The 144,179-nt window shown below is 33.0% G+C and overlaps 3 protein-coding genes across 4 annotated transcripts; 1 reads left to right on the top strand and 2 right to left on the bottom strand.

Annotated features, from left to right (window-relative positions):
- The first annotated feature begins 45,939 nt into the window (after nt 1-45,939).
- On the top strand, nt 45,940-73,579 carry pch2 (pachytene checkpoint 2 protein). 2 transcript variants are annotated; one of them, XM_076498947.1, is made up of 11 exons: nt 45,940-46,092; nt 48,880-49,039; nt 50,256-50,435; nt 62,046-62,136; nt 62,513-62,649; nt 65,039-65,125; nt 65,879-65,985; nt 67,123-67,276; nt 70,889-70,995; nt 71,452-71,521; nt 73,070-73,579. In XM_076498947.1, the coding sequence occupies exons 1-11, from the start codon at nt 46,001-46,003 to the stop codon at nt 73,112-73,114; spliced, it is 1,230 nt and encodes a 409-aa protein (XP_076355062.1). In that variant the 5' UTR covers nt 45,940-46,000; the 3' UTR covers nt 73,115-73,579. The 2 variants fall into 2 exon arrangements, with proteins under 2 accessions (XP_076355062.1, XP_076355052.1); XM_076498937.1 differs by having other exon boundaries at nt 73,055-73,579.
- Nucleotides 73,580-79,093: 5,514 nt separating this feature from the next.
- LOC143249308 (solute carrier family 52, riboflavin transporter, member 3-B-like) lies at nt 79,094-99,513 on the bottom strand. The gene is made up of 5 exons (XM_076498928.1): nt 98,755-99,513; nt 96,337-97,088; nt 92,971-93,324; nt 88,642-88,872; nt 79,094-84,562 (listed from the first exon to the last, which is right to left on the bottom strand). Exons 2-5 carry the CDS (start codon nt 97,030-97,032, stop codon nt 84,362-84,364), a joined length of 1,482 nt encoding a protein of 493 aa, XP_076355043.1. The 5' UTR covers nt 97,033-97,088; nt 98,755-99,513; the 3' UTR covers nt 79,094-84,361.
- A 10,187-nt stretch (nt 99,514-109,700) lies between these two features.
- On the bottom strand, nt 109,701-134,395 carry LOC143249306 (type I phosphatidylinositol 4,5-bisphosphate 4-phosphatase-A-like). Its single transcript, XM_076498914.1, has 8 exons — nt 134,262-134,395; nt 132,446-132,618; nt 131,799-131,905; nt 130,525-130,627; nt 122,506-122,555; nt 122,098-122,188; nt 115,665-115,719; nt 109,701-112,208 (listed from the first exon to the last, which is right to left on the bottom strand). Exons 1-8 carry the CDS (start codon nt 134,353-134,355, stop codon nt 112,123-112,125), a joined length of 759 nt encoding a protein of 252 aa, XP_076355029.1. The 5' UTR covers nt 134,356-134,395; the 3' UTR covers nt 109,701-112,122.
- Between the last annotated feature and the right edge of the window lie 9,784 nt (nt 134,396-144,179).

Below are 144,179 nucleotides of genomic sequence, written 5' to 3'. Positions count from 1 at the left end.
CTGTTTTAAGATGTGCGATTCTTCACATGAAATTTGCTGAGCACGTCGTAGGTTCGTTATGCTTACACTCTAGCTTGTTGTCGTAAAAAGTGAATTTTATTTGAAGTCTTCCATCACCGTCATTACCTGCTCGTTGTAAGTGCCAGACTGCGACAACGCGATAATGTAGAAACCATACACACTGTAAGAAAAGATAAGGACTATCTAGGAAGCCCGGATGTCGTTCAGATCAAAGTAGAGTGTCAAAATGCCAACGAAGAACATTTGCCTTAGTTTCGCTACCAGTTCAAGGATATTTCATAAATCTGACGTCCGACCAGTTAGGCTTATACCTTTGACTGATAAAACTATCGGACCTGACACCTGCTGTACTCTTAACAACTTAAGGATGAAACGTTTAAGTTCAAGTTTCAGAACAACTAGAAACGATATTTTTCTAAGATACTTGTGGCAGAAAAAGAAATGTGTGATATTTGCTGAGAAACTGGAGATGTGGTTTACTGGAAAAAAAACACATTTCAGAGTAGTCTTAAATAGGTAGCCGTGTGTTATAATACTTCAGACTTAAGGAGAGATCATTAAGTAAGGTTGATAGGGGGTCAGCAGATAAGTTAACCTTTTAATTACTTCTGAATGTTTCAAACAGACTTGGTAAAAACAAATCAGCTATTAAAAGTGTGTATAATATATTCACTGATACTCATCTCCCACTTAACTTTAAAATGTTATTCAATTTATTAAAAAAATTGGGGTTTTGATTAACAGAAATTAGAAAAAAATTGGACTCGCTACCATACAACAAGATTGAGATAACAACGTTTTGTTATAAAACTACATGTATGCAAACTTACTGAAAATTAGATTTTGCTTTACATTAATTGTACTGAGATCATCACAGAGTCTGTAGAATCTAAATGTAAAGATGGCCAAGGTGCTTGTCTGGTGTCATGTACTGGACAAATTCTTTACAGCAGATGTCAGTAACTTGTAAGTGATAAATTTCAACAATTATCAAATAACACACAGTAACTTGTTTTAAAATAAAGTAGATACTTAATGTATTTTACACTATATAATTGGTGTCTTTGAGGATCCAATCCCTGTATATATGTATGAATTAATAGAATACACTAAATTTCAATCAGGAGAAAACGTCACGAAATAAGCGATGAAAACATTTTGGAAATGTAAAATGGTGTAGGGATAGCATGCCAGAAAGAATGCGAACAAAAATACAGGGTGATATAGATAGATATATACATCATCACTACATGACTTTTAATATTAAAATTTAATGTTACACAGTAAAATGTAGGTGTACATAATGGTTACGAGGTTGGTAAATTCAACCGATCTCGTAACGAGAGTCTATAACAATCTGTAATAATCAAGATATGTTTTGGTTCAACTTAGTTTATCTCGGACAAAAGTCTTAGGATTTTAGTTATACTACATTGATGCCTATCCTGACATGATTATGGTATTATGATAAACATACTGTGGCCCTCTAGCGACACAACGATATGTCTGCGGACTTGCAATGCTAGAAACAGGGTTTCGACAGCCATGGTAGGCAGGGTACAGATAGCCCATTTTGCAGAATTGTGCTTAATTACAAATAAATAGACTGCATACCAGCAATCAGAAATAAGTAACTTCCAAATTTAGTAATATTAAAGTCAAGTATACATTTTACAGTGTAACACTAGATTTTTGCAATGAAAGTCATGTAGAGATTATTTATGTATACCTGTATCATCCCTATATTCTTGTTTGTATTCTTTTTCGCACTTCCATCAGTATATTATTTTATATTTACAGAGAAAAACATTACTTGCACGAATAACTGAAACCACGTCATCTAATATTTATACAGAACCACTGCGTTACAAATCCAAATAGTAAGGTTAAGGTGTATTAGACATCTACTTAGAACTAAAAATTATTAAAGTAGGTGATGTTTACCAAACTTCAAAACTACAGTTATGTAATATATTGTCACTAAGTTAGATTACACATTTTTTAAAATACTGAAACTCAACCAGTTATTTAAATAATATTGGTAGATATGTATTTCTCCAATTTTTAGTCTAAAAATAAGATATCCATTTTATAAAACCCGTATTCTTTATTAAGTTATGAGACGTACTATTTTTTTTTTTTCAATGTTGTCTCCCAATATGTAACTACGAAAAATGTATTACTCATGTTAATTTCTCGAGAATGCTATCGTTCATCGATTCAACCAATTATATTTCGAGATAGCAAATTTTATGGTAATCGTAATCTAATGACTATAAATTAGAAACTACAAGTCAGAATCTAATCATTTTGTTGCAAAGGAAACTTCAGTATGGTCTAGTGGGTTTTAACTTACGTCCTGAAATCCTTTCTTGCTGCATTATTATTAACATCAACTAAGTTAATTAGCTAACAAAAATCAAAACATCTAGCAAAGTGACTACAGTAACCTTCTAGTTCTCAAAATATTAAATTACTTTTATTACTGTCTCAATTAGGTTTATAAGGTTTAAGTTAGGTTTTTCTATTTATAATTTAGGTTTATCTATTTATATTTTATTATTCTAAAATTTGTATTTATTCTTACTAGCTGTTTCACCTGAGCCTGGATGTTTTAAACTAATCTGTCAATTATCCATCCAGTTAACATAATATATTGTCCTATCTCCTACTGGCTATAACTCTTTTGCCTTATTCACCTATTGGCTACGAGTCGTATGAAATATTCCTATTAGTCTTTAAATATTATTCTATATAAAATATTGCAGTTTATACAATTAAGTAACAAAAAATATAGTAATATTTAGTAATTCCAACAATAAGTTATAAAAACGTTACTAGCTTTTAAACCTAGTTCCTTATTAAGTGAATTGTACTTATATCAACTCAGAATAAATTCGCTCATCATGAACCGTCGATAAAATATTCAGTATTTGACCATATAGGAGACTCAATACTGTTTGTAAGTTTTAAACTTTTCTATGTAAATAATTATTTAAAATAACCGTACTTATAAATTACATTACTCTTTGTATAATAAAATATATTTATATTAATGTGTGTGTGCTTTTTCTTATAGCAAAACCACATCGGACCATCTGCTATATCCATCGAGGGGAATTGAGCCTCGGATTTTAACGTTTTAAATCTGTAAACTTACCGCTCTTGCAAGGGAGGACATATGTATTAACAAAGAAAACTGTTTGTACCAATCATGTTGACAAATATAAATTTGATACATATCGACATTAAATTAACATCTAAGTTCAAACTAAAATTTAACTCAGTTTTAGACTATATGAAATTGTAATACGTAACATAAAAAACTGAAGGCTCGTCCTAAATAAATTATAATGCGTAACAACAAAATATGCTGTCTGCTCATATCTGCTCCAGAATTTTGAACTGATAGACTAGTCAACTTCCCAACAACCCTAGAGCTAGTTTTATCTGATCGGCTTGTTGAATTTTACTGCCATCCTTATAGTATCTCAACAATCCTAAATTTCGAAATGCGTTTCTGCGGCAACATGAAAAGAGTCATGGTTCTTAGGATTCAAAACCCTGCATATTAGCCACTCGACCACGTAAGACCAATTCTGCAATTGCAATTTCATCAAATAAGATCAGAATATTTCATTTCTTAACGCCCCTTTTTAATGACAAATTCATTCAAAACTTTTGCATCCTTTGAACTTTACTGCCAGATGTTCTTCATATACTAGATACATAAATTTACATTAATTTTTAACAAAGTATTTTGTTGCTGATAATGATTTATACCTGATCGCTATAACCGCCCTCCAGCGGCACAGTTGGATGTCTGCGGACTTAAACTACAATTTGAGTTCTGTTACCTGTAAATGGCAGAGCACAGACAGACCATTGTGTTGCTTTGTGCTAAACTTCAAACAAACAGATATATCGATACGCTCTTAATGTAGGTATTTAATTACTCAGAACGGCCCCTTGACTTTATAAGAAATTTGAAAGGAAGAAAAGATTTGCCCGGCATGGCCAAGTGGGTTAAGGCGTTCGACTTGTAATCTGAGGGTTGCGGGTTCGAATCCCCGTCGCACCAAACATGATAGCCTTTTCAGCCGTGGAGGCGTTATAATGTTACGGTCAATCCCACTATTCGTTGGTAAAAGAGTAACTCAAGAATTGGTGGTGAGTAGTGATGACTAGTTGCTTTCCCTCTAGTCTTACACTGCTAAATTAGGGACGGCTAGCGCAGATAGCCCTCGTGTAGTTCCTAGGGGGCTTAAGGTAAACCTACTCGTTCGGCTAATAAGGAAATTGTAATAAAGAAACGAAATTTTCTCATTGATTCGCAAAAGTGGAACAGTCATACCACTACAGACACATCGAAACGCATCACTATAAGCTTAAGTGGGCTAAATAAAGAATTAAAAGTCGCCCTAACACATTAGAAAATGCTCATCCTAAATATAGTTATAAAATAAAAAAGACAAATACAATCTCTTACCAAAATAAAATAAAAAAGAGAATAACATAATTCTATTAGCAAAATCGATGCCACTAGACAAAAGAGCAAGTCTAACCTCACCTCTAACACAGCAATAATAAATCAGCTAACAACTGAAGAAACATCAGCGATAATTTGGAAGAAAAACAGTCCAACAACTAACGGTACATAATGGTACCATCCCCTACATCTTCTGTTTACCTAAAATTCACAACTGAGGCCACCCTCTCAGTCACAATGCTAACTACAGAGGTTAAGCCACAAATGATGTAGATATGATATCATCATGCACAGGCTAAACAACTTCTCACGTTGAAGTCTCAGTTCGCTTAGTGGAAATGATAAAATAAATCATTAAATCACAAAGCACAGTCATCAGCTTCGATGGTATCCAAACTTTTCCCTAACTGACACACTACAAATGACAGAACTTCAAAAGAATGCATCCAGCAAACAATCTTCTCTATAAACGAACTCTCAGCTTTCTGTATTAATTGAAGATAAATACTGCAGACAACTAGAAAGTTTAGTAATGAACTCACTCCTGTCACCGGGAATCACTGGCCTCTACATACAACATTTCGAAGATGACGACCACAAAACAGGCTTTGGATATATACTACTGGCCAAAATCTTAAGACCAATGAACATAAAGAAAAAATATGCATTTTACGTTGTTATACTCAACCACTTATTTCAGTAGAGCTTCAAAAGATGAAAATAAGAAAAGGGAAAATAAAAATAAAAAACTTTTTAGCATTTAATAGGGAAAATGTAAACACTATGAAATTATCCTAAATACTAGCTGGTCAATTTAAGACTATATCAAAAAGAAGTTTTAAACAGGGTAGGAAATGCCCAAAAAGAGGTCTCAATAGTGAGTTGCGCAGCCGTCATTGCGAATAACTGCAAACATTCACTTTGGCATGGTCGATATAAACGTTTGCAGAAGGTTGATTGAAATTCACGAAGATCATGCACTGTTTGGAATTGACGTCCATTTCTATAGACTTCCCTTGCTATCCATCCCCAAACATTTTCAATGGGGTTCAGTTCGGGCGAACACGCTGGATGGTCCAAAAGAATCACGTTATTCGCCATGAAAAAAGTCCTTTGTTCTGCGAGCATTGTGGATTGCAGCGTTGTCCTGCTAAAAGATCCAGTCATTTTCACACAAGCGAGGGCCTTCAGTCAATAAGAATGCTCTCTCGAACATGCCAATGCAGCCAGCTGCTGTTTGACGCCCTTGTATAACCTAAAGCTCCATTATTCCATTGAAGGAGAAAGCACTCCAGATCATGATGGAACCTCCTCCACTGTATCGTGTAGAAAATGTCTCCGGTGGGATATCCTTATCTTGCCAGTAACGTTGGAAGCCATCTGGACCATCCAGGTTAATTTTTTTTCTCTTCAAAGAACGAAACCTTCTTCCACTTTTCTACGTCCCATATTTGGTGCTTCTCAGCAAAGTTTAACCGAGCTGTTTCGTGGTGTGGAAGGAGACGTGGTCTTTGAAGATGTTTACGGTTTTTAAAGCCTTTCTCTCGTAGATGCCTTCTTATTGTTCTTGAGCTGCATTCTGCGACCGTAAGGGCCTTAATCTGGTTCGATGATCGGCTGGTGTCTTGCCGAACAACCAGTCGAATCCTCCTGCTCAACGCCGGCAAAATTTTGTTAAGCCGACCACTTGAAATTCTCGTTCCGTATCCCTCAGGGTCTTTTAAGAAATTTGCAACAGTAGTTTTACTACGTCCAATCTCACCAGCGATTGCACGTTGAGAGAGACCTTGCTTTATTAGCTCGACAATTCTGCCACGTTGAAACTCTGTCACTTTTTAGCCTTTACCATGTTTTTACCCAAAGTAACACAGGAGATGTCAGTGGGAGATGTTGACAACGCTAATGCTTGAACACAAATGACTAAATTTCGTTACGTGTTTACCGATTAACGCCTTGTTTCAGTATGGTCTTAAACTTTTGACCAGCTAGTATTTCAGCTAATTTCATAGTGTTCATATTTTCCCTATTAAATGCTAAAAAAAAAATATTATTATTTTCCCTTTTCTTATTTTCATTTTTCGAAACTCTACTGAAATAAGTGGTTGAGTCTAACAACGCAAAATGCATATTTTTTCTTTATGTTCATTGCCCTTAAGATTTTGGCCAGCAGTGTATATGTTGACGATACTTTCGTAATATGACCCAGACGACACATTAGTTTATCTAACAAGACGACTCAGAAACTGTTTCCCTCTTGTCTATCACTTTTCAGTTAGAAACAATTAACACTCCTAGCCTTCAAGTAGCTGTTTTCAAGGAAAAAAACAAAACCTATCTTAGAGCTGTTGACTAGATGGAAGAAAATGGTTATCATCATTCGTAGCTTATACGACTAGGTGAAACAAGTTCAGCGGCATATTGCTTCTCGAATTTTGGATATCATACATATGCATCACAACATGCTAACCAGGGGCGTAGATTTTTTACACCCGATGGGGAATGATTTTTGCAACCACTTATTTGGACTGTTCAATTTGCAACTTGGTAATCTCTGATTACGTGAACCTGAAAGTTGTAAACATGCAGTCACAGAGTAATCTTGTTGCCACGATACTTCAAGGTTTCCATGTAGATTTGTATGAGGTGTTGTGAATAGTTTTCAAAATGTTAATAGAATAAAGACAAATGTGTCACAAATTAACTGCCACATGAATGTATTCCTGCACACTGTACAGTATAAAATATGGTCATTATACTTGACAAGTTTACTAAAAACTTTCATTGCATGAATTACGTTTTCAAATACTAATAAAATTAGTAATTACCCTTGATAAGTTTATATCTACTGAAAAACTGTTCATGTTGTTTGAGCAAAATAATTAAAATGTCTTTGCGAACTCTTGAAAATTACACATCAATACAATGTAGCACATAATTATTCGTACTTTTCATTGAAGTAAGATCCATTTAATCCTCTAGTCTACATGTTCCCAAACGTAGACCTCCTTTGTGATGATCTGTTTATGAATTCTTTCATAAGCTCTTCTATATTTATCTTGTCGACCTCATCTTTGTGAGTGTGACAAACTGCCACATGGTTGAGGCGGCATCGAAACATAGTTGGCCTTAACCACGTCTTCAACCGTCTTAATCCAAAAAAGCTGCGTTCACATTCACACCTGGATACTGGACATACAAGCAAACTTTTCATGAAAAGTAACACTTCACTAAACATCTGTTGACTTGTTTTTTATACATTTTACAGTAAGCATCCTTCGCATCTTTCAGAGATACTGCTTTCGTTGTTCCTTTGAACATAGGCAACTGAAACTCAAGCCGTTGTGCAGAGATTTTTGGATCGAAGTTTATAACCGAGTTGTCAATCTTGCCAGATGTGATCATGTTCTGAAGTGCCAGATATTGTCTCAAGTCATTGTTGTCTGCATTGAATCTAGTGGTCAGATGTTCTAGGACTGTGTCCACAAATTCAAAATATTGGCTTCTGTAGTAATCTCTAGCTGTTGCAGAATGGTGTGCTGAGCCATCACCTATGATCCTTCTGGGGGTGGTCTGCGAATGCGTGGTAGTTCAATAGGCACCAGATCTAGGGAAGTTACCTTTTTCTCAGCTTCATCAAATATCTTGTTGTAATTTTCCTTTGTTCGCAATACCCGCAACTGCTCAACTGTCATTGCAGATGCTTCAATCATGCCAGAGACTGTCGCTGATTTTGCTTGGAATGCACGGTTTAGTTCCTCTAATGCAGCTAATGGATGCTGAGCCATCAACAATCCTAAAACTGTCTTTCCTTTGTCAAATCTATCCAGCAGGCCTCGTGCTTTCACTACTACATCTGATTTTTCATTTGCTAATTCAGACAAAGAATCAACAATATCACTGTAGTGATCATTAGCACATGTAATTGCAGATAGGCGGCACAACCACCGTGTTGGACACAGTGGGCGGACCATTGTGGCTGTCTGACGACACAATATTTTCAAAGATTGTGTTGTATTTGCCTGACCTCTGAAGCAAGACACCAAGTTCATGTACCCACTGGATAGAATCTCGAACACATTCACAAGCTTCAACTGCATGTTGCATTATTAGATTAGCATTGTGTACTTCGCAGTGAAAAAACAAAGCTGACGGTTGCTTCTCTTTTATTTTTGCCTGGCATCCACTGTATGCACCACTCATGTTAGCGGCTCCATCATAAGTTTGTGCTTTTAATCCTGACAGTGGTAAATTAAGTCTAGTCAGTACATCAAGTATAGTCGTGGATATTGTTTCACCAATTGTATTGGAAACACTGTAAAAACCAAGAAATGTCTAATGGACTTCAAGGTTCTCATCTACGTATCGTACACATTTGCTTTCTGTTCGGCACCTGTAACATCTTGAGTGCCATCAACCATTAATGCAAAGATTTTACTTTGTTGCACTTCGTGTGCTATGTTCCTCAGTATTTCATGGCTGAACATCTCTATTATTTCATTCTGAGCCTGGGGTGATGTGAATGTGGTTTTCTTTGACAAGTAGGCCGTCAACTCAGGATCTCTCTTTACCAGGAGCTTCATTAACTGCAGGAAGTTCCCCTCCGTATCAGTATGTCCACGTAATACTAAACCTTGACGCTGTAAGAAACGTAAACTTCTGAATATTTTGGCTAGACTTCTTTTGCATTCTTCTTGCTGCTTCTTTTTTCCATCATATAGCTGGACAGTCACTGGAGTTACATCAAATGAACCTTCCGGAGATATAACGAATCTGTGCTGAAAGGAGGATTGGTGTTCGTTGAATTTCTGTTTTGCCTTTTTCCAGTTGCAAAAACCGGTGGATATGAAGGTATACTTCACTGGCCTCTCCAATTTCCCTGTAAAAAGGCCTCTATTTTCTGCCTTGACACGATGAAAGCATATAACTTTTTGAGTCTGATTGTCGAAGTGCAGCCATGAGAACTCATCAAACCACTTTCCCTGGAAGTTGATATTTTGAGATTTTGCTTTCTGTCGTGGTATTAGTTGTGTGTCTGGATGATATGGCTTTCCACACTGTATCTGTAGAGTGCCAGAATTTTCATTACTGGACAAACTTGTTTCACAACTATCTGGTGGTTCATGATGTGTAATAGTTGCACAAGGATTTTCAGACTTGTCCTCTCATGAACATGATACTTTCTCTGTTTGGCAAGTTTCTATTCCTTTGCTTGAGGTTTTTGGATTATCTGCATTGTCACTTGTAGTATTAGTAATTGGCTTGCAGAACTGTCTAATATCGGAAAGTTTCAGACGTTTGCTTGTCATAATTGGAATCTGTTTCCAGTCTTTATTGAAAAACTCTAACGTGCAACGAACGAAGATAGAACAGAATGGAAGTAGGACTGAACTGTACAATGTATTTTAAGTCGAACGCGCGAACCTCACAGTAACCACCGAGCCAACTGACCGCCTGGACATCGCTAGGACAATAATATGTGCTAGTTACAACACAAGTAATTGCAAGTTTCTCGAAAATTACTTAAACAATCACAAATATATTATATTCCTGGTAAAGCTCATCAAAAGGCAAACACGTTGTTATGTAATGTCTATAAGCACATCTATTAAATAAAAACACCTAAACAAAAACTAGCAATACAATTCGATTAGAGGCTTCAGGCCGTTAAAATTGCTCCTTTTGTGTTCTAATTATACATGAAAATACAATATTTTTACTATCTATGATAAGAGAATATATTGTTCTTTTACCATAAAACACCAGCACTTCATTAGAGGACGGTGATAATCTGAAATTTCATGGACTAATGAGGGCCACAAACACAGGTCTAATGAGCCCTGTTGTAAAGTCGAGGCTCAGACTAAAGGGAGCGGAGGGGGGTGATGTAGGGCGCCTCTGGATCCGAGCGGCCCGAACCTGTCGTTAACTGTACACTAAACGTACACTATGGTCACCGACTTCGGCAGCCTAGGAGAGTAAGGCGTTCAACAATAAAACCGGCTAGACAAGCATAAGAACAAATGGCTAAGGAAAACCGCACAATATACATATAAGATTGATGCAGCTACAAGCCACAAATGGCCTGCCAGATGTAGATCACAGGAGTTTACGCTTGTGAGTAATATTTTCGAATTTCATGCTCTGTTCAAATTGTTGTGATGAAAATTTTACTTAATCTTACACTACGTACAAGACGTAGGTAGATTCCGTGATAGTTCTTGCAAGCCTTGCATGTATACTTAGACTTACTGACTGATACTTACGAACTATCGCTTAGATCGAAAAGCTTAGAAGCACGCCTATATTAAAGATGTACATTTCGGCTACTAAAAAGCCTACATCTAGGCCTAATTATGTAATTCGATTGGTAAGAACACGAGAATCACAAGAACAAACACACAGTTTGTAGGCCTGTGATGCAATAAAACAATTCAACAGACCAAACTGTAGGGGAGATGATTGTATGCACCATACCCCCCACCTAAAATGAAAGGGGGATGTATACCCACCAAGATCTGCGCCCCTGCCTTAACCCACCTTGCCATGCCGAGCCCCCTTCTCAGTTCAACGTAGACCTACTATTATCGCAATACTTTTCTCGAATGAAGAAATGAGAGTATGAATGTGTCACCAATGTTCGCTTACATTTCTTGAGTTTTTCATGGTATTGTCTGATTTGTCTGTTTCGGTCGTTTGGAGTAAGCACAAAGTTAGCGATTTTCACGAGTAAGAATTACAAAACTATATGGATAGTTTCGACTCTTTTCGTTATATATCGTATTGACGCTGGCCGGGCATGGCCAGGTGCGTTAAGGCGTGCGACTCGTAATCTGAGGGTCGCGGGTTCGCATCCCCATCGCACCAAACATGTTCGCCTTTTCAGCCATGGGGACGTTAGAAAGTGCAGTCAATCCCACTATTCGTTGGTATAATAGTAGCCAAAGAGTTGGCGGTGAGTGGTGATAACTAGCTGCTTTCCCTCTAGTTTGGCCTGGGAGAGCGAGCATGTTTGGCGCGACGCGGGCGCGAAACCGCGACCCTCGGATTACGAGGCGCACGCCTTACACGCTTGGCCATGCTAAATTATGGACGGCTAGTACAGATAGCCCTCGAGCAGCTTTGCGCGAAATTCAAAAACAAACAAACAAGCTTGTATTATGTTTAATGGATCTCAGTTTTTCGTACCCTTCTAGTAACACCATTACTTAATACATTACAAATTTCCCATATATTTATGAGTCACAAACATGTTCATAACCGATCAGAGAAACGGGTGAGGCTCAGAAGTTCTACTTTACGTTTTCATAATTCAGGCGAGAGTGGGTCAGTAATTTACGCTCGTACTACCATAATTTTATGGTGATGGTAGGTATGGCTTGGAATTTACTTTTCTGTTTTTCTACAAAGACTGAAACTCGGATAAACAAACAATAATTTATTTGATGACGAAACGTGAATGTATCTCATATTTTGACAGATACGTAACATTTTGGTGCAATATTTCTTGTATGCCAAGAGAAATTGAACAAATCTTATAAGAAGCCTTAAATTACAGTTTAAATTTAATCACTTATATTAATCAGAAGTGTCTGCCTGCTGACACGATTTTGTTTTATAAAATGCTGATATCACTGACACTGTTACTAATTTTTGCTGTTAGCATAATGATGTTATTGTCAGCTTATCCATCCCTCACTATCGATATTATATGATTCATAATCATAGTCAAAAGGTTAATGTGAGTAGACGTAGACATTACGTAAAATTGAATCTTAAAAACATAAATTGTGAAAGCGAAATAACTGACAGAAACCTTGTAATGCCTGAATTACTGACCCATAGAGAGACTTTTATCTATTCTACGATTTTATTTGTAGTTTTTATACCTATTTAGAAGCAAACAGTGACCTAATGCGTATAAACTTTTTATAACCTCACATCACTGAAAGTAAGACATTCTTTTCAAATTTCTTTGTTACTTGCAAAGTTAGAGTTAAAATGGGACTGTATTTTACTGAATGCTCATAAATTTACAAACATTTGACAACCACTCATTGGTACCATCCTATGCAATAATCAAACTTAAACATAACCCTAAAACTTAAGCTTTCACATGAATGTAATCCATATAATAATGCTAATGGCCAAAAGGCACAGTAAGGATGTTACTAAAAAGAAAAGAAAGTAAAATGCAAATCATGTTCACAACTACAAATCTATGTACATAACTGGAATTGTAGTGTTATGTGCAGAATAATAATTTTTCTCAATTATATGGTGCCTTACTCAATGTTTTTTTTTTAAATTAACAAATCATTTATCCATTATTGGTATTCGCTATAATAATATTATTATTATTTTGTGTCACTGCTTGTTCCTTTAACTTCTATAAGGAAGCAATCATTCAGTTCTACCTACCTCTTGCACAGAATGGCTCACATGTACAAGTTGTATGTGTAACATCATTGATGGATTAAAGTCAGTTATTAATGAACAAATTTATTATTGTATGCATCATATTAGGATTTTAGTTGTGTACTAAGATTGATAGGTGCATTACCAGACATTTGTTTCTTAATTTCTTTAGATCCTTACTATGTCTTTTGTCCATTAGGGTTTGTATATTGATATTTATGTTTCTATACAAGATGTACAGTAACCTACTTTCTTTTTAATAGATAAAAATAGAGTTTGCAAAGAAGGCATGTAATTACAATTTTAAGCTTAAATGCCATAACTTGTTAGCAATGACTCTCTTGACTAGTGGTAATTTAATTGCAATTTGCATACTGGTTTGATCACTGCAGTTGATCACATTTGACTACTAGAGGTTTTAGTTACTCAGTATAATACACTGTAACTATGGTATTTGACTGTAGAGCTACAGTATAAAGGATCATCTTCACTCATGTTGTATTTAGTCATCTATTCCAATAGGATGTATTATCACTTGGAAGATATTTCCCTGAAAAGAGCCAAAGGCCAACTGGAAGGGTTACTTGTTTGAATCACTAGTACCAACTTAAAATAGTGTGTTATCTGTCAGTCAGTCAGTAGACACTAAAATGTCATATAAGGGATGTTTAATGTTGCAGTTTGTACTGTCATGAAACCAGTAAAATGTGAGCATGCCATGAATTACAAGAAGAATTATGCACTCTGTAGGCTGCAACATAGTATGTAATATGATCTTCAAAAGCAAGAAATAAAAAATATTGTTACTCTTAATTTTGGTCTTGTTAACTCTTCAGACAGAACATTTTTGGTGACCTTACTAATGTAGTCTAGTATTTCATGATGCATGTAAGGTAATGAAATACTGCTTTTCAAGATATGAAATACCACCACCTAAGTTTCATTTTATGCTTTATATATAGGTAGCAAAAATTATAAATTTGGTAAATTGCAGAATTTCCTCTCAATGATGTATTCTGCTTATCAAAAGACACATCAGGATGATAGATGTAACTGACATTTGTATATACTATATTTGGCATGAACATAGCTAAAGCTGTAAACTGTGAAATGATGCATCAAAAGAAAAGGAATATTGCTGCAAATTAGAACTGATAGTTTTCTTATGAATTGAAACTTAATGTTCAGTACTAATTTAGAATAAGCATATATGCATGTAGTTTGACATCACTGATAATGTTGCTTTTTTAAGACATGATTTTTACTCTTGATTTCTTGTGACAAAATGTTTTCAGCCTCAGGTATGACATGTCTTACTTGTAAAAATACTAAAACATTTAAAATAATGATAATAACAATACCACATATACTATTAGGTTGAGGAATAATTCGTGAGCGTTTTTAAATAATTTCATTCAAGCATTACATGCGAGACTATACAATAATTCAATGCATGAACACATTACACCCAAATCATTTATTATGATACTTTATTTCATGTAATACCTAGGTATATAGTATGCATTGTTTTAAACGAAATTGCAAGAAATTAAATGCGAAAAGCAGATGGTGTCGAAAATGCTCGATTTTGTCCACTTGACATTCCATTTAATGAGCTGAAAATGAAAGCAAAAATTAAAGACATATGAAAATCAAACACACCATCTATTAGAGCAAAAAATTATCTACCAAATGACATGAAATATTTTGCGAAAGCATTTCATTTATGAATATATTTTGTTAACTTGAAAAAACGCTCACGAATTATTCCTCAACTCAATATTATTTTGAAAAAAATAGTTTACCTTTGAAGAAATTTTGCATGATATAAATCTGAATATGGATTTTCAAAAATTATAACCTTTAATATTTTCACTTTTCCAACTTTTACTTTCTACTGATTAACTGGGCCAACCATGGTAGGCTACAGTCTAATGTTAGCATTTAAGACAAATGTCTAGTTTCTTTACGATTAATAGAAAACATTATCTATGTAGATTTCATATTGAACTGAAAATGACATAAGATCAAACAAAACAGAAAAAGCTACATGTGCTGAATTACACTGCTTAGCCTCTTTTAAAAATAATCATTTGTAACTGCATTCATGAACATACAAGTGAACCAACCAAAATATCTTTATTTGTTTAAATAAGCAATTAACAGCTTCTTCACTACAGAACACAAGGGAAAAGACTACCAGAAAAGAAGACAGGATTGTATTTAATTGAATAATGTATCCTTTTAAAATTCGTTTAAGACAATAAATTATATAACTTTAATTTTATCACTTTAATTAGGATTTAAAAGCAATTCAATGAATAAATTGAATCAACTGGTGAATACAAAATATTAGTATTTACATAAAATGTTAACATTAATTGCTTTAAAATTTGTAACAAAAATTTTACTCTTTAATTAATCAGCTTTTGTTGTTTTTAGTCAATTTCTATACTATAGTAGTTCATGAAAATTCCCAAAATGCTTTGTAAAATGCATGTTTGTAATTTTGTATGATATATACAGTGAAAATACTAATATTAATTGAACATTAAATTAAAAACTTTCACATAAAATTCAGAGAAGCAATTACTTCTGTGAAGGAAGGGCTTTAATAACACCCACCCAAAAACTCTCAAAGTTTTTTTTAGTTTTTTTTTGTACACAGAATATTAAATTATCCATTTCTAAACATTTTTGCTGAATTAATATCAAGGCATATTGTTTTTAGCATATAATTTTTTGGATGTGCTTTATTTGTTGTGGAATACTGCTTTACCTTATTCATTTTTCTTTTTTTTTTCCATGAAAATGTACTTTGTTCTATTGATTCAGCAAAGCTAAATGAAAAATGTTAGGTTATGTCTCATTAAGTAAAATTAAAACATATTCAATTTTTGTATAAGATTTTAGCAGAACAAGAAATTGAGACATTGGTAAGTTACTTATATAATCAACAGGACACAGATGCTCAAACTTGTTATTTACTACTAATTTCTGGGAATGGGAGACATATATGTTGAATTAAAGAAACTGTACAGGGTGTCTCGTAAGTCCCTACCCATCAGTATATCTTATGTATCCAGTGTATCTGTGTGCTGTCCCTTGTTCTTGCTTCATAATATTATGCGATGCCATGTTTTGTGAGACATTTTCCTCAACATAGCAGGGTTTATTGTTCCAAATGCTGCAGTAATAGCTGCCTTCAACTCATCATTAGTATTATAATGTTGTTATAACAATTATAACGTAATAACTTATGGATGGGTAGGGACTTATGGGCAACCCTGTATTTTAACTTATTTACTGAAATATTTATTGTATAATAATCCAGATAAGCATTAATGCATAAAACAATGATATTTATAGAAATGTTTTGTTTACTACCTTGTGTTTGAATAATGGAGTTCTGAAAACTAAGTTTGTCTTGTTTTAAGAGTTTCTAAACTAGAGAGCATTAGTAGCCAAAGTTGATGTCATCATGCCATATAGGTGTTTATTTGTCTTAATTTTTTTTTAATATGGTGAATTAATATCAAGTGCAATAAGGTAAACTTAAATGTTGTTTTTCACCAACAAATAATTAAAACTTTTAATATTCAGGGTATTTTGAGTGAAATTGCAGATGATTGTACAAGTGTTTACAGTAGCACTATTTAGCAAAGCCAGTCATTTATTCATATTTAGAATGTTCAAAAGCTTTATTTATTGGCTCAGATTTTCAATAACCTTCTCTCTAACTGTCAGATTTTTATTTTATTTATTTGTTTGATAGGTTTAGTTTAGAGCAGGGGTTCCCAACCTTTTGGCACTCACGACTTGAAAATGTAGTTGATGAAATAAAATTAATGTTATCCCAAGCTACTTCTAACAAGGCTACGCGACTCCCGTGCCAAGGCTTTGCGACCCCCCAGGGAGTCGCAATCCACCAGTTGTGAACCCCTGGTTTAGAGGATAGGACAGCTAAAAGACCAATGGTTGTCCTTAAACTCCATTAGAATAACATAATGTTTATGTGAATAAAGATGGTTTGTTTTAGCATTTAGTTTAATTTTGTAGACAAGAAGGCCCAAAATGAATGAAAAAGTATCTTATTATACTTTAACTATTTTAACTTAAGAAATCAGAGATTTTTCAGTGAAAATCATAATTTTATTATCTGAAGAATGCATTTCCTGACATACTAACTGTCAGAGAAAAAGAAAAATTACTGCAAATCCAATAATATTGTTTCTATCCTCTTTCATTTCTCTTGCTTTTTTTAATGATGACTTCTTTTGTTAGATTTCCAATGCATCTCTTGACATTTAATTGGAAACATTCTTCCATGGAATTTTTTTAAGAGATTCTTCCCACACTATTCCCCCTTTTTAAATATTATTATTGTACTGTTTTGTTTGTTTTATTCCTCATGTTTGAAACTCTTTTTTTTCTATTTAGTTTTCTTTGCAAAGGATAAGCCTAGAAGACACATAACTGGTTTGATTTTTTATAATATTGACCTAGTTACCTTTTTTTTTTGTTGATGATCCTTCTTTTCTCTATTATTTGTTGCTAATACGTTTCCTTCAGATAAGCCACTTTTATGTATTTCACATATTTATATCCAATCTTTCAGTTAGTTTCTTGGATAATGCATCAAGACCATTGGATGGTGGTGAACATTGTATGAGATGCTTTATTCAATCCACATAACTGGTTTGATACCCTTTACAACTTGTTCAGTTTGTACTTTCCTAATTGCATCTGTTTGTACTTGGCTAATTGTTTTGTTTTTTTTCATTCCACACAATTTGAAAGAATTCAACATGCATATGACTCCCTAATTCTGATCATGAGAAAAGTTTGTTAATGGTGTCTCTTTTGCTTTCATGGTTCCAATATGTTTTCTTCTAATTCAGTAAAATATTTAATGAACAAAATAGCTTGATGCATAGCCAGATTCAAGATTGTATTTCTCATCTTTTGAGCTGAACTTTGTTCATCAAAACAAATTTAGAAGTCTCATTAATTTCAATTTTATTGAGTGCTGACTGTAAACTGATGACAGTATCAGAAATTCAGGTTTTCTTGTACACATATTACATTCTGTGTTACAGAAACTTTATTTTGAATGAATTCAACACATTCAAAAGTTATTTTATTTTACAAAATGTATTACTTGTTAAAGGAATTTGCAATGAAAATGAAAATTACTTAAGGGGTTTGTGAAGAGAAAAGTTTGGGACCACTGCTCTAGATGCTATAGTTAAGAGGGATGTATTGTCAAATTTGCTTAGCTAAACATATTTTTTTACAAGTGTTGTTGGCATCTAAATATTCTTTTTAGTACTGCTTTAAGACATTTCTAGGTGTTATTCAATTGTCTTGTATTGAAAAGTATCAAACAACTTATTTTCTGCTGATTTGGTTTACGTTTTTTCTAAACTTTTGTAAATACTATCTTCCCATCCAAAAAAAGCATTAAACAGTTATTCTCATTCCATTCACATTTTACAGGGTTATATTCAAAATTTAATTAATTAACTTTATTAATGATGTGTATTAAATGTTGATAAATTGAATATAACATTTATAATTTAGATGATAATATTCTCTGAGTTTTAGTATCTTAATTTTGAAAGAAGTTATTAAAAAGTTTTCAATCTTCACTTGTATGCATCATGTGACAAGATTTTGCTATAAATTGCCATTTTATATTTCCTTCCCACCTAATATGATTTTCTGAATATTCAACTGATTACAAATGTATTTTATAGATGTTTATAAACTATAAAATAAACTTAGAACCTCCAGTCTTCTTTGTTTACTGAAATAAAAGTTGTTAAGTCCAAATGTCATGTTCCTCTGATGTAATTCTATTTAGAATGCATCAGTAATCCTCTGTGACATTACTGTTAAATTATTTATTATCAACAGAAAGAGCAAATGTCTCTTTACAAGATTCCTTATATTTTTATTTCATCTTGTCACCTTCACGTAGATATTTTCCCTAAATTTCATTATCTACAATAACATTTTTTGCTCCAAGTAATTAACAGAATTTGTTTAAACTATTTATAGCTTAGTTATAAAGCCATTTAAGTTATATTAATTTTGGGATGTATTGTTCTAGTGTTTATGTTTTTTTAGTTCTAAAAGCATATTTTAAATAGAACGTTAATGAAAAACGTATGAAAAACTAGTGCTTCTAATTACAAATTACTGAAATAGGCTTTATCTCTAATATAAGTCAAATTTTGTTTTGTTTTTATTATTTATGGTATACTTTTTTTAAATAAAACTATTAAAATATAGAAATTAGAAACTTCTTAGGTTAAACAAATGGTAAATGAAAAATTAAATAAAATTTCATGAAACTATTTTGAACAAACTGCATAACTTGATTGAACTATCTGTTTTTTATGCATTTCCATTGTGATTAATTGCCTGTCACCTCTTGCGACAGGGTCTAAGGACATTTTAAAGTAACAAAATTAAAGGCAAGCAGATGTTATAGGTCATATAGCTTAGGCTGTTATGGTAAATAATTTTGATTGAATATGAGTTAGTCAGCAGTCATTCTAGAAAGGAAGATATTATTGATTTGATATTTTTAATTTGTTTTCTTTGGTATATTGTTGATTTCATTGCACTTAGTATAAGGATAGATAAGAGGTGAAATATATAGTTTTACCTAATAAAATTTCATATTCATCTTGGAGATTTTAGAGGTTATGCAGAATAAATCTGAAAGTCTAAGATAAATATTTATTTTTATTTTTTGACATCAAATTCATATTATGCTCAGACTGTTTCATGAAAGGGTTTGTAAATTCATATACAAATATTTAATTCAAATACTTTATTAAAACTACTTGTTTCATTTGTTTTTATGTATAAAACACTTGTATTGTTTACTAAGAGTTTGCTAAATTTTTGAAGATATGTTTAGTAAATTAAGTATTAGAGTAAACATTATTATTTATAGTTTCACAGAAATGGGTTAGGTTCAGTGTCGCTGACAGAGTATTAAGGCATCATCTTCAGAAAGGTGGTAACTAATGTGGTCACACTAGACAAGAAAGATTTACAATCTTGATATTGTAAGTACAATTCTATGCAATATTTACAATGAGCATCCCTTGTAAACATTTATATAGACCCACAATACCCTTATGCCCTTCACAACATCTGAAAGCAACCCATTCCTTAGGTTAACCAACTCTGAAAAATAAAATCGTCTGAGCTAAAGATGGCTTTTACCTTGCTAAAATCTGTATTTGGTTCTACAATTCTTGCTTTAAATGTGAAAAATGTTCATACATCAACAACAATTTCTTTTATAATCGTAAACACTTCAATCAGATCCCCTCTAACTCTAAAACTTAGAGAAAATGACTCTAAGGATCTTAATCTCTTCTCATATGACAACCTATCCAATCCAGGTACCACTTTAGTAAATCTCCTCTGAACACTTTCCAATAATTCAATGTCTTTCATAAAGTAAGGAGCTCAAGACTGAACACAATACTGCAAATGTTGTCTAACTAGTGATCTATATCATGAAATTGTAACATCTTTAGACTTGTATTCAGTATTTCTGTACATAAAACCTAAAATCCTATTTACCCTACCACTAGCAACAGCACACTCCTTGGACAGCTTATGAGACTGATCAACCATTAAACAAAGATCTTTTTATTTCATGACACTATTCTGGTTATTTCCACCCAAATTATACTTATAATGCAATTTATAATAATTGTGCAGTATCTTGTATTTATCATTGTTAAAATCCATTTGCCATTTATTTGCCCAACTCACTCATTGATCTAAATCCTCTTGTAAAGCAGTAGCATCCTTTTCATAGTTAGCAACACCCAAGACTTTAATAACATCAGCAAATTTAAGTAATTCATTGATCATTCCTTCATGTGTATTATTAATGTAAATGAAAAAAGAACAAAGATTCTAAGGCTGAGCCCTGAGGTACCCTGCTTGTGATATTAATCTAGTTTGACTGAACTCCATTTATAGCAACCCTCTATTTTCTTTACCAATTGGTGAAGACTTCCATTTTAAAAGTCTCCAAAAACCTTTCTCCCTGATGATTTGATTCTTGCATTTCCCAATCTGTAAGTCTGAAATTAAAATCAACCATAATTATAACTTCATTGACAGCTAAGATTTTAATCTCACAATAAAGTTTATCACTAATTTAATCAGTTTCATCAAATTCCTGCTAAGAGTTTTTTCTTTCGATATCCATTAACAGAAACTCAAATGAATTCAATCTCCTTGTTGTTATCCTTAATATTCTCAATTTCAACAGGATGTAACTCACCTTCTTACATACAGAGCCACTCTCCCCCTCTCTTTACTACTTTGTCCCTATTAAATAAACTATAACCATGTGTTTCAAATAAATCTGTCATCAAAACTTCTGTTCATACCAGTACTCTAAAGTCATCTGTTTTGTTTCATATAGAGTTACAGTAGTAACAGTTAAGCCTGTTCTTATAACTACTTTATACTAACTTCTTATGTTAAACTTTTCTCTACATCTCTGTTTTGTTTCATTTATTTTATCTTTGCCCTCATGACTATCTAGTCCTAGTTTAAAACTTCTCTTACTGTTGAGTTAACAGCCTTTGCAAATATGCCAAACCCTTTCTTACTTAAATATAAACCATCCATTCCAAAACGTTCCTTTCACCCATTGAATGGATCCCTTAAGTCCAGCCAGCTAACCTGCTTTTCTTGCATAGTAATTTTAATCCAGCATTGGGCTCTAGCTGTGTACTCAAAATTTCATCTCAGCAATTAATTCTTGGCAGTATTTCTCGTATAATTAATTTATGGCCTTTATCTTTAAATGCTTTTATCAATTCCTTGTACTTACTAATTAGCTCCTCCAACTTATTCTATCTTTATCTGCCTATGTGCACAACAAAGGCTACATCGTTGCCAGTCCCCTTCTTCCTTTGTTGTCCACTGCTGGGACAATGGTAAGTCTTTGTATTTACAACACAAAAATCGGGTTCAATTCCCATTGGTGGACGTAGCAGATAGTCTGATGTATCTTTGCTGTTTGAAAACACACACACAAAAAAAACACTTCATTTGTCAGGTATACATTCCACCTATGCCCCAGGGTAGTGTAATCTAACTCTTCCCTCAAAGATACCCCACAAACTGTTCTATCCACAAGCCACGTTAAGGAATTGCCTATAACTATAACCTCTACAAGCTCATAATCTATGTCCTTTTCTATTCTTATTGCTTTTACTCCCTCCAGTAGTTCCTTGTCTACATACGTCAAGGGCTGAAATCTATTGCTCATTAAAATAGGATGTTTACAATTAAATTTATTACTTTTAACTCTAATACTTCCCATTATAACTTCCTGAATGTAATTGTTAATGTTAGCTGATGCCTCCATTGCATGTAAAATCTTAAGTTCCTCTTGAAGTCCTGCTGTCATTCCAAACAGTTTGTACTTCTCTCTATCTATTTCTTCAACTTTAGTTAAGATAGCCTCCAACCTCGATACTCTACACATAAATTGAACATCCTCACAACTAGCTTTCCTAAAAGTGCATAGCAGTCCATAGTTCTCAAATAAAACCCATTCATTCTACCTATCACACCTAACAAGTTGGAAATGTTTAACTCCCTAACTAGTCTTAACCATTGTATCATTTGTAAATTAAAATAAACACTCAATACTATGATTAAATACTAGTAGTCTGATGTTAACACTGTTAAGCCTAAGTTTAATAATTTGTTAAATAAAATAATATGCTTAATTTGTTGTACAATCTCACTGCAAATTGAATTTTAACTGAGCCTAAGGAACTGTTATGCATCTTAAGCCAAATCTAATATTATACTACATGCATCCAAATTAATAGCTGAAACCAACTGGTCCCTAATCTAACTAAATATAGTTATTTTTGTTATTCAACTCTAATTTCTAAAGATAAAAATATTAAAACCAAATAACATTCAAAATTACACAATATTACAACAATTTAGCTCTCTAATGTCTTCTCTTTTCAAATAGCACCCTTTATATTATGTTATTTCTTCTTTGTGATTAAAGTTGGACAAATAATCTGTATTCAAAATCCCTAATGAATGGGCTTTTTAAATTTATTTTAGTTGTTTATTTTAATTTGAATAATGTTTATGATGCACCCTTTTTTTGCCTTTTAATCTGGCCATGTTTTTTTTACTTCAACTCCCCAAAACTATCTCAGTCCTGTTTTGCCCTCTTAGCATTGCTAAAAAAAACACTTACTGACTACTCATCAATCTGAAATGGTACAAAACTGATTTGTACCATTTCAGTACATGGTGACCTAGTATCAGTAGTGCAGCAAGATTGGTAGAGAATTGTCACATGATCAGCAGCTACATAACGTTTCTCCACATCAAATTTGTCATCTAAATATGTGTTTAACTACTTGAAAACTGCTATTCTTTGAAGGCTGGATTGTGTAGACAACTCCCAATACATTTATCACTATTATCTGCATGACCTAGCTTGTCTTCCTCCTGTGGCAGTTGTATTCCCTTTTGAAAAGGATAAGTTGGCATTTAAAAAAAAAAAAATTAGTTGATATACATGATATTTCAGGATTCTACCTGGTGGTCAGTCTATGTTGTTTGGTCAAATATGCTTAATAATTTATTAACAATAAATCTTTATACATTTAGAGCTCTCACTGTTGAGATGGGATGTTTCTGTAAGACTATTGGCTGCTTATCTGGTGGTGTGTGTGTGTGTGTATATATATATATAAAGGACCATCACTCATAGACTTCATGAGTAAAGCATGATGGGGATTTCTACCCATCCCTACTGACCTGTAATTTATCCAGCAGCAGTCTTTCTGCTTTTCTAAATAGAGAATCATAGACACCCATTACACTCTTTGATGTGTAATTCTGCTAGACTCTCTTAGGTATATTGCACACATTCTCTTCTAGTAGAACACAGAAGTCTTTGCTATTTCTGGTTCCCCTCCACTATAATGGTGAAACAAGAATTGGATTTTATACAATAAAAAAAATCAGACTTGTAGATCATGTGTGCCCACTCAGTGAAAAGAGGGTTATCATCATCATATTCATTGCTATACTGAACAATGATTATACAATAACAAATTCATGATTGAAGGCTCTCCTCACAGGTGTTTTCGCCTTTGTGTAAAAGGATGTAAGAACCTATTTAAAATACATTTTCAGCATAAGAAAATATTAACTTTTAGCAGCTGGTGCTGGTTTCCACTCTTTCAGTTAGTCTCTAATAAGTGGAGATTCTTGCTAATGAGATAGCCAGTATTTTAGCTTAAGGATAGAGCAAAAGGCAGTACAGCAAGAATTAGATTCTGTCGCCACAAAGGCATCAAACATACAGTGTATACAGAATACAATTTCTAGAATTTGGTGTTAGTCTAAACCCTACATTAAATCAATGTATTTAAGCTTGTAGAAAGTTTTCCTCTTTGTATGTCTTGTTTTCCTTTCCCACCCAAAATTGATATCCTTCTCATAATTTGTCTAGGGATCCTTTCCTGTAGCATGGTTTTACCCCACATGTATTGTTCATTCTGAAATACTGTAAGTTAATGGAAGTGTTACATTTTTATAAATTTTTAAGAATTACCTGCATATAGTTACCTCTGAAACAGTGAAAGCCTTTTCTTGTTGAGTTTGAATTTAATACATTAATAAAACATGTATGATTAAAATTTCTGAATATCCTCCTTTAATTAGTGTGTGCCTAAGCTACCCATAACCCTCAATTCTCCAACTTTCATGTGACAAATTGCACAAGCTTCAGTGAATTTTAAATAAGCACTGCTTACCAATCATGAGTTTGATTTTATTGAACATTTTTGGTGAGATATGGTTGTGGGAATGTGGGGAAAAAATAATTTTAATTTTAAAAATATACAATTTAATTTATGTAAGCTTGCCTCTGGAGTACTGAAAGCCAGAATACCTACACTGTGTAGGAGATGGGAATATATGAACAAGAAAATAGATCAAAAATATAAAACTACAAGCTATTGGGTGGGAAGATAATAACATAGATGACAAGACATTTGTATCCAAGTTGGGTTAGAGTAGTTTCAAGATCCAGAAAATAATTTGCAGAACTGAACTTAAGGGAAAAATGAGTAGAGAGACCAGTCTCATAATAATAGCACATCTAAAGGACAATCAGAAGAAAAAAACATCAGCAGGGTACCACTACAAACATAATCCCTTTATTTCAGTAAAAGGTAGCAGTAAGTGTTTTAATCCTGTAAAGCCAGTGATGGGACACAGGTAAGAATATATAATAATGTATCTTGCTTCTGCAGTGGAATGCTAAAGGAGCAGCCCAAACACATTATGAAGGAACTTATTTCAAAGGCAGTAAACCCTCATCCTTCATATTAAAAGTAGTCAGGGAATCAAACAATTACTTGAATTAAATGGGAGCTTATGTATGAACTCAATTACATGAGTACAGTGCAATGGGGATGTTAATGCATAAATCAATAAAAATTAAAATATAGGTAATTTTTGTCCTTGTCATAGCTAAGATATCAAGCATGTCTAATCATTTTTAATTCCATGAAAAGATCATCAGGTTCCTGATGATCATCCACTTTTAATGGGCAACATCCTCTGATGGAGTTTTTGCATAGAGGGTGAATTTGTGTTTTGAAAAATGCATGGATGTGTGAGAGAGTACTGCCTGGACAGGTTCATACAGTGTGTCTGACAGAATAAGGCACCATCTTTTCTTTTGCATATAGCTAGCCAAACAGTTCTTCAATCTAAGATGTCACCAGCCTTGTGAGCATAAGTGTTAAGTGATGGAGGAGTACTTGGGTTTCCTAAGAAAAAAGCAGATTTAAAAGAATGTATGAGAATTCCATCTGGACAAATCAGTATAAACACAAGGTATTCATGCAGAATAATATAATATTCAATTATTGTATCTTGTTTGTATTGTTGTTCTTAAGTAACAACTTAATGATGGTCTCAGACATCCTGGAAATGGTTAACAATGGGTGATAATTAGCATCTTGAAATTTAAGTTACAGTGATGTAATGAAGGTAAAATAGCAAACAAATATACAGGTTTATCCCCTTGCCAGGTTGTAAATTGTGTGCTAAAGGGCAGAAAGACCGAGGAAACAGGAACATTGTCAAATAACAAATGACAAACTTGTTGAGATATAACCTGAAATACACACTAAAGGTGATCAAGAAAACTTATGATAAACAACATATTCTGAATGAGAATCATCATAAGGTATCAACAACCAATATTGGTTCCCTCTAAAGAAATTCAGTTCTTGTAAAATAGAGAGAAACAGCCTTGATCATACAGAGAAAATATTTATCAGAAGGATAATCATGGTCAGTCAGAGTAGGTAGTACAATATAAAAGAAAAAAAAAAAAACAGTAGTAACCATCTCTTACAACCCAAGTCTTTGGTAAGAAGGCTCTAATAGTATATAAGTACAGAATATTCCCATAAAAAAGAAAAGTAACACTGAAGAATAGTAGAGTGAACAAGTTTTGAATAGTTTAAAAGGAGAAGCCAAGCAATTTAACACCAAAATTAAATCCCACTGAGAACAATATATAGATATTTATGGGAAGTGTAAGAAATAAAATCATCAAAAAATGTCAAATCACTAGACTTGGAGAGAGGCATCAGTGAAAAAATTCCAAAGAAAATGAAAGAAAAAAAGAACCTACAATGGAAAAATAAGCACAATCCATGGAAAATTCCATCAAAGGAGAAGCCATCATTCCCAAATCAGAAAGGATGTGCTGGCAGATGGAGAAATATATACCCTAAAAGCTTGGGGAATTCCAAATCAAAAGATTTAGATGAAGAGATCTTGGGAGACTTTGATATGAAATCTTAGATGAATAAAATATTGGGTAGACACAAGCTTAAACTTTGAATCATAAAAAATCCATCCTAAAGAAGCTAACTGGAGGTTAATTCATTGTGAGGCAACCACTGAATGAGAATTCTTTAATCATCCTAACATTCTACAAAATTTCATCATGAATACACTGCCTAAACAATCTATCAAAAAATACGTAATGATACATGTTACTCAATAACTCAACTGGTTCTTCTCTGACAATATAGTTGAGTTTGTAACCTGTAAATATCATATACTCATCCAGTGAAAGCTAGTATTGTTTTCTACTTGTTTCTACACAATATACCTACAGGCCTTCAATAAAAAAAAAATGTTTTAAAAATTTGTTTATGCATTTGTTTTTGTTCCTGAATTCTAAGTGAACTTAATATGAATTTGAGGTTCATCATATCAAATGTGGAAGTTCCCTTTACAGTCCCCGTTAGTGTGGATTCCTGTATGTTGTGAGGGAACCTCCCAGGGAAGGTTCTGTTCTTTCATTTTACCTCCTCTGGGATCTACACATCCATCCACGTGTTTGCTGTGCATGGCAACCTGTGAGGGGGAGGAGAGGATCCTGGTGGTTGAGGGGTCCAACCCTAACACACCACTTTGGCCTTGAATTCCTGTAGATGAACGGCGTGGGTCAATTGGCTGGTCCACTTGGGGTAGGGTCAAACCAAGTACCAGTGTTGGATGTTCTCAACAGGTGTTGTGGGCATTGTATCTGATGTTGGTGTTTGGGTAGAGTGCTCGCAAAACCCTGGTGTTGCTGCAGTGTCCTTGTTTGGCATTGTAGTGCATCCCCTCATAGGGCTCCATGATAGGTAGGGTCAGTGGGCACCAAAATATTTTTTTTCTTTATTATGGATCCTACAAATAAAATAGTGAAAAAACAGTCCATAGGTAAACGACCACATCTTGTAGATTCTGAACAGCAATCCTCACCATCTGTAACACCTGTTTTACCTCATTTTCTTATCCTACATTCTCTTTCAGACAAACCTTCAGGGCAAATGTCTCTCTTCTTCATTCATAAGGGATGAGAGGGACTTGCTGGCTCTCCAAAGTCAGTGAAGAAACTTCAATCTGGTGGCATTTTTGTGAAAACATCTACATCTCAACATAGTGAACTCCTCTTGCATTCAAAGGCTATTGGGGATGATATACCTTTAAAGTTACACCTCATGCTACTTTGAATTCATCATGAGGAGTTATTGTTGAGAGGGATTCAAAGACCATCCCCATGTCAGAGATTCTCACTGATTTCTCCACTCAAGGAGTTCCTGCAGTGAGACATATCTCCACTCACAAAGATGGAATTATCATGCCGACCAGTATCCTCATTCTGACATTTATATCACACATCCACCTGCCACCATCAAGGCAGGTTACCTGATTTGCAGGGTATGGCCTTACACTCCAAACCCTCTCTGATGTTTCCAGAGTTCAGCAGTTCAGTCACTCAAAGACACCATGCTGTGGTTCCTTGATGTGGGCTCATTGCAGTGGCAAGGACCATGATGCCCATGAGTGTTAAATGGACCCTTATTGCATCAATTGAGGTGGCTCTTACCTGTCCTACTTTTGTTCTTGTCCTAAATAGTTCGAAGAAAAAGAGGTGCAGCATTTAAAAACGATTCATAACATTACTTATCCTGAGGCTCGAGAGTTACTGCTCACCACTTCATCTCAGACGTATGATGCTGCACTTCGTTCCACTACTACAGTGGGAGTGCAGACGAATCTCTCTGTGCCTCCAAAATAATCGTTCTCAAACCAAATGAAAAATCTTTTGACCTCCATGGTTAAAAACATTAATGAATCAAGTTCAACACCCATCTCTGTCTCTTACACATTCTAGCAAATCCCAAGATCCAATTTCTTTGATTCCGGATACAGGCATTTCCAAGGATACATCTTCTTCTCCCACCCCAAGATGAAAATGATCATTCATTCATGCCCTAAGTCACTGGAATCCTCTTCCAACAGCATAGACATGCCCAATCAGCCTAAGGCACAATCCATGGATGTCAACAGACAGCTGTGTGGCAGCAGTAACTGACTGTATTATACAAGCAGCTGCTCAATGCATTCCTAAAACCTTGACACGTTTTCAATGATATCTTCTTCCTTGGTGGAATCCTGCCTGCCACATGGCACAAAAGGCTCAAAAATGGGCCTGAGATACTTTCCATAGATATCCCACACTCTTGAACTGCATTTCTATCCAGCCGACCCGTGCACATGCTCGGTGGGTAAGACATCAAAGCTAGGAGGAATCACAACCAGCATATCTTCCACCACCAGTTCCAAAGTCACATGGGACAAGATTTGAAAGGTCAGTGGACAATATAATTCTGTCCCCCACTTGATCTTGCTCTCTGATGGCCTAACTTTCTGATACCTGGGAAGGGTCCCAAGATGAAAGCTTTAAACTATCATCCACTTCTGCTTCTTCCTCCACCAGTTATCCATAAGACATTAGAGAGGATGGTTAATCTCATCTTCTTTCAAGCTCAAATTCAAACAACCTTAATTGCCCACACTGGTGGTTCCAACAACTGGCCCTTTATCTGTCTGGACCACCTGGTTAGACTTGAAACATCAATCAGAGTAGCTGCTTTCATCAAATGATAACATCTTGTATTCAATATTCTTTTACAATGAGAAGCATGCTTATGATACAACATGGAGGTATGGCATTTTCTAAGCCTGGGAAGACTCCCAAGATATTTAAACTACCATCCAATGGCCATTTGCCCATTTTCTTAAGAATTTTTTAGGATCAGGACAGGAGATTTCAAGATTGTGTGGGTTCGACACTTTCCCATTCTTTTCTACAGGAACTTGGAGTCCCTCAAAGCTGTGTTTTGAGTGTCACACTTTTCAGTATAAAAATTAATGCCATCACTGAAAACTCCCTCTTACTGTTGCAAACAGGCTCTCTGTCGACAACTTTCACATCTCATGTCAGTTGTCGAACATGACATATGTTGAGCAGCAGCTACAGACTGCACTCAATCATTTACTGAAGTGAACCACAGCAAATAGCTTTAACTTCTCTCTCTGTAAAAGCATTTGCATGCACTTTTCAATCTGATTCTGAACTACATATTGGTGAAGTTGTGGTCCAGGAGACAAAGTACTTGGGGCTTATCTTTGATTGTCAGCTGATCTTTATATCACACATCAAGTAGCTACAGGTCAAATGTACAAGAGCACTGAATATCCTCTATGTCCTCTCATACACCACTTGGGGAGCAGTTCGATGTTCTATGCTAAAGATATATTGTGCTCTTATTCAACTGTCTATTGTCAACTGTCAACTTGTCTATTGATCACTGGTCTATGTCTCTGCCAGAACCTTGGCATTAAAGATGCTGGACCCCATTCATCATCAAGGGCTACAGCTTTGCCCTGGGTCTTTCTGCACTTCCCCAGTTCAGAGCTTATACATAGTCTCATGAACCTCTTTGCACATTTGCCATTTGCAACTGTCTTTACTATATGCTTCAAAACTTTGTTCCTTACCAAAGCATCCCACCTGGGGTTGTGTTTTCCTTCCTCGATGGGCCATACTTTTCAGAACAGATAATCTGCCATTGCTCCTTGGCCTTCATATCCAGGTGCAGTTGCATGAATTGGGTCTGTCCTTGGATAACATTGCTGTGTCCACTGGTTAGCCCATCCCATCATGGCTTCTTACAGTCCCCAAGTGTGTCTTTAAGTCATCTGAGAAAAGCAGACACTCTCGATTGAAAATTCTGTCTACTATTTGCTGAACATCTTTCAAACCATCCTTCCATTCCTACTTATACAGATGGTTCGAAATTAGGTGACTATGGTTTGTTGTTCGATGGTTGTGTGCAAAATCCCCTCTACATCTTCTGTGTTCACTGCTGAACTGTATGCCATTTCTCTTGTACTGGATCATAGTACTCAAACTGCACTATTTATACTGACTTGCTTAGTTCTCTACTGGCCCTGGAATTGCTTTATGTTAATTCATTAGTTCACACCCTGTTCTTGCCGATATTCAAAACTGACTGGCCCATTTCTCTTTAACATCTATTTATATCCAGATTTTTTAGATACTGGGCCACGTTGGTATTTTTGGGAATGAGCTTGCCCACATTGCTGCTAAATCTATTTGCTATGGTCCTGTATTCAAGGCTCGGCTCTGTGCCATCTGGCAGTCGACTTGGAGTGAGCAATGGGAAAACAAGCTTTTACAAATAAAACCCTATATTGGACTGTGGCCGTCTTGCTTCCTTAAGGATCAGAAAGAGGACGTTTTTCTAACTAGACCAAGCATTGGTCACAGTTTTTAACTCATCATTTTCTTTTATCTGGAACTGATGCACCAATGTGTAGTCTGTGTAACACTCAGGTCACAATAAGCCACATTTTACTTTCTTGCTGTCGTTATGACTCTCAACAACAGCACCATTTTATACATGTCCTGTCCCAAGGTTTATCCATAATGTTAGACAGTTTTATTGGTGATGGTGACACTGTCCACCTTGAAAATGTTTTTAGTTTTTCAAAAGGACATTAATCTTTTTAATGCCATTTATTTTTTTTAATTTATACATTAGACCATTATTAATATAATTCCCTTTTAGGAATCACAGTCCATCTAGTTCAATTTGAAATTAGGAAATGACCATAATGTCAAAATACTGAAAACCAGGACTAGAAGAGCTAATTTCATGTGACTACGCTGCTGTTTGAACTACCCATTAGCCATCCTGGCAAGTTATTATTAAAATTTTGCTACAAATCTTTTAAACCTTTTATTACTTTTTGAAAATGGCTGAAATGCCAAATAACTCTGAACCAGGACTGGAAAGGCCAATTTAAGGTGACTGATGGTGGTTTTTGTACTTACCTCTTAGCCTTCCTGGTGAATTATGATAATTACAATTATAATACAGAAAGTCCTTTACGACTTGTATTACTGTAGTTTTTCTCTTAACATTGTAGACTAGATGTAAACATTGGTTTTATGCTATTTGTTTGTTTTTTTAAACTTTGTTTTGTTTTACCTTAATTTCCTTTTATAAATTTTACTAAATTTAATTTAACTTTTTACCTGATGTTTGGCACAGATAGCCTAGCTGCTTTGGGCCATAAAACATCAAATAAACCAATCAACCAACCAACTCTTTACAGTCAACAACAATACTGATCCAACATCCCATGACTTGGGTTCAACTTTATCTGAAATGGAGATTCAGGCCTTAATTCACATGGAGTTAGATTCATATTTAGCTAGTGATTTCTTTTTATTGCCTCCCTGAATTCTTTTTAGATGAGTTCAGTTTTCTCCTTTGATCCACTGTGGTTTATTTATTGGCCTCTGCCCTTTCCCTTAATACCTGGCTCATACTATTGGGACTTGTTTGGGAAAGATGCATTACTTGTGGAGTTTGTCTCCCCAATTATCCCTACAGGATCTACCATAGGCCCCCTTCCTACACAGTACCTTATTTGGGGTGTCATCCCAATTCCTTGGAATTCAGAATTTATGTGGCTATATTGCATTTTTCCTTGTCTTCTCTGGCTATTTGTTTATATTGCCCACTCTCTTCCTCCAACAATTCACTAGTCATTATTTATCACCTTCCTCCTCCTTCACCCAGTCTCTAACCTTCTTTCTGGCACTTTATTATTCTCACACCCAAGCTGACTGATGCTGTCGGTTTCCAGACCAGTGTAGGCCAGATAACTCCACTTTTTTGTCATGTGGCAGCATTTAATGACAATCCATGGAGTCTGTCAGGAGGTCTGTTCCTTCATTTTCCAATCCCAATCCCCCTATTTACTTCCAACCCCTACAGAATCCAGTATTTTTTGGTCATGTTACCAAGGTTATTTCCCAAAAAGGCTATCAAACATGTGTGCCCCATACTTCTGAGGTTTTATTCCTGTCTAGTAATTGTTCCCAAGAATACAATTAGTTTCAACACCTGTCACTGATCTGTCATAATTGAATTTATTTCTGGTACTTCCTCATATCATTATTGAGTCCTGTTTCCCACTTCAACAGGTGTTTTTTCCAGCATCTTCATTTGGTCGGTATTCACACTCATCATTACATAAGCAACTGGTTCCTGCTTATTTCTTCCCATTTACAGTCCAGAGACCAAATCTGTTTGCTCCTTCAAGAAGCAGCATGGTTTAGATTCCTGATAAAAGTAGAGAAGTTCATTCTTGCCTCCAATCAGTTCCTTTTTCATTTGAGGATATCCTTCAATTCCAATCAAAGTTGAGCCCAGACTACTTCTCTTCATCTTTGTGATGTGGAGCAAGCAGTCCACAAGGCTCTCACAACTCATTCTTTCAGAGCTTGAAAAGTTCTACTTCTTTTCAGCTATGGGTTTCCTTGGGGGCTCTCATTATCATGGGTGGAGCTCATATTTATTCCTTTCAGTGGGCACTCATTGATCAATAGAACTTCTACTCAAATTCTTTGGACCACCCTATTTTTCTTCTTCCACCAGTCAGAGCCAACCTGTCTTGGTGGCTAGACAGGGATTGCACAACAGTGGAAATTCTACTCCATCCACCTCATCTAGAATTACACCATATCTATCCATATAAACATCCTCAAACTTGTGGTGATTCATAGAGCTTTGTCCCACTTCCTTCCTCTCCTTGGGAGAGAGGTTATGGTACATTCCAAGACTTCCACAGGGGTCACTTGTATCACCAAGTGAGGAGGCACCAAAGTCTTTGTATTTTTTTGGCCCACAATCACATCATGATGTTCTTTGCTTGCCATGTTCCTGGCACCTTAAATCTGGTTGCAGATTGTTTATCTTGAATAACAGGCTGGGAACTCAGCATATCAATGCATTTGCCACCTAATTGAACAAAACAATTTCTTTTCTTTTTTTGTCTCCCATTCTCCACCACCTAACTTTGGGAGTTGATGCATTCAATCAAGATTAGAGGGTTTGTCACATCTATGTTTACTTTCCTATTCAACTTTTCCCCAACATTCTATCCCTAATTCAATCCACTTCAAGTCTAGTCCTCCTGGTGTCTCCATTTTGACCAACACAACCATGGTTCCCACTGCTCAGACCTTTACTTATATGACCTCCTCTACCCTTACCTCTGTCATTCTTGGTCAGACATCACCATCCTCCATCATTACACATGGTTTTTCTCAAGGCCATTGCCTCACCCCTGGAACTGGCTCCACATGTTGCATCTTTCCTTTCCAAATCCATACAACCTTTTTCTATGTCCATTTACCCAAGGTAATGGTCTGTCTTTTGCCATTGATCTCTTTGATATGTTTTTGTCTTTCACACCATTCCATTTCTCATTTTTCCCAATTCTTCACCTAGTTCTTTGGCAAATGATTCTTCACTTTGACTGTGGCTAGGTATTGGATAGCCTTATTTAACTCTTCCTATTTCTCTAAGTTTTGTAAGGTTTTGTCTTCCCCCTGTCATTTTCCTCTTTTTCTGTTCATTGTAGGTTGTTCATCTTCCATGTTCATTTGTGCTGGCTGATTGAAATCTCAGTGTTGTCCTTTATGCCATTTCAGACTTTATCTATGAGTTCCATTCACCATTTCTCCTTCATGATCTATTTCCTTCTTCTCCTTGCTTATGCAAGTCATTGATTAGATATTTATGTCATTAATGTTACCTAAATTCTCTATCATTCCATTTATGTCATTCTTTTTCCAGAACGATCCTTTATACTTAAGACCTATGCTGCCTGTGCAGGCATCAGGCTTTCACCCCCATTTCTATACCTTCTTTGTTCCATCTGTGCTCCCATTCTGATCCAGATCAACTTTTTATACAGTTTGCTCCTTATGATATGTGGCACATACTGCCTTCTTTGAGGATTAATGATCCTGTTTCTTCTCTGGAATTAATTTCCTGTGATTTATTCCCTGTCACACTAAACTGCTTGGGTTTGTTGACTTGTTAGGCTGGTGTATTCTGACCCATGGAAAGTCACTATCTCCACAGTGTTTCTTCTCACCAAATTTATCATATCATCATGTCTTCATATTTTTGCCTTTGCCATCCTTTGGAGGCAATCATTTAGGCCACAATGTGGACTACTTCTAGTATCTTTGTTGATCATTATGTGGGTGGTCTGACCATATCTTATTCAGATGGATTTTTACTCCTTCCCATGGGAATTCTACACACACTCATTCACCTCTGACTGGTTTAAATCTTATCACATTATTTCATTCACGATGTTTTTTTATATACTTTTTTTCTTACCTCTGCTAATGGGATCCTACTCTGTGGCAGGTGTTGCCTGGTGAAATATGCTTTGCTTTAAACCCAGACTATTCACTGGTACCACTAAAATGCTCACTGTAAAAATTGATTGTTCTGCAAGACCGCTGGTGGCTTGCCCTGTGGTATAGACATACGTTTCTAAATATGCATCAGTGTTACTCATTTGGTGACCATCTCTCATGGAATTCTATGAGTAAAGCAGAAGGTGTTATTAACCTTTCCCTGTTGACTACTTTATTGAATGAACTGAAGATGATTTACTTTCCAAAATAGGAAATCTGGGACACCCATTGCACTCTTTCCACTTTGACATTCCTCTGGACTCCAACCTCATTTCTCCTTTTTTTCTTATTCAAATGAAGTGAGGGAGTCCTTACCAGTTCTTAATTGCTGGAATGGTAGACCATGGAGGCTTTTTCATAAACGTGTTGTAGATTCTTAACTTTGCATATAAAAATCAATGAAAAGAGGGCAAAACTGGTTCCCTTCTTCAATTTATCATGGATGCTTATTCCAAGGTGGGTTTATGTCAGTTGGCAAAGAACTAGTTTAAGTGGGATCCTTCTTATAATACCAGATTCAGGATGACATCACCACATTCCTATGGTTGTGTGCATTAGCAGCAATCTTCTTATTTTTTCCAATTGCAGGTGGTTCCTTTCCTTTTCGTATTAAGTTTTTGGGACTTTATCTGCTTCTGTACACTGTTCCTATGGTTGAGAGAATGATCAGTATTTTTATCTTAATTCCAGATGCAGGATATCTCTTCCCTCCATTTACAATTGGGTAAGTTAAGATTTCTGCTCTTAACAGTGACTACAGATATTGCCCTGTTCTTATGACTAAATTAAGCCAATGACACAATCTATAATACCAAGTTTGGTTTGTTGTATTTCTTGCTCCTAGTTTTTCTAGTTGTGGTAGCTTGCAAACTTCCTTTTCACAATTTCAGTTGCTTGACATATGACACTTTATTTACAATTGAGACTCGTGTATCTGTGAAGAGATCCACATACCCTAGCAACATTATTTGCGTTACTCTTTATTCTGTCTTATCTGACTGATCCTCAACCTCTTAATGCTAAGGACAAATTGCAAAACCTTGTCTGTACAGTTGAAGTTAGGCATCTTCATAGCACATCAGGTGTTTCTGGTTTTTTTTTCTGATTTTTGTTGGGTGTATTTTTTTAGTAGTTTACACCTCCCACAACCAATTACATTTATCCACATCCTTTTTTACCACCATATCAAGCTCATTTCCTTTTCAATGGTGAAGAGCATATCTATTTCAGAAGTAGTGTGGTTTGCATGTGTGTGCTCAAATTGCTCTTAGAACTCATCCATTCATTCGGGTGATTACTTTTCACTTGTTTTCAACATTTTATCCCTACACTGGCCCCTCCATCTTTTCAGTGTGGGATTCTGGCTTTGTGTGATAGACTGTATTGAAAGTTAATTTTTTTTTTACACTGAAAATGTATTTTTCATATGTACTTACTTCTTTTCAAACATGTTCTATCCTTCCTCCACACTCCTGATGTTAATCTTTTAGAACCTGCCAATTTTTGAAAATAAGGATTGTGTGGAAATAGCTGTGTCAGTAAAGATGGTGCAACACCATTGGTGGAGAAGAGTCACATGACATATACATGATCAAAAGTAGCACAAAACTGGTGAGATATATAGACTGGTGCCTGAACAATGCTTAGATGGCAGAAAGCAGATCAAAATAGCTATGTGTGAGAATGGGTAAGTACCTATTAGAAATACATTTTTAGTGTAAGAAAATGTTAACACTATGGTTTCCCAGATCATATTTTTTGTCCCTCAAAACTACATATAATCAATTTAAAATAAATTCCTGTATTATTAAACTAAGGTAGGAAACTTAGCTTTCCTGTATGCAACACTTATCCTCCATCCTTTGACATGAAATACTATGCACACATAAAGAAAAATGTTAATAAATATTATACAACCCTCCTTTGTGTAGATCAATCATACAATAAAAAGGAATAAACAAATTGTTTATTAATTACCTATCCCCTTTAACCACCTGTTTACATGCATAGTAAATTATACCAACCTTGTAACTTGCTAGATGTATTAAGTTTATCATTATAAGACTTGACAAGCTTTTAGTGAGCATTAAAACTTTGTTGTACAAAAAAACCAGATTTTTTTAATAAAGTAATTTTGTTAAACATTTCTTTGTGAGCTTACTAAGCCTTTGCAGAGTCAATTCTTAAACTTCATTTGCATAACTTCTAGAACCTACAACACAAATATAAAAATTGTTTTGGTAAACTTTAGAATTTTAATCTTATTTTCTCATAAATGGTAGTTAAATCATCAACGTACAGTGAAATGAAAAATTGAAATGTATGAAATATTTCTACTTTGGTGTTGTACAACTTACAGGTGCTCTTAGTTAACTAATATCTTTTGAACCACTTTGTGGAACCAATAGTTCTGTCTGCTTTGTTTCTTTATCAGCAGAGTACAAGCAGGTTATCTGCCAATGCCCCACTAAATCACAAACAAGTCACATACTTTGCTCATCTTGTACTCCATGAATTGAACTGTATAGTCCTGCCCATTTACTGGAAGCAAATGTTGGTGACTGGTTAACTCTTAGTGTGACTATAGTTTAGCATGGTAGAGGTACATGTTTGCATCAGTTGTGTAACCACCCCAACTGTCACTTGAAACATTTTTTTCAATAATTACCAACCAAAAGTTCCTGCTTTATGTCAGCTCATGAAGGAAATACCTTCTGTTAAGGTTAGGATATCCAACACACCCATTTGGTGACTCATACTTGGAAAGTTCTTAAGAAACCTGTTCATGAAGATGTCCTCTCAATCTACTGTTGATATTGCAGGATAAGCTTTGCCATGGAATATGAAAATATTTTCTACTCCAACAGCCAAACTTTCAGTTCAAATTCTCTGTTGACCCTCAAACTCAGCCTGATAAATCACACAGCTTCACACATGATCAAGTTGATGACACAGCTTTGATATAGCTGTTGCTCTTTGTCCAAGCACAAGATGGAATGAATCCAGAGCTTGGCATACCAAGCTCAGATTCAGGTATTGCTTCTACATCCAACTGTACTATGCAGTTAACTGTCTAAAACACTTGAAAAACAATGTCTTATTTTTCTACTCCTTTGAAATTCAGAGCAAAATTTACTTTTCTCACTCACAGGAACCTGGTTTACTGAGCAAAGCCTCTTTCTTGTGAGTTCTCAGAAAATGACTGACTGAGATGCTGCTTACGTCTTACAAGTGTGTTGTTAAGTATTCTTCAGAACTCCGATACTCACATGGGTATGGTAGTTAGTCCTTGGTCCAGTTGGCAGGGCAATTAGTTGATCATGATAATTCTTCATGGGGCTTTGTTTAAATACAGGTTTCTTTATGAGCCATGGTCATCACTGCAAAATAATTCTGCTCAGAAAAGCTCACCACCTTATAATTCACTTACAACAGAAACAGCTGTAACTGTTGGAGGTCATTTGCCAGAGATACTTTCAGTCTTAGGTGGTCTTGACCAGAGATGGGACTGAAGTATTTTGGTTGGTGAAAAGCAACACAATTTTTATTATTTAAGAATAAAATCATGATGTGAATACTTGTGTATACACTGGAGAGTAGCCTTCTACAGGATTGCTGAGAAACTTTCATCTCTTCAGATGTTTTCCTCTCAACCATCTCACTTAAAATGTCTTGTAGAATTGGTGTGTCCAATGCTCTGTACTGAGAGGAAATATTGGATTTACGTATACTGATGCATGTTACCATGTGACTTCCCACTTTTTTACAACATACTTAAGGCTATAACCACTGGATATCATATACTTGGTCAGTATGATGAAACATATTGTCTTTAACCTGTTTCTGAAGTTGCAGCAATATTTATGTGGACAAAGTAGGCCCTGTTTGCTTAAGAATAACAAAGTAAAGTTTTCTGGACCATGTATTTATTTGAAAAGTGCACAGAATCAGAATAAATAAACAATTTCTGTATTAATAAAAGAAAGTAAAAAAATGCTTAGTATTATACACTGACTTTAATCAATTGGTAAATTGGTCAAATATTTGACAAATGGCATAAGTGTGATGTAATACATCAGGATTATAATTTGAATCAAACTTTTAATATAGATGAGATCTCACTCAATAATCAGTGAGAAGAAATGGATCTGACATAGTGAAGCATTAGTTAACAAAGAAATGTTCTGATGCTACTTGTAAATCATAGAATTGTAGATCGTATTTATAGATACATTGTTTAAGGAACAAAAGAGGTAATTATCTGTATAAAACAATAATTAGGCTACACTTGAAGTACTGTTTACAGTTTGTATCTCCCTATAAAAGAATATTAACATTTTGGAAATGATTCAGAGGAAAGCTGCTGGTGTAAGATTCTCAGATTCAATCATTCCTATTTAAGTAATTGAGTAACAACAACAGAAAAAGCAGATGGTTCCCTAAAAATCTATTATGAAGTAGTAATCTGAATTCTTCAACTTTAATGATGTTTGAACTAAGAGAATGGCTGAACACAATGTACAACACAGTATAATAGTTGAAACAATCTTCATTTCAGCACAAATAACAATCAAGTGTATTGTGTGGGACCTTTACAGGAAAGCTTTAAGTATATGAAAGTTAATTTAAATGTATCCTAGACTGAGAAAACTTTGAATTAAATGTGTAAAACAATGTTATTCTTCCCAGGGTTCAGTTGCCAGCCATGTGAGTGATGGTCACTCTTAATTAAAATTAAGTTGTTATATCCTTGGAGTATTTATTACCTGTCTTTCCAATGAAATGATCTCTGTATTAAAACTAAATACACAATGTGTGTGAAGAAACTTTGAAAAATTTTATATTAAATAAGGGGTTATGAAATGCATGGTATCCCTGTATATGACACTTGAATTATTTTGGGATAGAAGGGTTATTTTATAAAGTTAGATTAAAATATCTTATTTCCTCTCAAGGAAAGAAAGGTAAAAGGTGATGTTACTGGGGAATCAAAAACAGGAAACTCAAAATTCACCTACGACTGAACTTTTGAAATATTCCAGTAAGTTGTTGTTTTATCAAAAACCTACACAATGAGCCATCTAAGCTCTGTCTATTATGGTGAATAGAATCCTTATTTTGGGGAATCATTATGATAAAGATCTCTGGTTTCTTTGTTTTAAATTGGATGAGAGGATACAAATTTTAAGACTTGTAAAAGGTGGCTGAGGCTCCAAATAATACAGTTTTATTTTACTGACAAGGTGATTGATTTAAAGGAAATACCACTGAGGCTGGCACTTTAGAAAATTTTAAAAAAGAAATTATTATTTACTGAAACAATATAGGGCTTCATAAAAGTGTGTGAAATATATTGTTGTGTCTTCTTCATTGTATTGCATCCATTCTACTAGGAGTTTATTCAAAGAAGAAAAGTCTGAAAATTGTTTCTTAAACTACTGAAACATTATTGGCAGAGTTCAGTTTATGGTTAATTAGACATTGAACAAAATATTGTACAACTACCAAATATTTTACTAGCGTATATATAGGCCTCTAGTGCAGTTAAAACCAGTACTGTTAATCAGATTTCAGTACAAAGTGCTTGCTTACGTTAACCTTATAAATATAATGCAATATTGCAGTAAGATTGGCAAACTAAACCTTTGTAACTTATTCTGTTGTTAAGCAGGTTCTTAATGGATTATTTAGTAAATTAACCCCAAGTCTAGGCTACATAACAATAAGAGGTTATTTTTTCAATAACGTTTACTATTGGTTAAGTTCGCTTGTAAGCCTACTTTCTAGTGTAAGACTAGAGGGAAGGCAGCTAATCATCACCACCAACTCTTGGGCTACTCTTTTACCAATCAATAATGTGATTGACCGTCACATTATAATGCCCCCACGGTCGAAAGGGCGAGTATGTCTGGTGTGACGGGCATTCGAACCCGCGACCCACGGATTGCAAGTCAAGTGCTTTTACCACCTGGCCATGATGGGCCTGACCTTTAGCAAATCTTGAGATTCAACGTGGTTAATGTTACAAATTATTAAAGTCACTGAGTATAAATAAATACCTATGTTATATATATATCAAAGCATTTTTACTGGGCTACCAAAATAATATTAAGTGTACCAAGAGTTGGGAATTTTAGAAATTAAGTGTATATTTTGGGTTTACAAAAAATATAACGATGTCAAAAGCAACAGTAGGAAACAAATGGACAAAAGATTTTTTCAACCAAAGAAGTGCAAAGAGCTGTTTTTGATAAGATAATCTTGTTATCATAGCCATACAAACAATTACCATTTGTTTTTAAAGTGTTAAGTATGCAAGATAATTGTGATTAGACGATAATAAAACTTTCTATACTACTTATTTTACAATGTGTCTATATTTCTCATAATAAAACAGCATTTAACCTGGACGGCAATATTTTAATTTCAAACGGGGTGTGTAAAACTATTTTTAAAAAGTGTTTTGCTGTAATTGTATTATTATTCTTTTTTTCATTAATTACATTATATTATTACTATTATTTTACTCAGGATTACACGCCTATACTTAAAGTAAAAAAAAAAACTCCTATTTCTAATGTGAATTAGAGTTGTTAAGGGGTTTAATTATTACCTGTGTTTGGTATTTCTGATCTCGTGTTTATTATAAGAGAAGGTCTAACAGCAGAGAGGTGAGAGCATCAAAGACAAATAGAAAGAGATAGAGAATTTGCGGAGAGGGAGACCAGAGATGAGAAGAGAGAACTAGCAGATGAATATAAATATCTGCTCAGTATACAGGCACTTGAAGTAAAAACTACAATATTAGGAGGGCTAGAAAGAGATGATCTTGGAAATACCCAACATTTTCGAATGTAAGAATTAACCATGTACAATGTGTGTATATAAAATACTAGTAATTGCCAGTATTATCGCCAGTTGAATTTTCGAGAACCTCGCCTAAAGAGACAGTTTAATGTTGTTGGGTCGCTACACTCAGTATATTATAAACCTCAGAAGGCATAATTCTAAATAAATGCTTATTATTCGGAAAACTACAGATATTTGACCAGGAACTTTTACAAATTTCGAACATTACGAACAGTTCAACTTCAAACTTTAGTATTTCTACGACGACATTAGATAGCTCTTTTTACGTGTGAAAAGTAAGCTTGTAAACCGTGTTAGGCCAAACAAGAACAGAGCTAGCTTGCATTCCAGTCAAATGTATCTGTGTATCTACATAAAAGTAATATGTTCTTCGTGAACCGTCGATAAAATATTCAGTTTCGGACCAGATAGAAAATTCTACTTTTTAAGTTTGTAAAACATTTGTATATAAATTATTGTTTATAGAAAACCGTTATTATAAGTTCTATTGTTGTTACTACATCAAAATATATTTGTGATAAGAAAGAAAACTGTGTGTTTCAATATTTTTGGCAAATATCATAAATTTGATTCATATCGGCATTCAATTAACTACTAAATTCAAATCTCCGGATATTTTAAATCGTAATACGTAACGTATGTAACATGATAAATCGTAGACTCGTCCAATATAAATTATAATGTGTAGCAACTAATATATCATTTGCTAGTGTATACTAAACACTAAATTGTGCAGTTCAACGATCTTTTAGATCAGAGAGGCCTACAGACTCTTGAAATATTGGAGGCATCTCTTTTACCTTATTTTACTGTTTCTAAACTAGAAATTTCGAGTTAATTTGGTTGTTACCTTTTCCAAGGTTTATAGATGAAGATGGGATGGCCTATTGCCATTGTTGAAATTCACCCTAATCAATAAGTCTAGAGAACTCCCTAGCAGCTCTTCCCTTAGTGATCCTATGGAAATGGTCTTGAATAGAACCCTGGGCTTTTCAGCAAGCGAACTTTCTACTAGTAAATTTTTCTCTGAAACTGTCCAGACAAGATCCTTTGGCTCCTTAGCTAGTTTAATTACCACTATCAGTATTTTCTCTGAAGTTAAGCAATTGCCTGTGCTCTCACTAATGTCCTTCCAAAGATTATCACATCAGACAACTATGGGTTTAGATAATTTGTCCATCTGGATTCCGCTTTGTTGCACCGTGAGTCAGGTATCTTCATTACTCTATGCATCAGCCCACTGCACCGAGCCGTCCCTAATTTAGTAGTGTAAGACTAGAGGGAAGGCAGCTAGTTATCACCACCCACCGCCAACTCTTGGGCTACTCCTTTACCAACGAATAGTGGGACTGACCGTAACATTATAACGCCCCCACGGCTGGGAGGGCGAGCATGTTTGGCGCGAACCCGCGACCCTCAGATTACGAGTCGCACGTCTTACGCGCTTGGCCATGCCGGCCTCTTTATTTGTTATCCACAACTAATTCATTACAGTCTCACAATATAAAATTCGAAATTAATGTAAGCTTAACCTATGAATAAAACTAAAATCACTTAACTGAAAATATTCTCTGCTCATCGATCAATGACCAACACACTCAGTGACTAACGACTAATTAACGCCATGTGTGAATCATAGACTAACTCCTACTATAGAACTAAAACTATTTAATTTGTTTGAGTACAATAATTTAGCAACAATGTTTCATGAATAAAATTTGTTTCATCCCGATATTTTGTCATGACCTACCGTATGCAGAAAATCTAAGTAACTAACCTATATATGTAAAAACGGCTCGTTTGGGTCGAGAAAGTTTTTTACATAGGGAAGCCGTTTTTACATATATATTTTTCTCTACAAGAGAGTTTTTTCGACATCACTGATAAGTAACTAATCTGATGTCTTGTCATAAGAGAAAATTCCTATACCTTTCACATATTGAACGCAAAAATATTTTCGGGAAGAAAGGGATCTCTAAAGAAACTATAAAAATTTACACGTATGCAGTACGTTCTTAAGGCTTCTGAAATTACCAGTAGACTTAAATTTATGATAAAATGTCGCTTTAACTGCTGTTTGTTTTCCACATTTCTCTTAACGTGATTCTTTTGAAAAATTTGCTCCTGTTGTTTCTACAGGTTTTGGTATTTGTAATAGAACCTTTTATGTATTAACTATTAGCATTGTATTGCGAATATAAATCGTGTTTCAGAATACCTTTTTAATTCATCTCCAAGCCGAAAACGACGAGATTGATTTTCAATAAAAGATCTCGTGGGCAGTAACCGTCGGGGACAAAAATAGATCTGAAATTTTGTTTTTTTAGACCCATTTTTTATTTCAGCAATGTACAAATTAAAAGGAGTATAGGAAAAACTGATTATATGTTTGAGATATTGGATAGGTCCACTAGATAGCAAGAGATTCGTTCAATATATCTATTATAGTGAAGTACTAAAATCTTTTACTAACTGAGTAGATAATGAATGAAATAACAGATCAAAAAGTGATACAAAAATGATTTATCATCTTTATACACTAAACACACAGTGGTACACTTTGATCACTTATGTACACAATGGAATTCACTATATTCAATGAAGCTCTAGCCTAGTTTAGCAAATTGAAGCATATGTTCATCACGACATGAATTAGGTCGTTATTGTTACGACATAAGTGTAGCTTGTAAATATCACCAGTGTAGCCACTGAAGGACACTGCTGTCTACATTCTTACATAACGTCTATCACAGTTTACCATAAAGCTATAAATTACTGCTCATATCACTTTATTACTTTTCATTTACATACGATTTTGCTCTATTAATTAGTAATTATTCAGACGCCTTGCTGTGCAACAATGAAAAGAATGGAAATAATTTCTCGGTGAGTCAGCAGTATGGCTAAGAATATAGAGTGATAAAATCCGGATTTTTATTCTCTACGGCGACTACAATACTGATAGCCTATTGTGTAGCTCTGCACTAAGAAAACAACAGCAACAAAGAAATGCAATAACAAACTTCCAATAAGAGAATGAAAATCATGAGACAAAACAGCACAAGGTTTATAATTTTATGAAGGTTTGATCGCTTATCAACAAATATAAACCTGTATTTTGAGACATACAGACAAATTCTAACAAATCATTATAAGTGTGAGACTACTTTGAGTTGTGTAGAAAGGTAAGCTTGAGCATTCTTCAAAGTTTACTTTCTACATTACACGTAGTAAATATTTCACAATGATAACATGTAGCTTATATTTGCGTATAAAAAGGAGCTTAAATTATTGTTTGTACTTAATTTTTGAAATTTAAGATACAGATATGTACTCTCACACCTCATATGTCCAGAGGGAAGAGAATTAGTTAACAGTGCCTTTCTTCAATTTTTAAGTTACCTTTCTAATCATATAGTAGAATTTGGTCGTGAGTCTCACAGTGATGGGCTAGCAGTAAGTTTACGGACTTACAAAGATAAACTCCAGCGTTCCATTCTCTGAGATTGACAGAGTGCAAATATCCTACAGTGTAGCTTTGTGCTAAAAATAAAAGCAAGGAACAAAACTCTTATATCTTACCCACTAGCTAAGGTGCCAAGCACTCTTTTGTGTTAATGGACCACAAACCAGGAACTATCGGATTCAGAATTAGAGCTGCAAGTGGTTTGGCCACGCTATACTCATCAGTGATTTCAGAGCTTTTGCAAAATGATCATAAGAATAAGAAAAACAAATAGAGTGATAGAAAACTTAAGTATATTCCTTCACTTTGATATAATTACCAAATATAATTTTCAAAGAATTCAAACTACCTGTACAAGTTGAGAGCGGATTTCTAAAATAACTGTAAATAGGTTTTACTCACTATAAAGTTACAGCGAAGAAATTGGCATATAATAGGTAGCGTTAGTGTGAACATGGCGGGTGATTCTGAAGTGTTTGAATATGTATCAGAAGAAATGAAAGTGCAGTCAACTCTTCATGTTGAAATTATTTTGAAATCTAACAGGTTTAGTTTTGTATATATGGTTTTTAAATGTTTCATATGTTAAATGTTTATTCAAGCTTCCAGTATTATTCTATTAAAGTAAATATGTCATTTTGGCGATTGCTTCAAGTGCGCTATACCTATAGCATATTAAATAAGTGTTGCTGCCACTGGTGTGTTACTGTTACAACTTACGTAAAAATTTAACGTAACCATAAGTTAATCATCAAGTAATTTTGTATGCAATACGAAACGTATTAACTGCGTTAAAATAAATGAAAAAAAAACTTTAGCAAGTAAAAGTATCCCAATGGGAAAAAAAGATTTTGTCAAAAGTTTGTACTGCTATTAGTATTACAGCTCATGATTTTTAAAACTCTGTAATTAATATTAGTACTATTAAATAATAATACCCAGTTATTCACATTTTATCTACATGATAAATCTGTGCATATTAATGTTAATTACAAATTAGAGTATTTCTATTCTGATTCCAGATTATTAATTTTTTTATAAATTGAAATTCAAGATTCGTGTATTCAGTGAAGAAGAACAAAGTGTGGTGATACCAGATATGAAGTTTAGAATTCAGGAATGTGACAGTGTAAAAAAAAAAGTTCTTGAGTAGTACACATAAACTTGTTTTTGTCCATGCATGATTGTTAAAAAAAAAATAAAATTTGTTGGTGAAAAGACATAGTAAAGTCTATAGAAATAACTATATCTACTACACACTTACAATCATATAAGGAATAAGAAAACTGTAAATTTGTTGGCTAAAACTGTTAAATCTGGCATGAGGGATTTTTATACTTATACTGTTACAGGTGGTGAAATACTTAAGAAACTCAACTGATAAAAACATTGGATTATTGAACAACATAAGTTCTCATGTATTAAATCTTTGAATTCCTATTTTAATTTTCTCTAGATAGAGTAGTGATTACTCACAGTATGCTTGCAATTTGACTTATATATTTAAATACTGAGCATATTGCCACCTGTTATGATATTGTAAAGAATATTTAATCTGCCACTTTGTAATATAAATATACATTTCACACATGTACAGGTTGTTCATTTTTCTTAAGTCTGACTGTATGCTTTTCACATTTTATTGAATTGACAATGTGACTGCTTTAAAATGTATGCAAACCTATGGTCACTTTTATACTCTATCATGTATATACCTTGAAATATTTTGAAAAGTTGGATGCATCTCCACCTGAGACAGTCTTACTCCTCTAATAGCATGGTAAATATATGAAGCAAATTGTCATTTAAAGTGGTAGAAATAACATCTTTACAAGAGTTTGCATAAAAGGTGCTGAATATCTGGAGGATCAAGGGTGAATTTATTGATTAGTTGCAAATTATTTGGCTGAAGCACAGATCAAGAGATAATCTGATCTATTTATAGGCCACCAGAATGTTTGAAAGCTTCTGTAGTAATTTTATTTTTTAAAACTGGTAAGATTTCAACATGACCTAAAGAAGCTAATATTATGTTTATATTTCAGTTTTATTTATAGGCATACTTATTTATCTCTTGTAATTTATGGGACAGCTTTCCAAACGAGGTATTGCTTTTTTTAAGTTTTGTTGGAGCACATTTAAATCAATTGCTGTTATTTTGTTAAGTTACATAAATAAACCTCCAAGTATCATTGGCATGAAAAGTATATTTTTATCATTTTGATATAAGTTATGATTTAAAACTGGTTGTATTTGAGAAACAACATACAGAGGGCAAGGGATCATTAGGTCTTTCAAGACTTTCCCTACAAACCCATCCTCCAGAAAATGAATTGTTGTATTCATCTGTGGTAATTTTTTTATTAAATCCTGTATGACTATGTTTATATATTTTAAAAGCAATCTTATTGTTTATTTTTTCTGTTGTATTACCTATCTTTATGAATATTTAAAAGTGTCTTAGGATTTTCGTTCAGCATGTTTTATGCTGTTGATACTACCCTTCATTTATATTTATATTTTTGTATAATGTGATGTATCAATAATTTTTAAAAATAATCCAACAAAGAACAAAAATTAAATTTTTTTATTATAAACCCTGAAATTTATTAGTTCAACATTTCACATGAAACATTTAAAGTAAAAATGATTTTAAAAGCCATGTAAAGCAATTTGCATTGTGATTTATTTAAGGATTATTAAATTGTAGAATGCCTAATAATATATTTATTGAATTTGATCAATATTTTCTGTATATTATGGTATAATTATTCCAGATTTTTTTAATTTTTAAGACAAGCCATATGCTTTTATTAAACCTAAATTTATTTTATGCATTTGAAATGTGCTTGACGTTGGTATACAATGATGTTTTTCTATCAAAAGGTTTTTTAATGTCAAGATTTTTGTTTTAAATTGTGAATTGTATAACCTTAAACTACTGTTACAATTCAAGCAAAAGTCACAAACTGGGTACAGTTGTATAAAATTTATACCATAGTTGAATAAAATTAAAAGAGTGTAGACATATGAAATTTGTAGTATTTTGTGGGTTTTGCAGTTAGTAAAATATATTGTACGAAATGTTGGTGTTTACTTTTTTATTATTAGGCAAGGAACATAAAGTTTAAGAATTAAATTCCAGCATTTTAAAGGATCTTGGTGGTGTTCTCAAGTACAGTTATATTTGTTCTTCTCAATTAAGCCACCCTTTTCTTAGTACATTACATTAAATAGTAATTTAAACAGAACACAACTGATTCTCTGTCCTTTAAATGTTTTCTACAACATTTTATTCCATGTGTGTAGTGTTTATATTTATTTCTTTTACAGTACATGGACTGATGAGTATGCTCTCCAACAAGCTAAACGAATTCTTAATGTAACAGACATTACTGAGGTAAACATCACAGATTTTGAAAGGCATGAAGAAAGAGAAAACATTGAAAGCATTTCTATCTGTGATGGTAATGAACGTTCTTGGGAAAATAAGGTAAAGAAAAACCTAAGTTGTATAAAACAGTTGGAATGAAAATTTTAAAATATTGAATTTTAAATAATTTATTAGATTAATAAGAGTACAGGGGCATGAGTGTTTTGTATGGTGAAAAAACAACTGTAAACTTCATCACAAAATTATTTCAGTCAGCATTTGTTTTTCTACAACTTCTTCAGGAGTGACCTGATACAGACAATATAGTTTTAAATTTGTTCTTTAGAATACTAATAAATATGGGACAAGGTCACATGGATAATGCTATTTGCATTAAATAATTTCTATATCAAGTTTGTGATTAGTTCATTTTTACTTTGTGTGTGTGTATATATATATATATATGCATGTGTGTACAGCAATATCAATGTTTAATAATGAATGGAGGTTCTAAGCCGAAAATTATACTTAAAATCATTTGAATATTGACAGGAAAAGAGGTAAAAACATAGTTATCAAAGGTAATTATATGTAATTGAAAGATGAAAATGTGATGTGAGAAGTGAAGTTACATAGAAGGAAAACTACAATCACATTGACCATTTTTTGTGGCTTAAACTTTGAAATTGTGACACAGGATGGGAATTATGGTTGTAGATCTTTTTTTTCCTTCTGTTTAACCACACTATTCAGATAGTTTTCTATTTTAATCACATCTGTTTAACCACACTCTTCAGATAGTTTTCTCTTTTAGTCACACACACATATTTTTCAGTTTATTTTATGCTCAGCATATTGTTTTACATCAGACATTCACTGTAATTTTAGTCTGCACTCATACATATCTGTCATTAAACTTTGATTTCTCTATACATGGTTCTTTTGATTTAAGCATTTATTATCCATGTAGCCTATATTCTTCATTTGTCTGTGGAACAAACATAAAAGTGTGTTCTCTATTACCCATTACAAGTCTAGGAGTATAAGTAGCAAATCACTCCTGTAGTAGTAGTAGAAATGAAATGATTGAAATACATATGACCTTGTTCTTGAGCTTAAGTTATTTTTTTCTTTATATGAAATACCTAAGGTCAGTTAGAACTTCTTAGTATGACTTTACATATACACAACAAATAATAATTGTTGTATATATAAAATTCCATCATTAAAAGGCAGATTGATAAAGTACTTTATATTGTTGTAAAGCGTATTGGTCAAGTAGCTTTGTTATAAACAAAATTAATTATTTTTGTGATTGGTTTGTTTAATTTTTCAGGAATGTAATATGCATGATGTGCACAAATGCTATTATGTGTATCGCTTAAATTCAGATGGTCCACAGAATGAAGACCTGGAGTCAGAAGAACTCTCTGCTGCAGATCATTGGATTCTTCCATGTAGAGACTTTCATGGGCTCTGGGAAAGTCTTATTTATGATACTGACATCAAATCACAGGTTTGTCATATAAATTTGTGGTTTAGTTTATGATGCATACAGGAGTGTATAAAAAATGTATACATTTTCATTTAAACAGAGAGATCATTTATTAAGTATAAAAACTTTTTAAAAGTGTTTTGTACAATTATATCAAGGACATCTCTGCAGGAAAGGAATACTCATAAAACAATTTCATATGGATACCATAAGAATTTGTGGATTTTTCTTCAAAAAATTATCGTGTTGTGAAATATTTTCACTGTATTTTCATTTCATTTCAACACTCCATTAAATGAAGCAGAAGTCTTATTGGTACATTGCATATCTTACACAGAGTTACACATAGATTACAACTTTTAAGAGCATCTTATAGACCAGTGGTTCTGAAACTGGGTGCATGGCTGGGAGAAGATTCAAGGATAAAAATATTACTACAGAAATTATTTACTACAATAAAGAATGAATAAAAGTAATACAGTTGGCACTTTAATATCTATTCACAAAAATGTTTAACTGAAGTGATTAAAGATATGTGATATAAATCTATTTACTTCATTTTTGTTAGGTTAAATGCTTGCCCGTTGCACAGGAACCCATCAAGCAGTTTAAACAAAAAACTTCCTCAAGAAGGTTACTGGTATTTGGTAAAATGTTTGTATTTTTGACCAGTTTATTTTTTACAAAATATTAACTGTTAGTTATAATTTATTGTACTGAGTTTTATTAACTTCTCATTTAGATAAGTTATCTAAATGGAAGCAAAAATAACAATTAGTAAATATGTATAGTCATTATGGTATATCTTTGTTGAAACCTTTGGCTGGTTTGTGACAACACAAGACAGTTGTTGACAAATGCATAAGGCAGTCACCATGGCTGATCTGCATCTTTATAGATTCAACCTACGGCTGGCTTCTTTCTGACAATAGCACAAGAGAATCATCATCATTGCTACAGGTATGTCAGTGTTTCATATGAGTAAAATATTGCCTGCCTGAAATACCTCCAGGTTGCATTGTTTGAAAACTTGATCTAACTCCGTGCAGCTTACAGATTTCTTTGGTTTTAGGCTGCACACCTATGTATTTATTCTGCATAGTTGTTCCTTCGAGATGGATTCCTGTACATGGTGAGGGGAACTCTCAAAGAAGGTTCTGTACTTCCAGTTTACTTCTTATTGGATCCAAATATCCACCCATGTGTTTGTTATTCATGGTGACTTGTGAAGGGGGGGAGAGAATCCTGGTGGTTGAGGAGTCCAACCCTAACACACCACTTTGGCCTTGGAGTGGCTGGTACACTTTAGCTAGGGGCCATCGAGAATCAGCATTGGATGTTCTTACCAGATACAATGGACATTGTATCTGATGTTGGTGTTTGGGTATAGTGCTCACAAAAATCTGGTGTTGCTGGAATGTCCTTGTTTAGCATTGTAGTGCATCTCCTTGTAGGGCTTTATGGTTGGTGGGGTCAGTGGACACTGAAATGTATTGCCTTTATTATGAATACCACCAGTCATGAAAAAATAAATAAAAGAAAACAAATAGATTATTGGAAAACTATCATGCATGGATGACCCTGTTGTACAGTCAGATTTTGTATCTTGGTTTCTGATTATCCATTTCTTATCTGTCTCCCTTTTTATTCAAAAGGGACTATAGGGGCTTGCTGGCCTTCCCAAGTCAGTAAAGAAGTTACACTCTGGAGACATTTTGGTGATAACATCTTCACCACAACATACCAAACTCCTCTTGAAATTGCACCTCAGTGTAGATTTCTGTACATGGTGAGGGGACCTCCCAGGGAAGGTTCTGTTCTTTCAGTTTACCTCCTCTGTGATCTAAACATCCACCCATGTGTTTGCCATGTGTGGCAACTCATGAAGGGGAAGAGAGTATCCTGGTGGTTGAGAGGTCCAACCCTAACACACCACTTTGGCCTCGAATTCCTGTAGACAGGAGGCCTTGGGGTGGCCCCCTAGGGTAAAGCAAGTACCAATGGTGGAAGTTCTTAACAGGTGTTGTGGGCATTGTATCTGATGCTGGTGTTTGGGTATAGTGCTCATGAAACCCTGGCATTGCTGCAGTGACCTTGTTTGGCATTGTAATGCATCCCCTTGTAGAGCTCCATGGTGGGTGGGGTCAGTGGGCACCAAAATATTCCTTTTTTTTATTATGGATTCTCCAAATAAAAACTTCAATAAAGTTGTGAAAAAACATTCCATAGGTAAATGACCACGTCTTGAAGATTCTGAACAGCAATCTTTAACATTTGTAACACCTGTTATATTTCATTTTCTTGTACTACATTCTCTTTCAGACAAACCTTTAGGGCAAATATCTCCCTTTTTCATTCAGAAGGGACTAGAAGAACTTGCTGGCTCACCAAAGTCAGTAAAGAAACTTTAATCTGGTGAAATATTGTTGAAACATCCACATCTCAATACAGTGAACTCCTCTTGCATTCAAAGGAAATTCAGGATACACCTGTTGAGGTTATACCTAATGCTACTTTGAATTCATCAGGACAAGTTATTGTTGAGAGGGATTTGAAGAACATCACCAAGTTAGATTCTCACTGGTTTCTCCACTCAAGGAGTTTCTGCAATGAGATGCATCTCCACTTGCAAAGATTGAATTATGATGCAGACATGTTCTGTCCCTAGTTTTGTCCATGATGTTAGACAGTGTCATTGGTGACGGTGACACTATCCACCTTAGTAAAGGTTTTAGTTTTTTAAAGGCCATTAATCTTTTTAATGCTATTTAAGTTTTTTAATTTATACATTAAACCGTCATTAATGTGGTTTCCTTTTAAGAATCACAGTCCATCTAGTTCAATTTGAAATTAGAAAATGGCCATAACATTAAATAACTCAAAACCAGGATTGGAAAGGCCAACTTCAGGTGACTAACACTGCTGTTTGATCTACCTGTTAGTCATCCTGGTGAGTTATTATTAAAATTTTGCTACACATCTTTTAAAACTTTTATTACTTTACTTTTTGAAAATGGCCATAACATCAAATAACTCGGAACCAGGACAGGAAAGGCCAACTTTAAGTGACTTACAGTGATTTTGTACTTAACTGTTAATTTTCCTGGTGAGTTATGATAATTACAATTATGCTATGGAAAGTCCTTTGCAACTTCTATTACTGTAGTTTTTCTCTTAATGTTGTAGCCCCTCAGTGTGGATTCCTGTACGTGGTGAGGGGACCTCCTAGGGAAGGTTCTGTTCTTTCAGTTTACCTCCTTTGGGATCTAAACATCCACCCACGATTTTGCCGTGCGTGGCGACCCGTGAAGGGGAGGAGAGGATCCTGGTGGTTGAAGGGTCCAACCCTAACACACCACTCTGGCCTTGAATTCCTGTAGACAGGCAGCTTTTGGGTTGCCCCCCTTGGGTCAATCGGCTGGTCCACTTGGGCTAGAGTCAACCAAGTACCAGTGTTGGAAGTTCTCAATGGGTGTTGTGGACATTGTGTCTGATGCTGGTGTTTGGGTATAGTGCTCATGAAACCCTGGCGTTGCTGCAATGTCCTTGCATGACATTGTAGTGCATCCCCTCGTAGGGCTCCATGGTGGGTAGGGTCAGTGGGTACCAAAATTTTTCTTTTTTCCTATGGATCCTCCAACAAAAAATTTAAATAAAATAGTGAAAAACAGTCATTAGGTAAACGACCATCTCTTGAAGACTCTGAGCAGCAATCTTCAACATCTGTAACACCTGAACCCCATTTTCTTATATTACATTCTCTTTCAGAAAAACCTTCAGGGCAAATGTCCCCCTTTTTTATTCAGAAGGGACTAGAGGGCCTTGCTGGTTCTTCAAAGTCAGTAAAGAAGCTTCGATCTGGAGACATATTGGTTGAAACATCCACATCCCAACACAGTGAACTCCTCTTGAATTCAAAGGCAATTGGGGATGTACCTATTGAGGTTACCCTTCATGCTACCTTGAATTCATCACGAGAAGTTATTGTTTAGAGGGATTTGAAGAATGTCCCCGAGTCAGAGATTCTCGCTGGTCTCTCCACTGAAGGAGTTTTTGCAGTGATGCGCATCTCCACTCGCAAAGACGGAGTTACAGTACCAACAAATATCCTCGTTTTGACATTTACATCACCACGTGCCATCTACCATCAAGGCAGGCTATCTAATTTGCTGGGTACGGCCGTACATTCCAAACCCTCTTCGATGTTTCCAATGTCAGAGGTTCGGCTACTCAAAGACGTCCTGTCGTGGTTCCCTGACATGTGCTCGTTGTGGTATTCGCAGGAATGCGCTTGCAGACATGGCAGTTAAATCTATCTGCTCTGGCACTATCGCCACTATGCCTATTCTGTACAGGGACTATGGTCCTGTATTCAAGGCTTGGCTCCATGGCAGCTGGCAGTCCACTTGGAGTGAGCAACGCGACAACAAGCTTTTTCAAATAAAACCCTATATTGGGCTTTAGCTTCCGTAGGGTTTGGTAGGAGGAAGTTGTTCTAACTAGACTACACATTGGTCACAGTTTTTTAACTCATCGTTTTCTTTTATCTGGATCTGATGCATCAGTGTATAGTTTGTGAAACACTCAAGTCACTGTAAGCCACATTTTACTTTCCTGCCATCGTTACGACTCCCAACGACAGCACTATTTTAAACATGTTCTGTCCCAGGGTGTGTCCGTAACATTGGACAGTGTTATTGGTGATAGTGACACTGTCCACCTTGATAAAGTTTTTAGTTTTTTAATGGCCATTAATCTTTTTAACCTCATTTAAGTGTTTGATATTTATTCATTACACCTTTTTAATTGTAATTCCATTTTCAGAGACTCAATCTCTTTAGTTCAATTTGAAATTGGAAAATGGCCAGAACATTAAATAACTCGACACCAGGACTGGAAAGGCCAACTTCAGTTGACTAACGCTGCTGTTTGAACTACCCGTTAGTCGTCCTGGCGAGTTGTTATTACAATTTTGCTGCATGTCTTTTAACACTTTTATTACTTTACCTTTTGGTACTGGCCATAATGACACGTAACCCAGAACCAGGACTGGAAAGACCAACTTCAGGTGACTGACGGTGGTTCTTGTACTTACCTGTTAGTCTTCCTGGCAGGTTATGATCATTACCATTTTGCTAGAGAAAGTCCTTTACAACTTCTCTTACTCTGCTTTCTCTCTTAACATTGTAGACTAGGTGTCAACATTGGTTTTATGCTTTTTCTGTTTTTCAATGATGTTTTGTTTTACCTTCATTTCCTTTTATGTATTTTACTACATTTAATTTATTTTTACATTTTTACTGGATGTTTGGTGCAGATAGCCTAGTTGCTTTGTGCCATAAAACACCAAATCAACCAACCAACCAACCTCTTGAAATTGAGGGCCATTGGGGATATACCCATTGAGGTTACTTCACATGCAAATTTGAATTCTTTCAGAGGAGTTATAGTTGAGAGGGATTTAAAGAATAATTTCAAGTTTGAGATCCTCATTGGTTTCTCTAGCCATTTCTGCAGTGCACTCATTCTCTGCTCAGAAAGATGGAATTATGATGCCTACTAATGTTCTGATGTTGATGTTTACATCACCACATCCTCCTGTCACAGTCAAAGCAGGCCATTTGAACTGTAAGGTACGGCCATACATTCCCAACCCTCTCCAATGTTTCTGGTGTCAGCAGTTTAGTCACTCAAAAACATTGTATTGTGGTTCTTTACATGTGCTCATTGTGGTGGCAAAGACCACTATGCCCACAAGTGTGAACTGGAACCACCTTGTATTAATTGGAGTGGTTCACACACTTCTTACTCTATTTCTTGCCCTAAGTGGACAGAGGAAAGAGGTGCAATACTTGAAAACTTTTAACAATATTTCCTGCCCAGAGGCTTGGAAGTTATTTTACCCCACTCCATCTAAGACATATGCTGCTGCACTCTGTTCCACTGCCACAGTGGGAGTGCAGTCACTCATTGGCAGTTTTCTTTGTACACAAATGACAGGTTGTGTAATGGACAAGCTGACTTTTATTCCACACATCAAGTAGCTACATGTCAAATGTACAAGGGCACTGAACATTCTCTGTGTCCTCTCTTCCACCTCGTTCAATCAATACCAGACTATGGGTTTCTCGTCTATGGCTCTGTCAGGACCTTGGCCTTGAAGATGTTGGATCCTGTTAACCATCAGGAACTTCTGCACTTCTCCAGTCCAGAGTTTATACACTGAGTCTCATGAGCCCTCTCTACACCTCCACCATTTGCAACTGTCTTTACTATATGCTTCAAAACTTTAATCCTTACTACAGCATCCCAATTGGGATTGTGTTTTCCTTCCTCAGTGAGCCATGCTTTTTCAGAACAGATGGTCTGCCATTGTTCCTTTTGGCCTTTGTATCCAGGCGCAGTCGGATGAATTGGGTCTGTCCTTGTATAATATTGCTGTATCCACTGGTCATCCCATCCCACCATGGCTTATTACCATCCCTAGATGTGACCTTTCTTTGAGTCATCTGAAGAAGGTGAATACTCCCAGTTGGAAGTACTGCCCTGTATTTGTCAAACATCTTTTGAACCATCTTTCTATTTCCATTTATATGGATGGTTCAAAATCAGGTGACTCTGTGAGCTCTACCATGGTTTGTTGTAGGTCAATGGTTGCACACAGAATTCCCTCCACAGTTTTTGTGTTTAGTGCCAAATTATATGTCATTTCTCTTGGCCTGGATCACGTAGAAGCTATGCAGTACATTAATTGTTTTATTTATACCGACTCACTTAGCTCTCTATTAGTTTTGGAATTGCTTCATGTCAGTTCTCACCCTGTTGTTGTTGATAATCAAAACTGACTGTCCCATTTCTCTATATCACCATCTTCTATCCAGTTTTTCTGGATACAAGGCCATGTTGGTATTTGGAGGAGTAAGTTCACTGACATCTCAGCTAAATCTGTCTTTTCTGGTATTATCACAGCAACGCCTTCCCCATACATGGACTACAATCCTGTATTCAAGGCTTGGCTTTGTGCCTGTTGGCAGTCGACTTGGAGTGAGTAATGTGATAACAAGCTTTTCCTTATAAAACCTTCTATTGTTCTCTGGCTATCTTGCTTCTGTAGGTATTGGAAGGAGGAAATTGTCCTAAGTAGGCTATGCATTGGTCACAGTTTTTTAACTTATCATTTTCTTTTATCTGGGACTGATGCTCTAATGTATGGTCTATGTGGCACTCAAGTCACAACAGCCCACATTTTACTGTCATGCCGCCATTACAACGACACCATTTTAGACATGTTTACCATGGCTTCACTATTGACTTTTGATAGTGTCATTGGTGATGGTGATTATGTCCACCTCAGTTGTGTTTTTACATTTTTAAGGGCCATTGGCTATTTAAACTCTATACAAGTTTTTAATTCAAAAATTGGACTTTGTTTGAACATGATTCCTTTTTATGGATTTTAATAATTTTATTTATATTCACTTTACTTGTTTGGAGCAGATAGCCTATTTGTTTTGCATCAATAAAGGCAACCAACCAAAGTTGTCATCAATGCACTTCTATATGAGTTGAGCTTATATTTCATGTAAAAGCTTTAGCATTTAACATGTGGACAAGGAGACCACTTGGTCCTTCAAACTGTCTTTGTACATTCATCACTGAGTAAAAGAAAAGGTAAAACTAATACTTTTAAACCAACCTCTTATTTTTCTGAATTTATTGATTCCCTTATTAATCTTCTGTAGAGCACTGGCCTCATCATCAAGGACTTCGACTCTGCACTGGGGTTTTCCACACCTCCACAGTTCAAAGCTTATACGTAGAATCTCATGAACCTTCTCTGCACCTTTGCCGTTTGCAACTGTCTTTACTATATTCTTTGAAACTTTGTTCCTTACCAGAGCATCCCACCTGGGATTATTTTCCTTCCTCAGTGGGCCATACTTTTTCAGAGTAGATGATCTGCCATTGTTCCTTCTGCCCTTTGAATACAGGCACAATCAGATGAATTGGGTCTGTCCTTGGATAACGTTGCTGTATCCACTGGTCAGCACATCCCACCATGGCTTTTTCAGTCTCCAAATGTGACCTATCTTTAAGCCATCTGAGAAAAGCAGATACTCATGATTGGAAATACTGTCTGCTATTTGCTGAACATCTTTCAAACTATCCTTCCATTTCTCTTTATACAGATTGTTTGAAATCAGGTGACTGTGGGCTCTGCCATTGTTTGTTGTGGTTTGGTGGTTGCATGCAGAATCCCCTCCACAGCCTGTGTGTTCACTGCTGAACTGTACACCATATCTCTTGCCCTAAATCATATTGAAGCTGAGCAGTACTCCGACAGCACTATTTATACTGACTCGCTTAGTTCTCTACTGGCCTTGGAATCACTTCACGTTGGCTCACGCCCTGTTCTCGCTGATATTCAAAACCAACTGGCCCATTTCTCATTAACATTTACTTCTATCCAGTTTTTCTGGATACCAGGCCACGTTGGTATTCGTGGGAATGAGCTTGCAGACACGGCAGCTAAATCTATCTGCTCTGGCACTATCACCACTGTGCCTATTCCGTACATGGACAATGGTCCTGTATTCAAGGCTTGGCTCCATGCCAGCTGGCAGTCCACTTGGAGTGAGCAACGCGACAACAAGCTTTTTCAAATAAAACCCTATATTGGGCTTTAGCTTCCGTAGGGTTTGGAAGGAGGAAGTTGTTCTAACTAGACTACACATTGGTCACAGTTTTTTAACTCATCATTTTCTTTTATCTGGATCTGATGCATCAGTGTATAGTTTGTGTAACAATCAAGTCACTGTAAGCCAAATTTTACTTTCCTGCCATCGTTACGACTCTCAACGACAGCACTATTTTAAACATGTTCTGTCCCAGGGTCTATCTGTAACATTGGACAGTGTTATTGGTGATAGTGACACTGTCCACCTTGATAAAGTTTTTAGTTTTTTAATGGCCATTAATCTTTTTAACCTCATTTAAGTGTTTGATATTTATTCATTACACCTTTTTAATTGTGATTCCATTTTCAGAGACTCAATCTCTCTAGTTCAATTTGAAATTGGAAAATGGCCAGAACATTAAATAACTCGACACCAGGACTGGAAAGGCCAACTTCAGTTGACTAACGCTGCTATTTGAACTACCCGTTAGTCGTCCTGGCGAGTTGTTATTACAATTTTGCTGCATGTCTTTTAACTTTTATTACTTTACCTTTTGGTACTGGCCATAATGACACGTAACCCAGAACCAGGACTGGAAAGACCAACTTCAGGTGACTGACGGTGGTTCTTGTACTTACCTGTTAGTCTTCCTGGCAGGTTATGATCATTACCATTTTGCTAGAGAAAGTCCTTTACAAATTCTCTTACTCTGCTTTCTCTCTTAACATTGTAGACTAGGTGTCAACATTGGTTTTATGCTTTTTCTGTTTTTCAGTGATGTTTTGTTTTACCTTCATTTCTTTTTATGTATTTTACTACATATACTTTAATTTTACATTTTTACTGGACGTTTGGCGCAGATAGCCTAGCTGCTTTGTGTCATAAAACACTAAATCAATCAATCAATCAGAGCACTGGCCTCCACAATTGCCAATGGCAACTCATTCCATAAACTAATCACCCTATTAGAAAAATCCTAAATTTACTTTTTATGTGGTTATCACCAGATTTCAAAACAAAACAAAACCTGTATTATATCAACTCCCTGGATAATTTTATTAATCTCAATAAGATTACCTCTTATCCTTCTTTTTTCAAGAAAATATGAAACAAAAGATCTTACCCTATCTTCCTGAGACAAACATTCCATTCATGAAATAATGGTAGTTGTGAGATTAGACTGTACACAATATTCCGAGTGAAGCCAAATCAATGATTTATATAAAGAGATAATTACATCTTGGACTTGTAACCAGTATTTCTATAAATACACCATAAAATCATATTAGTTTTACTAACAGCAACAGAGTGATGGTTTGAGTGACTTATCTATCCCTATGCTAAGTTTTTTCCTTCATGTTTAATGTTACTTGAATTCCCATCTATATTAACACCCTGACCCTACAATTTATTTAGATACTTTTTCATTATCTGCTACCAGCTCAATTAAAACTTTATGTGGAACTTTATTAAGTTCTTTTAGAAAAATAAGAACACCAAATCCAAACCCTTTCTCTGTTTTCTTCCATCATTCAAATCACAAGTGATGTTGGTGTTTATCTTTGAATTTCTTATTTAGGTCTATAGTCTCTCTTTTTTCTAGGAACATGTCTGTTTTGAATTTAAAATATCTTATTTAAAACAAAATTCCTAAGTCTTCTCCATATCATCCTTTATTGTTTGTTATTCCAAATCATTAATGATAAATTTTGTCTCATGACTTCAAAAATGAAAATTTGAAACTAAAATACCATATTTTTTTATTCTTCTAAACATTCAGCAAACATTAAACCTAATTTTCAATACTTAATTACATACGATCCTAATTACTGTATGTGTTTTCATGATAACTGAATCAGTATTGTTTTATTTACAATGCTGCTCTTGTTATGAAATTGCTCATTCATATCATCTTTCTGATCAGATAGCCTATTAAAATTTCCAATTAAAGTTTTACCCTTGAAACTCCTGACTGTAACCCATATAGTTTAAACCTCGTTACTCTATCTTTTTTTCAGTTCCAACAAGTTTTATATAAAAAAAACCACTTCAAAAATCTATCACTATTAAATAACTTGTAAGCTATACATTTAAAAAGGGTACAACATTATATCATTGTCTTACATTTCTAAGAGGTAACTCACCTCTTCACACTGAAATGCGATTTTCCTCGTACGTCTCTCAGACTTGCATGCCACTATCTTTGAGCTAACTCCTACCTAAATTCACAGGTCTAACATGAACAATACCGCTGTATAATTTTATCCTGTGGCAGCAGCCTTACACCAACAGAATGACAACACAACCTCTATAGATAATTAATCTTTCTTTGCACTTGCACTCATGGTAACTTCATTGTTTCTCTTGGCTTTGTATAGATCAAACATGTTCAAATTTCTCATATAAGTTCAATTTGGTAAGATTTGCATTTGTTAACAAAACTTAGGTTTTAATTTTCTTTGGCTTTTGTTTCAAAATCTTTAATTTTATTCATGAATTACTAGTTGATTAACTTGCTATGTGTGCATGATGAAGCCACAGATACAGACTCCATTTCTACTGTCTTCTGGAAACTCATTATTCTTTAAGTTATATCACATTGTGAAATGTGAATGATAGTGTAGAATATCCTACTTGTGAAATAAAATTTGTCGTCAACATTATTTATACTTTTCACATCATATTAAAAGTGAATGTTGAGCTTTGCCTCCATGTGCAGGTTTCTAAACACAGCTTGGGATAGTGGGAGTTTTAAACTGGAGACAGATGAATGCTCAGACAGAAACAACAATGTACAAGATGGCAAATACAGACATTTATTTAAGTGGATCCAATGCCATATGTATTTATTTTCTACACTTAAGTGATTTATATTTAGGTTAATTTTCTATTTGATGTTACTTTTCATTCTGAAAGTTTCCTAACTTTGATCAGTGGATTTTCTTTTTATTAGTTGCTGAACTTTGTTACAACAACTTTGTTGTTCTCAGAAAAGAATGTGAACCCCAATGTTATAACATGGAACAGGGTAGTCTTACTCCATGGTATGTAACAAGTTTATTCACATCTAGACTTTATATGATAATCTAATGAAAGCTTCCTGACCTCTAGATTCTCTACAATACAAGAAACATTAATTTGTACTTGTCTGATAGAGATATGTTTGTATGGCTCTATAAAAGAATAGTTATTAACTGATAGCATTTTAGGGTTATTTAAGCATGTTGTTGTTGTGTATACTATATGTTAGTAATTCTACACTGTTCTAATGTTATACACAAATAATAATAATATTTGGAATATACACGATTTCAAAAAAATTGAAATATTTGAATTTTGAGTTTACTTGCTTTTATGTAAAATAGTATCATTCTTCTCTTATGGTATGAATAATTTTTCGTATTTAAATTAATTTTTTAGGTCCCCCAGGGACTGGGAAAACATCTCTCTGCAAAGCCCTAGCACAGAAAATTACCATCAGACTCAATAAGAAGTATTGTTATGGGCAACTAATTGAAATCAATAGTCACAGTTTGTTTTCCAAGTGGTTTTCTGAGGTATTTTGTTATTGTCTTTTATGATTTGTGAGAAGTTGATGAACATATTATAGCATTATCTAGTATGCAGTTGAGCATTGAACAAGTTTTGTGATTAAATTCATATATCTCATTATAGTGTTTCATAGAAATGTTACAAAATATGATTTAGGTATTGCAGTTGAAGTTTAAAAAGAATGATTATGTTTCTGGAATGTTGTGTCTTTAAGGACTGTTATAATATTTAGAATTGTATATATATATATACACATGGGTGATGTTTAAATCGTAATTTGCATGCAGCCCATCTAAAATGAGAAGCATGTATGACAATCTCACTCCATAGTTTACCTTAACCTCATATTTCCCAGCAAACTGAAATAAATAAATTTTGCAAAATCAAACTTGACCAACAAATAGGCAGGAAAGTGTAGTCAAGAGAGTAAATTTCTTTGTGAGCTAATCAAAATTAAGATCATTCACGTACTGAATTCATGATGCATTCATAGAGTAATTATTGGTAAAACTCAGATTAATAGCTTCTAATATATTTGGAAAGGCCACTTTCGCAATGGCTTTTATGCCATGTTGCTTAGCAATAAAAGTATAGCCTAATATTGTTATTTAGTCTGTGTACTGGAAGTATAAATGAAATAGATAACAAAACTGGAAAAATATTTGTTGATTTTTTTAAAATTAGGATCTATATTGAATAAAAAGGGTTTGTGTTTTATTTAAAACACTGGTGATATAACAGAAAATAGCTTATTTCAGGATGGTTTAAGTTCATAATTTAATCAATATTTTTATGTTCATGATGAATTTTATGTCATTGAGTTTAAGCTAGGTGATCCCACACTACATCTTTATTTTAAGTTTATTATACCAACACTCACTACACTGCCCAAGAGTTATATGTGTTTTATGAGAACAAACTATTTCCTGTATGTTGTAAATATTTTTTACATAATTTTAAATCATTGTCTAAGACTTTGGTGAAGTCATTTGTGTTTCATTTATGCTTACAACAGAAATGTATATATCAGTATTTATTTTTTTTATTGGCCTTACTAAATTTGAATCAAGTATAATGTGTATACTCTTTAAAAAAATCATAAATATAAATAAGTACTTGTATTGTAGATTCCAGTTAATTTATAGGTTTAGTATAAAAATATCTAACCTCCTCCTCTTTTAATTTCAGAAACTGTTTTAAAACAGGTTAGTAAATCTTTAACAGATGGAACATGTATGATTAAAATAAAAAGTACAATATGTATTAATTTTCATTTGCTGTCTAGAGAAATTTTATAGAAAAGGTTATACTCTGTTCTTCAGAAGTATAATATTGCGTTAAAATTGGGATCAAAACTTGGTTGCACAACTTGTGAATATTAGCATGTAGAAGGCTAGAGGAAACTGGTTTGAATGATCAAGTTCTCAGAAAATCTCACATGAGCAAGAAAAATTTTCAAACCCATACACTTTGTATTAGAACTTTAGAAACGTAAACATTTAATCACAGTCAGTATCCTAGTGGTATAATTTTAACAACCCAAGACAATCACTAGTTTTGATCTTTCTAGAAAGATCATGATCTACAATATATTTATAATTCAACAATGTTTTTTTGCAATGCACGAGTTTAGCTTTGTTTTTCTACCTGGTGTCTGCTGTTCAGTTAAATGATTACTATTGAACAGTTAGTACAGTATTCCACAAACTTTATTATGTACAAGCAAAAAAAAGTTGACAGTGAGTATTGCTATACTTATCAGATGCTTTCTGTCTTATCAGCAGTTGGAAAAGAACTGTTGATGGTAGATGCTAATAGTCAGTTGCCTTTTCTCTAGCCAGCAGTTCAAACTTAGTGACTGTGGCAGCAGATAGCCATAGTAGTTTTACCATAGCAAGACAGGATGAGCAAGTTTGGTGGCAATGGGAATCCATCCCAATATGATCAAATCATTCTTCCCACATACACACAAAAAAAAAACGTTGAACAAACTTGGTGTAGAAAAGAGTAACATATAAAGCTAAAATTGGGAAGAGCAAAGGTAATTCAGTATGTAGCCTTGCACTTAATAACAAATATAATATTTTGATTACTTGGGTTGTTGGAATAACCATAAACAGAAATACTAATTTGAATGAGTTGATTGTTTTTGTGACAATTGATGTAACTGGATTTTAATTTAATTGTTTATACAAATAATTGGAAATACTAGTTTTGATTAAGTGGTGAAATCATAATTTTATTTTAATTATCACACTAATTAATATAATTGCTGCTCATAGGTAATATATTAAATTGCCCAGCTCTAGTGTAAAATAGCCTTAAAATATCTGTTCAATTGATTGTAATGTATTAGTCATTTGTTATAACTTCAATGTATTTTTTTTTATTTAGAGTGGTAAACTGGTGATGAAAATGTTTACAAAAATTCAAGAGCTTATAGATGATCCAGAAGCACTTGTTTTTGTTTTGATTGATGAAGTGAGTTTTGTATATTTTTGATATTTTGGTTTGTTTTATTGATCCATAAGAAATACAGAAAATTGACATATTTTTGGGAAACTACCTATGCTGCTCTGTTTCTTTTTTTTAATTTAAGACATCTAAATAAAAATGGCTATAAATCTTAACAGCTGTTGTTAATAAAGGCAACTATTAACAACCACATTTAATTTTACATATTAAATTGTTTTGTAAGTACATATATTGAATGATTGAATTTTGCTCATTTCTTTCTCATAGCAGAAATGTTTTTAGTATAACTGTGAAATAAACTAAATTTTGTACCTTTTCACAATAACATTAATGTTTATAGGTGAGTATTTTAATTTAACTTTTTTCTTTGAAAGGGCATGATATTGTAAGGCTGTGGAACTAATATTCTTTGGTTTGCATATAATTTCTGTAATAAAATATAGAAAGGCTAATACAAATATTCCTCATGAAACTATGCAGAAAATCTAACGAAAAACAATCTTTTTCAGTTTTGTTTTTAGAGTTGACATTATTGTTATCACGTCAGAATGTCTTGCAACTTGAAATTGAACATGATAAAGGATAAAGCTTTATCAGAAATTTTGTAATGTACATGCAGCTCACATTTTTAAGTTAAGATAATCGTTTTGTTTGTAAAACTAGTAATTAACACATCTTCTGTGTAGATGCTTTATTACTGAGACTTAATTTTATAATAATGTTCATTTATATATTGATTTTTACTTTTTGTTTGTTAAGGTAGAAAGTTTGGCTCATGCTAGAAAAGCTTCCTTTGGTGGAACTGAACCATCTGATGCCATCAGAGTTGTGAATGCGCTGCTAAATCAAATTGACCATATTAGGAGGTGAGGATATAAGTGCTAAAGGCCTCTCACTATATGTAATCTGAATAGATAGTTTTATAAGTTTTTCTTAAAGATGAAACTAAAACACACAAACCTTATGATTCACCCAGAAACAAATACATTACTTCATTCTCTTGTAAATTATAGTTTCCACTTTTAAAAAATGGTCTCGTGCACCAGTAAGCTTAGTTTAAATTGTAACATATATAGGTATATTGAATTTATGATAATCATGTAATGACCACAAAGTTATAATATGTATTTGTCTGTGTTTTTGTCTTCCTTAAGGTTTGAGAAGAATAACACTGTGTAACACAAATTTTGTTCCTGGATAGTATGTGTTATTTCTTAATTGCTTATGTTGTAAAAATACAGAAAATGGCCATTATTCCCTTCAAACTTTGCTTTTGTGACCTGGATAATGAAATTTAGAAATTAACCTATTTTCTATGTAAAAACAGGCAAATTTACACATTTTCATTTACATAAGGTCTGAATAAAACTGTATGAATCAAGATTTACATGTATTTATACTAAAACTATACAAAACTGTTTATAAGTGAGTAGTTTTTCAAGATTTGCGACTGTAATGTAAATCACTTTCATGTATCAGCCCTCAAATATTGTCTCTCATCATGTTTTTGTTATATGTTCCCAAGTCACAAAAGCAAAGTTTGAAGAGAAAAATAGGTCTTTTCCATTTACTTCAGGCATAAGCAATTAGGAAATAACACTTTCTGCCCAGAAACAAGAAAAAGTAAAAATTTTGTTACATAGTGTAAAGTAGTGGACTTTTGGTTTTCAAACGATAAACATTTGCATGCACGACAATGTTCCTTTCCTTTACTAAACCTGTGTATGAAATATTAAGATTGCTTAAACAAAAAGATTGATTTACTATCATTATTTATTTACACATTTTTTATTGTTGAGTACCAGGTATATATCATAATAAAATGTATATTTGTATGTTAAATTATGCTTTTATTTGGTTGCTAAACAATAGTCAAATTAAATTTTTAATGTTTTTCCTTATACCATATTTTTGAAATTTTAAAGTCAGTGATAAGGATTGAATGTACTTTGTAACTGTTTTTGTAACATACAATAATGTGATTATTTTTTATTTAACGATAGATACCCTAATGTAATTATTCTCACAACCTCAAATGTCACGGAAGCAATTGACTTGGCCTTTGTAGACCGAGCAGACATAAAGCAGTACATAGGACTTCCATCCATGCCTGCTATATATCAAATTTACAAGTCTTGTATAGAAGAGCTTCAAAGGGTGAGTAGCTATCTGTAAAAACAAAATCCAAATGGCTTTCATGAGGACAAAGATGTGAAATGGTAACATTTTTGCAGCAGAATAATAATAATTTGTCAGATGGTTGGTAATAAAATTTATACCATTGTCTAGTTAAGTTTGCACCGAAGGCACCATATGCTGATGGTGGACCACAAAATTAGCTGCACCTCTTATAGAGAGAAAACAAATATGAATGGGAGGAGTCTTTGAAAGCTGAAGGATTTTGAAGGTGCCTTATAATGACATTTGAGGCTCTACTTTACTTAAAATATATTTAAATAAAACTGCTATTTTTTACCTGAATGTGCTTCAATAAAATACAGAAACAAACGTTTATAATGTAAACCTTTTCTAAATCTTAAAAAAATATTGAAAACTATGAAAACTAATTTAATCATGATTCAGTGTGACCATTCATGAACATAAATTACAGATTAATGCCAGTAAAGAAAATGCAAATGTTACAAAATTCAAATGTATTGTCATGAATGTAGAACTTCAGAAGTAATATATGATAAAACTTCTTGACAGCAGGTTAAGTGAACTATAAAAACTAAACATATATATCTATCTTGAGGTTTTGCTATTTCCTTACCAAGACACTACCTTAGGAACAAAATTTTTAGGGGTGATTGTAAATAGACTACAGCATTAGCCAATGATGATTCCAAGAAACACACATGACTAATAGTAGCATTAAGGGAACTTTCACAATTGCAGTTGGTGGGCTGAAATAGTGTAATTATTTAAATACAATATTCAAGCAATGGAACAGTTTTGTAATAGACAAAGTTTTGGTAGTACGTGTGGCACACATTTTTAAAGATGGTGGTGCTACTGATGCTCTGTCCTTGGTCTGCACTAAAAATTATACAAAGTTGATATTATAGTTGCATGAATGTTATGCTATTCCTGATAAAGAAACAAACAACACTAGTTCTAGTAATCTAGTAAACACTGCTATCTATTCAACAGTGATGTATATTCTGTGTGATATCTCCCTCTTATCTCGCATAATAATGACAGGTCCTCAGCATTTGCTTATTACTTAAGACATTCTCTTATTACACCTGAACATAATTCTTTTGGTAAATCTGTTAAATCTCAATTTATGAATTTTGTGGTTTTTATCTCTTGTATTTTTCAACTCAGATTTGTACTTTTAGTATGTGTACTTCAGATGTTAATGATCCCCTTGTCAAACTTATTTGTTTAACCAAAATTAAAGCCACTCTGATAAATAAGTTGAAAAATACTTTTCCTGACAAGGACCTTAACTCTATTTGGGGTATCTTCTGATCATATAACATTCTATATTATAATTGGGAAAGAAAAATCTAGTCAACCCATTAGCCTTTTAGGTTGCATAATAAAATTTTTGGAAAAAATAATTTCCCATTGACTATTTGTTTTTTAGAGATGACAAATTAACTCACTTAGGTTAAAAATATTTTACCTCTTAAAATAGCAGATATTTTTGATCACCTGGTAAGATTAATTTATTATTGAAAGTTTTAACTTCAAACACTTACTGCTAGTCATCTTTCTTGATTTGACCTCGTATACTGAAAGTCAATCTCCATATCAGCTGTACTCTCATATACCAAGTTTGTTGGTGTGTTTTTTTTAAACAAATAAGTAACTTTCTGTGATTCAATAATCCAATCTTTGACGGTTATTTTGATGTTTAATTTTACAGGTTACAAAGAGGCCTGTAAGCAAATCATGGGTGATCAGAAACTAATGTTTCTTCTTGCCCCCCACACGTTTTTTTAATTTTAGTTTCTCAAGAGGTACGATAGGTTTTTTTGCTTGCAGGTAAAGTATTAAGTAGCTTGATGAGATTTTATACATGGGGTGGGATAGTTTTCATTTCATAATCAAGCCTTTATCCTTCCCTTTCTTCTTCCTCTTTCACACTATCACTGAACAAATTTACCTCTCTTATTGACCTATTCAGTCTTTGCTTAATCTTGCATGTGCCACTTAATTCGATACAGCTTTCCACACCTTAAATCCACCAAGTGTTTTGGGTATCCATTGTTAAGGAGTTGTGGTTGTGTGTTTTTTTCCTCCTTAGGTTCTTGAGTATTAAAAATCTTTTTCGTTCTATAAGCTAGACAGTCTGAGATGCCTGTGTTTAAGCTGTTGGAGTGTTTGATTGTCGAGGTATTTGCTAGTATGTATTGGTGTCCTGTAAACTCTTGTGATGTATGGGTTATGTATAATAGCAATGCTAAAATTACTCTATGGGTTAATATTATTAACAGTAATACATTATTAATTGTCAAAAACAAAGCATTTGTTATTCAATGGTTGTTTTAAGCATTTAGAAAATTTCTCATACTTTCATAATGGATTGAATGTCAGATGTCATATACAACTTAAACCTGTTTTTTGTGTTGTTTTTTAAAACTTTGCATTACAACATATGAAGAGCTTTCTTTCAAATAATAATGAATTCTTTAAATGTGGAACTAATCTTAATTGCTTATTCAACTTTCCATTGTATGTTAAGAGCTATAAATGAAGGTAGGACTTGCTGTGTGTGTCTAAACAGAAATAACTTTCTGAAATGATAAAAACAAAGGAAATAAAACCTGAAAAAAATTACAATTTGAACTTGTTCAGCACTGGCAGATATGAAATATATGCAGTTTAGCCATTCTGCTACAATTTAAAAGTTATAAGTAAACTACAGTCAAGATGTTGGTAACCACATTATTCATACAGCATTGGGTCATTTTTATGACAGTTACGTTTTGCATCAAAACTTTTTCTTAAAAGCCAACTACACAACAACAACGATGTTTGACAGTATCAGAAAACTTATCTAAGGTGAATTTTGAGTCAATAAAATATTTTATTGACATGATTAAACAAATCAACATGCTACATTTTACAGTTTAAGACATATTTAGTGAAAAAAAATATAATCATGTATATTACAGTATTATGTAATTAAATACTTGTCACAATGTTTTACTTTACATTTAAATGTGTACCAAAATCTCAGGCTAGTAGTTTAAATAATATCTGGCCAGTTCATTGACCACTCGTCACATTCATTAACCTACTCCTTTATTATGTTAAATTAAAAGTTGCTAAATGTTTTGAAGTGATAATAGTAATGCCAACTCTAAAAACAAAACTCTCAAAATTTGTTTTTTTGTTAGATTTTGTGTGTATCTTCATGATGACTATTAACCAACTTGTTTTTCAATGAAAAATGCTGGATTAACTTTTAAACTTGTGGTACAATGTAATTGTTTGTTTATTGAACTATCAACAATTATAAATAAATATAAAAAATGTAAACTAACATTAGGAAGATGCTTTCTCAGTATATTAAATATTCATATGTTTGAGTTTTGTATGACTTTGTGCAGACAAACTCTATAAAACAGTACCAACTGTTATAATTGAAGAAAGGCCAATTTATTTTGAAACTGTGTTAAATCACTGGTGGGTAGATTTTAAATAAACAACCACTGGATTATAAAGTAACAAATAAAATTATTTCAACAATTTTTCACCATATTTACAGAATATTGTACTTTTGACACTAAAGTTTTACTTTTGTTTTTCCAGACTGGAATCCTTTACCCTGATGAGACAATAACTTCTCTTAGAAGTCAAAATTATGAGAATATGTCTGATATGGTATCCCTTAGTAATGTGCTCCAACAAGTAGCAAGGTTAGATTGCTTATTATAAATCTTTCTTTATTGATTTGCATATGTTTATTATAATTTTTGGTTTAATATGGCGTTAGGTAAAAAAAGGCAATGGTTTTTCTAACCAAAATATTCACCATTTGTCATTTCCATCAAAATATTAACCTGTTCCTTGTTCATGATAATTTTGTTATACTATGAATATATGAAAAATGTATTGAAGGTATCTTACCAGTCTTTTAATTTCTCTGAAAGGTTTTATTCTTCCTCCCCCTTGTGTTGGTGAATTAGAATCATCTATGTAAACCCTTTTAATAAAACTTCTTTGATTGTCATTGTTGTGATAAATATTTGTATAAACTTGTCTTTACATTCAAATACAGTTAACCATTGGTTTAACCTTTTATTCCAAAACTGGTCTTTTTTTCAGTGACAGAAATGTAAGTATAACCAAACTATTTGATTTTCTTCATCTAGAAAAAGTGTAGGACTAAGTGGTCGAACACTTCGAAAACTCCCTTTTCTAGCTTATGCTTTATACATTCAAGTAAGTTTGCAGATTTTCTTTAATGGAGTATTGTTTAATATTTAATTCACAATATATATATGACAATAATAAAATTTATACAGCTCAAAGCCAAAATGTTTGTACTAAAACTTAACAAAAAATGAGATAAATTGTCCATTAACAGGTATTGTCATTACCATTAACTCGTAATGGAAAATGTTTGTGATCATAGCTCCGAAAAGTATTGGTGATATCCTGTCTAACAGATGCATATGTTAAACAACTTTTGGTTTTGATTTTTATACATTTTTATATAAATACATACATCATTAAATAAAGCTTACCTTAAGCAAGATATTAAAGTAATTTTAGGGTTTCTTCTTTAAAATCAAGTTTATATAATTACTTAATTTAGTCATAAAACTACTTTTAGCTGTACTGACTGTATAACACGGAGAGTTATTCACATTTCATAAGAATTGTTTGTATATGTTAAAACAGAAGTATGTTGGCACCAAAGGTAATAAGTTTTATTACCTATATATTTGGTTCAGAGCTTCAACAGGCCAGATCAGAACCATTATGTGTGAATACAGTAAAATCATCATAAACTCTACACTTACCCATTAAGAAACTGATTGATGACAAGTTGCATATATTTTAACATCTTGTATGTATAAAAACCAAACCATAAGCTGTTCCACAGACATAGTGATGAAGAAAAAAATTCAGAAAACTAAACAACAAAATTACCTTGCACATTATATTGAATTCTTTTTAACATTAGTTATAGTCTAATGATTGTAACAAGAGATTGGTGATTTGTTGCAAACCACAAGGTTTGAAGAATTTTTGAACTTGATGTAAAACATATAAATTAAAAAACTTTTCATTGAGCTTTATGATTGCCAAATTTTATATATAACATTAATTTAAACTTTCATGATATAACTCCACAGTAGTTCTTGTAAAAACCTTGCAGTATGATGTCAGTGTTCATCCTATCATTTTCTTTACCATACTTATGAAATCCACACATCCATATAATACTGTGTATTATGTTTGTTTAAATTTGGTTTTGGAAGCCAAATTATATGTGCTATAGACGTTCTTTGAAAAGTTTGTTAAAATGTGTAGTTTAAGATTGATTTTATTTTTTGCAGAAGCTAGTGACAATTTAAATTGCTGTGTTGTTAGATGGAATTCACCATGGACTTTAAGAAATCAAAGAATAGCATAAAACCTGTAACATTGTTTTTATGAAGTGGGATTAACCTTTACTACTAGGATGTAACTATTTACTTGTATTATGTATAATGGAATTTGAAAATTTGATCTTTTAAAATTTATTGATGACTACATCATAATTTGACAAACTTGTAAAATCATGTCTCACACACTGAATTGCTTTTGACAAAATTACTCAAAACATAAAGGGTGTTCAAACATTTGGGAAAAAAAAATCCCCTAACAATTGTCAGAGTCACATGCTTATTTACATTTTCTTTCTGGTGATTAATGATCAGAATCATAATCCAAATGTGGTATAAGTTTATTTTAAGAATAATCTAGATCTTACTTTTCCAGAGAGGTGTCACAACTTTACGTTGTTTCCTTCCCGCGCCTTGTTGAAGGCCGTACATAAACAATTCAAGGACAGAGAAGATTTATGTAAAGACTTGTGATGTAGCTGTAGCAATAGAGTTTAATAATAATACCATAAGATGATAAATATTTAGCAATAATTTCCTACACTTAAACTGTTGCTCATAACTTGTCCTATAACCCCTACACTCCTTCATTTGCCACAGTTCCTATTATACAGTTTATTCGGGCTATTGTTGCATATAATTTTGAACATAAAACTTATCATTGGTAGTTCACTATTGTCCTTATAATTAAATTTAAAAAATCTTTTCACAAGTGGATTATGAATATCCACTGTGTTTAATAAAACCTTTAGGCTATCTGGTTTAGGCATATTAAATAACTGTATAAATGTAACTAGATAGGGAAGAATTCTAGAAATGGTGTTTATAAGATATTTGTATCTATGACTTTTTTATTTAAATAAAAATGGAATTTTTGAAAATTTTATTTTTCTTCGAGTTTTTCTGAATTTATTTCTAAATCGGCCCTTACTAATAACTGTTGCTGATTTTAGTAACTTATATCTACCAGAAGTTCAATGTATTTATATACTTCTGCTCTTTTCTGGACATCATTTATAGTTCAGTGGCTATAATTCAATCATTCTTAAATGATTATTAATTTTTGGTAAATTAGCTGATTAACTGAAGTCAATCTAAAAATTAAATTTAATAAATCTTCTTAAGTATTGATTTCTATTGTTAATAGTCTGAAGGACTGTTAGTCAAGACAGTCATATATAATAGTATTTTATAAAAATATTGGAAACAAAAAATCTGCAAGCACAAAGGTCATCAACTTAAGGAAGGAAGATCTTCTGTAAATGTAATGCTACAAGAAATGCATACTCTAACTGAGGAAAAAGTTAGGACACCCTACTCCCTAATAGCTAGTGTTACCCCCTTTGGCTGAAATAACCGCAGTGAGACGCTTCTTGTAGCTATCTACCAGTCCGACATCGGTCTGAAAAAAGTTTGTCCACTCCTCGATGCAGAATTCTGTGAGATATTTGAGAGGTTTCTTGCATGTACAGCCTGTTTTAAGTCACCCCACAGCATCTCAATGGGATTAAGATCTGGGCTTTGGCTTGGCCATTCCAGGACTCTCCATTTCTTAGTTTTCAGCCAGTCCTTGATGGATATACTGGTATGTTTTGGGTCATTGTTGTGTTGCAGGGTCCAGTTCTGCTTCAGCTTTAATTTTCTTACAGATGGACTCGCATGTTCCTCAAGCACCCTCTGATGCATAGTAGAATTCATGGTGGATTCTATGATTGTGAGCTGTCCAGGTCCTGCTGCAGCAAAGCAGTCCCAAACCATAACACTTCTACCTCCACGCTTCACAGTTGGTATGAGGTTCTTTTCCTGGAATGCTGTATTTGGTTTATGCCAAACATGTCCTCTGTTCTGGTATCCAAATAATTCAATTTTGGACTCATCTGTCCAAAGAACATTATTCCAGAAGTCCTGGTCTTTGTCCACATTCTCTCTGGCAAACTTCAGTCTGGCCTTGATGTTTCTCTTAGAGAGCAAAAGTTTTCTCCTTGCACACCTCCCATGCAAGTCAAACTAGTGCAGTCTCTTTCTGATTGTAGAGGCATGCACTTTCACATCAACAGTAGCCAGAGCCTGCTGTAGGTCCCGTGATGACATTTTAGGGTGTTTGGAGACCTCTTTTAGCATCTTGCGGTCTGCTCTCGGGGTGAACTTGCTTGAACGACCAGACCTGGGCTTTTTGGCAGTTGTTTGAAAGCCCTCCACTTGTTGACTATTTTCCGGACAGTGGAATGGCTGATTTCAAAATTTTTGAGATCTTTTTAAATCCCTTACCAGACTCATAAGCTGCTACAATTTTCTTTCTGAAGGCCTCAGACAGCTCTTTTGCTCTCACCATGGTGCTCACTCTCACTTCAACAGTCAGGAACACACCAAACTAAATGTATGAGGTTTAAATAGGGCAAGTCTCATTTAAAATGCTGAATAACGATCTTCTGATCATATGCACCTGGTGTGATACACCTGTGTGTGAGTTGAGCCATTTTAAGTGGGAATAAATGTGGGGGTGTCCTAACTTTTTCCTTAGTTAGAATATGCATTTTTGTAGAATTACATTTACAGAAGATCTTGAAAAGTCTTTTCTTCAGTTCTAATTGTTTAGTTATATTCTTATAATCTCTCAGTATTGTTAAAATTGAGATTAAATATCTATATATCCAAAAATGTTACAAAAATGCACAGGCTTTTATAGGGTGTCCTAACATTTTCACATGACTGTATATTATAACAGTTTAATATAAATGATTGTCATTAAAGCTTTTACATAGTATACAAGTTATAGAAAATAAAGTTCCATGGAAGATGAAGCTTATTCCATTTTGCTAAGCTACACCAATATATTAGTTTTATGATAGACTTACTGTAAGTGGTTTCAAGTTTCGACTTAAATTTAAGCTTAATAATTGATAATTACTACAACTTGATAATCTGTTGTTAAAGACAGACTAAATGCTTATGATTCTAGGCTGAATTTCTTATCTGTTTCCAGAGTTTAAATATTGTGTTTCATATGTAGCATATATGAAAGACTTTTTTTCTTATATGGTTATATATATCAGTTTGAGTCTGTAGAATCAAGAATGTCTTTAGTTTACACATTTTATCTGACAATAGTACTGTACACTAGATCTGGTTCTTTATTCAAAATTCCCATATAACTTAAGCACCATGAACCATGTTACATATATGCCCTAATGCTACACCTTTAAATATGTTTTCAGGTCATGGAACTGCTTAGTCCTAACCTTTTTATTTTTCTCCATTTCACTTACATAAAGTGTCTTTCAAAGTGAGTGGTAGCTATCTCATACTGTTTCTTCTCGGTGTGGATTCCTACATGCTGAGGGGACCTCCCAGGGAAAGGTTTTGTTCTTTCAGCTTACCCCCTCTGGGATCTAAACATCCACCCACATCTTTGTCATTCATGGTGCCCCGTGAAGGGGAGGAGAGGATCCTGGTGGTTGAGGGGTCCAACCCTAACACACTACTCTGGCCCTGAATTCCTGTAGACGGGCAGCCTTGGGGTGGCCCCTTTGGGTTAATCGGCTGGTCCACTTGGGCTAGGGTCAACCAAGTACCAGTGTAGAATGTTCTTAACAGGTGTTGTGGACATTGTATCTGATACTGGTGTTTGGGTATAGTACTCACAAAACCCTAGCATTGCTGCAGTGTCCTTGTTTGGCATTATAGTGCATCCTCTCATAGGGCTCCATGGTGGGTACCAAAATATTCCTTTTTTTAATATGGATCCTCCAAATGAAAACTTAATAGTGAAAAAACAGTCCATAGTTAAACAAACATGTTTTGAAGATTCTCAGCAGCAATCTTCAGCATCTGTAACACCTGTTGTACCTCATTTTCTTTCAGACAAATCTTTAAGGCAAATTTCTCCATTTTTCATTCAGAAGGGACTAGAGGAACTTGCTGGCTCTCCAAAGTCAGTAAAGAAGCTTCGATCTGGTGATTAAGGTTACCTTAATTGCAGATTATGGCCTTACACTCCAAACCCTCTCTGATGTTTCCAGTATCAGCAGTTTGGTCAATGAAAGACATCATTTTGTGGTTCCTTGATGTGGGCTCATTGCAGTGGCAAGGACCATGATGCCTATGATTGTTAAATGGACCCTGATTGCATCAATTGAGGTGGCTCTCACCTGTCCTACTTTCATTCTTGCCCTAAATAGTTGGAATAAAAAGAGGTGCAGCATTTAAAAATGATTCATAACATTACTTATCCTAAGGCTCGAATGTTACTGTTCACCACTTCATTTCAGACATGCTGTTGCACTTCATTCCACTACTACAGTGGGAGTGCAGACGGATCTCTCTGTGCCTCCAAAATAATCCTTCTCAAACCAAATGAAGTCTTTTGACCTCTATGGTTAAAAAATTAATGAATCAACTTCAACACCCATCTCTGTCTCTTACATACATTTCAGCAAATCCCAAGATCCACGTTGATATTCACAGGAATAAGCTTGCCGATACTACAGCTAAATCTATCTGTTCTGGCACTATCACTGCTGTGCCTGTTCCATACATGGACTATGGTCCTGTATTTATGGCTTGGCTCCGTGCAAGATGTCAGTCGACTTGGAGTGAGCAGCATGAAAACAAGCTTTTCCAAATAAAACCCTATATTGGACTGTGGCAATTTTGCTTCTATAAGGATCAGAAAGAGGAAGTTGTTCTAACTAGACTACACACTGGCACAGTTTTTTAACTCATCATTTTCTTTTATCTGGAACTGATGCACCAGTGTGTAGTCTGGGTAACACTTAGGTCATAATAAGTTACATTTTACTTTCTTGCTCTCATTGAGAGTCATAACTTTCATGAATTTTACTAAATATACTTTAATTCTAACTTTTTACCAGATGTTTGGTGCAGATTGCCTAGTTGGTTTGTGCCATAAAACACCAAATTAACCAACCTCCTACTGTTTACTATTTTATCACATTCAGTATATATAGTACTTCTTACAATAAATAAAATCATGTATATGTTTATCTAGATTGCATTTTATTTCTTACTGCATTTTTTCTGGTGATTTGTTAACTACACTAGCTACTTCTCTAATGTAAGTGTTTACATTATTTCTTTAATAAAACTGCATAATTAAAATATAATCATTTCAATGGTTATATAATGTAATTTAAAATATGCAATAAAAAAAAACCAATTTCAATGTTACAGCTGTTCTAATATCATTTTAGAAGTATGAATATGAACTAAGATAACACCAGTTTACAAGTAAATTGCTATTTGAAAAAATCATATTTTTTAAGTTCTTATACTATAAGATAAAAACTAATTTTGTTTTTAACTGTCACACCACTGTTCTTCAAAATTAAGCAGTCATTATTTGGACGAATATGTATAAACAAACTTAAATGTACCTCATTCTTGCCAGATAAAATACTAAATTTTGTTTTTATTACAAAAAGACATGTTAAGAAGAGGAAATTCACCCAAATTTGATGTTTTATGTAACCAATGAAAATCAATCTAACATGATTCTTTCTGTGAATTATATTACTGTTCTTTTACTCATATTTCAATAACGTTTTGGTGGTGTGATGTTAATGTTTCATCTACTATTATGCTTATATCATACATATAAAACCAGGAAGTTGCTTATATCATACATATAAAACCAGGAAGTTGCTTATATCATACATATAAAACCAGGAAGTTGCTTATATCATACATATAAAACCAGGAAGTTGCTTATATCATACATATAAAACCAGGAAGTTGCTTATATCATACATATAAAACCAGGAAGTTTCATTGATTTTTTTGAAAAAATCTGATGTGATAACAAAAAAACATACCAGACTTGGAATCAGCCCCTCCAAATTGTATTAATACCTTTGCCACCAAAGGTGGATGGAAGTTATGTTTTCATCCTGTTGATAAACAACTGAACTATGACTCAACTTGGAGGCGATTAGTTATTGAAGGGACAGGTTCATGAAATCCCAAAATATTCCTATCTGTTAACATAGGGACCAACTTTTCAATTTGTTTTTGCTCTATAACTCAGTCAAAAATGATTTGATTTTGATGAAATGTTTTGGGCATGTATAGAATATTGGTCTTCATTGTTCTATCAAAATGATGCATGTTTGTTGATAACAATTGTCATATGGGCACATTTTATTTTTTTTAGATCTGGTATTTACTGAGTACCCCCTTGTTCCACCTGTTTTCAAAGAAAATATTTTTCTTGTATATTAGTATAATGTTTAATAGGGTTTATCATCATTTTTTTTGTTTACTATTAGGTATGTGTGTTTGTGAAATGATCATTTTTGTTCAAAATTTAATTTGTATGTTTATCAGCTTTTGCTATGTATATTACGATGTGTGACACTACAAAATAATGGCAGCACAATGCTAGTGAAGATGCTTGAAAAATACATTTTATTAAGAGCATTTTAAAATTGGTCACTGATGATGAAGTATATTTAATACTATAATTACTTTATAAAGCCTGAATATTAATTACATTTCAGGTACTTAAGTAAAAATCAGTTAAGAATAATTGTCTGTATTACCTAAAACAAATATATGCTAGGAGGTTAGTATGACTTTTATGGTTGATTTAAAGTGCATTAACTTTAGAGGGAGAGAAAATAAGCACATGAAGGTATTTCAATTATTACCATCTGTTCTGGGTTTACAAAAAAACATTTATTTGTCAATGTGTCATGCTAACATTTGATAATCACTACAGGATTACATCAGATAAAACTAAACATTAGAAAACTATCCCATTTAATTCCTGTATGATATCAAAAGTTTTGTATACATAATTTATTATTATTAAAAATTCCTAATAATAAATATGCAAACCAGATCCACATACATATATATTTTGATAAAGCTGGTCCTACATAAATACTGAGAACTATTAAATATTATGCACAATTCAAGTGCACTGAAATATCAGGTATGTACTCTTGCTAAGATCAAATTGTTTGTGTTGGATAATATATAATTAAATGTGTACATCTGGCATTGTAGTCACTGTGTTAATTAGTCTGGACAGATTTAGATAATTTAAATGTATCATAGTAATCACCATAAAGCATTTAACATGTTTACAGACATACATGTTATGTTTTAATTATGTGTTATACGTCTGAAAGAAAAAATATATATGCATATATTATACACATCTATACATACATACATAGACACACATATAATACCAAATACTTGAGTAACTTTAAAATATCCTTGTTCAGGAAACCAAAACTGCATCATAGTTTTGAGACTTTTGGACTTATCCTGAAAGTAATTTTTTTTTCTTTGCTACATTACAGATAAACAACTGTCCCAATGCTGTTTATATTTTAAGTACACAATAAGAATAAAGACACAGGAAAATTTAATGGGAATACCCTTTTTCATGGCACTGTTATAGAGGAAGACATATAATGCCCATGGCAGTGAAAGAATTAACACAGTGATACAAACAGTAATTTAATGAAATACTTTCTACTGAATAACATGAAAAGTCTCTTTGAATTTTTAGTGTAACTGGTTAATTACTTTTTGAAGTTTATAACTGCATCTAAAAGCAACTCAAAATCTTTACTCAATACAGAATTCCAGTATTTTGTTCTCTTTTTGTCCCTGATACATTATGGTCTATATGCAAAGACAAAATTTAAAGCATCTGACATTACAAAGTAATCCTTTTCAAGAAAAAAATAACTAAAATATATATGTTAATATCACAGAAATTAAAAAAGGCTTCTGTAAAATATTTAAAACAGTGAAAATTAAAACTATCACCACACACAAATAAAAACCTAACTTACACCACAGAAATTAAATGCAAACAAAAATCATTAAAACTATCACATTTGGTTATATAAAGCCATAAACCTTTCTATGAACAAAATTTATTCATTTAGGGTTTTAAATGAATAACCTACTGTCAGAAGTTTACGTCAGCCACTTACAATGCTAACAAATTATTCGTTAGTATTTCTCACTAATTAATTTCAAGTTAAATGCATCATGTTCTTTGGAAACTGCTGCAAATATTACATTAAAAAAAACATGCAAAAGAATTATAAAGCCTAAATAATTGTACTTATGCTGGACAAAATCATGTACAAATTTAAAATAATCCTGAATGTCTAAAGCAAAATGTAAATTACCACTAAGTCTGAAGTTACAGTAGTTAAAGAAACATCTAAATGGTTCATACAGAATGCACAATTTTGTTTTACCTTACGATATATTCAAATTTGTCATGAATTTAGAAGACAGTTCATTGATTTTTAATAGTTATTAAAATTTACATATTTTGGGCCATTTATCTTTTTAATTTAATCTAACCCAACAATGTTGTACTCTTAATTGGTACATTTTGATATACATTAATTCAATAATTACTAGTTTTGTTTTTCAGAAATTATGAACTAAAGTTTGATGCATGAAATTCCACCCTTCATATTATGAAGAGAAGGGTAAAAAAAAAAGAGTGATGAAAGAACATTCAAAACCAATTAATAAACAACAGATTCTGAGTGTTGACACTACAGCCACAGAGGATTTGAAGGTCATGAAATTTTGCTATTGTTAGTTTAATTATTTCAATATGAATCTCAAAACATTACAAATGCAATATTCTAGCTAAAGAGTAACAACAGCTTATCGTCTTTCAAGTATGACCATATTACTGCTCAAAGAAAGCAGAAAAATATATTCAGTTGTTTTTGATAAAGATTTCCTACAAAAAATGATAAACTATAAAACAAAACAAAAAAGTTCCATTTTCATCTTAGAAGCTGAGTTATCAAAATGAAATGTCATTAGTACCTTTAAATGATTTAATCAATTTTTTTTTTATTAGGAGGACATCACTGATATCCCTTGTATTATTTCCTTCTGGCAGTGGTAGTTCTCAAGCACAATACATGAAATTTAGAACACTTACTAAATAGTATTTTATTTCAGCTGAAAAAAAGACTAATTTGATTTGGTTTCTGTAATTTTTATGTTGAGAAATTTCCCCAAATTTTGACACATCATTTTGAAAAACAAAATTAAAAATACTTCTCATTTTGTATTTAATTTGGTTAAAAATTGATCACAGATATCCATCTTACATATCTAATCAGTTTCAATTTGATTGGTATTCATTAACATACTTATATTGCTGATATGCAATAGCAGGCACTTCTAGCTATAACTGTAAAAAAAAAGGCAAAGGTTTAGAAGTAATCCAGAACCTGACCTTTCAAAATGGTATAAGGTCAAATGATGTAACAATATTTTTGGTCAAAATCGATTTATATTTAACAATAAATAATAAGTTATTTTATTAGTCTGCAAGCATAATAATAAAGAGAATAATAACATACAACAAATAAGGATTTGAATTACCAGAATATTTTGCTGTTGTTTATTGTACTATTTTAAACATAATATGGCTCATTAATGTCTTGTCATAGGATAACATTTTCATAGCATTCAAACAAATATCATTTACTAGGAGTAAAAAAGAGAAAAGTACAGAAACTATAGAAATACACCCAGGTTTGTTGCCAAGTTTTCTATACTCCCCATTAGATTCAGTTGCTTTTCTAAGCAAGAATTACAAGTTATCACTTTCCCATGAAACCAATAATTACTTCTCACATCACCTTATACTCTTTATATTCTGCTCTATCCAATGGTGTTTCAAGTTTGCCTGTAACTATTTAAAAAGCTGAACTTAATTTGTAGTTGTTTAGATATGTTGTCAAATGTTATTGGAGATGTGTAGTAAAAAAGGCAAGGAAAACTAGGTAAGAAGCAAAATATGGCTAACTATATTCTCAAGCTTCTTATGAAATATAAACCTGTGCTTTGGAATGGCAGAAAAATTCTAAAAAGAAATAATAATAATAATAATAATAATAAGAGTCCTTGCTTAGAAACAAAACTCCTAAGACCTTTCCAAATATGCAAATTTGAAGAACATTTTCTGCAAATTATATTAAATAAAATTACAAAATATAAATATAAAAAATGACTTAAAGTTATAATTATTACTTTCACTTAGATTTTATCATTTAATATCTAGATGTGCACTAGACAGTTGAAAGGTGCTCATCAGCCCAGAAAGGGTTAATGAACTGTAAAATGCGAGTTGAAAATACTGGGAATTAGTGTATATTCACACCCATACATCTTTATGGAACTATAAATATAAAGTTCATTAAAACTGCAGGGAATTAAAAATACTGGGAATTAGTGTATATTCACACCCATACATCTTTATGGAACTATAAATATAAAGTTCATTAAAACTGCAGGTACCATCAATAACCAAAATAGTAGTATATTCTCCCTCATTCAGTCACTAAATATACTTTATAATAACAATATTCCTGAACAAGGAGGGAATATTAGAGATTAATTTATTCATTCTTGGTCAGTTTCATTATCATTTTCTCTACTTGTAAAACCCCAAGTTAATCTTTCTATATAACAGAAGTTATATAAATGAAGAATTATGATACCTAATATGTCTTTCAAACACTAGCTGGACTGAAACTGACTATATAGTTCTTGCATTCAGAGCATAGCTTAATTATGAAATATTATTCTGCAATAAACAACAGTTGGTGATTTCAACTGTCTTTATAACATTTCTTTGTTACTAACTACATGATGTTATTTCTAAAACTCTGAAGCCCATAAATACTTGTCTTACTATTAATTTCTCTTTCTCTCACACACATACATATATATAACATACACAAGAATGAAACATTTAAAGGCCACTTAAACAAAAAATAGGACAAATAAACAAGAGCTTTAGATTTCATTTTTATTCAAAATTTTCATTATTTTTTAGATTTTTTTATTATTATTATTATCATAAATAAAAACATGAACATGAGATTCATTACATCTACGTATAGCAGTCTTAGTAATATTTTATTAAGCTGCTACAAATGTATTATCATATTCAAACTATTGAATTATGATGACAAACTCACAGGTTAACAGACAGTTCTTCAAAAATGACTTAGAACAGATTTTGTGGGAATTGAAAGACTTTTGAAGACATTTCATACATTGATTATATAGTGGAGTACCAAAAAGTTACAAAGCTCAACAATGTTCAAACTGGATAATATGAAACACATGGTATAATTCTGAAGATTTCTAAGCCTCTAACAATGAATTGGCAGGACCTTTTTTTAGATCTTCTGAAAAATACATTCCTAAATGACTTGATGGTGTGATGTTTTAAAATATGTAAGTAACTGGTAAGTAAATAATAACACTTGTGTAAAGAGAGCTTTTGCCACAATTTACAACAACAGAATGTAAAATAATTAACTTACAATTAAAGAAAAAAATTACCTAACTGCAATGAATTAAACTAATCTACAAATAAATACCTATGCCCCAATCATGAAAACAATTATTTTATTTTAAAACATAAGTTTATCCAGTAATAACTAGAAATAATAAATGAAAATGAAAGCAGTATTGAATTCTTTTAATCATAAAATATTTCCCACTGGTGTGATAAATACATAATACTACAACTTGTCTATATATATTTGGTAAGTAAGCCTTAATAGAAGCCATTAAAATGATGGCTTTTCCTTTTACTAAGACAACCAGTAAGCCTAACTAATTAGTATTATTACTGACTACAGGCATCAAAGCTGTGGAAAAAATTGCCCACATTAACAAATAAAAACATCATCAATGCACCAACAGCTGATCCAGCCTGGGTTACAGCACCACACCAGAACAAAGCTCTATGTCCTTCTTCACGCATTAGGTTTGTAATACTAGCCTTGGTGTATGAAAATATACCTACCAGCAAAATCCATGACATAACCTATATGTAAATAAAAAATCAGAATATCATAAAAATCAAATAAGTGAGACAATGATGAATTACAAGATGCAACTCAAAAAACACTGATCCAACATTTTAGTTAAGACAAATTAAATAAGGGGTACAAATTTTATCAATTCTTATTGCCCAAGTTTCAGGGTTTGAAATGAGCCACAGTTCAAAGGTCACTTCTAAAATAAATGATTTCTAAACATGTTACATACTTTAAAACACTAATAAATTTTCACTACAAATATTTCAAAAGACAATTTATGTACAATTTAGATAATTTTTACATGTGTAGATATTATTCAGGTAAAATTATATTCTAAAGGTAAATTATAAATATTTGGTATATGTAGCAGATTCAGAAAATGTTTTTCAAAAGACTAAAAGTAACATGGACAGCAAAAGAAAAATCAACAAATGCAAATGAATAAGAAGTAAAGACTTTATTCAATACATCACAAAATCAGGGATCTTTGCTGGAAGTGCTTGGCTTCTGTTTATAGTGTATACTGATTTTTGGTCGATGAAGCAATGAAAAAAAAACTTCTTTAAATGATTAAAAAGGAGTAACAATAGTGAATCTCACTATTAAGTGTGCTACTTAAAAATCATAGGTTCCTTAAATCAATGATTATTCCCATTATAAATTTTTTTATGAGAGATAAATTTCTTCCTTATAACAATCTGAAGAAGTTTTTGTACCACTTCTTACTCGTAGAACAATAATACAAGACACTCAGATAAGTATAAGCCTCAATGAAAAAAATGTTTTAGCATGTAACCACTAAAATTGAGGATTACAATCTTTCACATCCTGTTTCTGAGAGCATCTATTCAATAGATGCATTTACAAAATTTATTTTCATGTCAAGTTATGGAGAAGTAAAAGTTAACATTTTCTTTACCTACAAATGCAATTCAGATAGATAATACTGTACAGTACAAACATAACTTGGTTAAAAATCACGTTCATCTCAAGCTGGAACACTTTCTAATACAAATAGTTGTGCAGAAAAGTAAATACATTAACTGCATGATGCTAAATTGTTGCAAAAAGTTGGTGGAATTTAAAGGCTCTTAACTGGTCTATGTCGTATGTAGGTGTAGTAACACTTGGGTAAGCAGCTGTAAAGCAGGAGAAAAATACTTACATGAAGGTATGAATTATCCCACACCTGTATCCTGAAAAGAACATAAGACCCATCTGATTGGTTGCAGCCACCAGGAATGGTCTGATTCTTGGTGTAGGGGTGGCCTACACTGTATACATATGCACTTTTATTTTTCTTGTCTCTAAAGGTTTGAGAATGATGACTGGAGAAAGAAGAAGCTGCACTGTGATGTAAGTGACACAAAGTGGGATTATCCATAACCCTCCTACAATATCACACCTACAGGATGTCAATGACCAGGTTTGAGTGATGTGGCAAAACAACAAACTTTATGGTGGATGATGAAACAGAGGAGCAGATAAACTGGATGAACCAGTCAAGGTAGAAGGAGATAAGTCATAAAAATTAGAAATCCCTCTCCAAAACAACTTAAATCTTGGGGAAGGAAGAGCATTTGGGGGAGTAAACATCAGCATGTAACTATGGTAAAGAATGTGAGATTCACCCAAGACAAAAATATCAGAATAATGTCTTTCATATAAGTGGGAAAGGAAAAACATGACTCAAGAGAAAGATGGTACAGGGAAAGGGTGATATATGGTTCAAAACAGAGAGCATGTATGAGCCCTGACGACTAAACAAAAGTCCTAGTCCAGTAAATGAACTTGATAAGAACAATGACTGGTTAGAACAGTTTTTAAGAGGTGCATAAGGACCACAAAAAGAAAAAGAGAATGACCAGAGAAAATGTGGGAAGACAAAGTCACACAGTAACTGCTAATTACAAAAATGGGTAGGACACTCTTTAAAAAAAAAACAGGCAATAAAGGAAGCAAGATGAGAAACAATCAGACAACCTGGAGGAATGAAGTGGTAAATGGACCAGAATCAGTAAACTATTAAAACTTGCTGTGATAGATTCCAAAGCTGACAGGAGTGAGTTAGAACAAGGCACCAGACAAAATACATATGAAAGTTTAGGCATGGCATATCATGGTGAAAGATGGATTCTGACAATAAGGTAAAAAAACCAAAAAAAAAAACTGGGGGTTGGGGGCTCTAAACCAAGAAAGACTGAGACTCCACAATCCCCATAAGGTGAAGAAGCAAAATCATAACTGAGCTCATCAAAAAAGGACAGTGTGAAAAATTTGGCCAAAGAGTGCCGTGAATTACAAGAACACCATGACAAAACAATGAACACAAAGATAGGCATACAAACAGAGGGTTGATTAATCCAGACTTAAAGGGAAAAACCATCAGGTCCATGAAGACTGGAACTGAAGGTTAAAAAAAAAGTGGAAGCTTGGTCTAGAGGAGAGTTGAAAATACATCAATAAGAGGGCTTTCAAAGTGGAAACAAATCCACAGAAACACCAGGAGATTAGGAACCACTTTGTTTGAAGTATTTGGTCCAGGCAAAACAGCCAATTTGCTATTAAATTCAAAACTCTCTAAACATAATAAGCTAACATACAGATGTTGTTGTCATAAGCCTAAAAGTGAACTCCAAGAAAAATAAAGCAAAAATCACAAGAGAAAGAATCTCCATAATGGCTGAAATAAGAAATGACATTGGAGTTGTTGAAATACATTAAAACAAGATGTTCAGGCAGCTATAACAAAAAAAATTATGGTAAGCCCACTGAAATGCCCATATCTCAAGGGTATTGTTGTAGAAATATTACTCTACAGGAGACCAAACAAAGAAAACAGTGAAGTTATCTAGAACTCCAAGTCCACCCAGCTAAATAGACATCCACTATGAGATGTAGGTATGGATGGGATGAAAAAGATTAATGCTCTGAATTATGTGACAATGTTTGAGTCAGACAGCAACAGGTTAAGTAATGGATTAGAGAAATAGGATAATACAGTAAATTACAGGGTACATTCTACAGATCTCCCAGAATCCACTGACTTTTTATATGTGAAATATCTGTATTTTATCTATATAGGAAATATTTAATATATGGGTCATTCCATGCCAACTCACCCAGAGAAAAAGAACTTTTTCCAGTTCATGTCATAGATTTTCTTGAAAAAATTCAAGCCAAAACTTCATTTTGATTTATTCAGCCATGCAGTACAGCTTTAGGATTTTGCATGGCTGAATAAATCAAAATGAAGTTTTTACTCAAATTATTTTCAAGGAAATCTTTAACATAAGCTGAGAAACTTAATACTGATAAAGTTAAGTTAGCAAAATATAATACTGAATAATGAATTCAGTAAAATGTCATTGCATTATTCACATACTTAAATTAACTTAGGTTACTATATGAAGTAAAATGAGGTCAAAACACCCCCACAGATATTAAATACTTGAACTGTTTATACATAAAAACTTGGCCACTTTTAACATACACTTAACACCTCAAGTGATCTAGTATGTACATTTTCATAGTTATATAATAATTACAAGACTGAACAAAGTGATTAAGCCTAGCTTCATAGGGTTAAAAAAGTATGATAAAACTCTAATGCAGGGGTTGGCAACTTGCAGAACACAAGCCCCACATGGATCTTTAAGAATATTTGTTCAGCTCTCCAACACTACTTCTTTTCTGAAGAAGAGTTGAATATCTTTCAGGTGCAATAGGTGTTAAAAATCTAATCTCAAAATTTAGTGTTGTAAATCTGTACCACTGGGGGACATTTTTAAATTAGACCATTAGGGTCTGTTGTGATTCTCAAAATGTTTTGATCTTAGACAAAAACAAAAGAAATGGCTTTTCTTCTTTGACGAGTTTCCAAACCCTGCTCTATTGTTTTTATCTGATAAAGGCAGATTCAACTTTCTAAAGTTCTATGGTTTTAGTGGGTTTGTTTTACTTTTATTTTAATACATGATACTACATAGTAATTCTATAATGTATTATCATTATATGTTAAGTCAACAAATACAAGGAAATAAAATACATCAATGATAATTAAAGTTATTTAGTTAATACATACCACTAACAGCTCTCCACTCAATAAATTCATCAGTGGAGGTTCTGGGCTAAGTACAGCTGTTGCCATAACATAGCAAGACACTAATGTTCCCAGGACAGAGAGTAGAGACACACCTTTCAGACACTGGATTTTATAAAACATTGCTATAAAACAAGCCACAGGATTGGCCATACTAGATAGTGTGACAACCAGGTGGTAAGCTTTGTCACCATATGGGAGACAGGAAAATGGCTGAAAGAACAGTATAATTTTATGCAATTAAACTTTAGAAGAAAACAAATATAATTAAAAAAAATGCACATCTAGTGTAAATATTTTAAATAAACCATTTTTTTTTAAATTTTAGTATTTATGCTTAATACTATACACTAGTTAAAAAATGTCCTGTAGCTGCTATTAGCATGCAATGAACAGTTGTAACTTGACTTTTTGTTGGTGAAAACCAATAAAATGATACACTTTTGGGGAAGGGGAATATTTAAAACAAATTTAATGTAAGTAACCATTTACAGAAGAAAATCATCCTTATTGAGTCTTTATTATTACAAATCTGTAAGCTGTTTGATAATGATTTTTGTTCAATTCACACTCTTAACTAAACACCACTGAAATGTAATAGAACACTATCCTTGGCCTACATAACTGCTGCTACATTGTACTCTTCATTGCTTACAAGGTCTCAATGAGCAATCACTCAAAAACATATCAAAAGTAGTTCTCATTATTCCACAATATCAAAAACCACATCTAATAAATACATTGCTGATGGGATTTAAAGCATGCAAAATGGTGTCAAGCATTCTTGAAAGAATGTAAATGCAATTTTTACACTGGTTTCCTTGTTGCACTACAAACAACTGTTTATAATATTTTTACAGCACTTTCAGTGAACTTAAACATTTTTAGATATTTTACTGTTAAGTTATTTATATCGATGAATTGTTTCATGTATGATAAAATGTGTATAATCAAACTCTAATTCTAAATCACTTCCAACTTTTCATACTCTACAGACTATAAACATTCCTCTGTCAAATTACATTAATTCAAGGTATCTTTGTAAATTGTAAAGACTTACAAGTCCTAACATGATTTGTCTCTGCATTTGTATTAACTGAGTTTCCTTGGTTAACATGCTAGATGGATCATGATACTAACATGGTAATATTCACTTAATCTGTAATTGCACATGGCAATTTCCACATTGAGTAATTGGTTTGTGGAATGAGTTACCATTAGCAACAGGGTAGGCACTTAAAAAAGTTAAAAAAAAAAAGGAATTGATAAATTATTGAAAAATGCAAGGTGGGATTAAGTTTTTCCCTTGGATGCATATACAATAAAAGCTAATCAGAGATCAAAAATGTTTTGATATACTTACTTAACAAAGGATATTGACTTATTAAAAAGCATTTAGGAAAGAACTACTTGAATTATTCCCAGATTGCCTCTGAAGAAGAAAGGTTCACCTTTCTAAAACACTCAGGTTATAAAGTTTTAATCATCCAGGAATGGAAGAGTTATCTTATATTTTAAGATCTCTTAACATGTCTCTCAAAAAAAAAAAAAAGTAACGAGTGATGTTATTGAAGTTTACAAGTATATCCAGAAAGTGAATTACATAAACGTTTAAATCAAGTTTTTAAATTTTATACCACCATGAAAAAAAGATATTCCCATCTTAACTTTCCACAGTTCATCAATCTCAAATTTCAGATAAGTAATGAAATATTAAACATGTTTTTCCATTTTTAAAAAAATATTCTGAAGACAATATCTCAAGGTTTGGTTTGTTTTGAATTTTGCACAAAGCTTCACAAGGGCTATCTGTGCTAGCTGTCCAAAATTAAGCAGTGAATGACTAGAGGGAAGGCAGCTAGTCATCACCACCAACTCTGGGGTTACTCTTTTACCACTGAATAGTGGAATTAACCATAAAATTATAAAGCCCCCACAGCTGAAAGGGTGAATATGTTTGGTGTGACCAGGATTCAAACCTGGGACCCTCAAATTACGAGTCGAGTGCCTTAACCACTAGCCATGCAAGGCCCAATATCTCAAGGAGAAACAAGTTTAAGATTTAGAAAAGGCATGCTAAGCTCTAGTTAAATTTTATTTTTTTAACAGAACAACTGACTCATAAAACGAGTTACTGTAAAGGGTGGTTTTTAAGTTTTCTTTAATGGATGTGTGTGTGCATACATGCACAAATACAAACTGAATGGAACAAATTATTTCTTGGTGTCTGTAAGTTACATTATGTGGAATACTTTGTAACATAATGTTTACTCATAATTTAATTCTCTCAGCATGGAATTGATTAATTTGACCAATCATGTGACCTTTATGTACTCGTTTAAAGTCTTTATATATTTAATACTACTAATTTTCAATATAGTATGTACATCTTCACAAAATTTTGCAGTCTTTCATTTAAATTATAAATCGTTCACAAAAAGAAAATATTTTTATAAAGTATTTTGAATAAACTAAAGACAGGTCCAAGAATACATTGAATACTTGTTTTGAATACTCTATGTGCAAAGTGATTTTCATGTTATGATTAAAAATACTTTTCTTAATCTAAAACATTTAAATATCCCTTGTGTAATCCATAAAACATCCTAAATACATTTCAAACGTTTATTATCAATAAAACTTTATATTTTATCTGTTAATTCCTCTATCCTATCTCTCTATACATGATTGGTCAATTTGACCAACTTCATAACCACCAGGAAAAACAAATCAAAATAAATCTAAATTACCCTTTTCTTTCTAGAATGACTTTAAATTGTATCATGAAACTGCATTCATTTATCATAAGCTTTAAACTTGTAACAATATACATCTATTTACAATTACATTTTATTGTTTATAGCCTTTTAAACTGTGATTAACTACTATGTGTGGTATTACAAATTGTAAATTACTTGGGAATGTGCAGCTCACATTATGCTATTGAATTACATTACTCCCAAGTTGTTCTTGCCATTAGGTGAACTGAAATCATATTGTTATTTGGTATTGTTTAAGATCTGATTGTTTAATGTTGGCAGATGTAACAATGAAGATGAAATTAGGAGAACTTGTGCAATAAATTTTAAGATTGAAAATGAGACAAAATTTAAAATGTACAATAAAATTGTATTTGATCAATGGCTAAATTTAAAAGACTACCTGTTCTAGTAGCTTTATACTATCATCACCAGTAGTAAAATCCACATGACAAACAAGTAGTTTTATAGATAAAAGGTTTAACTCATTGTAATGGATGAGGGTGGTATGAGAACTATACACAAGTCAATATTTCTTTCTGAAACTGTGCATTATCACCAGCTAACATTTCACATTGATTTAACAAAGAATTATTTATTTAATTTGCAGAACAAAAATGTCTATAAATTTTTCTAATATTCAATTCACCTCTAGTGTGAAGTTCATTCAAAAGAAGTGTCTCATGCGATTGTACTGAATGTCCTGTTTTGAAAATGTGTTCAACAAGAGGAGAAATTGGCATATTTTTATTAAATACATAACCTCTGTGCTCATTAAGACAGTTTCAAGTTACATTTAGTTTGTCCAATATATTTTTGGTTGCATTCACCTCTAATTTGATATATACTTTTTTTTAAATCTAAAATGTCTATTAATCTTTAGTGCTAGGAAGTATTGTTTTAATTTTGTTAAAGATTTTAAAATGTAAATACAATTGTTTTCTCAATACACTGTTAATTACTCTAGTTATACCTTGTATAATATCAATAACTATTAATTTTTAACCATTTACACTTTTTAGTACATGGCTTAATTACAGTTGATTAGTATTTTCTTTGTATTGTGTGTTTAATGAAGTCAACAATATAACTTGCATTATTAGCAATACTTTTTATATATTTCAATTAGTTTTTCTGATTAGTGAGAAACAGAACAAATCTTAAGTTCTCTATATGTATATATAAGAAAAGCTGCTAGTTTTGAGAAAAATGGGTGACATGATCTTTCATGTGCATTTTATATGTTCAATTTATTTTTAATCTTACAATGTAACCGTATTTCTTCTCAAGTTTTGATTATTTATAACTACAGCATTCAAAAACTAATCTTAAAGAAAGATAGAGTATGACAATAACTACAAAATATATATATAAAAAAAAAGTTATTTACTCTTAAGATCCATACAGATTACTAGTTAATACATAAAACATGAAATATTTTTAAAGATTCCTATCTCTGAAGTAGTGCATACCTAACAAAACTAATGAAAAGTAGAAAAAAATCAGAAGTGAAAAATGATTAATTTTCTATTACTACTAACAGTTAACATACCTGAATTGCAGGGAATACTCCATTACTGAGTATACAGGCCCAACCTTGAAGACTCAAAAGAAATATAAATACTTTTCTCTTCTTCAAATATGGTAAGTGCTTTCGATTTCTGGAACCAACAACAGCAATCTGGGTTAGTTCATCTTTAGGATGAGAAGCTTCTGTTTGGCTGAAATACATTGATGTTCCACATAAAGAATCACATGTTTCATGATCTGGCAAGTGGCATGAAATATCTTCACATCCAACTCTATTATTGGCATTATCTGTTCTACCTTCCTCTTGTGATGTGAAAAAAGACACATTAACTGACTGTGATGTGATTACACTACTTTTTTCAGCTGAGTAGGAGACCTGAAATGAAGTAATTCACATATAATTTTATATTAAAGTATGCAACATTTTTTGTTACCATAAACTATTTAATATTATAACAAATTTAATAAAAAAATATTAACGAAAATGGAATAATATTATTTCAGCAAAGGGCAAAATTTATTAAACATGATTTTCAAAGCTAATAAGGATTTAGTCAGTAAAGACAGAATTGATTAAATAAATTTAATTTCATGGAATAATAGAATAGTTTGTTGTTGCTTTTTACTATATCATACATGATTATTGTACATTTAAATAGTTTAACAATGGATTCTGACCATGAATTATAAAATGTTTAATACCTGTTGTTGTTTTAGCTGTCACAACACTCTTCAGGTAATGCTAACTTTAATATGCAATGTTCCTTACTGAGTATCACTGTGGAAGTTGGTTTCTCTAATCCTTTTATTTATTTATTTATTTTATAACATAACTGTATGCTGTCAAAATGTGAACTGAAAATAAATCAGGCTTCATTTTTAAACATTATGTCAAAAGTAGTAATTATATAGTTTCATTACTCACTTTTTGAGAGCAAACTTTAAACATTTTGACTGTAAATAGGGCTTGTAGTACATACCAAGCTAATTCATGACCTGAACTACTTGGTACCTTATCACTACCATGGTATACGTAATATAAATACCTTGCCTTAAGAAAAAAAATTAGTACTACAACTATCAGGTTGTCATTTTGTAAAGTTTAAACTAGCTATAACTTAAAGTGATTTCTCAAACTTTCCTAACAAGAAAAATAAAATCATCCTATACATATATCTGATTTAAATCATTCACTGATATGGACATATGGATATCCTCATCTACAGAAATGCAATGGATCCATATGTGGAACACTATACACATTCTTTGTATTCCCCTTGAATAATATGGCATGACCTAAATTCAAGTTTCAAATTTTGTACCCACATGAACAAACAGTATTCTCCTTCAAACTTTAACACGTTTATCAGTTTCAGGTGAGTAATAAATACTAACCCATGTCTTCTTTGTCTTGTATATTTAAAATACACATTGCACTGGGCAAGCTGTTTATTTATAAGTGTAGAAATGAAAGAACTAATGGTTTGTATGATACTTTTTACCTAATCAACTGTAAGATTTTGTGTTAAGCATCCAATTATCATCTCACTGAGACTGTAAGAACATATTTAATTACCAGTGTATGATAATTTGATAATGAAAATGTATGATTGGTTACAGTTTGTTAGTGTCAAGATAATGTATTAAAACAATCAGGAAATTTGCTCGACAAATTTGCAGTCTTTATGACTGAACAAGAATATATTTTGTTGCTTTTAATGTACCACTTTACTTGTATGATTGCATTATAAGTCTATCTGATTATTTTTTGTTTTTTTAAATTCATCTTTCAAACCAGTAAAGTATGGGTTATATAGATTAGGAAAAACTTACATTTGATGAATATATTCCAGACACACTTCCAAAGTAACTAAAACTACATAAAAGAGGGATCTATTGTTACAATGAAATTCTCCTTTGAACTGCCTTACCTTAGCTTTTATGATATTAAGGAACAATTTGCTCCTTTCCTCACACTTAAAATTATCAAGTTGTAGAATACTTAAATTATTTTCAAAATATATAACAGTAATTAGCAATTCTAAAAGAAAAATTGTCAGAATGTTATCTCTTGTTTATCATTTTACTAATATAATTTTCCACTATCAAAATAACCATAAATAACCACACAGTTTTAAAAACCTGTAGATTTTGTGTGATTAATGGTATAAACTGAATATCATGTGACCAATGTGTGTAAAAGAAAATAAAACAATAGCCATATGTACACTTTTTGATGAACTTATCATTTGATAAACATGGTAAGTATTAATTTGAAATTAAATCAGTGCTTAAGACCATTCAGTTTATCACTGTCAACTTCTAACATTAACATAATATTTGTATATACATTAAAATTATGATACTTATTGTAAACAATCAAATTGTTTTATTTTCCTTTCATAATTCATGTGACAAGTACTTACAATTTTTATTCTAAATAGTTTTGAAAGGTCACTTAAAATATATTATCTCCTCCACAAACAATTACCAGCAAAAATGGCATATAAATATTAAAAGTACAAAAATTGTGTTAATTTAAAACCATAATTTTCTAGCATTTCCATTTCCTTATTTGTACTTTTTTTATTAATTTATTTCTCTGGAGGTAGGTTTGTTGCTTACAACTTTACATGTAACTGTAGTTAAATATGTGAGAAACTAATGTGCATTATTTCTTAAAATAAAAATATTTATCCCCTCCCAACTGTCTTTATCCCAGTGGTTTGGAAAATAATAAAAGTCATTCCCAAACTACTTGTACAAATACTTGCATATAAAATAAATGTAGTTTGTAGTAAATGAATAATAAAAGTTTGTATCAGTACTGAATTTGTTTATTTTCATGATATATTTACAAACAGAATTATCTCCTTATTTTATTTCATAAGTCATTATGGATCTTGAATATTGCTTAATTTATTGGTACTTGTCAAAATAGTATAACAAGTCTCTTCACAAGTGTAATATGTTCTTAATAAGGTATGGAATTGCAAAAACAAAATATCTTAAAACTGTTTACATTCTAGTTGTCTCCAATGAAATAAAAAAACAGTTTGAAGCACTTGAGCTTCTAACTTAGATTTTGTGAAAATACATAGAATGTAAAACAGAAGATTGAAAGTGAAGCCTAAGGCACAAAGCTCTGTGTAGCTACTTGGGCTTATCTCCAATACACTTCAAGATATTAAAAGTCTATATAATAACACCTAGAGATATACAACTACTCATTTAATTACAAATCATCTGAATAAATAGAAAATTATTAACTTAAGCTATTTCATTGCTCTTTTATTATTCTACTAACATAAAATAGCTTTACAATACACCTTTATAATTTAGGAAGTTTTACAAACAAACACATAAAAAACATCTTTAGATTTATTACCATTTCATGTTTTGCCACTGGAAGGACATTTAGAAGAGTAAAAGATGCCCAGCTGGTGATCATCATTCCCATCAAGAAAAAGAAGAAATCTTCTGGTGGAAAATTTGGAGGTGTTCGATAAGGAACCATCTTATAAGTCATATTTTCAAAGTTGGTATTATTAAAAGATACATTCTTACATTCAGGATTACCTCCAACCCCTTGGCTTAATGCCACCAAGCTTGGAATAAATCCACTCATACCCTCTCCAATAAGAAAAGGTGTTAAATACTGCTCTTTAAAATGTGCCATATAAGGTAAAAAGACAACAGATGAAGTACAATCTACAAGTGATAAGAAAAATACAAGAATAAGAAGCATAAAACTATGATTAGCTCCACCTATGTAAAGAGTTTCGGACCAAAAGAAGCCTAACAGGAGGCAAGCTACAACTCCTACTATCATCAAAAAATGTATGGTGGGATATTCTAGTGATTTTCTTCCACACAGCAATCTTACTATGGAATACGATATTGGTCCAACGTTGGCAATTTGAATGATAATTGCTAAGTATGAAGCAAGATTCCATTTCTCTGGTAAGTCCTGTATTAAAAGAGGTAACTCAACCCACAGCCCATTAATTGCTATCCAAGATCCAATACCAAATAAAACAGTCAAAGTTTTGACAAATATACTGGACAATGACAAGTTAACCATTCTGAAGGCTGAAAATCTGCAAACAATTCTTCTCAATGTCTTAAAACTCCTTCAATCTGTAAAATAATCATAAAATGTAACTCATTACTATGCAATACATAACTTAAGGAATGAAAAAAAAGGAAAAAACAACAAAAAAACATTTTCCTGTACATACTTGCCAGAAAAGAAAACAGGATTTTTTTTCTTAATTTTACAAAGAATAAAATAACTCTTCTCAAAACCTTTGTCACACATTTTCTGAATTTCTGAATCTACACATTCCTTCATTTCCTATTAAGCTTACAAATCACAATTAATTTTAAATTTGTTTTTGTAAAAAGAGTGTTTCATGAAACACTTATAGTTGGCATATTCACTTGCATATTATACATAAATGCATACAATTTTTATTGAAACAACTGGCAGCAAAAATATTATTCTGAACAACTTGAAATTAGTCATTTATTGAAAAATTCAATCCATCTAATTACAATTTATATTCTATCCATTCAACTTCACATATTTATACCTCATTAACAGACAATGACAAATACATCTCAGAACAAAATTTGAAAAATATATATATATATATGCATCATAAGAGAGTATGAGCAAGCAAAAGATCTAAGGCTAGGTATTTCCAAATTCTAAGGAGTTCTTTTTGATCAAATGCTCTTGCATGAAAACAGATAAGGGAATTTTTTGCTCTTACTTTTTAAAAATAAAACTGTCTTAGCTGAAGAAGACTCCTACCTTGCCCAAATTTATACCCGTGTCCCCTAGTCCTACTAATCTCACTGTTTGATACGAAGAAATGTTGATGCATCAACACTATGAATTACCTTTACAATTTTAAACACTTCAGTAAGATCGTTGAAAACTCTTCTTTTTCAGTTGAAAACAGTTTTAAAGATCTCAGTCTCTCCTCATATGAAAACCCCTGCCATCCAGCAACCATTTTACTAACCCTCCTCTGAAACCTTTACAACAATTCAATGTATTTTCTACTGTAAGAAGCCAAAGACTGAATGCAATACCCCAAATATGATCTAACCAGTGACATATACAATGACGAGTATTCAATATTTTTGTAGATACGACCTAAAATATTATTTGGATTACCACCAGCTACAGCACACTGATAGGATAACTTAACAGGATCTAAAGGAACTAATCAACAATTACACCAAGATCCCTTTTTCTGTGACTTTGTTAAAGTTACTCCCAAGCAAATAATACTTATAACTAAAATTATAACCCACATGCATTATCATGTATTTATTAAAATTAAAACCCATCTGCCATTTATCTGCTTAACTCAATACACGATTTAAATCCTTTTGTAAGTCAGCAGCATCCTTTTTACAGTTAGCAACACAACACTCGAAACTTTAATATCATCTGCATATTCACGTAATTTATAATTTTTATTTATTGAACATTCTTTCACCTGTGTCACTGATATACCATGTATGACATTAATCAAGTTTGACTGAATTCCATTTACAACATGGCACACATACGTATAGAAGGTAAAAATATAAAAATAAATGCATTTCCCATTACAAGTGCACTGACAAAATGGCGAATAACTTTTTTTTTAATATTAACATTATGCGAGAAGAGATTTATTAAATACCAACTACAACTTTCCTGTGCTTAATAATATTAGCGTATTCACTTCGCCACTCAAGTTTGTAAAATACATTTTTTTACATAATGAATATCAAAAATACTTACTTCTACAGCAAATTCTCAGTATATACCTTTTGTAGTTTTCTTGAATAATATTTAAAATAGAAAACCTTTATCTTAAGCCAAGTTAAGGTTACCAAGTCATGGATCACCTCACTCTTTTACATAATAGTAATACAGTTACGGTATCACTACTACTATTTATTTTACTTATGTTTGTTTGTTGGTAATCACTAAGATTAATAGAACAAGTGTTGTGGCCACTGCGGATATTCAAATCCGATTTTTAGGTTTATAAACCTTTAAACCCACTGAATCACTCGGAAAAGGAACATACGCAAAAAGGTTCCCTGTATGATACAATCACATTGCTAGAAAAACACACGTCACTGGTTTTGTTTTTGTTATTTTCGTTACGTGGCTGAAGGCATCAGAAACATGCCTGTATAATATTACGCTTGACTATCTTATATCAAAATGTCGTAAATAAAAGGTTAGAATAATTTTCCTTATAACTTCCGTTTCTGTTAATAGATAATCAGATAATATATTTTAGGTGTAATAACAAGAAATACCCAATGCTGATAAAACATTGCTCATTAAACATTGTTTCTGTTATACAATTTTGCCTTTTTTGTTCCTACGAAGTTATAACAGCTCGTCGTAGCCAGGTGGTTAAGGCACTCGACTAGTAATCCGAGGGTCGTGGATTCGAATCCTCGTCACATCAAACATGCTCGCCCTTTCAACCGTGGGGACGTTATAGTGTGACAGTCAGTCATTCCCACTATTCGTTGGTAAAAAAGTAGCTCAAGAGCTGGCCGTGGGTGGTGATGACTAGCTGTCTTCCCTTTGGTCTTACACTGCTAGATTAGGGACGGCTAGCGCAGATAGCCTTCGAGTAGCTTTGCGCGAAAGTTAAAAACAAACAAACTTCTTACAAAAAGAACACGACTTTCTCTAGGACTTTACGTGATAGTTTGATTATTGACGTAATTTTTAAATGTAATACCAAGAAACAAAACTTCTTAAAAACTATTATTTTATCATTAAAAGTACCACTTTTAATATATAAAAGCATTACAGTTTGTATTGGTAAAAGTTATGGAAATTTTTAGCTCTGAACATCACTTATCACCAAAGGGCACGATCCAAATACTTTTCCTGTGCAGTATTATCCATAAAGTCCTTTTTTAGAAAATGTTCACTTGTTTTTCACTGAGTTAAAAAAAACTCTACAGTTAGTAATTATTAGCATAAACAACCGCTGTAGAGCAGTGTTTTTGCTAGTATACATAATTTAAGGACTGTAAGGGACCTGTGGGTCTATCTAGACCGTCAAATCCACTATAATAAGCCCTAAATGAAATTAACATCCAGATGTTATCATTAGAATACTTATCAAGTTTTCCATCAAACTTTGATAAAATAACTCCATCTAATCACACGGTTAAACAGCAGTAACTTTACGGATTTACAGTTCCATAATACGGATTTCGATTCCTTGCAGTGGACACGGTAGATAACTTAATGTAACTTTACTGTAAAACAAACTTTATCTTCTTCTACCATATATGAACTAAACCAGTTCCAATGGTAAACCACCCTATGAGAAGAATAAAGCTGTTTTAGCTGAAGATAAATTCCTGCACTGCTAAAATTTATATCTCTACTCCTTAGGCTTGATTTTCTCGCCATTAAGTAAGAAATAAGAAACACATATCAATTATACCACCAATTCCTCTAAAAATCTTAAACATATCAATCAATTCCTTTTTCTGTAGATACAACTGAAATCCTACTTGTCTTACTACTAGAAACAACAATTACTCGGATGGCTTAAGTGATTGATCAACTGAAACATGAAGGTATAATATTGTTAAGGTTATTCCAATGAAAAACATTCATAAAATTGAAATTGTGATTATTTAAAAGCCCTATCTTGCATTTATCATAATAAAAAACATCGATTATTTATTCGCTCAACTCGGTAAGTACTTCAAGCAGTAGAATTCTTCTTACAGTCAACAACATAAAAATTTTTCTACCACTAGCAAACTTAAATAATTTCTTGACCATTCATTCCCCTAAGTCACTGATGTAATTCAAAAAGAGCAGAGGTTATAACTCTCAGCCCTGAAATACACCTCTTGTTACATGAATCCAGTTTGAATTCAATTTTTAGCATTTCTCTGTTTCCTTCCATTCAGACATTTTTCTGTTTTATGAGCCATCCTATCTGCCACAGCTATAGAAGTACTTTTTTTCAAATAAACTTTTTATGTAGTAAGTGGTCAGAAACGTTTTGAAAATTTGGATACATCGAATCTACACGCATACCCATCTCTGAATTAACAGTAACCTCTTCAAGTACTTGGCATGGCCATGTGGTTAGGGCGCACGACTCGCAATTTGAGGGTCACGGGTTCGAATTCCTGTCCCACCACACATGCTCGCCCTTTCAGTCGTGAATGCGCTATAAGGTAATGGTCAATCCCACTATTCGTTATTAAAAGAGTAGCCCAAGTGTTGGTGATGGATGGTGATAATTAGTCTTTCACTGATAAATTATGGACGGCTAGTGCAGATAGCCCTCGTGCAGCTATTTTCGAAATTGAAACAAACAGCCCAACGATCCTGATATGTACCCTTATAGGAGCCATCGGAAAGTGACAACTGAAAAGTTGGCATTAGAATTTGAATTCTAAAGTCTGTATATTTTCCCCATGCATTGAGCAGGTACGTCAGTTAGTAGTTAGAATACTGGAAAGCTTAGTTGACATTTCAGTTGGACCTGTTATGAGCGTTATTGTGAAAATAAAAGATACAAATCTAACAAAAAACATATATTAGACATCTTGGATTACATGTTTCTGCTGTGACAGTGCACAAATAACTAATAATTTAAAGAAAATATATATTATCTCGTAATAGAACGAAGAAGAACTTAGAATGCTTATATGTCACAAAAGTTCACGTCTCATGATTTAGATATAGCTCTTCCGAATTTTGAATTACTGACCAGAGGGAGATAACCAGCCAGTTCTACCGCCACCCTAGTCTTTTCTTACTTCTTTAAACAAATTGACAAGAATAATTATTACATGTATAATGTATTCACAGCTAAAAGTGTGAGGTTTTGTCAACAACACCATATCTAAAAATCGGACTCTTTCTATTTGCATTTTAGTATGCCAATTGCTAAGCTACGTTTAGCCAACTCCAATAGGAGGCAATTGTGGGTTATATTGCAAAGTGATAATATATGAAAGTTTTTCTATTTAAAATAGTCCAAGTTATTTACATTTAGTTGCATTAAATAAACGTTTTACCTATAAAATAAACTAACAGTGGTTCTTCACTCTTAATTTTGAGATGAGCATGATACTGTTGCTTTATTTAATCATCTAGGCCAGTGTTTCTTAACGAAACGGTCTACAGACCAGCGTAGGTCTATCATATACCATTTACCTATAAAATAAACTAACAGTAGTTCTTCACTTTTAATTTTGAGGTGTTTTTTGTTTCTTTGTTTTTGAATTTCGCACAAAGCTACTCGAGGGCTATCTGTGCTAACCGTCCCTAATTTAGCAGTGTAAGACTAGAGGGAAGGCAGCTAGTCATCACCACCCACAGCCAACTCTTGGGCCACTCTTTTACCAACGAATAGTGGGATTGACCGTCACATTATAACGCCCCCACGGCTGAAAGGGCGAGCATGTTTGGCGCGACGGGGATGCGAACCTGCGACCCTCAGATTACGAGTCGCACGCCTTAACGCGCTTGGCCATGTTTGGCCAAGCTAGATATCTCAGCTACAAACCTAAACAATTGATCGAAGATTGTAATCCTCTATTTAACAATTGAAATTTTGTAAATAGGCATCAAAATATTCAGTTCATGGGTCTAATTGAGCAGAAAAGCATTCAAGAATTGTACACTAACTGATATCTACTAGGCTTGTATGAAAGTTAATGTAATCTTGACAGTTCAGTGTATTATAATTCATTCATGTTTTAGTTTGTATTATTCCTAAACTATCTGTTTTGAAACGCAAAAATAATCGACGAACTAATTTTCAGAGTCTACAAATTAAAATCTTACATTATAAATGAATAACAGTATTATGTCTCTTGACGGGTTTATTATATTTGATAACTAACATGCTAAAATACTTGGATTTTTCAAGGGTGAGTTTATCCAGTTAAAGAATAATAATCCAAATAAATAAATTTGTTTAAATAGTTTAAACTTAGGTTGTTCTCAGAGCCATCACATCCTGAGAAAGCTATGTTTACACAAGTCACCTCTACAGATGAAAGTATTTCTCACATTTAGTATTTACAATGAACATCAACATTAATATTTCTTGTTAGCTTTCAACAAATAATTAGCTATAAATCTGAACGGTTGATGTAATATCATAATATTTGAAATTTTGTGAATACGTGTGTCAGTATATCAACAATATTATTTTGAAATTGTGATTTTACTTACATACGTTATTGAATAGTAGTGCTTCTAATATAACTTAACAATGGAAATGTAGTCATGATGATTGAGTATTCCAGAGAGAAAGTTAGATACTTCCACACTATTCACGTAACAAGGCAGGGAATTGTGAACTCATGTGGAAAAAAATCAGACTTTATGAATGTTAATTTAATTTTGGCAATCCAGATTTGTATACTTCATACACATTTCAGTTTGTTTTATTTGCAAATATCAAATGTTTGTTTTGAATTTCGCGCAAACTACACGAGGGCTATCTGCGCAAAATATCAAACGTTATCTAATTTTCAACTTGTCAGAGAAAATTACTCCGGGATAAATTTGAAGAATGTAGCCCAAGTTGTGAAGTGATAGACAATACTGTTATTTTTTGTGTGTCTAAACAATTACATTTTCAAGAAGTTGGACTTTTGTAAAGAACTTGGCAACTTACATTTAAACACCAATATATGTAAGTTTTAGATTGAAAACAGAAAATAATAACCTACGAAACCATCAATTAATGAGAATTATATGAATTTATATTATCTGTCTGTGTTACAAAGACCAACATGGCCAGGTGGTTAAAACACTCGACTCGTAATCTGAGAGTTGCAGATTTAAAACCCCATTACAATAAACATGGTCCGCCCTTTAAGCCGTCGGGGCGTTATTATGTAACGATAAATTCTACTATTCATAGGTAAAAGAGAAGGCTATTCTCCATTGTCAAAGTTATAATGAAAAATATACCTTATTTCTTTAAATACTGTATAAATTATATTTGTAAAGTTACATATAAATGAGGAATATGTGAGTTCTAGTTTGAAATAAAGTAATTACTTACAAAACAATTTCTTAATGTACATCTAACAATGAGAATTTCATGAATGTACATTTAGTTTTCTGTGTATCTGTTAATATACCAGAGTTTCTATGGTGATTAATTATAACACGAACAAGATGTTAGTAATGTACTATCTGCTGTCATTTACCATTACGCTATTGACTTAATCCTATTATACCACCAAGAAATATTCTCCCTGGTGTTGACAGGTCAATACCCACGACACATTATAGGAACTTGAAATCGGGTAGAGGTCATGTTTTGTTTACTTAAGGCTCCTTACGAGTATCCTATACTATTAACTAACAGTTCCGTTTGTAGCATACTTGTAATTTACGCGAAGATTCAGTTTAGGTTGCATAATTATATCTTATTAATTTATCTATGTGCTTAAAATCGTGAAGGCAATAATAATGTTTTAAATATTTTATTATGACTAACATTTTGAACTTGTATTACTAGGTATTCAACAAAGTTAATGCAAAAGATTATTATTGTTCCATACTGCCATTTAAGACAAAATAATTAAAAAGCGCGTAAGGTTCAATGAATAATAAAAGGGGTGCTTTATATTGTTTAGGAAAAGCTTGCCAACCCTATACATCTCGACGTCTGACAAGTAAGAGGATATCAAAGTATTTGAAATATTTCTTAATGGATTGTCAGTTTGATCAAAGACCACACACTTTAATTTTCGTGGTGAAAAATACAACGATCAGCACTTAATCTTTCATAAATAAGAAATAACAGTAACTATATAATGCCATCAAATAATGTAGTTCTGCAATTCGACGTGCTCTTTCTCGCTTTAAGCAAAAGATACCAGCCAGACCTGACGAGAAGAGGTCGGGAGGGGGGCTACAGTCCTGGGGAAATATGGGATAAAGAATAATGCATTCCATTTTCATAATATACTTCAGGAAATATTGCAGTACTGTGGAACATCGCTTTGCCTAAAAAAAAATGTAAATTCTCAACACATTTGGCTTCCGCCCACCAGAAAAAAATTTCATATGCCTATGAATGCCCCCCAGGCCTGACCTACCTTTGGTCGCCCTTGCCACCGAATTAAAAAATGAAAAGGCGAAACTGTCTTTTCTCGGAGCTGACCCATTTGAATCAGGATAGAAGTGACCTCCAGAATCTATTTATATAGAGCGTAGTTTTTTTCTAAAGTGTGTCGAAATATGAATATACCAAAAATAAACTTGAAATCTTTGTTACTTGAGGTAACAACAAAACCTGAATATAAATACACTTAATACAAAAATAAAGAGATTTGCAAGTTTTGTTGTATTAAATTTTTCTTATCGTTTCTTTGACGAAAGAACTGTCACTGAAAATTTGTATCTACACATTCAAATTTGGACACTGTATACTCACAAGGGATCCTTTGCGGTTGTTTTCAACCTTTTACATATTGTCGATGATCGACAACATTTTCTAATATATAAGTATATGAGCACAAATAACAATAGAAAATAATATATGGCTTCTGTATCTATATTTCAATTTTTTTAATGATGTTGAAAAGGGTAGTGAGAGAACACCATGGATCTGGCCTTGACTATTTATTTGTCAACTTTTATACAGATATAGTTTTTACATGTGATAAGTGTTACGCATTTAGAACTTTTATAAACAAAATACACAATATTATTGAAAGCGAAAATCTGAAACTAATAAAATGATCTCAGACATTTTAATAGCTTCCTACAAATTTTCAAAAAACATCAAACAATTCTGTTTTGAGATGACAATGCAAATGTTCCATTAAAATTGCAGAACTATCTGATTAAATTAAAACATTATTCAGATGAAAGAAAAGCTGTACAAATAACGCAGCTAATTTTATATTATTCACTAACTAGAAAACATGCAATAAAAATTTAGAATGCATTGACTGACTGATTGTCAATACATAATTTATATTAATTAATACATAATTTATACCATGTGTTTAAGTTTTTTATTTTCCAGTCTTGTTTACAAGGGAACAAGAAGATCAAACAATGCAGATTTATTTTTATTTAAAACTTACATTTCTTACTAATTATTACATTCATAAGTTTGAACATTAATAAAAAACTGCACATTAAGTTGAAATTAATCTGACACGTACATTACCTTACTGCTCCTGATTTCGATTTAAAACAAGTCAATCTTAATTTTGTATAAAATCATCTCTAGTCATTCACATTCTAGTCATTTTTTTTTTCGGTATTAAGTCAAAATGGAGAATTTTAAACAAAACAGAGCAATACCATTATTAGCCCTAAACTGCACCCTTTTCTCTTGTATTTTTGTCCACTTCATGATATCAATAACAATCACTTACCAATTCGTTCTAAATTGTTTTTGAATTTTGCGCAAAGCTACACGAAGGTTATCTGTGCTAGCCATTCCTAATTTAGCAGTGTAAGACAGGGAAGACAGCTGGTCATCACCACCCACTGCTAACTCTTGGGTTACTCTTTTACCAATATATATATATAATAGTGGGATTGGCTGTACATTATAATGCCACCACGGCTAAAATCTACAAATAACCGTATCTGTATACTTCTGGAGAATGAAGTTAAGTATCAATGCTTCAACAAGCTGCTTTTCCCTTCAGTATTCAGAAAAATATATTAAAAATATTTTAAAATGTTTTTAGTTTTCATTTCATATTTTTAGTCTACATTCACAGACTAAGGTTCTATACATACATTAATTTTTGATTATCTTTTCGATGTAAAGATGTTTTCAAGAAGGATATAAAATTTTGAATCTGCTTAAATGCTTGTAATCAAAATTATAAAGATGTGGAATTAGTTTATATGTATATTCATTGTATTATTTGTATATTGTTTGGCTACTATTAACTGTTAATACTAAAATGTAATATTGTGATATAACTACTAACATGCAATAATAGAAATAAAAACGTTAACAATTTCTTTTCAAACAATAAATACTTTCTAAGAAACAAAGGAGTTTCAAACACAACTGAAAACATAACAGAAAGCTATATAATTTAACCAAATTAATCACAACTGTTAAAATTCTGTAAACAATAAATAAACATTTTATTACTTTCTACTTATATACTTGGAATGTCTAAAAAGTTAATGAATTTGAACAAATAAGGACTTTAATATTGTTAATTCAAGCTAAATGTCACACATAATTGTGTGTGTGTGTGTGTGTGTGTGTGTGTGTGTGTGTGCATACTCCTTAATACACACAGGCATATGATACTATTTTTCATTCTTCCAATGTAAGCCAGCAGGCTGCAAGTTATCAATACAATCAAATATAAAATGTGAACAGAACAAAGTTTCAAAATAAGCAACTTATTTACTTATAAGTGATAAGTGTTATGCATTTAGAACTTTTATAAACAAAATACACAATATTATTGTTGACTGACTCTTAGTATGACTGAAATGACGTTTTTTACAGCAAGCAGTATAAGTAGCTCAGAGCTTTAGCTCAGAGTAAAAACTGAGGAGTGCAACACAATAGATCTTTTCAAAGTCCATGAGATAATTTAAATTATCTTGCAGGCTGCAAGTTATCAATACAATCAAATATAAAATGTGAACAGAACAAAGTTTCAAAATAAGCATTCCTTAAAGAGATATTCTCATTTCAATGTACTATGTGTCAGTTGTTACACAATTGTATTTTGATGACTACTTTTATTTCCATATTTTTTATTTAACAAAGGTTAGTCTATGAAAAGAAACCCAGTAATTTAAGCACTCTTCCCCATATTTACTCCAAAGAAGGAAATAAGCACTTTCAGAAAGTGCTTAGTTACTGGGTGTCATTTTCAATGCTCGCATTTTATGTCGATCTTACCCGCTTTTGAATATCAAGAACTTAGAATATATTAATAATTTGAAGATATATATATATATATATTTTATTTGGCATTTGGCAAATATACGCCCTTTACGCTTACTTTAATCAATATTCTGTTAAATGCAAGCTTGCTACTTATATCAGAATTAAAAATATACCAGTAAATAAGCACAGTTAAATTACACCGTTTATTGTATTTTATTTGTACTGATTATGACACATTGTTTCATTACTTGAATATTTGTCACTGTTAATGATATTCTTAACTGTAAACTAATGAATAAATATTAAATATATACTTTTAAGAAAAAATAAATAAAAGTTAAAAGCTTCACATTGTTTGGAGAATCACTAGGTTACTAGCACCTTAAGTGTCTCAAAGAGATATTCAGAAGTGTGATTCTTCAACCTCAACTATTTTAATTTGATAAATATACTTAACCAGCAACACTACCCATATGCAGAGATGGAAAAAGTCTAAATTAATCTATTAATTTAAATTATCTCATGGACTTTGGAAAGATCTATTGTGTTGCACTCCTCAGTTTTTACTCTGAGCTAAAGCTCTGAGCTACTTATACTGCTTGCTACATCTACATTTTTATTCTTTAAGTTCTGTCATTTCTTAAATGTGAATGATAGTGTTATTAATTTCTAATAATTTAGTATAGAATATCCTGAGTGCAAAATGAAATTTGGCATAAACATTATTCATGCCTGTTCTTCCAGCACTTCAAAATTGAATGCTGAGTTTTGCCTGCATGTACAGATTTTGAAACACAGTGCAGGAAGCGGCAGCCACGAATGGGAAACAGATGAATGCTTGGACAGACACCATGGTTTGAAATATATACAAGATTACATAATTGTACATATAACAAATCTTATTTTTATAAATAAATTAATGCATAAAGACTATTACAATTATTGAAGCTGGATTACACCACATTTTTAGTGTACAAAATTATTTCAAAACATGTAATCAAAGCAAATGTAAGCAATGTATAGTTGCTGAATGGATGTAGTGTACATAAAGGCATGACTGGAAAAGTACACAATTCTTTAAAACTAGCACTACTACACATTAATATATGTATGAGTGTATAGGGATACAAGTGTGTATTTTAGCCATCTTATGTTATCATTCTTATGAACCAGCATAGCTACCTGTCAATTTTTATATTCTATAATAGTAAACAGAATTAAATTACTTTTGAATATAGCAAAAACTATGGCATTTCAAAACTGCAAAACATTTTTTAAAATAAATGAAAAATTATCCTCTCACAGCATCTATTTCTACTGGTGGAATGACAGTATTTAAGATAACTAAAACCAACAGTTTACAGTTTTATTGCTTATCTCAAAAGCTTGTTTGAATAAATGTTCATCTATTCAAATCAATATTATTCTTTTAACTGGAAATTCAACAGGAAGTATGGATAATAGAGAGTAGTACCAAATCATTTATCAAAGTTACACACTTGAACTTAGCTTAAAATCTTTTTTTCCCCATAACTAAGCACTCAAAACAATTTTAAGATTACACTAAAAATAAAAACATTTAATGACTAGAAAAACTATTTCATATGAGTACTTTATTTTACAAAATTAGATTTAGTTACCTTTAATTATGTTTTTTGCAAATCATAAATTGTAATTTATATATAAAAGAAACACAATCTGAACCATTGATTATATTAATTGTTTACAAAGTTAACTTTAAGTCAGAATCACATATATGTCAAACCTGTGAGGTTTCAGCAGTAAATTGTAATGTTATAGTGAAAGGTACAGACAATTCAACAGAATAGAAAAAATAGTTTAATTCATAGATAACATTAATTTTAACCCCCAATATTACAAAGACTGGACCATTAAACTATTACAACAAACTGAAAATAAGAAAACACTGATAATGGTCCTGACTCAATACATCATCCAATAACAAAAATTTTAATGCTACCCATAACAAAAATATTAATAATATATACATAAAATACAACCCTCATCATGGTTACTAACAACAGGCAGGATTCCAAGAAACTGGTCCAACCTAGTGACATGATAAATTCAAGAATAGACTACGGTTCTCATTTTACTTTCACCAATACATTAAAAAAAAAAATAAGTTATGTAAATGTTAATTGACTTAACAAGTTGGAACAAGAGACAATGCTTAAATATATCAACTGTACCAAAAATTTATAATGCATTTATTTAGCTTTTAAGAAATAGATCCAGAGATATTGTTTTCTATATGCTTACAAAGTTTTCAAATTAGGTCTTTAAATGTCAATATTAGCATTACCAAAGAACAGGAAAAGCTTTTGTCTACTTAGGTAAAGCTAAACCAAGTCAGATATCAATTTTCTGTAATATGAGATCTTTCTATAAATGAACATTCAAAAAACAATTCAGGCATTTTGACTAGGGCTAACAAAGACTAATCTCAATCTTCAAACACTTTGACTGGGGCTAAAATAAGACTAATCTCAATCTTAACTTGATAATAGGATCAAGATATATTTGTTGTGAGATTAAACCTACTGTAGTAACTACTAATCAAATACATCTTATTTTTAAACCAACTTCTTAAATCACCTTGTATTTAAGTAAAATGTAAAAATGTATTATTATTAGGTTTCAAAAATTACAGTAGAAAAGTAAAAATCATGTATGAGAAATTCAAAATCCAGAACAAAAAGTCAATGAAAAAAAATATCCAGAAGCAGAAATATAACAATTGGGAAATGATCTATTCATTTAAACATTTTAGGATTATTGTTCACATTTTTAATATTGTAGGCAGAATATATAATAATCAACAAAAGACAAAAAAAAACCCTTTGCCAGTGTTTGATGAACCTAGTACAAAAGGTGCAAACATGGAAATGAATGTTAAATTTTGAAAATTCAGATGTAACTTCTCAATTTTATAATGTAGTTAGCAAGTGAATGTGTGATCAAATAATTTTCTAAAACAAAAAATGTACATGAAAAAGTCTATAATCAATATTTTTCAAATGCAAGAAAACAAGTACTAGAAAACAAAGAGTAAACAAATATAAATCCAAGAACTTACTGTAAACTAATATCACAGTTAAATCAGACCATAAATATTTTTTCTTTTTAAACCTTGAACACTTCTAACTTTCTCATATAACTTACAGGCAATTATTAGAATGATTGTGTTAATTTTATCTGTCATCTGAGAAGCTGGTATGCACACATTAAAACTTAAGCAAAATATGAAATGTCACATTAAAAAAACAAATTTTAGCAGTTTTGAGGGTGACATATTTACACCAATGAACAGCATACAGTACATTTTTTTTTGAAAAATAATGAAAAATTAGATTCATTTAAGACTTGTAGATTGCAGTTTTAAGTTACATTAACTTATATTTAAGCTATATTTTACAGTAATTTCATCAAGAGCTCAATAACATTTATTTTAAACAAAACAGATATTTGCACAGTAACATGATGACAATTTGTTTACTACCTGTTGATCTGGTACCCAAGAACACTCTATAATAGCTGATTTTTATAGTAGCTAGCACAAATAGTTTTATAATTTATTTTTTATTAAAAAAAGTTATAAATACTGTGTATGACATTTTGAAACTCTTCAAAATTGAGTGGCAAACTTGAAAATGGATTTGATAAAGTTGTGTAATGATTTTAATATTTATATATGTACATTCAGCCAAAAATAAAGTTTGGATATATGAGGAACCTTATTGAACACATCTTAACCTTAATTTTAACTTGTACATTATCCTAATTTCAAACCAACAACATATCAAGGTAAATCCTATTAAAAAAAGTTAACACATTTTAGATTAGGAAAATAAAATCTATTAGCAAAGAAAAATAATTCAATAAACTTCAAAATTAATTTTATAAAACATCAGTTTGGAAAGTTTAGAAAAGAAAAAAGAGACTGACAAACATATATGATAGTACAAATATTATAGAAATGCAGTTATTCAATCCAAAAAAAATGCAAGTATCTTAGATACACATGATTATTTCAATACTACCATTTTTAAACTTCTTTTAGTTATTTAGACTATGCAGTCTGGAAAAATACATGTCTTTAAATAACATTCTTAATTTGTTCTATTATAAAGGTAAATCACAGCTATGGAAATAACTGTCAAGCGATGGTGAAACGGCACTTAAGTAGCATCATTACAAGCATATTTTAACCTCACTTAAGCTGTACCTTGGATTGTGCTTATCCTCATTGAAAAATAATAAATGGATCGAATAAAGAATATGGCAAAAACCAGAAAACAACCTGAAAAATGAAAAAAAAGGCATTAATATAAGTAGTAGATTACTTAGAGATTTATTAAAATAAGCATTCCAAAAAATCACATTGTTTTATAAGAAATGGAATTTTCAACTATGAACCTAAAGTAGTTTAAAGTGTAAACAAAGATTTAATTGTTTGTAAAATAGGTTCATATAATATATATAATTAAAGCAGAGAACAAATCAACTGTAGTTTAACTGGTCCTTTACACCAAACATTAAAATGTTATAACAGCATACAAGGTTTCACACATGTGAAGTGTAATGGAATTAGTTTGAATCATACACAAGTGACATTTTTTTTTTTTTTTTATCTTTAAGCTGTAACTTTTTATTTCTCAATTTATATTATATAACTTGGTTTGACTGTTGTTAAGCACAAAGTTACATAATGGGCTAGATGATCTTTGGAGAGTAAGCCAGAACCCATACCAAGGATACACTATAGGAATTACAAAAATATTTGACAAATATTTGATGAAATTTTATTCAATTTTGGTGCATTTTTTCACATAGTATAACATATATTAGGCTATCATGAAATATATTGTATGTACAAATTCTGTACAACAATTTATGTTTATTAACACTTTCATTTATTATCATGGTTAACAGCCTAAATGATGATCTGAGTCTAATTATTTATTCATTATTTTTTAGTATATTAAAATGTTAATTGGTTTATGCAGTACATTTTACTTGAAAATATGATTTCTTCAGGGAAGTTCCGTGAGGATTATTAGTGAAGAGGGGCCAATAATTGATCCTTGGTTTTCTTATTAGACAGGGTACTGTGCTAAATGTTGGTACAGGATCTTCTGCAATTAGGATTTGACCCAAATATTTTAAATGTTTCAAGAAGATTGAGACTTTAGAGAATTCCATGCTAGATTGGTTAAGTGAGTTGTCAGTTAAAGTGGAATTAGAAGGCTTCTTTTACCTTTCATTTTTTCTTTTATGGTTTCATATCGCATCAGTTTAGTAATAATCCATTTAACTGTAGTCTTATCTGGTATGATGGTTATTGGAAATATATATCAGTATCAGAGAACCTTGTGTGTCTATTATACTCCTTAGTTTACAAAATGTTTGGGGGTCTTTTTGTTTCTCCATTACACTGAAGTCCACATTCACATGAGCTTTTACATTGTGCTTTTTCCTCAATGGATCTCTAGATGGTTTGGTATGTATTAACTGCAATGTCTTGTGTTGTGACTTCTGAATATTGTTACGACTTTATGCTATAAGCAAATCCTCTGTTTTTTTTGGGTGACCTATGACATAAAGTAATATGACTGCTCATTTTTAATTTCTTTCTTGTTTATTCTTGGTAGTTATCTTCTTTATCAAGTGTACAGGTTATTATCATTAAGAGTTGGAGAGATGTTTCTTTTTATTATCTCTTGTACTCTAAATTATTAATAACTAGACTTAGGTAATTGTACAAGCTATTAACTATAAAAACAACTGATATCTCACTGCCACCTTTTTATAGAAAGTACATTTTTTTTAAATTGTTGCATGCACACTAACTTAGTTAACCATGGAAAATTAGCAAGCAATTTTAATATGTACATGTTCAGTGTATCTAAAGCGTATTCTTTAGCTTGCAAAATAACTGCCAATACATAATAATTAGTATTTTCCTATTATCTTTTGGCTGGGTGTTATGCCTAGCTGCTGTTTATGAAATTATGTTACAGTAACTACAAATTTTGCATAAATGCTTCCAACCAGTTGCCTTCCTTTTAGTTAACAGTTCCAAGAAACAACAAAAGTTGTTAGTAGGTGTTATCAGTGAGTTTCCTTTCCTCTAGTTGAAAGTTCAAAAGGAAAAAGGTTGGCACCAATTGCCTACTGTCACAACTAGAAATGCTAATTTTGATTAAACCTAATGTAATGAGTGCCATTTAGTATGATGTTACATGTTTGATTTCAAATTTACCAACTGTTCATTTTACCCTACACTGCTGATTTAGCAACAGATGATGGTAAAGTAAATACCAGATTCATTATACCATGATACTAAAAAACTGTCAATGAGCATTTCAGAAATCATGCAAAATCTATGATACACAAAAAGTATCTTTATTCTTAAACTCCAACTGGTCAAAGTCAGACTGACAAAGTTAATTCACAAATATTTAAGTACAGATAATTTTGTAAAACATTTGATATTTTTTGGATAATGTACTTATACACTTCACTAAAAGATTGCCATGTTTCATGCATTCAGAATTAATGTGAACATTCCTTTTCCAATACAGGATCAGTTGATTGAACTGACCCTGTGCACATTCTGTTAATTTACTTTTTGACTAATTAATTAATTTATGTAACACTAATCAATGGAATTAATGCTCATAGAATATTGATTAGAATTGTTCAGATCTACTATGGAGCATGTTTTTTGACAACAAGATCTTAAAAATGATAGATTGGTGTAATAACCACTAGTCCATATCCTTCTAATTGTAAGCTTTGTCAAAAACTAAATACAAATACCCAAGATTGTCTACCTTGCATATTATAAATGGAAAAGAAAAATATTCTTTCAGTGAAAAAGAAAGCATACATAGAACTGTTTAGTTAGTAGTAAAGCAGAAGTACTGTATAGCTACAACTTCAAGAAACAGTGAAACAGTATTGGTATATATGAACAATAGTAAAACATATGCAAATAGATATAAACACATTTGTTTAGTTCAGAAACTTAAGTAATGACAACAAAAGAAAGTATTTTCAGACTTTCACGACAGCTCCTTGTTTTATAAACAAATGTGATGAATTATTTCATTTATTTTCTAATGTCTAATGCCCACGTGCACTCTGTTGAAAACATTTAAACCATGCACTTTGTTCTGGACATCAACTAAAATTTTTATATAACTAACAAAATTTTGAAAAATGGACATAAAAGTTATTGGCTTTGAAAGGTGAAAAATATGAAACATGAGAGGCATACTTAGTGTTTTCTATCTCTTTAGTTTATTGTGTTTTATTACTAGAATATTGGTCATGAAATGTATATATATTACTTTTGACTAAATTATTTATTGTTCTGGGTCATTTTGTTTTGGTGTTGCACAAAATTTCTTGTAGGAAACATTATAAGGTGAAAAGCATAAGTAAACATGGACAAAGATCTTTTCCTTTGATGGGTCTGGAATACATTTTAAGGAAATGTTCTCTTTGCTAATGGAATAACCAAGTGACATGGATTGTGCCTGTGTTTGTTTATAAGCACAGTGTGCATAGTTCAACATCCACAGTGTTACATAGCAAATGATAGTAGATTTAAAGAGTATAAAATTTTTATTATTATAACCATAATTTTCTTTATACCATTTAATAATTTAACTTGGAATTAATTTCAAACAGAATTTGAACATGCATATACATATTATATATATATTCCAATTTAAAACAAATATCTTACCAGCATATAAAGCATACATTCCTCCAGACTTTTGAGCTATTTTATAAGTTCCAATCTATAAGAAACAAACACACACATTGTGAATTTCTCTTTACACTCTGTTGAAATATATAGTAAATATTATTTGACAACATTACTTCTATTCTAAAGTTACACATTTATGAAATCATTTTGCAATAGGTAGGTAAAAGAGGAAATGTCACAGTACTTTAGTCTCATTCAAAATTTAATTAAATTACTTTGTTACCCACACACAGAAATAATACATTAAATACAGAATACATTTAATACAGAAATTAAATACATTGAAATGTATTTAATAAATGAAATTTTAACATATGTTTTAAGTTTTTAATGCTATAAGGAAGCATTTTTAAAAATCTTCTAAGTCTCCTAGTATAATAATTATGATATTTTCTCTCTAGGTTTTCCTTCTTTGCTAATTTATTTACCACCCTTTCAAGAAGTGTGGAACTTAACATAAATTACTTATAATACAGCTAATATCAATGCAAAGCATAATCTGTAAAGCCTTCCATCTTATTTTTTATAGAGCCATAAATCAGAAAATCAGATCCACATGCCACACCCACCTCTCAAATTCTCTCTTTTACAACCTATCAGCACTTCTCTCTGAAAGTTTATATTATAGTGTTTATAACCAATAGAACACAAAGTCTGATCTACCAAATGATGTATATTATTTTCAGTACAGGACATTGTCTGATTCATCATTCAGTTTCAAATTAATTCTTACAGGAATCACATCAACAAGCTTAATTGAATTTTTAAAGGCTGTCATCATAGTTAGAAAATCAGAAAAATTTTGATAGTGGTGAGATACTGTTTGCTTTTTGCATATTATTATTCTGCAATTTTAGGTGTAGTATTTAATTAAATAAAAAATAGTATAGCAGTACAATTAGTACAAAAAAGTTGGCTAAAGTTTCATTGACAGTCATCAACATCAAAAGGAACACAAGTAGTGTTCTATTCAAGCTGCACAACAACAAAGTGCTGCACATTTCATTATTTCCAGCCACAAACATCCTTAATAATGATAAGGAGCCTCAAATGCATTGATGATCTTGGTGCCCTGTTAGAAGGCCTAAAGCGCAAATAACCAACTAATAGCATTGCAATGTGGCCTAATAATCTCATAGAGTTGATGGTCTAAAAATACCTACCTCCTACCAAAATAAAACAAAAGGAACAAACATTGGACACAGGTAAGTACTATATTCATGTTATTCACATGTAGTCTTTATTTATTATTATTATTAAAGTAAGATTAGACAAGATAATGAAAAATCATAATTTTTTTCTTGAGGTATACTTGCAAGTAGCTCATACATTATGTAATTTGATACAGTAATAAGTGGCTTACAAGATGTATGGTCAAATTAATAGTTAGACATGGCTCAAAGATAAATTAAGTACAAGTGTATATAATGTTGAGATTTAAGCTACTTAAAATAAACAATTGTGGTTCCCTGTTATAATTTAGTCATTTTAGAAAAAAAAGGATAATTTAAATAAATTTCATAATTTATATGGTGGTCACAATGTTGGTCAAATTAACCAATCTTGTATAAAGTTAGGGTAGAAAAGAATAACAGATACAATATTAAGTTTTTACTATAAAAGCCAATAAAACAACTTATATCTATTTAAAATATTTCAGAGATAAAGTAAATGACATTTAAAAATTTTTATATCAAGAAAAATATTTTAAATTTTAATATGGAAATGATTTAGCACTTGGAGGTTTCAACACTGACTCCATATGTTTAAGGACAACTCCTTAGTAAACATACTTAATTAAAAATTCTGATTGCTTTGTCTACAAAATACTTTTGATGTTTATTGAAAGCTTGTCAAATATTTTGAAGATGCATTAAGTACTTTCAATGAGTTTCAGAGTTATATTATACTTTTATGGTTACACAGTGGTTACAAAGTTGTACAAAATGCACAAGCCTGTTGCACAAAAAGCAGGCTAAAGTTGCACTGACAGTCAACAACATCAACATCAGAAAGGACACAGGCAGTATCCTCTCCAAGCTGCACAACAACAAACCAAAAAGCAAGTACTTATTTGAGAAAAAAATGTAAGCATTTTATTCTTATTGAATCATTCTCTCTTTCAACAACCACGCTTGTCCTCGAAACAATGCAACACATGCATAATCTTACCCAAAGTTCTCATCTTATTACACAAGTACTGGAAGAACATCACAAGCTTCTCCTTCCTGCCACAAGCTGGATTTCTTTTTGTAGTTGTGTGAAGGTTGGTGAGAGTGTATATCAGAGGTAAGCATCTGGTTGAAATTCATTTTAAAACTTTTTCACTTCAAATCGGAAAGAAATACTGTAAGTCAAAATACCCACAATGAGAAGGTGGAGAGAACTGATAAGTCAAATGCTTGGTTTCAGGATAAAAAAGGTAAAATATTTACACCATAAAACATCAATTGGTATAATCAAGCAGAGTTTGAGCTGAATGTGGAACCAGAATGACAGGCATTGAACTGGGTTGGAAATAAATTGATGGAGAGGACCAGACCCTATGGTACGGAGATACCTGAACAGACATACACATAAATAAGTGGTGATGAGACAAATATCAAGGGTCAGAGCACAAAGCTTGTTCTGTCCCTGTCAATGGAAGATTCTCAGTGAACATGACCAGTCATTGAGTAGATGATAGAAATATTTGTATGGCTAAAATTTGCAGCATTTGAAATTAAAAAGGCATCTAAGTCACAAAACATGCCTAATCAGTAGGCACTCAGGTAGAATTGAAAACATCAGTGTGGTCCTGAGAATGAGCTTAACAAACCAAGGATAGTATAATGGGAATGCTGCATTACAAAAAAATATGAGAAAGTCAGAATAAAGTTGTATGGTACATTCCACCCTGGATGAAACTCTAGAAAATAGTCCAATGAGACTGGTAGACAGCAAGGGAAAAACACTGGCAAGAATGACCTATTAAAGCTATTCATTCCTTATCAGTGTTGCTTCTCTGACAAGAAACAAGTCAGCTTTGAAACTACACATCTCAATGTGAAAAATGAATGTACAATGCTTATGTAAAAGATGTTCTCTTAACCCTATCACCATGGGTGTTACTGATGACATTTTTAAACTGTTTCTGTGCATGTTATTGAGTTACATTCAAATTTTAATTAAATCACTTTAATATGAATATATTTTAATAAAATTACTATTTTCGAGTACGTTACAAATTAAAGTTTTATATTTCCCAAGTTTTCTCCCTTTATCTTAAAAAGAAACATTTAAAACAGCAATTAAAACTGCAAGTTTTTGCTGTCACATGATCTGCTCACAGTTACAAGTCTTAAACTTTAAGCTATTATACAAGATACTACAATAATAAAGACTAAGTAAAAAAGATAATATTAAAATTCTGCCTGACTTTTATTAACATCTGGAAAATTTCCAAGAATTTTTCAATGGGGATCTTACATTCTAATATTTTTAAACTTAAGGTCAGCCATGCTCACTTGCAAAGTTAAATTTATATTTCCAGGTGACAGTTTGAAATTGAATGACATGCTTACAACCAATAAATATAGCAGATTTTGCACTATTCAGTTATAGTCTGAAGAAACCTCTACCAGTGTAGAGATTTGTATCATGAGACAGAAAATGAGCTTAGTCCATTGTTCTCTTGAGGTATACCTAGTGCTTGGTAAGTATTTCTTGCCTTATATTTATTAGTTTGCTAAATATTTAGATTGCATTTAATTTTTACGTTTATATTTCAATTAGTTATGTATTATTTGGTTTTATAAATGCGTATATGAAAATTTTATGATTGTATACATTTAACTTAATATAGTTTGACTTGTGGGAATGTCTAAGCAAGATGGTATTCTTCATATGTACAAGCATTAGTGAAAAAATTTATGGATGACTCTGGCCCTATAATAACTGTGGGATCATGTTGGCATAACAGCAAAGAATAAAAGACAAAGAAATGGAAAGTTAAAAATAAATTTTACTGAAAAATAAAGATGTAAAATTATGAATGTGACAAAAAAAAATTCTAGGAACATTTAAAAAGGTATGTACATATTTCCAAATTCTTAAATTTAATAATTTCATTACACTATACATTGATGTTAATATGTAGGGTTAATGATGTAACAGAGAAAACGGAAAATAAAATATTTAAAAAAAAATTGCTATTGATTTAGGAAGTTCTGGAGATTATGCAAATGAAATGTGAAAACTATAAGATAATAAATAGTACTTTTATACTCAAAATGAAAATCACATTGTATGTGAATTATTCAATCTAGAGCAAATAGCTACATTAAATAAATGTTTTATTATAAATAGTAGAAAAAATCAAATGTTTTACTTTTCTAAAACCATATAATCTTAGGATTGTTCAAGACAAATATGAAACTATTATACTACTAGTTTATTTTTTATAAAGAATGTTTACAAGAGTTACATACCTACTTCCATTGTAAATAAGTAGTACAGACTGAGTTAAGAAAGATGAATAACAGAGAAAGTCAAAGTTGGGTCAGCCAAAAATGGAGAAACGATGAGAATTTGACTCCTTGCAGAATTGTACCAGTAAGTACCAGTGGAGGAAGGCAGAGATGGATGTCTACTATTTAAAATGTATCAACCAATGGACAACCTATCCATTTACATTACCACTGACAAACCAAACGATGAGTAGTGTACTCTCTGGGAAGAATACAATGATCATGGGAGGAGAATCTGCCAAAATATTCATCACACTTGGAATATGACATGCTTGAAAGGTAAAGATGTCAAGATAATAGATATGTAGTCAAATGCCACTGGGATGCAAGATTTCATTGGAGATAACGTGTGAGCACATTCCAAGGGAATAGCAGTGTGAAATGGATCCCTCATTCCCAAAATAGAAAGGATATATTTGGCAGTAAGTGTAAATATAGATTTGTATACATGAAATTCAAGGACTGAAGAGCCATTGAAGACAGATGAAGAGTCCCTTCAAAAGTGCTCTTTCAAAACCACAGATGTATGAAATAGTGAGACAGTGCTAGTGATAAACTATGTGCTAAAATGTCAGCAGAGAGTAATAAGAAACCAATAATTTACATAAAAGTGAAAATCAATGTTGAGTGAGTGGGGATGACCAGTTAAGGCCTAAATTTGCCAACAGAAAATATACGAAGAAAAAAAAATTCAAACAAAAGGGCAGTGAACTGGTAAGTTAACCTTAGAAGTCAAAAATGTAGAAAATAGTGAGATGTTTTATTAAAGTCCAAGCTAAAGAATCTTTAGATCTTTAAATCAAGATACCCCTTTTCCCAGTCATTTGAATGGAGGGTACACTTGAAACTGAAAAGAAAAAAGTCAGTGTGGTGACTATAACCTGCCAGATGTCTTAAACAGGAAAAACAAACAGAAACAATGAGATGTTAGAACCAGAACAAGTACTTCTGGTAAAACTCCCCTTAATGTGAACCTAATTTGGATGAAATTCCTACAAAAACAGAATGTTACAAAGAGGAAGTCCTTTAAAGAACTATTAAAATATTAAAGAGAGATGAATATTTTGTTGCACAATATGGTATGCTTGTGGTAAAGGTATGTAAGATCAAGGTGGTAAAAGTGTCTCAAAATAGTCAAATCATAGCAAAAATTGGAGAAATCTGACAGAAATACAAGGAATACCTCCCGTTTATAGCATTCTTAGTCTCCATTTATATCCATTTGTCAATGTGAGCAAGGTCTTACTTGTATCATAATTGGACCTAAATTCAAATAATTAAATTGATATATAAATATTGCTTACCTTATATTTCTGCATTTGTATAACAATGAGGTAATTTATTTTTGTACCTTGTTTTCTCCTATGCTTTGATACACAAACAAGTAAATTTAAATGTAGACCTCAACTTTACTTATTTCAATTCAAATCTTATAAACATAAACACTACTTGCAACAAAAAGTCATTTTGAAACCACACTTTTATAGGTGATATTATGCTGAAATATATGTTAAAAACTGGCAACTGGGATTGCATAATTCAAGAAATTAATTTTTTATTATGTAGTTAGTGTTAACTGTATGCAAAAATGTTAAACATTATTTATATCCTGGTTTATACCACTTTAGAAGTGAATAACCTTGAATAATTCTATTCATTTTTCATAAAACTTTGAATATATTTTTACATTTTACCAAAATCTTTCAAACACAGCTTTCTTTCAAAACATAGTAACATTCGTCAAATTTACAACAAATCCTGAAATAAATATTAGTATTCAAATGTTTTTTTTTTATACACAGTCAAATTTATCCAAGTGATTATTCCTTAAATATTTTCTTATTTTTGTGGCAATACTGATGAAATATTAAATGTAATAAACTAAAGATTTAGCTGCTCACCGTAACTCCTAGAGAAATAACCAAAAATACTGTCGCTAATTGTAAACAAATAAATCCTCGTCGACGAGCAAATTCTGAGCCAGCAGTTGAACTAAAGAAAAATACATGAAACATTAATCAAAACTTCAAAGGATAACTACAGTACAATTTTTTAAAACATTTTATCATCTTAAAACGTTTGTACATGTTAATTCTCTTTTCAATATATATTTAAAAGTCTTTAATGAACAAAGTGTAATGAATCCAGAGTGTTTGTAAAAACACATTTTCACTTATTGGAACATAGCAAATCACAATTATTAAATGAGATTAATTTTGTTTGTTAAAAATATTAATATTAATTTGTATTTTACATCTATACAAAGTTTTATATAACTTGTTTAAAAAACAAAGTATATATGTACTTACACTCTCCTACAGTGAGGACAACGTGCCAATGCATTGTTAAGGGTATTGAACTGTAAGACAAAAATGCAGAACAAAAATATATTAATGGATTGCATTTTGTGAATCCTGTATTGCATGTTTTTACTAATTTATAAAAAGAGTAATCAAAATATAAACTCAATAGTTAGGAAATGTAAGTACAATAACTCAGTTCAGGAATGTTTTAATGATACGGTGAATAAATTTTTCCAGTTTAGCACTGACAATTTTCTGGCTTAATCTTCACATTTTATAAAACAAATACAAATTTAAACACATGTGTAATTAACATTTTCATACAACTCGATACATATAATAATCAGCTTATATTAGATCATGTAAACCTCCAAATTGTATTGTTTTATTTATTAGAGAAACATTCTATTTATTTAAATGCATGAGGTCTAATAAAGCATGCTTGAAAGTTGATCTCAGCATGTTGATAAATGTTTTAGTCTGGAAAATGATTTTAACAGACCTAATGGTTTAGCAATTTCTTTGGCAAATGTGAATTACTGTTATATCAGAATCATAGTATGATATAGTTATTTAGATATGTGATGAATAAACACCTTGTACAGAGCTAGCACCTTCTCACAAATAGATAACAGGTAGGCATGTAGGAAGGATTTAAAATTATTATGTAACAAGATGTACTTTAACATCTCCCAATGCATAAAAATAACTATTATTAAGCAAAAAAAAGTAGTTGGTCTATTGTATAAAACTTAAAATTATTTAAATAACCCTAAAAACACTGTTTTTAAACTATTTATTTCCCATATCATTTGTGATTGATTGATTTAGTGTTTTATGGCACAAAGCAGCTAGGCTATCTGAGCCAAACCTCCAGCAAAAAGGTAAAAATAAAGTAAATGTAGTAAAATACATAAAAGGAAATGAAGGTAAAACAAAAAAAGTATAAAACCAATGTTGACACCTAGTCTACAACGTTGTAAAGTACTTACTCTAGCAAAATGGTAATGAACATAACCCGCCAGGAAGACTAACAGGTAAGTTCAAGAACCACAGTCAGTCACTTGAAGTTGGCCTTTCCAGTCCTGGTTCCGGGTTATGTGTCATAGCAGCCATTATCAAAATGTAAAACAATAGAAGTTTTAAAAGACACATAGCAAAATTATAATAATGAGTTGCCAAATGTCCAGTAAAAAGATAAAAGTCAAGTAAATGGAGTAAAATTTGTAAAAGTAAATGAAGGTAAAAACAAAACAGCAATTAAAACAGAAAATGGCGTAAAAACCAATGTTGACATCCAGTCTACAAAGTTGTAAAGGACTACCTGTAGCAGAATGGTAATGATCATAACCCGCCAGGAAGACTAACAGGTAAGTATAAGAACCACTGTCAGTCACCTGAAGTTGGTCTTTCCAGTCCTGGTTCCGGGTTATGTGTCATTATGGCCAGTACTAAAAGGTAAAGTAGTAAAAGTGTGAAATGACATGCAGCAAAAGTGTAATAACAACTCGCCAGGATAACTAACGAATAGTTCAAATGGATAGTTCAAACAGCAGCGTTAGTCACCAGAAGTTGGCCTTTCCAGTCCTGGTGTCGAGTTATTTAATGTTCTGGCCATTTTCCAATGTCAAATTGAACGAGAGAGAATAAAACTGTAAAAAAGGAACCACAATTAAAAAGGTGTAATGAATAAATATGCAACACTTAAATGAGATTAAAAAGATTAATAGCCATTAAAAAATTAAAAACGGTATCAAGGTGGACAGTGTCACTATCACCAATAACACTGTCCAATGTTACAGATAGACCCTGGGAAAAAATATGTTTAAAATATTGCCATCGTTGAGAATTGTAATGATGGCAAGAAAGTAAAATGTGGCTGATTGTGAGTTGAGTGTCACACAAACTACACACTGGTGCATCAGTTCCAGATAAAAGAAAACGATGAGTTAAAAAACTGTGACCAATGTGTAGTCTAGTTAGAACAACTTCCTCCTTCCGAACTTTACGGAAGCTAGATGGCCAAAGTCCAATATAGGGTATGATTTGAAAAAGCTTGTTGTTGTGTTGCTCACTCCAAGTGGACTGCCAGCTGGCACAAAGCCGAGCCTTGATGACAAGACCATAGTCCATGTATGGAATAGGCACAGAGGTGATAGTGCCGGAGCAGATAGATTTAGCTGCCGTGTCTGCAAGCTCGTTCCCGGAATACCAACATAACCTGGTATCCAGAAAAACTGGATAGAAGTAGCTGTTAATGAGAAATGGGCCAGTCGGTTTTGAATATCAGCGAGAACAGGGTGTGAGCCAACGTGAAGCGATTCCAGGGCTAGTATAGAACTAAGTGAATCAGTATAAATAGTGCAGTTGGAGTACTGCTCAGCTGCAATATGATCCGGGGCAAGAGATATGGCATACAGTTCAGCAGTGAACACAGAAGCTGTAGAGGGGATTCTGCGCGCAACTACTGAACCACAGCAAACCATAGCAGAGCCCACTGAATTACCTGATTTGGAACCATCTGTATAAATGGGAACTGAATGAGTGTTCGAAAGATGTTCATTAAAAAAAAGACGATACTTCCAATCTGGAGTATCTGCCTTTTTTAGATGACTGAAAGAGAGATCACATTTGGGGGCTGTAATAAGCCATGGTGGGATGGGTTGACCTGTGGAATCTGCAATGTTATCCAAGGACAGACCCAATTCATCCAATTGCGCCCGGATGCGAAGGCCAAACGAAGCAATGACAGATCGTCTGTTCTGAAAAAGTACGGCCCACCGAGGAAGGAAAACACTTCCCCAAGTGGGATGCTTTGTTAAGGAACAAAGTTATGAAGTATATTGTAAAGATAGTTGCAAACGGCGAAGGTGCAGAGAAGGTTCATGAGATTCAACGTATAAGCTTTGAACTGGAGAGGTATAGAAAGCCCCAGTGCAGAGTCAAAGTCCTTGGTGATGAATGCGGTCCAGCATCTTTAAGGCCGAGGGTCTGGCAGAGCTATAGACCATTGATCCATAGTCGAGTTTTGATCAAATAAGAGCACGATATACCTTTAACATTGAACATCGATCTGCTCCCCAACTGGTAGAAGAGAGGACACAGAGGATGTTCAGTGCTCTTGTGCATTTCATCTGAAGCTGCTTTAAGTGTGGTATAAAGGTCAGCTTACAATCAAAGATAAGCCCCAAGAACTTGGTCTCCGGGACCACTGGAAGCAAAACTTCACCGATATGAAGTTCAGGTTCAGGGTGGATACCCCGTTGACGGCAAAAGTGCATGCATAAGGTTTTAGAGACAGAGAAATTAAAGCCGTTCACCATAGTCCACTTCAGTACACGATTGAGGGCAGTTTGTAGTTGCCGCTCAATATATCTCATGTTTGACGACTGACATGAGATGTGAAAGTCATCGACATACAGCCCATTCGCAATAGTGAGAGGGAGTTGTTCAGTGATGGCATTTATCTTTATACTGAAAAGTGTGACACTCAAAACACAGCCTTGAGGGACTCCAAGTTCCTGTACAATAGAATGGGAAAGTGTCGAACCCACACGAACTTGGAATCTCCTGTCCATTAAAAATTTTTTAATAAACATGGGTAAATGGCCACGTAACCCATATGTATGGAGGTCTTGCAAAACGCCATACCTCCATGTTGTGTCGTAAGCCTTCTCTATGTCAAAGAATATTGATACAAGATGTTGGCATTTGAGAAAGGCTTCTCTGATTGATGTTTCAAGTTGAATTAGGTGGTCTGTGGTGGAGTGCTGTCGTCGAAACCCACACTGGGTGGGCGAAACGAGGTTGTTTGATTTGAGGAACCAAACAAGACGAGCATTAAACATCCTTTCTAAGGTCTTACAGAGACAGCTCATCAAAGTAATTGGACGGTTGTTTGAAGGAATCTTGGGATCTTTCCCTGGCTTAGAGAAAGGTAAAATAATAGCCTGGCACCAGGCATCAGGAAAAACATTCTCCTGCTGGATCCGGTTAAAGACAATCAGAAGGACATCAAGAGAAGCAGGAGACAGATAGTGCAGTATGTCATAATGAACATCATCTGGTCCAACAGATGTACTGGCAGATTGATGAAGGGCCATTTTCAGTTCCACCAGTGTAAAGGGACAATTATAGTCAAAGAAACAGTCAGTTCGAAAGGAAAGAGGTGAATGCTCTGCCCGAGTCTTGATGGCCAAGAAGGTGGAGGAACAAGCAGAAGTGCTAGGTACCCGGCAAAAGCTTTCATCTAGAGTATCAGCGATGCTCTGGACATCAGCCACCTCCTGACCATCAGAGAGTAAGATCGAGAGGGGGACAGAATTGTAGTGCCCATTAACCTTTCGAATCCTGTCCCATATGATCTTGGAACTGGTGGTAAAAGATATGCTAGTTGTGAACTTAATCCAAGATTCCTTCTGGCTTTGACGTCTTACCCACCTAGCATGTGCACGGCCCCTTTGGAAAGCGACACGGTTCGAAAGTGTGGGATATCTACGAAAAGTATCCCAGGCCCGTTTTTGAGCCTTCCGTGCTAAGTGGCAAGCAGGATTCCACCATGGACAAGGATATCGTGGAAAACGTGTCGAGGTTTAAGGAATACACTGAGCAGCTGCTTGTATAATACAGCCAGTTACCGCTGCCACACAGTTGTCTATTGATAGCTGATTTACGATGGCAGGATCAAGTTCTGCGAGAGCAGTGAAAGTGGACCAGTCTGCCTGATCCAGCTTCCACCGGGGCACGTGGGTAGGGTGGCATTGACCACGGCCAGTCTCTCTCAAAAGGATAGGAAAATGATCACTGCCTAGTGGATTACTGTCAACCCTCCATGACAAATGGGAGAATAATGAAGGGGAGCAAACCGAGAGATCAATAGTGGTAAAGGCTTGACTGGGTGCATGAAAATAAGTGGAAGAACCAGTATTGAAAAGAGAAAGATTGTGATCAGAGAACATACGCTCTACAGATTGACCCCTCCCATCAATAACAGCACTTCCCCAGAGGGGATGATGTCCATTAAAATCCCCCAGGATTAGAAATGGAGACGGCAATTGTTCAAAGAAAGCATCAAAGTCTGATTGCTTATATGTCTCTCCAGGGGACAGGTAGAGAGAACAAACAGTGATGGTATGACCCATGGAAACACGAATGGCTACGGCCTCCAAGGGTGTGTTGAGTGACAAAGACAGGGTGGGCACATGCTGATCAACCAATAGTGCCACCTCTCCATGTACTCGTCCATCACACAGCCTGTCATTTCTGTATAGAGAAAACTGCCGAATGGGGACTGTATCAGCAGGTTTGAGAAATGTTTCTTGTAGGGAAAGACAAACAGGATGGTAGGAAGCAATCAGTTTTTGATATCATCCAGATTAGAACGTAAACCTTGACAGTTCCATTGTATCAAGGTGGCCATTTTTAAGAACGGGAAGGTGAAGTGGCTGGAGAACCCTTCTGTTTACAACCACGTCTTTTTTCCTTACTGTCCTTAGTCGGAGGAGGTCTATCAACCTCCATGGATCCTGTCCTGGGTCGAGTGGGCAGGTCTTTGTTATTGGAAGGGGATTCCAGTGACTGAGGACGTGAACGAATGATTGTTTTGTCTCTTGTGGTGGGAGAAAAAGATGTATCAGAAGAAATGCCTGTATTTGAAATTGAAGGACGTGAATCTTGAGGTTTACTGGAACGTATGGGAGGAACAGAGATGGGTGTGGAAGTCGATTCATCAACCTTTTTAACCACGGAGGTCAAAAGGCTTTTCATTTGTTTTGAAAACGATTCTCTTGGAGGCACAGAGAAATCTGTCTGCACTCCCACTGTAGTTGTGGAATGAAGTGCAGCAGCATATGTCCGAGATGGAGTGGTGGGCAGCAATTTCTGAGCCTCAGGATAACTAACGTTATGTATCATTTTCAAACGCTGCACCTCTTTTTCCTCCAACCATTTTAGGCAAGAACGAAAGTAAGAGGGGTGAGAACCATTGCAGTTGACACAATGTGGGTCCATGTCACATTCATATGCATCATGGTCCTTGCCCCCACAACGAGCACATGTCAGGGAACCACGATATGATGTCTTTGAGTGGCCGAATCTCTGACATTGGAAACATCGGAGAGGATTTGGAATGTATGGCTGAACCCTGCAAATGAGATAACCTGCCTTGATGGTGGCAGGTGCACGTGATGAAGTAAATGTCAAAACGAGGGTATTTGTTGGCAGTGTAACTCCATCTTTGCGAGTGGAGATGCGCCTCACTGTAGAAACTCCTTGAGTGGAGAGACCAGCGAGAATCTCTGACTCGGGGACGTTCTTCAAATCCCTCTAAACAATAACTTCTCGTGATGAATTCAAGGTAGCATGAGGCGTAACCTCAATAGGTATATACCCAATTGCCTTTGAATTCAAGAGGAGTTCACTGTTAGGATGTGGATGTTTCAACCAATACGTCTCCAGATCGAAGCTTCTTTACTGACTTTGGAGAGCCAGCAAGTCCCTCTAATCCCTTCTGAATAAAAAAGGGGGACAATTGCTCTAAAAATTTTTCCGAAAGAGAATGTAAGATAAGAAAATGAGGTACGTGTGTTACAGATGTTGAAGATTGCTGTTCAGAGTCTTCAAGACGTGGTCGCTTACCCATTGACTGTTTTTTTCACAATTTTATTTAAATTTTTTGGAGGATCCATAGGAAAAAGGAAAAATTCAGTACCCACTGACCCCACCCACCATGGAGCCCTACAAGGGGACGCACTACAAAGTCAAGCAAGGACAATGCAGCAACGCCAGGGTTTCGTGAGCACTATACCCAAACACCAGCATCAGACACAATGTCCACAACACCCGTTGAGAACTTCCAACACTGGTACCTGGTTGACTCTAGCCCAAGTGGACCAGCCGATTGACCCAAGGGGAGTCACCCAAAGGCTGCCCGTCTACAGGAATTCAAGGTCAAAGTGTTGTGTTAGGGTTGGACCCCTCAACCACCAGGATCCTCTCCTCCCCTTCACGGGTCGCCACCCACGGCAAACACGTGGGTGGATGTTTAGATCCCAGAGAAGGTAACCAGATAGAACAGAACCTTCCCTGGGAGGTCCCCTCACCACGAACAGAAATCCACACCGAGGGGTATCATTTGTGAACTCATGATTTTGTTGGTAACAAGGACCCTAATAATAAACCAGTCTCACAACAAAACAATATTTTAATTAATCCAACTAGTCATTCTTAAGGTGTTCCATGCATCTGCACAGAAAATGAGGGATAGCACTCAATGTTTGATAATATATTTACGTTGAGTATTTTGACATGCAGAAATATAAAATTAGTCAATGTGCAATACACAGTAGTAAATAGTGTTAAAATAAGTTGGTAATTTGAGGATGAAAAGAAAATGTTTATTTGGGAAAGTCATTTTAATTAAAGGAAACTAAACATTTGTTACTATGTTACAGGGAAGACTGTTTAAACTTTTAATAGTTTTGCAGCTGAAATGTTCATGCTTTAATAAAACAAAAAAGACGTACAAAATAATTTATATAATGTAAAAGTATGAATTATCTAAAATGTCTATTTTTTAGAAATTAAAAGATATTCTTAAAATCCTTGATAATTATTTTACAACTACTCTGATAAAATATTATTCATCTAAACATCAATAGTTGTCACAACTTTCATAATTTTGTACAATGTATAGTATGTTAATCTTCATGTTGTCCTATAATAATTCATTTAACTTTTAACATCAAACGTGCCACTTATATTTATCAAAAAAGTGATAAAATATTTTTTTAAAGAAACATATAAACATTTTTTATAATGGTTAGAAGAGTATCTAATTAGCAATGATCATGAATTACACAAAAAATTTATGCTAACTACAACTAGGACTATTACACAATTGTAGGCTTTGATTTTAATTTTTTTCCAATTTAGATATTAGTATTGTTTGGGTAGAGAAAAGTTGTTGAATATTAAGTGTCTGATACAATGCTTCACTTAAACCATAAATATTGTCAAATATACTACCAAAAAGATCCTCTGACAATGTCCACATGATATTCGACACATTCCAGGAACATGTGATGGTGGTGGGGTAATGGAGCTCTGTGCCAAACTGATAATCCTTTTACTGATTAAAATAAGAAAAATGTGCATTAATCACTCAAGGAGAATGCCTTAACATTTCAACCACTAACTTTTCTTAAAATGTAGCTCATTAGGTAAATTCATAATTGAACACCGAATAGCAATTCAAGTGTTACAACTGGCTGAGACTGAAAACACAAAAGATGAATGACTGCTGTCATTATGTTTCATGTACAAAGGTACTGATTTAATAATCAATAATTAGTTTATTGGCCATAAAACCAATTATATTGAATTAACAATTTGGAAGAAGAAAAAATGTACGAATTTTGAACCTTGCTATGGCTTAGATTTAAAAGGAAGTTGAAAGACCAAAGTCTTTGTTTTTACATTTTCTTAGTTATTGTTTATGTTTCACATGGTATTCTCTCACATACAGCATGGAATATTTCTAACATTTTCCAAAAGTAATTGGTGTTTAAAATTTACTTATTTGATTGAGTGTTTTCACCTTAAATCATTCTTAAAAGAAAGGCAAAATATGTCACACCAAGGCATTATTTCCAATCCTAATCAATACAGCTTATTCTACAATAATGTTGAGAAACATTAAAACTGCTTTTCTTTCATGATTATCATATTTCCTGCTCAATCACAAACCTTTTAGTCTCAAGACTGGTTGAAATTTATGGAATCAAACATAAATCAAAACAGCTGATAAAGGTACTTGTAACAGTAAATAATAAAATATTGATTAACAGTGGGCTACTTACATTGTGCCTGTTATGGATACTGAACTTCTTATAAAGAATTTATTTCTTGAATACTGTATTTTACAAATACATTTTAAGATACTAACTAATTAAAATTTCATCAAGTGAATTGTACAGCTTTATCCAACCATTTGACAAAATATCTTCATTCAAAAGAATAAAAATAACTTGTTCCTTTTAAAAGAGTAACAAAACAAAAAGTTATGGTTTTATTTACGAGGAAATGTCAAAAATACAAATAAGAAATAGAATTTAAATCAAAGCCTTACCTTTCATATTGCAGCACCCTTACTAATTACTTAATTGTATGTTTATTATTGTCTATATATATTTCTTTCATTTAGCATAACTGTACTTCTTTTGACACAACATTCACATTTCAATAATTTCAACATACGACCATTTTCTCATACAATCTATTCTTTAATATACTACACTTACCAATTTGGTCGAGGGCATGCAATTCTCTGGGAAGTAGCTTTACATATCAACAAACAGTTACAGGGACAACGTACATACTTCTTTCCTGGTGGAGCATTCTTGATTGGCTGAAATACAATTTAAAGATTAGTCTGATTATAAAATAACATTTTGTCAAGCAATCAACTCTACACACTTCCTGACACTATAAAAAGCTATAAAGATAACTGTTCTTTGACACACGAAAGAGCTCCTCAAAACAATACACATTCAAATAAGAACAATCTACTTTGGGAAACATCTTTGGTTGAATTAACTGTATATAATTGTAAGTTTATGTCAGAGTTTGGAAAGAGTAAATTTGACAGTTACAACTGCTACAAGAGGTTTAAGTTTTAAAACTGTTCTATAGTTTTTAAAACTAGAAATAAGTATTTATATGTATGGGAAGTGTAATTAAAATCAAGTAAGAACTTAGTTAAAAATGTTTTACCATCATGGCTAAGGTGTAACGGAGTTTAGCCAAAGTACAAAGGAAAAGTGAAAAATTATAGCAAAAAACATTTTTATATTCTGGTCTAGCCTGGTCAGTATAATAAATTCTGGTAAAGGTTAATGTATGGTAAACTTTTTTGAAATATTCCTCAACTACTTTAACCTGTACTTACAGTGGCTTCGTTACAGTTGTCACATTTGACTACGTGTTGTTCTTTTTTGCCAGTTATGTCAATCATAGACCTGCAGACACAGCATGTTACCATAGGCACTTCACCATGGGGAGGAGTGTATGGTGGAGGCAGTTCATCTGGTTCAATTGGGGAGATAGTAACTTTTGTTACATCTGTAAAGATTAAATGCAACACACTTACATGCAAGGGCAAGCTCCATTTGTTTATTACATCAAACTAAGTTCAGAACAACATTTCAAATGTGAATATCTTATTACCCAATAATTAGTAATGTACATTTATGAAACCATTAAGTACTCGCAGAAAGTAAACATTTATAAATAATTCACTTTTGTAGTTCAGGGTATTGACTAGATGATAAAATATACTACAGCCATACTTCATGTTTGTCACTGATACAGATCCCACATCAGGGGAAGAGAGAAGGACATCATTTTTCTTGGAGAGTGAGCCTGTACTAGAAAGTTAATGATCAAATATACAATCACTGTATAAATACTATAAAAGTGACAGATTACTATGCAAACTATAATGCAATATAGAGGTGTGCCACACAAGCTCTGCCCCCTTTTTGCTGAAGAATTAATGGTTTTCCCTATGAAAGATTGAGAATTAATTAAGGGCAAATGTTCTCCATATTAAAAACAGGAATAAAACCTTATGCATGCAACAAAGCAGACAAACTCATTTTTACAGAAACTTAATCTTGACCAAAGTTTCAACAAAAGCTCTGGAAAGTTCTGCAATTAGCAAAATGAATTAAGGGTTTATTGAGACAGGAAGAAAAGTAACATGGAGTTGAAGTTTCCTTTTGAATGAGAATAGTCTTGCATATAATTCTCATGGAAATTTGGTGTTTCAATTTTGAATTCAATGGTTACAGCTAATACAGAAAATAGGTTGTCCACAGTTACAGATATCCCCAAACTATTTTCTGTCACCTATTACAGATTAAATGGACTTGCCATCACATACACCACAGTAAAAAATGGTTGTACATGCATGCAATGTTCTGAAAAGGTGCTCTGTACCATGCAATTCATCTTCAAGTAGCACTCAATTTGATGGAGGAATAGTCAACAGCTTGCTGATTCACTTGTTTTGAACATGGCACACTGATGTAGTACTTGAATTTTTTTGATACTTTAATGGGCTACAAAGTTTTACTTTAGTACCAAGTGAGTAGTTGTGGGCATATATTACACCAGTACATATCTGTGCATCAGATCGTAAGGTTAATTATGTGACACTTGCTCTAAACTGAAATTACTCCAGTCACATATTTGAGATTTAACAATCCTAGTAAAAGTATCAGTAATAGTAACTGTAAAATACTCAACAGTAATTAGTATAGTTAACATTCAAATGTACCAAATGTTCACATACCATACTTTTACGACTATTAATAGTACCTGTTACGATTTAAAAAAAAAAAAATTAATAAGTATACTCTCCAAAACTTAAGTCTTCGCTTCAGTAAAGACATCCAGTCTTGCAACTGAAGTTACTTTTTCACTTTTATTTACTGCTACAGTGACTAAAAGTAACATGACTCGTAATAGTGTTACTGTTATTGTGTCAGTATTATCATTGCCATTTGTATAACACTTAAACTGCAACACTGTAAAAGAATTAAAGTGTTTCGTTATTACTGGGCTACTGATGTAAGAACGAGAATCAAGTATTTTAAGACCCAACTTCTGAAGAACAAGAAATTGAAGAATAATTATATAGCTGTTGATGAATACAATAATTAACAATAAAAAAATAACAATAGCAAAAAATGACAGCTAACCTGAAACTTGTAGGTTCCTAGTGTAGGATGAAACAGAACTGTTACACTCGTTTTCAATCAAAGGAGCTCTTTCATCTACTTCGTTTCTATCCATGATTCTATCTGCACCTGCCAATATCGATCATTTGACAGCAGACCCCTAGTAGATAAAATAAGCGTTGGCGTGATATATTTTACGAAACTACAACAAAACTTTTCACCTTTTCGTATGCTTAAGTTATGTGTAATTTTATATTATCTTTTTAATAAATATTACTTCTATTGATGTTAAAACGGATATTATTTCTTACTTACCCAAACGACGCAATCTGACGGTGGCGGGCTCGAATTCCCGTTACACCAAACACGTTCGCCCTTTCAGCCGTGTGGGCGTTATAAACTTCTGGTCAATCCCATTTTTCGTAGATAAAAGAGTAGCCCAAGAGTTGGCGGTGGGTGGTGATGACTAGCTGCCTTCCCTGTTTTACACTGCTATATTAGGGACGGCTAGCACAGATAGACCTCGTGTAGTTTTGCGCGAAATTCATAAACAAACAAACAATATTCAAACGATTAGGATGAACAAATGGGAATTTCCCAAATAAAGATATTATTTAAAAGTTATTTACATGTAAGTTTCCATAATGAAGAAAGTCCCGTCTTTTGAAAGCGCCTAGGTTAAATAGTTTTGTATCTTTGTATTAAAATTGATCTGTTTAACTAAGAGCGTAGACAGGTTGAGTTCCTGGTGCCTGAGCGAATACATTTCTTTTAAAAAAAAATCTATCTATCATTTGATATATTTGGCAAAATACAAAATAGCAGAACAAATTAAGCGTATGTTGGTAGATAACGACTAAGTTGTCAATAAGAAAAAACATTCACTTACGTATGATTCAAGATTATACTTTTCATTAAAAAGAGGATAATACGTGTATACTCATTACAAACATGCACTGATACATACCTTATTATAACTTTGCCTAGGTATAAGCTGAAATGTGTATACTGTAATAAATGTACGTTGTCATTTTTTTTTCTTGGAGTTAATAGGTTGCAGACGAAGTGTGTGTTATTGTCTATTATGCGTATATTAATGAGTTTTATATAAGCTTGTTAACTACAATTGCGAATGATGCCTCTGTAACTTCATCCATAACGCTTGATGACTTGCAAATTAATCAGAAACTGTGCTCTTGCGGCGCCATTTTTGAACTATATATGTACAATTCAGTTTGCAGATATATTTACATTTCAGCAGGCATAAGCACGGATGATTATTCACCACGTATTCAAAATGAAAAACAGCATTGTTTTTTATGCCATTTGTGTGTGTTTTTAAAAGCAAAACCACATCAGGTTATCTGCTCTGTCCACCGAGGGTAATCAAACCCCTGATTTTAGCGTTGTAAATCCACAGATTTACTGCTGTTCCAGCAGGGGGCCTGTGCTGTTTGATATTCTGTTTGCTCTTTATACTCAACAATGTAGTAATTATTATTACAAAGTGACTGTCATGAAATAATTTGTTCAATACCCACACACGTCTCAAAATTAACTAAAACGTAAACAAACAAACAATACAGTACTGTGCAAAATTGTTAGGACTAAGTCAAAACTTATATTTCAGGCTACTTTCAAAGATCAGTGGAAGGTGAATCGCGGATGAAACGTTAGAATTTTATTAATCTTCATATTTGGTACAACACAAACGCAATGGAAGTGCTTGAGTTCAGCAAACAGTTGATATTTTGTGTGTCCACTTTTGAGTTAATAACTGCAGACAATCTTTCAGGCATTGTTGCAATATATTTAATGAAAGTATCCTTTGGTATTTTACTCCAAAAGTGTCTAACACACTCCTATAGAGTTTATTTGAAAATTACTTTTGATTTGTCAAGTTTTTGATCTATCAAATCCCAGATCTGCTTAATAGGATTGAAATTGGGCTCTGTGGGAGCTAATCAGTTGAATGACTCCAGTTGCTTCTTTCTGAACTAAGTAATTTCTGTATAGGTTGGATGTGTGTTTGTGGTCATTATCGTCTTGATATCTTCTTAGAATCCGCTACCAGTAATACACAAACCACTGCATATACCATGAAGGATCATTATCTGATGGTACTTGCACTGGTCAATTATTCCATCTATTTTGCAGATACATTCTATCTCGGAAAAACACCCTCAATCAATCACACTGCCTCCCTCATGCTTCGTGTTAAGTGCTATGCATTAAGGTAGATATCTGTCATATCTCTTCCACCAAACATACAACCTACACTTTGAACCAAATATTTTAAACTTGGAATAATCTGTCCATAACACTTTTTTCAATCATAAATATTCCAGTTCTTTTACTTTTCAGCAAATTATAGTCTCTTGAGAATATTTGGGGATCGAAGTAAAAGTTTTTTAAGTGATACACGACCAATATTCTCGTTGAGTCTTCTTGATACTGTAGATCTGGACACTTTTCTGTCATTTGGTACATGATCGTTTATCTCTTGCTTGAGATCAGTGGCATTCGTTCTTCTGTCTCAAAGGCTGCATAAACGAACGTACTTAACACCATTATCATTGAATTTAGGTTTTAGGTGTTCTAGCCAGACCCGGATCTAGGAGAGCCTATGTGTGCTGCAGCAACAGGCCCCGCATTTGAGGGAACCCCCAAATTTTCTACATTATATTTATTTTAATTTTAAGTTTTTACATTTATTATTACATTTACTAATTTCATTTATTATTATTTCAGATTTTTTTATTGTGAGGAAGAATGTCTAAGCGATCTTACGAAAATGGAAGTAGCAAACGAAAGAAGATTACTGCAAACTCTGAGTCTTTAGAGAAGGTCATTGCAGAAACAGAGTATATTAAACAGTAATTTGTGGCTACTGCCACTACGTCTGGCTCTGAAGATTCTGCTTCGCCTGTCACTGAAGGTGTTACTTCAACTATCCATGAAGCCGCTACTTTGTCTACTATCCACGAAGCCGTTCCAGCGTCTGTCCATGTAAATATCACTTAACCTACCTTGGAAACAGAAGGGGCCTCAGCATCGTAGCAATCTGAAACCGTTGATTTTGTGTTGGATGTTGGATTATGGTTGCAGTCTGTACAACCAGATATACAAGCTCAACTAACTGAATCTGAGTCGGGAGAAAAATGCCCACTTCGGTTACGCTGCCAGCATAAGGACGCCAATTTCTCAGCATCAAAGTGTGGTTACAAAGATCAACATCGTTATTTTGGACAACACATGTTTATTCGGGTGCATCCACTGACAAAGAAAAAACAGAACGTTCATGGCTTTGTTACTCACCCTCAACTCGTAAAGCAAACCTTTTGCTTTTACTCCCGCTTATTCTCAACTTGAAATATTTATTTCATCAATGTGTTTTATAACTGGAAGCATGCTGGTATAATGATGGAACGACATGAAAAAAACACAAATGCATTGGAATTTTACAATTGCACTCGCACAATGTTTTTCTGCGCAAGACTGCATTGATAAAAAACTTGAAACAAGCCTTGGGTATCCATTCTTGAACGTTCGTTTAATGTGATTTTGTACTGGGCCGAACGTGGGTTGCCTTTGCGTGGGGAAGAAGAAGGTTTTGGTAGGGAGAATAATGGAAATTTTATGGGGTTACTTGAGTTGATTGCAAAATATCATAATTTTTGGCAACTCACTTTGCTAAGTATGGTAATCCAGGGCGAGAACGATCATCATACCCGTCGTCAACAACTTGCGAATAGTTGATTGATTTACTGGAATCAGCAGTTCTTAATGCAGTGGCTCAGGAAGTTAAGAAATTGTCGAGGGCAAACTTATGACAACACTGCTAACATGTCAGGTGTGTACAATTGTGTCAGAGCACATACTGAAGCCATCAATCCGCTAGTTAATTATACTGTATGTGCGGCACATTTACTCAATCTTATCGGCAATTCTGCATCTCAACGTTGCTCAGAAGTGTGATTCCATCCAAAACTATATGTATTTTTCATCTGTTCAACTAGTCGATGGGGTTTATTGGTAAAACATCTTTCAAAAACTGCACCTGTCTGGAAGCAACTCTCTGATACTTGCTGGTCTCGATGAGCTGACGCAACGAACGCTCTTCGTAGGGACTATGGAGGCATTCGTGTGGCATTAGAAGAACTTCAACAGATCGATGACCGGCATTCACGTACGACAACCAGTCGTTTCGAAGCGACTGGTTTGCAGGCAGAGATGAATCAGCTTGAGACAGCAATTCTTACTGTCACTTGGGATACAGTCGTGAACCGCTTTAACCGAACAAGCATACAACTCCAAAGTGCTACATTAGATATGAACAGCGCATCCATACCACTGGATTCTTTGGTTGACTTTGTGAGGTCAATGCGCAACAACTTTGAAGAGTACGAAGACGAGGCTCTGTTGCTGACGAGTACCACCGACAACAAGCAGGAGAAGCGACGAAAGCAAATTCGCAAGGCATGAGAATTTTGAGAAGACGTCTTCATTGTGATGATCGACCAACTGAAGTCAGAGTTAGAGTTTCTAAAGAAAGTATATCACAACACAAATGAAATATTTGGCATTTTAAACAAAATCCGTGACGGTGAAGATACAGTGCATCCCAATACTGCTAAAATCTGGTCTTTTCAAATCCCAATGATTTAGAAAAAAATTGCTTGACGATGAAATGATTCAATTTGCTGCTGTTTTCTGCCGTTCTGATAACGCAAACGATTCGTTCAGTGTAGAGCTTCGTTCATTCAATATACTTATGCAGCATCAGCTTGGAGAAAATTTTCCCAATGTCTTAAATGCATCAATACTTGTTATTGATGGTGATTAACTGTACCGGCGAACGGAGTTTTTCTAAGTTAGAGCGACTGAAATGTTACACACACTCAACAATAAAGCAAACGCGATTACAGCCACTGGCAATTCTCGATGTTGAACGTCTCTGGCCAAAGAAGTCGATTTTCGAAATATTATTAATGAATTTACACAAAATAAAGGCTCGTCTGTTCAATCGGATGCCAGCTCATAATCAGTAGGTAGGTGTGTATAAAATTATTAATTCAAAAAACATAATAAAGTGAAACATTTGTAAAGTAATATGTTAAATAAAAATGTTTATATAATAAAAATATGATTTTGTTTATATAATAAAAATTGTAGCCAAGGGGGCGCAAAAAAATTAGCCACGGGCCTTCATTCTTCTAGAAACAGGCCTAGTTCTATCTTTTCCTTTTCGATTTTCAAATTTACCAGTCTTTGTGTCATGATCTTGAGTGTACTTGGCAGCATTTGGAAAGCATTTCAAGTATACAGAAATTTGTCGGAGAGACCAACCAGCATTTCGTAAAACTTTCATGCAAATTCTCTATGCTTTCTATGTTGTGAGAACAAAACTTAATATATAGTGTTAAATACTTTTTTTTTTTATCAAGGTTTATTTGCGAAGAGCTATTATATTGACTTCATGTAATATAATCTGGTACTATATATCATCTACTTGCTAGCTTCTTTTCATAAAGTTCAGACACTGCATGCAACTTATGATATTCCGTTGGTACAAACATATATGAGATTTCTAAAGAATGACAAGTATTCTCACCTTGACTCATTCATTTGTCAACAGGGATAAGTGAAGCATTACCATAGTGTTGAAATAGACATTCTGTAATGGCATTAAAGAATTAGCCTCATTAAATGGAAAGAAGGACATAATGTTCTCTTGTCCTAACTCTTTTGCACACCAGTGAACATTTTCACATTTCTTGATCAATCATTATTAAACTTGACCAGTGACTCAGGATAACATAAAGAAGGTTACAGGGTTAGAGGTTGGGCTATTAACCTACTCTCTTGTTTAATTTCGAAAAACTATCAATGTTATATTATATATAAAGCACGATTTTATTCCCTAGTGACACATCATTTGTAACTTGTTTGTAAGTAACAAAATAAAAAAAATACAGGGGCAGCATTGAGGTTTTATTACAACACTGATTTTCAGGTAAATGTTTGCAATAGATTTTAACCATTGACTGTGTGTTAGCCAACCTGACGAGCTATATATTGGGCGAAATGCGACACAATCAGCGGATATGGATGACATTGTGTGGTTGAAATACTATTATGCTTGTTTGTAATTATGCACGAAGCTATACAATGGGCTATCTCTTTTCTGCCCTCCACGGGTATCTAAGCCCGGTTTGTAGTGTTGTTAGTCCGGAGATATTCTTCCGTGCCACTGTGGATATCATAATGCACTCCTCTCCTTGAGAAAACGCAACACTAAGGTACTGAAGTAAAAAGGTAGCGTTAAAAATATAATAAGCCTCGTACTAATGTTTTACGATAACAATAATTAATTAAGCTCTATAATCTTAAAACATTTAAATGTAATTAAGAAAATACTGGATTAGAGATTAAAAACAACTAAAATGGTGTATAAAATAGAATAAAACTTCGTTTTGCCAACACTAATGTGATATCATCAGGTACTTTACACAACTGAACAAAATATAATAAATACATCCAATGGTGGTCATGAACATAATCATGACCTTAACATAAATATAAACATACTCAATACATATTATTTATTATAAGTTTATTTTATATTATAGGTATATTAAAATAAGATTAACAGCAACTAACTTTTACAATTTTGTTGTTATTGGAATGTTGTGTAACTAGAATTCATATGTAAAACTTTTACATTTAAATAGAAAATATTGTGAAATAAGTTATAAAGAAACGGTACAATAGTAAATAAGTGATCTTATGTAATTAAAAATTCGCAACACCTTTGAGGTTTTTTAAAATTAACCCTTAATATTGCGAACCCGCCAGGATTCAAATGTGGAATTTCCTAATCTGTAGTCAGCCATGTTATCTGTTACGCCACTGGCTCTGATAGAACCTTCCTTTACATAAATTTAGGAAATTATATTTTAATTAGGTTATTTTTGCAGTTGTATTAAATTTATATTTTTCATTACCTTCTAATTTCCATCCGCTAGAAAAAAAAATTAATTTGATTCGTTGCTGGTTATTAACACGCTATTTATAGATAGTATTACTATTATTAATCAAAGCAAGCTACTTACATGAATCAAAACTAAAAATCATCCTGGAAATAAGAAAAGTTAATTAAGTATTCATAACGTTTTAATTACTGAAATACAATGTTTCATCAGTTGGCATCCTTGCGCTAATTAAAGTTCTTGAAAAACTCACAGCAGATGTGGCTTTGTTGCACTTGTAAACTTTTACTTTATTTTTAAATTTACGTATTTGTTTGTTTGCTGTTAACGACCTCACTCGTTTTCATTATAAACAAAACATAAGTTTAAATATTCTTTTCAACTCTCGTTGCTAGCGAAGCGCAGTGATTAGCATGACGAACCGTAGAACTGAAGTTCTGCACTTCGCCAGAAAAATATAAAAGTAAGAATGTCTCATTCATCTGTGGGGCGTAACTGGAGTGAGGGTAAAATTTCATTTAACTTCCAAATTAGGTTAAACTAGGAGCTTTCTTGAAGCTTTTCGCGAATTTAAACAAACATTACAAAAACACCTTCTATGCTACTTTCCGTGTTACATGGTAGAAATTTTGTTAACTCAACTTATTGAATGTTAGCTGTTTTTCCTATGAGAACACAAACGAAGGTGGTACTTAACCCTTTTTTTACCAATTCTTGATAACTGGAGCGTGTTATACGAGATACTATCGTTATTTACCATTTAAACATAGCGCTATGGGTTCTTTTATTTAGCAAAAGTGTCTACGACGAACAAACACAAAAGTTGTGAAACACAATGGAGAAATGGTAGAATTCAAACGTACATATTTTCGGTGTTGATTTTCATGTTTTAATGAAATATAGATCTGTGGTAATTTTTTCTTTTTTTCTCAGTTCAGAATCGGACACGAGACTTTTCTACCAACTCAGCTATAAGTTTGTCATTGACTCTCGTTAGTAAGGCACGTCTCAAGCTACCGTCTACGTATAGACCGTTGTTAGAAGGTTCAGAAATATGAATACACTACACTTCTAGAGCTTACCTACTTGAATGTAAATTGGAAATAGTTTTTGGGGGAGACTGCGTTATTAGCAGGTGAAAATAACAGCTTGGTAACAAAAAGTAGGCGAGAGGAAAAGGAATTGGTTAGAAGTAGGGTATAAGTTACTATGTGAAGATACGAGTGTATATAAGAGAGAGAATGTGCAAGTATTGTGGTTTCATAAGGGTGCAAAACAATACAAAAAGTTAAAGCTATTGAAGACAATGTTTAACAGTGATGTAACGGTAAAAATCTTTTGTTCCTGAGTGTCAACTAAATCTTATTAGGTTTACGACTTTTGAATTATACATGCACGTGTTGGCTGTATGTAACGCATTTAATTTGTTTATAATTATCCGCTATTGGCCATTTAACATCATATAACAAGGTGTAACACTGAGCCATAAAAATAGAAAATGGTATATCATTTTTAGTTTATATAGCATCTCCTCATCATGAAATGGTATTAATAATTTGTTTTTGCGTAAAAGAATAATAAAAATATAAGAGTGACTCTTTGTCTCACTACGTCGCTGATATCCATGTATCGGTCGTTCTTCAGTTGGAGTATCATTTATGTCCTACAGCTCATAAATGAAAAATCGTTACGAAAATTCTGTTTTTGATGTATATTTTATCTGTAAAATATGATATTATTAGATACAGTTGTAAAAAAATCAAATATTTTGATTACTTAAGTTTGTATACTATAAAGGAATAATTTTATATATCAATAATTTGACGTTTGAAAATGCCCCTTATCATATTTCCTTAACAGTGGCCGGCATGGCCACGTGGGTTAAGGCGTTCGACTCGTAATCCGAGGGGCGCGGTTCAAATCCTCGTCGCACCAAACATGCTTGCCCTTTCAGCCGTGGGGGCATTATAATATTGTGGTAAAAGAGCAGCCCAAGAGGTGGCTGCCTTCCCTCTAGTCTTACACTGCAAAATCAGGGACGACGAGCGCAGATAGCCCTCGTATAGCTTTGCGCGAAATTTAAAAACAAGCAAACCTTTAACAGTTGGTATTGCTGACTGATAAATATTTGGTACAAGGAACCGAAGTTTTATTTTTTTTATTTATGTATATTGTTTTTATTAAAATGCAGCAAAATATTCAAAATCTCAACTGTATTTTTTATACAACCATTATAAGTTATGTCCCTAGTTTTAGTGTCAACTATGTTACTGTGAGAAAATACACCTGAACATGAACAAATGAGTGGTCCCATTCAGCAGGTGGTGTTGTCAGTGTCAATGCTAGACATTTTGGCGGGACCCTCAATTGACAGCCAAGCGTTCATTCGAAGAATCGTGCAAGAATTCACTTTGAGGCTGGTATATTTCACAAATTCAAGTCAACATTGCTACCACCGTGACGTGTTCAAAGAATAGAGCTTGTAAATATAATTTTCAAAACGCATTTTGCTGAAGGTCTTAATAAAGTTGTACATGTGGTTGAGCGACAATAGTAATTGTGTGTGCATGTGTAGTCATGTTTACAACAAATATGTCAATGCTGTTATGGTCAGCTATGTTACCTTAAATAGTCACAGTGTTTACAGATTTAGTAACATTGTTGACAAAATTCATTGTATTACCTTTCAGTAAATTGTATTATGGCACAAAAATAAAAATGTGTCAAAAAGAAGCAAGAATGATGCTTGCTGTGCGTTATATAAGAATAAGAAAATATAGGAAACAGACCAGCAATATAAGAGAAGACAGGAAACAGACCAACGACAGCAGACAAAACAAAACACAGACCAGAAGCAGCAGACGAGGCACAGCAGGGACCAGCAACAACAAAGAAGACAGGTCAAAGAACAGAGACAGCTGAGAAGGGACATACGGAATCTTTAATT

The sequence above is a fragment of the Tachypleus tridentatus genome, chromosome 1, assembly GCF_004210375.1.
Source record: "Tachypleus tridentatus isolate NWPU-2018 chromosome 1, ASM421037v1, whole genome shotgun sequence".
Lineage (NCBI taxonomy): Eukaryota > Metazoa > Arthropoda > Merostomata > Xiphosura > Limulidae > Tachypleus > Tachypleus tridentatus.
The sequence above is the reverse complement of the archived record's forward strand: the minus strand, read 5'-3'. Positions and strand labels throughout refer to the sequence as shown.

Coding starts and splice junctions, on each gene's coding strand:
- pch2 (XM_076498937.1), top strand. CDS start 46,001: ATGGCGGGTGATTCTGAAGTGTTTGAATATGTATCAGAAGAAATGAAA. Junction 50,436..62,045: donor ATACTGACATCAAATCACAG/GTTTGTCATATA, acceptor TCTTTTTATTAG/TTGCTGAACTTTGTTACAAC. Junction 70,996..71,451: donor GTGCTCCAACAAGTAGCAAG/GTTAGATTGCTT, acceptor TTCTTCATCTAG/AAAAAGTGTAGGACTAAGTG.
- LOC143249308 (XM_076498928.1), bottom strand. CDS start 97,032: ATGGTTAACTTGTCATTGTCCAGTATATTTGTCAAAACTTTGACTGTT. Junction 93,325..96,336: donor CAGTGGCAAAACATGAAATG/GTAATAAATCTA, acceptor ACTTCATTTCAG/GTCTCCTACTCAGCTGAAAA. Junction 88,873..92,970: donor GAGTATTCCCTGCAATTCAG/GTATGTTAACTG, acceptor CTGTTCTTTCAG/CCATTTTCCTGTCTCCCATA.
- LOC143249306 (XM_076498914.1), bottom strand. CDS start 134,355: ATGGATAGAAACGAAGTAGATGAAAGAGCTCCTTTGATTGAAAACGAG. Junction 122,189..122,505: donor TGTCCTCACTGTAGGAGAGT/GTAAGTACATAT, acceptor ATTTTTCTTTAG/TTCAACTGCTGGCTCAGAAT. Junction 115,720..122,097: donor TTATTTCTCTAGGAGTTACG/GTGAGCAGCTAA, acceptor TGTTTCTTATAG/ATTGGAACTTATAAAATAGC.